Source organism: Epinephelus lanceolatus, chromosome 7 (genome assembly GCF_041903045.1).
Source record: "Epinephelus lanceolatus isolate andai-2023 chromosome 7, ASM4190304v1, whole genome shotgun sequence".
Classification (NCBI taxonomy): domain Eukaryota; kingdom Metazoa; phylum Chordata; class Actinopteri; order Perciformes; family Serranidae; genus Epinephelus; species Epinephelus lanceolatus.
Window position 1 is genome coordinate 8,714,183 of NC_135740.1, and position 130,887 is coordinate 8,845,069.

Consider the following 130,887-nt stretch of genomic DNA (forward strand, 5'->3'; position numbering starts at 1 on the left):
TGAGTAAGCTGAGTATGTATGGAAGGTGAAAAGTGCCCACCGTAACAACTGTTTTTGAAACAGGTTTGATTTCCTGCATTTAGTTGTTTGACCAAAAACAGTGAAGAAAATGTGACAGCAGGACGCATTCCTTTCATAACTCAGATAGCCTGTTTTCAACAGGTCAGATAGTAGTATTCAGGTGAGTGATGATGATGAGGAAGAGGATGTGGACTGCACGCAGACAGAGAGAGTGACAGTGTGGAGACTGAGAGGGAGGAAAGCTCAGTTCCTTCAGTGCCAAATGAAAGACGCCAGCAGAGAATGGTGACGGACAGGGTGGTAACTCTAGAGGAGAGAAGCAAGGGAGCAAATGTGTCTTTACATTTTGTCTTGTATTGTGAGTCTTTGCAACAAATAGAACAATAAAGTGCATAAGAGTCAGTGAGTAGTTCTACATCTAACGATTTTTATTCAGATGACGAATTTAAAAAAATGAAAAACACATGAAAAAATGGACTCAGTGTGCAAAGGCCTATAGAAAAGGTTAACCCATTACTGACTTGGCTTTAGGACCCAGACCAAAAGGTGGGTCACACAAGGGTTGGATTAGGGTTGATAGCAGTGTGACATGTGGCACAATGTGGCACATCACAAGGGTTGCTAACAAGCGGGGTAGGACTCTGGTTTCAAATGGGAGCGCACAGTCGTAATGCCACATATTGCTGCAGCCTGTAAACAAGACGCAAACAAATCTTGTCTTCAGCTAATGTTACAGCTACGATTGGAACAAAATGGAGATGTGGCAAGACATAGATGTGCGGGAGCTCCTGGCCGTCTGTGGTGAGGAGTAAATTAAGTGGCAGATGATGGTGATGGATAACATTGTGTACGCAAACATAACAAGGATGTTGAATAAAAGAGGCATCCACTGTTCACAGAAACAGGTCACAAACGAACTGAAGGTACTGAGAAAGCAGTAACATTACACCAAAGTTCATGACCACAACAACAGTGGTGTTGCATGACTGGCAGTACTGCAATTCAGCTTTATTAAAGCAGTAACCGAAGTGTGTGTGATTGATAGATAGTGTAAGATAGATAGTAATAATTTCTTTAAAATGCATTTAGAGTGTGGGAGGAAAACGGAGTACACAGAGGAAATCCATGAAGTCAGAGTGAAACCACGCTGTCTGTGACAGATAGACAGAAGTTGTGTTTTTGCATACATTACAGATAAAATGCTGTACCTACTATATTTACACCGTTTTATCCCAAAAGCATGAAACAGTCTGTGGCATTTTATGTTTTTGGCCGCTATCATCCCCTCTGTTTGTAGTTAGGGTCTGGGCAGCTAAGCTGCCAGGACACTATTGTAATCGTAGTTCTTCTTCTTCTTCTTCTTCTTCTTCTTCTTCTTCTTCTTTCTTCTTCTGAGGAAATCATACTTCCCATGGGTGAAAACTCACCAAACTTTGCACAAAGGTCCAGTCTCATGCCAGATATCCTCAGCTGTAAACTCAAGCCAATAGTCCTGATGGTGGCGCTACAGCAAGCGTCTAAAGTTCAAAACTTTGAAAATTCATAACAAATCAACCATACGTGCTACAACTTCACAACTTTCATCAAACTGTAGCCCCAATACTGAAGAAACTTTTGTACACTTAAACCTATTAAAAATTATGAAGTTCATCACTGTTTTTTTTTTTTTTCAAAAACTGTAAAACTTCTTAAACCTATCTCCTCCCACAAGTTTTGCTCAATTGACACTAAACTTGCTACAGAGCATCTTCAGACTGTCCTACAAAATTTATCAAAAATTGAACCTACAGTGCATCAAAATGTTTGACTGTAAACGGTACTGTAAACATATACATGCAAATTCCTGCTAAATAAATCTTCAATGTTCATGAAAAAATGACAAAATTCTAGAGTCATGGTAGATGATGTGTGGCAAATTTCAGAATTTTATCTCAAAAACTGAATTTTTGACAGCATTTTGAATTTTGCTCTAATGTGAACAATTGGAGTCAATGTAAAAATGGCAATTTTAAACATCAGTTTTTCACTTATGGAGCAAATCAATCATTGTTTCAAACAAATTGCCAACATCTCCATGCTGTCTAGATGCAATATGTGTATTTTCAGATTTTTGTCTCAATAACTGAATCTTTTACAGTGGTTTCAAATCTGCCTTTGCAGTGTTGCTAAATTCCTAAATGTCTTCCAATTCTTCAGCTTGTTGCTCAGAATTGCCGAAAAATGCCCGGACCCGACCCATCGCTGCGCAGCAGCTATAATTCTCCTTGTGTTTACAACATACAAAGCTACTGCAGAATTAAACCCGCTGAGCCATGATTATGATGCTGAAATGATGTTTGAAATGAAGTAATCATAATATTACAGGCCATACCAGAATGTGTTTTTTGTTGGTATGTACACACATACTGTACAATGAGGAATTCAAGTACAAAACATAAGTTCTGGTCGTGACCTGTCATAACAATATGAACAAAAGCATTGTTTAACTTTTTGTATCGGCAGCAAAAATGATCACATTAAGGTTAAAAAAATGAATGTTGTTGGGCAAATGATAAAAAAAAAATAATAATACAAGGCAATACAAAATACAAAAAAATACAGCACTTCTTGTTGCTGTCCACTGAATATGACATGTAAATCCCTGCCCATTTCCAGCATATGAGGCAGTTAGTATGCGTTGACCATGGATTGTGACTAGAGCTTTGATTCTCTGCTCGAGGTCAATTGGGCCTGAGCCAAGCTATAATTTCTCAATTTTCCAGCAGGGTTGAATCAGGTTGAGTTCTCACCAATTTGGTGGTGTTTGGTTTTTTGTCTTTCTTTTTAAATAGACTGGCAGTTGTTGTACCTAAATGACAGTGGAGCAGTACCTTGGAAAACCAGGGGAGAGAGATAGAGCCAACACCAAAGAGGGACGGAAAACAAGAGAAAGAGGGCGGGCTGCAAGGTGACTTGGTTGGCGGAGTTTGCCTCCACCTTCCCAGCAGTGGGAGTGATGTGGGTAACATGCAGCAGAGAGTAGTGATCATCACCTGCGTTCCTCATCGCCATTGACCGCCATGTGCACTGGAAGACGGAGACTCACCTAGTGGCTCAGTCCTGCTGGATCTGTTGTCCGCAAAACGCAGAGCCAATGAAAACTATTGTTATCCCTGATAACAACATCCCGATCAGCTACATGCAACTCAAACCTGTGATCTTCGGTTCGGTATGCTCTTCATCAGCACGAAGACGAAGAGCATACAGCTCGAAACGTAGGCAACGTCATGGTGCAATAAATAATTATTTTCTGCAAAGAGTCCTACAGTGTTGCGAGTCATTCATCCTTTTCTTCATCTATGACTATTGGCTCAGCACCTGCCCTCCCATGGTGAGATGTCACAGTCACATCACACTGATTGTCATGATACTCAAAGACGGGAACAGCCACACTGGTTTGACCATTAAGTGAGAATGTGTCCTTGTCATAGCTAGACACACAATGCGTTTGCATTAGTAAGAGTGATCTTTCTGCTGTAGTAACACTGTGGTAGAATCCAGACCCTCTAAACTTACCTGGAATCAGTTTGTACATTTCTTTGCAAAGAATTAACTGTACTTCACATGTTTAAAATGTTTAGTTCAGTAATCCCTTTTCAAATTTTCAAACCCACATGTCCTCATGGGGGACTGTATTTTCCTCACTCTTGATTTGAGCTGCCCCGAGGAAACTGTAAGACATGTAGTTGTAAGTAAAATTATATTTGGTGATACTCACAGGGCAAATATTTAATAAATAAAGATGTTATCATCTTTTTATTTATCTCATAGTGTTAACCATGTCTTTGGTATTTGGAGTCACAGGAACAGAGTAAGGTGTATTACAGAAAGTCTAAACAAGAAAAAGCCAGCAACACTTGGTGTCCTTCGTTACAAACTTTTAATACCTCACTGGTACAGGCGATCAAACACACAGACTGGTTTTGACAAGTGTCTTCCTCTGTGTGAAATCTTTTATTTTATTTTATTTTTTTATTTATTTATTTATTTTATGAAAAACAGTGATAAACAACACTACAAAAAATTACAAAAAACAGCTCAAGAGTATTCATTCATACCCTTTGGGTGTTCAGTTTGCAGCGCGTGGATCCAGAAGGCATGACGTTGTAGCAGCCTTCTCTCTCTATCCCCCCCTCTCTCCATAGGTCTCACTTCCTCAATGCCCTGAAATCTTACGGAGCACACATCATGGCCAGCAGTGTTAAAGTGTCTTGCCACAGATGATTTCTCATCTCTATTCCTGATGCTGCTCTTGTGTTCTGAGACACGAATCTTAAGTTCTCTCTTAGTCTTGCCAACGTAGCATAACCCACATGAGCATTTTAGAAGATAGACAACAAATTTGGTTTTACATGAGATGCTAATGGGGTATTTACGTCCTGAATGGGGATGAGAGGTAAACTACTGAGGTAGAGAGGATAAAAAGTGCTGAGGACGTACAAAATAATCTGCTCTGACTAGTCGGTCTCTTAAATTTGGAGCACATTTGTGTGCAAAAACTGGAGGCTCTTTAAATAAATGACCATCTTGTGGATCACCTGCTAGAAAAAACCAGTGCTGCCTCACACTATTCTTTATATCAGCCGAGATGTTAGAGAAGGTGGTAGCACAAACCAGACCTAGAGTTTCTGAAGGATGAGTCTTGGAGGTCAATAAAGATCTCCTGTCAATTTGTCTCACCCTGAGCATACACTCATTAAGAGCCCTTTCATCATAACCTTTAGTTAAAAAACGATCACACAGTTCCTTGGCTTGTTTATCAAAAGAGGCATCAGTGCCACAAATTCTTCTGACCCTTAAGAGCTGACTAAAAGGGAGACCTTTTTTAAGGGCAGGTGGATGGAAGCTGGTGTAATCAAGGTAGCTGTTAGTGTCAGTCTTTTTCCTATAAAGGCTAGTGCTCAGTAGCTCATTTTTAGCAACCATGACATCAAGAAAACGATTTCACACACTGAGGAAGACACTTGTTGAAACCGGTCTGTGTGTTTGATTGGCTGTACCAGTGAGGTATTAAAAGTTTGTAACGAAGGACACAGAGTGTTGCTGGCTTTTTCTTGTTTATACTGCTGTTCTGTGGCCGAGCACCTCCAGACTTTTTTCTTCTTTTTTGAGAGTGCATGTTGTCTTTCTTCATTGTATTACAGAAAGTCCCCAAGCAGACATGGCCTATATCAGCCTAATTATGGGCTGATCCAGACAAGACGAGCCTGAGCCAGCCCTAACTATAGGTTCTATCAAAGAGGAAAGTCTTATTTCTACTTTTAATTTGGAGATGGACCAAAACTGGAGTTTGGTTCCCAAAAAAAACGGAGCCTGATAGCTGAAGGCTCTGGCTCCCATTCTACTTGTTCTTGTGGGATGATAAGGTACTATGAGTTCTCTAAGATATGATGGAGGAAATGAATGGATGAGTGAGGGCTTTGCTGGGAGAGATCCTCTCACTCTCATCCAGAGCCAGCATGGCCTCCAGGAGATCAATACACTGTGCTCGCTCAGCGGCTTCTGCTTTACTCTTCTGATCCCGCTAGTTTAGGAAACAATGATCAAATCTTCCATCAGTCAAGTCCTCATGAATCATGAAGAGACACCCAGTGAAAGTTACATTTACATGTTTCAGATCATCCAGACAGGTACTGCATGCAGCTCCTGAGGCTCCTGTGTAGGCATGTTCTCCAGGCTATGCTAACAAGTAAGCTGGCCAACAGGCCAGAATATTGTTCACTAACATTAAAGAGTAAGGGTAATATCACCTTTCAATTACAAGGACCGATGATTAACACATTTTAGCACATTTATTTTAGGCTTTCAAAAACTTTTTATGTGTGTGTGCGTGATTAGTGTTGATCCAGGACCATCATGTTGATCCTGGCTAAATGTGTTTTTGTTACAGAAAAAAATGTCATGGAGCATTATTCTTGTGCGCCCCAGCAGCACTATACCCCTGCCCCTGCTGGACAAGGAATTAATGCACAAACCCACTATGTTTAAATATGTCATCAAGAGAGACTCTCACTCCTGCTTGTTGTTTTTGTTCCTAAAAACTTGGTGTGCAAGCCTCTTGGTGGATAATAAACAGGATCCAGACGTTCCTCTGCATCACCAAGGAAGAGGAAATACAGCAAGTGCAAGTGGACAGAGTAGTGTGTAACAACCCTGCCTAAATTTATGAGAACTGTCTGTGAGGGAAATGTTAAACAGCACCCTCATTGTAATATACCTACAAAAGGGTGCAGGTATATTACAGTAAGTGTTACTTACAGCTGTAAAAGTACTATACACAAAGTGATTGTTGAAAATGTGGCTGTAGTTGCCTGTACTATTGCCTGTCTCAGGAAGCAAAGGGCTCCCAGAGTAGTCTTGAAGATAGACTGGGACAATGCTTCAGTTTTCCTGATAACATCATTGGGATCAATAGTTAATTGCCTCCCCACTTCTCTTTATTCTGATTTTATTTGGCATTGGTGGCACACAACTTGTGGTTATAAAGATTCATAATTGTAAATATTCATAAATTAAATTGTAAATACAGATCATTTATGTGACATTTTGTCATAATTAGCACATAAATTCTTGAATTGTGGCAAAAACGTGTCTTGCAAGGTCACAAAGACCTTTACCTTTGACCAAATTCTAATCAGTTCATTGTTGTGTCCAAGTGGATGTTTGTGCCAAGTTTGAAAAAAAAAACTGATTGGGACAGATAAGGTCACAGTGACCTTGTCCTTTATATACTATTTAGATATGAACACCTAAATCTAAATAGTTCATTGTTGAGTCCAAGTGGACGTTTGTGCCAAGTTTGAAGAAATTCACTAAAGCTTTCTTGAGATATCATGTTCCTGAGAATGGGACAAACGTATGGCATATAAAGTCACTGGGGCACAAATTCAAAAATGGGGCCCACCTTTGGGAAAGACTCAGATTTAAAGCCCTGATTACACATTGCACATTCTGAAACATACATATATGAAACATACATACATACATATGAAATCATTTGAATTAATAGCTGCTATTTATAACTCCAAATGGCCTACAGCCATTGACAGATTGTGAGACTATGAGCCCATAGACACAGGGGGTGGCCAACTAGATTGCAGGAGGAGTCTGTGCCACCCTTCTGGCCCATACACTAGCCTTGATTTGTGCTTGTATGCAGTGTTCATCCCCGTTGTGGCTGTCAAATGGGAAATACAAAAATACAGGAAACATCTTACAATAAAACTAGATAGTTTTTAACTAAATAGGACCTCCTCTCAAAGCCAGAGCATCACATGTGCTCCTCTGACTCGTGTGTATGCTCTTCTAATGTTATATCAATTATATTGTAACAAAAATAATAATAATATTGCTGGTTCTGATTTTACTATTTTATTATGGATTGACATTTTATGGATATACACGTGTACCAAAGGATGAACAGTTTTATAAAACAACAATACACAATATAAATAATGCTATGTTATATACACTACCTCTACATTGCAAGAATTTTACAAAGACAGATGGTGCTATATTCACATGACTGCTGCAGAGCAACTTCTTCCCTATCTTTATGTAACATAAAAGACTCATTTCCACCAAGCAGTTCAGCTCAGTTCAGTTCAGATTACATGGAAATGGTTATTTTTCCATTTCCATGATGTGTTGTGGATGTTACCAACAGAACTGTTTAATACCTTGCCCATTTTTCGTCACCCCACTGTTGGGGTACCAAGGTGGAGCTGAAAACACTGCAGTTCGTTGATTGGTCAGTAGTGAACCATCACTCTTGCTCAGGGCTGAGTTGTGGCTGGTTTTGAAGGTTACGTAACCATTGTGCAGTCCGTGGCAAGTTTACATACGTTAGTAGACTTTAACTATAAAATGAAAGGATGGTTAGCTGCCTCTCGCAGCTGCTGTAGACTGAGAAAAAAATAACTTCACTCACTGGGCCAACTACCTGCAACTTTAAAGGTGGAATGTTTTCTTGCATGTTACTCTGTTCATGAGCTGACAACACAAATCAATCAACACACCTCAAATGTCAGTATAACAACTTTGACCATTCCATTTACGTTCTCTCTAGGATGACATTTGCTTAAGTGATGATCGGAACCTTATGCGTTTAGAAAATGTTTGTACATTTTAACCAGATCAGTCACATTGTGAGTTGTGAAAATCCAGAAGCTCTTGAATTAAGTCAATGGCTTCCAAACAACATCACACCAGAGATGGAGTTATTCTGTGTATTTTTTCATCCTGATTGAAATGAGAAAGCAGATGTTCCATCTAGCTAGGCTGGTTGATGAAAGCGGAATATTACATCAACATAAAAACATCTGCTTTAACATCTTTGTACACACAGAATCAGTCAGCGTTCTCAACTGACCATATGAAATACTGAAATTGAAATGCATAATACAAGATTTTGAGAAATACGCTTATCTGCTCTCTCCATGTTTGAGATGAGAAATTGGATATTAATATCATGTCTGTGTTTAATGGGAACTCCATGATTTTACAAATCCAAGTGTGTTTCCAGGTGTTAGGGAGTACAACTGCATATGTGAACTAAGTAGTATAAAGCCCTTAGTGTCCCCAAAGGGAGCTGTGTGATGTCTGATAAATGTCCTCAAGTGATGTCACTTACGTCAGCGTTAGTTGGGCCTGAAGACTGCAAGTTTGAAAAGTAAAAAAAAAATCTGGAGGTTTGGAGTGAGAAAGAAGTGATCTTACTAGACCTCTGTGGCCCGCTGCTCATCTCCGCTGCAGGCTACAGGCTATAGACTCAAGGATATGTTAACTGCTACTAGCAAAACACATGGAATCTCCAAACAAACTGCTGGAGTTGCATTGTGGGTAATGTAGCTGCCAGGTTTTGATGAGGAAGAAGAATGTTTGGAATGAAAAAGGCAAAGTCTGACTCTGCTGAATATACTGTATTTTGATCTTTAACTGTCCATCATGAGTCTGACTCTGTTACAGGAGAGCATCGCTGAACTTTACCACTCTCTCAACTAAGGCTTCAGAGAGGGTTCACCTGCAAACAGCTTGCCTAGCTCTGTTAAAAATTCACTCACTAACAACTTTAATGCTCATTCAATAACACATTGTCTCTCATTTGATTATTCCATACATAAATCAGGCGTTGGAGCTATTCCTTGGCAACAACTGTCATCACAGTGAGGTTGCAAAATTTTACCACTGTGGCTTTCGAGAGACTAAACTGAAACCTGTTCGTCAATTTTATCTGGCAACTGTGCCATATGGGGAGACCCTGCACAGATGCTGGGTGGATGGATGAACTGTTGTTTATGTAACTCCCTCTTAAAGTGTTAATTACCAGGCTAGCTGTTTCCCCCTACTTCCACTCTTTATGCTAAGCTAGGCTAACCAGCCTGACTCCAGCTCCATGCTGAGAGTGACCTCATCTCTCAGTCAGAAAGAGAGGAAATAAGGGTAAATGGGCAGCAGGGACGGTATAATGAATGCACATGGTAAATGTTTGTAGATGAGTTTCTGTTCTCTTTTACAGCCCTTCCTCCAGATTCGACCTGATAAGACAGCTGGCTTTTATTGTCTTGTGCAGCTTTAAATAACCAACAGTGTCCATATCATCATCAGCAGACCAGCAGTTAAAGACGCTGTCCTGTCTCGAAGCGCTCCATTTTGACAAGTGCATTGTGTCCAGATGTGTGAGCCTCTGTCCTGTCTGTCTTTATGTTTATTTCCATGTCTGTCCCTTCCATGGTCCCTTCCCCTTCCTCCTTCCTCCTCCTCCTTCTCTCTCTCCTCCCTCCATCTCTCCCTGAGTTCCTGTCTTCCTGCAGGCGGAGACAGAGACGAGGAGTGGTCATCCACCACAGGTGAGGATGAGGAGGGGTCAGGGCAGTTCAGCCAGTCTGCAGTAGAGGAGCGTGGATATCCGTCGTGCAGGGAGGAGCCTGGAAAAGTAAACTTCCAGTAGGAGTCTCCCTTGAAGAGATAGACAGAGCCTGGGGAATAGGGAGAGAAGTTTTTACAACCAATAACCTGCATACGTGAATCTCTAGAATAAATGTTATTCTATTCTGTTTAATAGTACTAACAGATAGAAAATACAAAAAAAACTTTTTTCATATTCATATATCAAAATCAAATCATGTTTCTTCTTGCAAAACAAAATATGGTGTGTGCTTATGTGAGCTAGTATCAACCAGTTTCAACCAATAATATCACGACATCCACCCATCAATCAATCTGCAAGTTAGCAAGTTAGCAACAGCATGCTAGATCGATGTGTCTTCGTTTTCCCAAAATACTGACTGGCTCTCTGGCTAGAATTTATTCAGGAAAGTGGTATCTATAACAGCTCCAGTTTATGTGCATTTTACAGTGGAAAGCATCAGCAACTAATGTTACATTGTGTGTACAATGGGCTTTGTCTTAAGAGTACGGTCAGGAGTGAGTCCTGAAACCTGGATATGAGTTAGCATTTTGCACTCCCAGTTCCCTTGTCTCAAAGTCAATGGATTCTTGTAAAGGTTAGATGCCTGTAATAAGCATTTAAGCTGTCACTGTCTTGGTTTTTGGGGGGGGGCAGAAGTGACCATATTTGACCGAGAGGATGAGCGAGGGGTGGGTCTAATTGACAGCTGTCGGGACACTATCCACAGACAGACATAAAACATAAAATGTAAATGGCTGACATATAAAAAAAATTGTGCCTTCCCTTGGCATTCTTGGCAGGGCATTTGGTCCTTATAAGAACAGACACAACTATCATCACACACAAGCACAAACATGGGTGCTGTCCTCACCATCACTGTCTGTGGTGATGCCACTGACACCCTCTCTGAGCAGCTGAGTCCAGGTGTCTTCTTGCTTCTCTTCTTCAGTGTCTCCCATGTTCCCCCACACAGGGCCCTCCTCTGGGTCCCAGATGAGGCCCCACCTCCCTGCTGCTGTGGCATCCTCCTCCTGGTTTACTCCAGCTAAGCTCACCCCCATCCTGAGAGCAGACAGGGGCTGAGGGTAACCTTCCTGCAGGGACAGATCCCTGAACAGCCAGAACTGGGAACCTGCAGCAAGACACGACCTAAAGAAGTCAGTTGTTCAGTTTGGTGACTCACTCCACATGTATCTAAGAAAAACTGTGCCGTAGGTGTACGGCCAAAGATATTGCTTTGGAAAATGTACTGAGTTGATCCAGATATTTCACAGATGTAATTACTTCAGTTTTGAGTCAGTGAACTGTAATTTATCCTCTTAATGGTCTATATTCAGTCTCTCATTTTTTCATTCATGCTTGTGTAGACTAAGTCTCTGTGGAAGAGGAAACCTGTGTGTGATATGATGTCAGAATAACGTAGCATTCATACTGTATTAGGATTATTGGAATATACCACTGATAAAGATGATGGCATGATCTGACTTCCTCTCCAGCACAGCGTGAATCTGAGGAAGGTCAGGAGGTAGACCCCTCCACAGCCTTCTGACTGAAGCCCCGCGACCTGACACCAAGCCCCCACCGTTGACTCGCCACATTGTTAGACCTGGAGGGACGACAGAATGGAGGGGAAGCAAAGCTATGGTGGAAATGATCCTGCTAACCAGAGCCAGACAGCTTTAATCCTAACAAATTACTTTTATATTTTCTAATTTGACATGTCTAATGAGTCAGTTTGCGGTGTATTCAGACCTTTGAAGAAGAAAGTCTCTCCTCGGATCTTTGCCACAGCATCGAAACTGGTGTTACAGCGATCTATGGAGGGGCTGAAGGGAGAAAACACAGTGTTCAGAATGAACTTTAACATATGTAAAAAAAAATCAATACTATTTAAAGAGTGTCCATTTCCCCATTTTGAATTTTTCACCAACCTTTTCTCTCCAAAATAACGGAACTAGATGGCACTCAGCTTGTAGAGCTCAAAGCGCCAAAAAATGCAACAGCAATGTCTCTTTACAGAAATCATGACTCAGTTACTCAAGACAATACACAGACTTTGTTATGAGCAGTTTTATGTCGGATCTATATTTTCTCTGCCAAACTACACCTGTCAACTGTATCATCTTGCAGAAGTAAGCGCCACAAGTCTCTCATCCATGAGTAGATGCATGCTTCCTTCTGCACGGTGATGCATGGGTGAAGTTTGGAAGACAGAAAATAGTTCCTACATTAAACTGTTCACAACAGGGTCTGCGGATTATATTGAGTAACCAGGTCATGATTTCTAAAAAGAGACATAGCTGTTGAGCTTTTCGAATCTATTTTTTGGTGCTTTGAGCACCACAAGCCAAGTGGCATCTAGGACCATTAAATTTGTGAAAGGCAGACATCTCTAAAGTTGTCTTTCACCCCTTAAAATGAAGGTCTTGTGACCCCTGTGAAGCTTAGCGACCCCTAGTTGGGGGTCATGACCCCCAAATTAGGAACCAGTGCCTTAATCTATTTTATCTTGTTGGTCATACCCATATGTGTGGTGATGCGGGTGGCCTCTGTGACGCGTATGAAGCTCTGGGGTGAGGCGAGGAGCATCAGTGGCCAGCAGCTGGTTCTTTTTTCCTAGATCAAAAATCAAATCATTTTAAACCTAATAGCAATAAAGCTCTCGATACTCTTGACAGTAATGATAAAAACAATAATTATGCAGGCAGAAAAGATACAATACAAGTGTTTCTGGTAGTAGTGGTAGTGCAATATGATAATTATTCCATTCTTTCTCCACATATCCTAAAGTGTCTTTCAGTGATCAGTTATTTAAAATGCATCAAATTCTGATGTCATAATCATCTACAATAAGACATAAAGCACTCTCATCAATTTGGTCACTGTACTGTTGACAGTTACAGACACATTATCAATCCCCGTATGAATGTTGCAGAGATTTGAAGGGAAGTGTTGACCTTATCAGCTACTGTTGTTTTGTATGTATTAAATGTTACAACGCAGCTGTTAATCCTCATACTGATGCGTATGAACAGAGGTTTATGTATCCAAGCACACAGCTGTCAGGCCCAAGAGCTGCTGATGGGCTGGAGGAAGTATGCATGACATTATGCAAAGGCAAAATGAATTAAGAGCTACTCTTTGAACAATGCAGTCACACATTTCATCACAGAGAATTCTTTTATAACCATTGAATCTTTACAATACATGCTTTCACATCTGAGCATAATGTGGAGGATAAAACCATCAAGCAATGCCACTGTCTGTCTGTACTTCCTTCATATCACACCAGAGGTCAGTCCATGCAACTGCTGCACAGCTGTCCTCATTTATTTTTAATTTTATGCATTGTGTGGCCCTTTTTTATATCTGAAGACACTTGGTCATAGTAGTGTCATTATGTCGTTGTTTTCCTCTGATCTTTTAACGCCATATTTTGGTTCTTGCAAGCAGTATATGCATCCTCACATGCCAACCAGGATCAGGTTTAATCATCAAGTGGCCATGTGTTCACAACCTAAATTTTCATGGTGGACAATCTGACTTTTTAATAACAGCCGTGAGAAGGGTCTTACCATAGAGCTGGGTGATGTGCTCCAGATCTTGAGGTCCCAGGCGATAGTGGAGGGGGTCTCCAGCAGGACCCTGGTAGTACGGCCTCATCACTGAGTGACGAGATGAGGAGTGAGCAAGGCCCAGTGCATGGCCAAACTCATGGACCAGCACTGTGAACAGGTCAGTACCCTCAGAGGCTGGTGAAGGAAGACGATGGGAAGATAGAAAGCCAGACAGATACAGATAATGATGAGCTAATTGATGTATCTTTCACTTTTGGTAGGAGAGTAATTGCAAGCGGCTACTAAAGGATGCAATGTGCATTACATACCACAAGGTGAAGCTGTTGGACAGAACAAACAACACACTGACAGAGTTGATTAACTTAGAATCTGGCTACAAAGGCACCAAATGTGAAGTCTGACCTCAAGTTGGAGTCACCTTATTCAAGACGGCTTTTCTACTGGAGAGCATGAATGCAACCATCAAATGTCATGGAAACTGACCTTTTACATTATGAAGCAAGTTGTGTAAATGAAAAAGCATGTGAAGGTGATAATTCTCTGGGGACTATGAACACTATCAGCATATTTTGTGGGAATCCATTAGAGATCCTTTTTACAAAGATGATAGTTTGAGTGCCAACATTATTTAAGTTCTCTATTTCTCCGACATGGCAACTATGGCATGGTTAGGGTAAGCAAAAGACTTTGGTTATGGCAAAGAGTGGTTTAGGCTTTGCAGCTATGTTAATGTTAATACACAACAGACTCTAGTCTATGTTTTGTCCTCAGAGGTATTCTAGCATGCCCAGATGTTCTCTCAGGCCAAGTACATCCAAAGCGCACCTGAGCGGACACCATACCTTTATTTCTAGTGCCATCTCCTCCAACATTGCAGCTCCAGTTACGTTGTGCGTGTGTCATACCATACCCATAATATGTCCCACCCGGTCAGAGACTGTATCCCAGCCTTCATTTAATAGCCTTGTCACATCCTTTATTTCATCTTGCTACATAAAAAGGTACTACATCATCTATAGGCACTAAACATTGCTGAACGCAAAGTGTTAGGTGCAGAGTCATTAAATATGCTGGTAACTCTTGTAGGAATTTGGCGTGAGGATTCTACAGGAATTGTCAAGGAGTCACCAAAATCACTAGGATCATCAGTGGATCCATCTTCTGGTTACTGTGATATGGCAGATTTGATGAAAATTAAGCCATTGCTTTCCAAGATACCTTGGGACTGAGACCAAAAAGACCAAAGAGCTGACAGATTTGAGAATATGAGAGGTATTGCTGCTGTGAGACATGATGTGGAATGAGGCAAATCACATACACAATAGTTTGTTCATCATGTCAGATGTGGCAACAATTAGGAGCAGACTCTGGTTAGAGTCTGAACGTCACTGTGCTATAAAGATGTAATAATATTAGAAGATGAACTGCGCAGGGGTTTTCTTAACAATGTTTCACCTGGCTGTCTGAAGGCCCACTCCTCCTCTGCATCCAAATGAACTCCTCCTGCCCGGGCAGGGTCTGATGGGAAGAAAGCATGGCCGACTGCCCCACCTGCCCCATCAAACGGATAGCCATCACCGTGATAACCATGGAGAAAGTCTACCTGCAGGTCAGCTGCCTCTGGGCTGCCCACCTGAAGACAGACAACAATAGAAAGGACAGCTGATGGTACTCAGGCCTCAGGTAGAGTTTTTCACAAGTCTGCCTGGACTCATATCTACCATCTTTCCCGTATGTCATTAATGCAGCATGAGGCAAATGTACCAACCTCATGGAACTCCAGCGGTGTTGGATCTGCCCACACTCTTAAAGCATAGAAGACCAGTGAGCGAATCGTTTCCTGGGACAGATGGGAGGAGGTGGGGTACGAACGCAACCTGAGAATGCAACAGAGTGTGATTACTGGTGTAAGAAAGAGTCACAGGGAAAGACCCAGTTACATGACTTAAAGAAAACAAATGTGCTTCTGTAAAAATCTAAGCTCATTATCCTAATTAAAAAATAGAAAATACTCATTTGTTCAGGCGAACTGTATCATAATCCGGTATAGACTACGAGAAGTTAATCGTTTCCAACCTCCAGTTAATGTTCCGATGTGTCCACATGGCGATAGCCCTTCTCTTCCTCCTCCTCGTGTTGCCCCCCTTTTGGTTGGCTGGTATTTTGGAGGGGTCACCCTGGTCAGGTAGGGAGCAGCGTGGACTGTTCATCAGCGCCGTTGTCTCCTCATCTAAACACATGAAAGCAAACAAGAACCAGAGGAGACGTAAGGAGTCAGATTTGGAACGCCAGATTCAAGAAGGAGTAGCTTACACATTAGCAGGTTGGATCTTAAAGCAAAGCATCCAACTTTTCACAGCCTCCATCTGTAATTCTTACCTACAACTCCAGTGTCTTTGAGGCCTGCAAACCTCTGCATAGCCCTGACAGCGTTAGTGACAGCTGTCCAGGCCTGTAGCTGACCAGTGGAGGGGTCTGAGGGTGGGAGGTATCCATACTTCATCAACCAATCCTATGAGCAGAAAAGAGCAGGTAGTCATCTGAAGGACGTATCATCTGGTAACCCTAAGGAAACCTATATTGAAAGTATCTACAAACTGTTCACAGTAAACACAAAATGTTCATACTGAACCCATGTGCTTTATATGATTATGTTTAGGCAACTCAAAGCCTTTGACGAAGGTTCTTGAATAATCACGGTCCTGGTTGAACAATCAGTGCTGACATACATGTTGGGGTGGTCTCTGACCCTGGATCAAAGGCCTGTTTACACCTGGTACTGACATGCATCTGGGTGATTTGCCAACAAGTGGACAGCTCTAAGCACAGGTGTGAATGCACCCAAGGCCTTCTTGATGCATCTTGAGATCTGATTGCTCAGACCGCATTTGGAGGTTCGGACAAACATTGGAATTCATTGCATTTGCGTTCAGAATATATCCATTCAGCCACTCTTCTTCCAGTCTTTTTCCAGTCTTCTCTTCTTCTTCTTCTTCTTCTTCTTCTTCTTCTTCTCATTTCTGGCAGAATAAGTATGGGAAGTGCATTGCTGCCTCTGGTTAAAAACAACAATGCATTTAGTCTTTGTAAACAGAAATGTCATACATGTTTATAAGCATGTGGAGTGGGGAAGTGAGATCTGATCAACCTGATCTCACAAAAATACGTGAAATGACCACGACCTCTTAACACTGCATTCCGTGGTGGCTGCACATAATGGGTTGAAATTACGTGCCGGTACCACGGAAACAGTGCCAATGTAAAGTCAATTAGGATCCTTTTTCGTGGTGGACACACTAATTCCCTGATTCAACAACGTCACGTCAACCTCGTTTTCCTCAGTGATATATTTAACATTTCTGTATACACACAAAAACAGCTTTTGATAGTGTAGGGCTTTAAGAGCATTGTGCTGTGGGCGGATGGGGTGCGTTCCACTACTGTGTTAAGTGGTTGTGGTCATTTCACGTATTTCTGTGAGATCAGGTTGGATCTGATTACAAGTGGTCACTCAAGACACATGTGGCGACACATTTTAAGGACAACTGTAAACAGACTAACATAAAGATGTCCACTTGTCATCACCCAAGATAGGTACATATTAATACCAGGTGTAATACAATCACGGCAGCCATTATGTCTCTGCCTAAACATATTTGACATAGCATTATAACATTTAAGTAAACAGGGTTGCATGGAAAATAAAGGAAACTCACAGGTTTGGTCTGATCCAAAGATTCCGTCCCATAAATTTCAAAATACATCAATCCAACAAGCTAACGGGATAAGTGATAGGTATTCAGTCTAGCATACCCAAATGTTCTCTCAAGCCAAGCACACCCACAGAGCACCTGAGTGGACGCCATACCTTAAATGATAAATATTAGGTAGGTCTTAGTATACAGTATATCAGGATTTGCATCGATGCACACTTTATTAGCATGCTATTTTAGCATGCATGCTGTTTGCATTGTTGTCTTTACAACAATTTTGATCTATAAGTATCTACATTTAAAGTTAAGCTCAAAACCTTCCTGTTTTCTCAGGCTTATGATCAATGTTAGAGTGTTGTGCATATGCGTGTGTGCGTGTGTGCAAGCAAACCTGTCTGTTTTCTCAGACCTATGAACAGAAGTGTGTGTGTGTTTGGGTTTTATGGGTTTATATGTTATTTTTATTGTGTGACATTGCATGGCATTTGCTTGATGTTCATTTTTATGTTCCCTGCTTTAAAAAAGTAAAGCACATTGTTTTATTTGTGTCATGAAACGTGTTCAGTAAATTAGATTGCCTTGCCTTGCCTTTGAATGGACCCATTGTGTTTGACAAATGATGCCTACCCTTATTGAAATAAACAGGATGGCACAAATAATAGAAACACTTTTCTGTATAATGCAGTACAGTTCAACAGCACCACAAACTGCAGACTCCAAAATGTCTCACAGTTGAATCAACATTTTTCTAAAACAGCTTCAACACAAACTGATCATTAGAACCTTCACGATGAGAGGATTTATTACAGGTTGCTGTTCTATGAGAATGCTTTAGTTTTAACTGGGTATAACTAAACTGACATCTGAGCATATATAAACTGAAGGCAATGGCATCAGATTGTGTCCTCAATTAAAAATCAAGGTTTCATACATGCATATGATTGACTGTATGATGATTGATTGTATGATTGAGCACTTTTAGATCTAGGATGCCCAAATTCAAGTGAATAAGTCAGATGCAGTAACATCATAAGTTGAGCTGGACTAACTGGGATCCAAACTCTAAATCCAGATGTGAAGTTCTAAAAATGGCTTCTGAGCTGGACCTTCACCACTGCATTTGGAGAATGGAAACAAGTCTTTTGCAAGCTGACGCCCAAATAGTCATCACTCGTGTTGCTTCTGTTAGTGTTAATTAGCAAAAATGGGAGGATAGCTATGTTGTCAGGGTTCCCAAGGTTAACATTCTGTTTACACACATTAACCCTCCTGTTGTATTTAGGTGAAATTTTACCCATTTCAAACAAAAATATTTCATAAATAAAGCAACCTGACCCTAAACCTCCTTCCTAATCTCAACCAGTTTTGAAACGGCTCAATTACTATTGATTTCCTACCCCCTAAAAATGTTAATAATGTTTTTTTTTTCAGCTTTATTTTTCCTTTTCTCAACTTTTCTTAATTAAGTGGTTGACTAATTCTAACAAACCTAACCCTAGCCCATGTCAAATTAAGCAAATACAGAGCTAGGGAACCAAGGACCCTGGGAACATATAGGAAAGACTCTGCATAGGGAATATTGAGGTATGTTTTCTTAAAATGAGTTGAAGCTGAGAGCCAGATATGCACACACTGATTCTCAGTGATTCACAGGTCACTGTAAACTATGCATTTCAGTATCTGAATTCCTTGCTCCCTGTACATGTTCATGCTATTTCTTTTACCACCAGTTGTGTTCCTTCATCTTCAGTGGGTGTCACTGGTGCAGAGGAGGGTGTGGGGGTTGGATCAGCAGCAGAGGCTGGTTGCGTCCATCCATTGCTCAGGCACAGAAGGAGAATCCACATCCTCATCTTGGTTGCATATTCTAGCATTAAATATTTACTTAAGAGAAATCTTCAATGTTGCTTGTGAATTCAAAGTCTCAGATGATTTTCCATACCTGGAGTGAAATTAGAAAAAAAAAATTAATTAATCAATTAATTAATTAGTCTAATTAAATTAAAAGTACAAATTTGGAGATAGCAATGAAAATGACATAATCTAAAGCTGGAGAATGTAGTAGAAACTGAGGCCAATACTTTTACTACAAGAACATACCAAAGTATATATAGTATACCACGGTATAATTAGATTAAGGATTAAACCTGTAATAATAGTAGTAATTTTTTGGCCATTTACAGAGTGACATTAACATTCATTTGGGGCTGTGTTTGTGTCCCCCTGATGAATGCAGGTCCAATATTTACTCTCCTCTATGTTTTTGGTCTCCACCAACACAAAATATCTGTTCATTTAGCTGCTAAATGCTCTCTGATGTTCATCAGCTGGTCTCTTACTGTGTCTGTTTGCTGGAGCTGAGTATTACCTTTTCATGAAACTTAATATTCATGCTCCAGTACATCTCAGAGACAAACACTATACTATTTACTGCACTGCATTTACCTGACAGTTACTAGATACTTTCATATTAAGAATGCAAACAGAAAACTGCAATTTATACAGGTTGTATGGACTAGTTAAAATCTAGTTAAAAGCTACAACATTAAAATTCTGCTGATATATTAGAAATAATCTGATAATATATATATAACGGTAATAGAATTTTCACAGGGGACGTTCCGCCGCCTACTGAATACTTTTACTTTGAAAACTTTGAATACATGTTATTGATAATACTTATGTATTTTTATTTACATAGAATTTTGAATGCAGGACTTTTGCTAGTAACAGAGTATCTTTATAGTACGATATTGGTAACACTTACCTTTCTGGAAATTTTATACTTTTCTTTGTTTAGGTTAAAATGCTATTAATAAGCTGATGGCACACTGAAATGTAAGTGAATTCCACCAGAGATGAAAACTCATAATTATACCATTCTCATATGGTTCTATGAAAACTCTGACCAATCATTGCATTCGGACCAAATGCAATGATTGGTCGGAGTTTTCTCCTGTCCTGTCTGTCTTCCCCATGTGGAGGCCGCAAAAAATCCCACCCCTCCACCCCTGAGTCTGTGAGACAACAAACAGGCTAGTAACAGGGATGCTTTTGGATATAAAAAAAGGACGAGATGGTCACAGACTTTCTGCTGGACAGGTATTTTTAGTTTGTCTCTAAGTTTAAATCATCATGGCAGCGCAACCAATGCTTGCGGCAGCCTCTGCGTACACCGGCGAAGTAAACACCGTGCAACAAGAAGTAAATTTATCAGTGCAATACAGTCGCGAGTTAGAAACCGCTGCAGTGATCTAATGCTACAACCGAGAGAGCTCAGGATGTGTAGCAAGCTTGGCCTGCTACGTCAAGCTAGCCCTGAGATGACCGTGGTTTCGCCTGGAGCTGTCCCGATGGGGAGACGCCAGTAGTGCTGTGACAGGACGCGTGAGTGGGGGAAGCGCGGAGGGGTTAGCTCTAGGCTAATAGCTAACCCCATCCAAACAACTGTTCCCAACGTCCTTCTGGCGAACGTCCGCTCACTGGACAAGAGGGCTTGGGGTATGCGAAATGTCAGTTTGTTTTTTGTGCTGCGCATAAAAATGACAAATAAAGAAGTTCAGTTCAGTTCATAATGTTGTATATGACAACACAGCATCCAGTTGCTAATGGCTAACGTTAGCCTACTGTAGCGTAGTCTCTGAAACATTAATGTTATCTTTCTTGTGAGTTTCCACTTACTAGTAATGTTAACTCTACTATCTAACATTAGCACTGTAACCTTATTCTATAACTCATCAGTCATCACTGACTCCGGTTGAGTTTTAAAACTCTGGGGTTGGGTTTGCCTGTCTTGGTTAAAACGTTACACTCGCTCTTCTCTTCCATGTATCTAATGTTATCTTGCCAACACCTACGTCTATCATAGATGTAATGAGGACATAGGACGTGGAGGAAGGGGGAGTAGGGCTTTGGAGGGAGGCGGGACTTGTGAATGTTCAATTTTTTTCGAAGTGCTGTGTGAAATGCAAGAAAGGTAAGAGTTCCTTTAAGTAAAAGATCTAAATACTTTCTTCACCACTGACCACTGTTCAGTGGCCTTAAGTGTCAAACATACCAATCAAGGTACCCCTTTAAAGTGTCAGTTTTGTACACTGAGGGGCAGAGTGTCAGTTTCCACTCATTACATACATACTATCTTTTCAAAATAAACTTCTAACGTAGGTTTACTTTGTTTTCAGATTTAGGTGACTGAAGTGCTTGTTGATATTGAGAAAAAACATCATGGTTTGTGTTAAAATATGTAATATAATGTAATGTAATATGTGATAATGTGTTAAAAGTAAGTGCATCACTAACACAATGTCAAAATTAAAATTAGTTAAGACAACTCAACCTTGACTTTTGGTTCCACATGGAACATGAACAGCAGTCTCCTGGCTGAAAGCACTGTGTTATTTTGACCCATCCACCACTTGTCCCTCTCGCCCTTTGCTTCCCTTTTGTTGCTCTTTATAGTACAGTGGCCCAGTGCATCCCATACAGATGCAAAAGGCTGCTTAAGTGTTTCGGTATTAAAGGACAAGGGCCACTGGCCAAGCATCATTTGCATCACTGGACAAGTTAAGAGTTAGAATGACCTATGCTTTGAGAACAGTGAGAATGAACCAGAACAGTAAAGCTAAACAGTGAGCTCAAACTCTCAACAAAGCTCTGTAAGTTCTCTGTAGGTTCATCACTAGCCTACATGTGACCACTTTAACATTGTTTTCATATTGTCATTTGATATACATTGTTATTACAAAAAGAAAATGATTATAGAGTAAACTCAACCAAATCTTAACCATAGAGGTGGCAGGTCTCCCAACACCATTGAATCTCTGTTTTATTACTTTATAAGTACAACATTTTGAGCTCAAAATCTGTCTAAATAAAGTAGTTTTAGTCAAACCCTGTCTGGACATCCCCCATCACACATGCAAATACAGAGAATACATGTTTCAGTAGGCTTTTATCTCCAGTGTCTTCACTAACATTAGAGAATGCAGTAATATATGCCTTTAACCTGCTTTGGCTTTCTGTGCTTAAATTACCCCTGGTCAGATGACTGAACAATGTTCCTTTATTCTTTCACTGCAAAGTCAGGAAAAACAGTGTGACATTCAATGTCACCATAGCATGAATGTGTTAAAGCAGTCAGTGAATGAAGTTGACGGGAAACATCCATGCTGTATTCCCACTGGGGATACAATATACCAGATGCAATCAGAAGATGGACTGGAATTACCATAAACTACAGAGGGGAGGGGCACCACTAACTGCGATACAGGACACTGGTGGATGTCAGCGTTTGTGTCCGTGTCAGTGAGATGCTTCATTTAATTAAGTTAGAGGGTATACCATTTCAGTTAAAGCATGAGGGCAGAGAAGAAAGGATGAAAGGGAGGGATGAATGGAGGAGGAGGACAGTGTTAAAGCAATGAGATTAAAGCAGCAAAGAAAAGAGGGCAAGAGTCAAAAGGGGAGGATGTTAAAAACCAGCAAACACTCTCCCTTTAATCGAATATAACATTATCTTTATCCTGTGAGAGAGATTTTAATAATACACACATATTTCTTTAGTGAAAAACAAGCAAACCTTTTTTTAATCACACTACACATCAAGTGAGCACAGGTTTATTCATTTACCATGACCCTATACAAACTGCATGATGAACAGTGTTCCAGAATTTCCCCTGAATTTTCTTCCAAAAGTTAAACTATGAATCTCACATGGAAGTATTTTGTTTTAACTATTATGGATTGAGATATATCGTATTGACCTTTTTTTTAAAGTTAATAGAAAAATAGAGAATACAGCATATACCACTCGGTAGAGAGCAGCTCTTCGCCAGGTGGCTGCACATGGGAGAAGTAAGCCCTCAGTGCTTTTTGGAAGTAATCTTTTCAGTTTAACCCAAATCATTACCTTTTTTTCTGAACCTGGCAGAAAGCCCTGAAGTCAAACTTCTCTCAACAGCAAAAGTCCCTCCTGGCTCCCTTTCAGTCAAGATAATGTAAAGATAACAAAAATGGGAATTTTTTAATTTCATGTCCTCATTAACATTTGTGGATCATAACATATCATCTATGGAATTACTCTACGGATGATCCAGTTCACAATCAAACATTTTGAGCCACAACAAAGGCCAAAATGTGGCCTTCAACAGAAGGCAAGGCTTGTGCCTAGCCCTTTTTTCCTTGCATGATTTTGTTGAGGACTTGCAGCTCCTTCTAGCTAGTTACAGGCCCAAGCACATCTGTGCTTTTTGCAACCCCAAATACATTGATTTCAATGTAGATGCATGAAAGGCACACTCAAAAGCAAAAGCAACATCATCCCAGCTTCCTGAGATAAACAAATTTCAACTTATGGAACACAGCAAAACCAGCACATGTTGTATAAGAAGAAACAGCCAATCACAACTGGTAGGTGTCTTCCCTTTCTTCACTATCAGTCTATGACAAATACAGAAGAGAAGTTGATCATTTTAGTGCAGGACTACACAGAGATCTACATCTGTCCAGTGGACAATATTTTACTCCTAAAACACGCTTAAAAACAACACCTGGAAAAAGATCAGCTTGGACTTCAGCTGCTAGGTAAGTGACTTGACAAAGCTCCATATTTAACGGATGCAGCGTAGACAGAGAGTGCCTGATATAACACGATGCGGCACAATAGTCTAAAGCTTGCATCCAGTTGGGACACGATGTATGATACAGTGCTGGTTGTGGTCTATGATCACCTAACAACTTCAGACGCAAACTGCCTGATCGCCTAGCTGGCGCCCAAATTGGCACAGATTAGATACAAAGGTAGTAGCTACCCAGTGCACAACCTCGTGTTTTCCAGGTGGTTTAAGACACAGCATGTTTCCTGGCTCAAAGAGGAGTGAGGAGTCAGCAGTCGGTGACAGCATGAAACAGTCAATAAAACAGTTTTTTTTAACATTTTCAAATCACTGCAGCCATGAGAGGTCCTTGAGCAGTCATAAATGTGCACACAAACTATTAGGCTGATTGGTCCAGTAGTATGTGAGATTAGCTGTGGACAGACAGATACACACACACACACACACACACACACACACACACACACACACACACAAACATACACACACATACTTCCTTCCTTCCTACCTTCCTTCCTCTCAGAATCGGTCTGTATTTCTGCTACCCCTCTCCTCGTTAAAAGTGAAGGAGGAAAAATAGAATAAAGAGTGAGGATATGAGAAAGGACGAAATAAAGACACTATGAGGGGTGGAGGAGAAACAGGAGGAGGTGTAGAGGAGAGGAGGAGGAGGAGAAGAGGAGGAGGAGGACTACAAAAAGGATGATCCTGTGAGACTGAAGAGTAGGAGAGAGATTTGGTTGCAAAGTCAGAGAGTGCCTTCTACATCAAAGCAACTGATGTCTAATGATGAACAGGAGGATTGGTACTTCACCTCATACACCTCTACACACACACACATACACACACACACACACACACACACACCCATGCACGTACACAAATGCATGAGCTACTCCAGGAGTCAGACTCACACTTGAGTCACTGTGAACCCACAATCTCTACAGACTGACTCCAGAATTGTATTTACTCAGTAAACTTGAATTTGACCAGTTTTGGGCCAAAACAATAAATACAAACAAGGCATCTGCATATCTCCTTCAGGATTTCATTCTAGTCACTCGAGAAGAAAATTAGAAAGTAAATCTGAAACCTTTGTAACTGGACAGTTAGCTAACTAATTACCTGACTTTCTTTAAAAGATTAAAAGAAAATCTTGTGGGATTAGTTGCCGATACTCAGACTCAGACAAATGTTTCCTAAATCCTAAGTACTGTCCTGCACAGGCTCTAAAACTTTTACTTTCCTTTTTTCCCTTGAGACTAAACAGCTGTACAGAAGCCCAGACACTCTAGTTCTATTGGCCCTGACATATGCAATATTGTTGCCATCTGGCACTAGCATCTAAATCTAACACCTTTCAGTACAACACAAGCATACATCAGATAAACTTACATGAAATGTCAAAACACTCCAACTCCAGATCAAGCCCAGTCGATAAACTGCACACAGCATTAAACAAGACAGTGTTTTTGTGCTTACCTTCCTCCTCCTCCTCCTCTGCATCCGTCCTCCCTCTGTCTCTCTTTATCTGCCACTATAGGAACAGATGGGTCCTTTCTCTTCCCTTGCTTCTTCTTCCCTCAAAGCTCAGCTCCTAACCCCCACTCCCCACCCTTTACCCCACCCACTGCCACACTGACATGACAAATGTAAGCTTGCATGTTTGCAGAAACAGCCTCTTTCTTTCACTTAAGAAGATTCTGCCTCAGTTCACTCGCTCAGCTCTGTCACTCTCCTTCCATCTGTGAGCTCCACATCCTGACAAATATTTAACATAGTATAAAAATAAATGCTCTGATTTTACACTATTCCCCTCTTTTAAAATTAAAATAATTAGTCATGGCACGACACTCTGTGAGCCTGGAATCCTGCGTTTGACCCGGGAGGGATTAGTGAGTGTTAAACAGCAAATATGGGTTTAGATTTTGCGTGTGTGTTTGTCTCCCTGTGTGCAACATCTGCATGTTCATGTGTATCTTCTCTCATGACGGCTTTACCATTTTACACACAATCCTCTTACTGCGGGGATTTAAAACTAAAATGAAGATGAACAGATTTGTCCCTCTATATCCGTGTTTCCTTTTTTTTTCTCGTGATCTTTCTTTGTGTTTAAGCCACTGGACCAACTGTTTGTGGCATTGTGACTTCTTTCTTCAAGTACAGCTGAAACTCTTTTACTCAACTCTCTCCATAAAGACTTGCATCCCTATGAATTTTAAGTTAAAAAGCAGAAAGCCAAAAGCATTGGAGAGATTGACAAGAGCATATTACAAGTGTACGAGTTCATATTTTCCATACTGCCATGGACTGATTCATGTCAATGCTAATATTCTTTCTGTTCCTATTAGCAGCTGAGGCGTCCCACTGGGATCATTAAGTTCCATCTAATCTGCTCTGTGTCTGCTGAGGGACAATGGCTGATAGTAAAAACACATGTAGGGCTGAGGTGATCTTTTTGCAGGAAACCTGATTCCTCCGATGTGTTTTCTGCAGCAGGACAGACAGACAGATCATGTGACTGACTGATGCTCTTCAGCAAGCCTTTCCTCATTGTAGATTTACTTGTCATGAAATTAATTTATCACAGCAATTCTGAAAACAGTCTAACTTGACACACATAATCAATAATATGCTCCACTGATGGCTACAAATCTCATTATTTCGGTAGAGTGGTAGCAGGGATGCAAACAGGGTTAATTTTACTACTCTTCAGTTCACAGCACTGAGCACCACCTGCATCCAGTGTGAGCTAACTGCACCGCTCAATCAGCAGTTACCGCTATTAAAGCCATCCCGACCCAACAATGTTGCTGTGGAAACATTGTGCTCCACCCTAGTCCTTGTCAATTTTGAGTTATCACCGTTAGCTCTGTTAACATCATTATCAATGTCAGCATGGCTAGTGGTGCTAACATAGTTAACAATGCTAAAGGGGTTTTGCAGCTTAAAATGGAGGTGCCTACACACTATGGCTACCTGGGCCACAATGTTTCTGCAGTCATCCTGGGGGTGGGATAGCCTTACCAGTAGAAACGACAGGAATGGGCGGCGCCGCTGCTTGCTAGCTCCAACCCAATCCAGGTAGCGTGCAGTGCAGAGCAGTTACCAAACCAGTGGAGACTGGAGGGTCGTAAGCAATGCGAAGACATCACAAAAAGGTGAGACATTACAAAACATTAAAGACATCCCAAAACATTTAAATTTCACCACCAATGTATAGCACGTTAAAATGTGATGCAGCTCAATGTTTTAATGAAGTGCCGGACTAAAAGGAGAAGCCTCCTGTGCTTCACGACATTTTGCTTCTTTTTTTTTCTTAAGAATTAACTGGTTAATTACCTATCAACAGGTGTTGTGCTATCAAAAGCAACTGAACTTGACATCCCCAACTGGTAAAGTTGCTTGTTTTACCTTCAGAGCCCAAACACACACACATGCATTTATGAATCATTTCAGTAGAATCACTGTGATCAGTGGGTTTGTTTGCAATGTGGCTTCCACTGGCTTGTGATTCGATACGGGAGCAGGTGGGTGGTGTATCTGTGTTTTTAATGGGGTGTTGTGGTGATGCCAAGGAAAAACACATGATCACACCCCAAGGGTTTTCCATACATTTTCATTAGCCTGAGAAAAAAAACAAAAAGAAAGCTGCTGCACATTACCTGTCCAGCAACAGACAGCAAGCAGGCAAAGTTAATGATTAGTTAAGGAAAATAGCAGGTAGCAAGCTATAAAGACTGAAGCTATTTAACTCCTGAGAGCAAACCAGAGGTAAAGACAGAGTGTTGGACAAAAACATCCAAATAAATGCTGATGTTGCTCCATGTCTGCTGGATGTGTACAGTACCAATGTATCCTTATGCAAGAGTTTAAATCATATCTTACGAATTAGCACGTCTTACTGTTAGGTTAGGTTTAGGAAAAGAATTGTGGTTGGACATTGTCATGATATGCACTTAACATAATGTGACAATGTGACATGACATACCTATGTGTGTTAAGATAACTCAATATTATCTTTTAATGTCACATGGAACATGAATCCCAGTGTCTTGGGTCAAAGTCCTGTATTTGTTTAACACTTCAACCACCCCAGCCACCTCTCTTTTGCTACGAACTCAAGGAAAACCCAAGCACAGGCCACAGGATGGGGATGATGAAAAGGTTTGTTATCCCAGGAAATTAGAATGGTCATGATCCGGGGTCCGGGGTTCGTGGGATGGAGTGGAAGAGGCTGAGAGGAAGCTGGTGTGGTGTGCAGGTGAAACTGGATGGTAGGAGAGGGATGATCTACTTGCATGAACAAGAGCTGTAGAAGAAATACTGCAAGTTGATGAGCTGATGAGGCAGGTGAGTATGGTGGGTAGAGCTGGGAACCAGGGAGGGGGACCACGACCACATCAGCACACAGATAAATCTAAACGGGGGGCGGAAGATAGACAGGAACAAAGTGAAAGGTAAACACAAGGAAACACTAGAAAAAACACAAGTTACAGCAGTGCCATAACATCTTTGTGGACTTTGTCGCTCTATACTATGTCATCTGACCTCCTCCTTTGCTCCTGTTTTGTGAGGAAGTCTGCAGTGCATAGGTCATGTGATCACAGCCTCCTGGCTCACGATTATGTGGGTTATATGAGTTATAGTGCATTACTTTTTGTAGGTAAAAGTACGAACAGCCTGACATTACATATGCAATGGGTTGTTTTTATGTTAGCCAAAACAACATTCTGAGGCAATAGCAAAGGTGTTGCTTTTAAAAATATTGACCATAATATTAATATGATGATGATGATGATAATAATAATAATATTATGGGAAGCACGGTCATTGGCACTTTTGCGTCACTGCAAGAGGGTTTGAATCCACTGGCCAGCTGGGGTCCTTCTGTGTGGAGTTTGCATGTGTTAGAGTGGGGGGGGGGTTCAGGTTTTCCAGCATCCTCCCACAGTCCATGCAGGTTAGGTTAATTGCTGAATCTGAATGTGTGCATGAATCTGCCTCTGTGTGTTACCCTGTGATAGTCTGGCAGCCTGTCCTGGGTGTAACCCGCCTTTTGCCCAGTGTCAGCTGGGAGCCGGCCTCCCTGCGACCCTGAACAGGATAAACACTTACTGATAATAGATGGATAATAATAATAATGTTGCCAGCTAAATGCTAAATGGAGCAAGCCGCTCAACCGTATTTAAGTGTGTAATTTTCATGGGGGATTGGGGGGGGGGGGTACTGTCCTGCCGCCATAGTCCAGATAAAAGAAGAGTTGACAAAAATGATTGATGTGCTCATCTTAGTTATTATCCTGCACTCACAGCAATGAGCTTAAAGGTATCCTGTGGCATTTTTGACCACCAGTAGCACTATGGAGCAGTTTTTCAAATAAGTGTTTGTCTTGTGCACGGATGGCATGATACGGATTCTTGCCAATGATTTCACACTATTCCACTGATCTACAGGTGGCGATTACATGCCATGAATCGTAGTAATACTCTAGCAAAGACAGGGGAGAAGAGTGCAAGCATGTGTACATAAATGTAATATTCTTTCTCCACAGGGTGCCTTATAGGGCCTGAAAGAAATACCTGAAGATGCTACTCCAGGCTGAAAAAGGTACTGCCAGTGTTATGTTATATTTCACACAGATAATATTGTCCAAAAAAATCATAATCAATCATAAAGATTAGTATCAATGAAGGACACAAAATAAAATATGTATAGTTTTTGTGTCATTGTCATAATGTGGTATAACCATATGCAGATAAACTGATGTATAATCTAAAAAATAGTCAAAGAAATCTAAGTTTCTGGGGGAAATGGAGATTAAGTGTTTCCTCTGTTACCGGGACAACAGGCTACTTCCTCATGAACGCAGCTGCTGGGACAGGTCAAAGGTTACTTGGTGGTAATGGGTGTTGGATGCTGGGTGGGTGGCTGGGGTGGGGACTTTGGTAAATATATGAATGGAGCTGTGTGTCCGGGACTGTGTGGGGTTCATCTTGCTGTTATCCATGGCAACAAAAATGCTCTTTTTGGACTTCGGTGGTGTCCCTGTTAACACCTCTGAAGCCCTGCACCCATGGGATCCCTCTACACATCTGCATGACAGTTTGACTTATCATGGGTTTTGAAGGCAAATACCAACTCAGGATATTTTGAGATTGGAGCAGCCATAACACTTTGTTTCAATATTTTTTAAGTTTGCCTAAAATTCACGTAACATAGAAAAGTAGTCAGTCATTCCACTAGTATCCTATTTTTGGGTGGAAGTGTCTCTAAGTTTGTAGACATCTGATGATGAAGTATCCGTGGAATCATTAGCCTGGGGCTAAAAGGCTAGTACCCTGTATAAAAATGTTAGTAACAATGACTTACCCTGACGTCGGTCTGACAGAGTTGACCTGTGGTGGCTGGTGATGAGTTTGGTGGTAAACTGCCAGAGGAGCTTTTGGGTGGAGGAGAGAAGGCATTGAGGCTGCAGCTCCACAAAGAGAGCAGTGTTTAACTGTGAGTGCGAATGTGCATGTCAGAGCAGAGAGGACAGTGATGATGTGCATCTGTGGTCTCACTTATACAATTACTCAGTTATCAGTTGAGAATGAGTTAAAATGAAATTTAATTATAGACCTCATGATCAAATTAATGACTTATTAAAGAGAAACCCACAATAAAGTGATTGTAAAAAATACTTCAATGTTTTTGTCATATATTTTCATGAAAAAGGGATTAAAAGGATATTTCACCCCACCACAACTACAAAGGAAACATATTTTCTTACTTACCTCCAGTTAGACTGTATAATAATAATGACTAGTCCATACCCATTGAGTGCACAGTTGCCCACGTACAGTTTCACATGGTGTGTGTTTGGGATACAGGTCATAGAAAATTGCAGATTAAATAGTCAACTGAACCCATTAAGAAGAGCAATGTATTCAGACAGAGTTTTTGTGAATTTGATAGTACGATTGCTTTATTGAAAGTACAGTAGTACCATTGCCAATAGTGGGATAGTTAGTGGGCTAAAACTGTACATGAGCAGTTGAGGTAGCATGTTGAAACGCAGATAGTTAAAGTGTTTATATGTTGTATTGAGTTAAAAGTGGGGCGCATTGGTAGTTCACATGGGAAAGGTGCGGCTAGCCCTTGTTGCAGCGGTGTGGGTTGGAATCCGGCCTTCATTCTTTGCTGCATGTCTTCCTTGCTCTCTCTCTCCTGCTTTACATATCTACCAAGTTTAGTAAAATTCGATATGCCCCACTAGGCCTAGATAAGAAATTAGCTCGCTAGCGCCCCCATTTTGTTTGATGGGGTCAGTAATGGAGGGGTCCCCTCAGATTATGTGTGGTCATATGCCTACAAAGTTGCGTGGTGATCGGTGAAACCCTTGAGATGTTATACACCTTTATGTGATGAGCCACGCCCTCCGCAATATTCATTGCCTTGGTGGAATGGCGGAAAATCTATATAACCAGAAGTTATGGGTTCCTGGGGCAAATTTGTTCCTCATGAGGAGAGGCATCTTTGTGCAAAGTTTCATGTCTCTACGACATACGGGGCATGAGATATGCCCATTCAAAGTTTGCAATTTCAATCGGTTGCTATAGCGCCCCCCTTTGGCCAATTGATGTAATATTGCTTCATTCACATCCTCCCATGACCCTCTACCACTGTGCCAAATTTCACATGGATTGACCAAGTCAGTGAGGAGAAAAACGTGGAAGAGACATACATCCACAGAAAGACGGCCTTTTTATCATTATATAGTAAGATGGAGGCAGAACAGACTAACCGTTGACAGTGATGGCCCACATATTCACTTATGTCCACCTGTCTGGGACAACACATTGGCTGAACACACAGATCCTGTCTGTAGTGGAGATACTGTCAAGCATTTACATACCACATAGTGCAGGAAAGTAACTCAAGTAGCTGATTCCTTCATAGAGGAATATCTAAAAACCTAGACAAATGCCAAAACTATCTGCATATCTACTACTACAGTATGTAAGAAAATATATTTTTTGTTTGTTTGTTTGTTTTGTTTTGTTTGTAATTTGGGTAAACTGGTCCTTTAAATGCAAAGTTGTGCCAAAATTGAATACAGTAACTCAACCATTGCACCTCCATTATTTTTCAAAACTCAAATGACATTATTGCTCATGATGAGGGGTGTCTTTGAGTCACTTTGGTCTCACAGTAAATGTTTTGTTACATTTATCCACATATATCCATCTGTTGTTGAGAAAAGCACACATCTGTCGAAGTATTCCTCTACCCTCCTGATGCATTTGCATATGTGGAAATATTCAGTATGAGAGCATCGACAAGCAAATAGGCTACACACCAGGGGTGTAAATATAGACAGTGCAGGCAGTGCAATTGCACAAGGGCCAGTGGGGTAGAGGGCCCGTAGAGAGGGCAGGCCCTTGCAAGTGATCCAGATTGAAGACATATCTGTGCTCAAAGAGGAATGATAAAATAAAGAATGTTCCTAATTTAAAAATGCTGCCATTTGGTATAGATGCCCTCAAAAAGGCTAGCCCATCTGCCTCATGGTTTTCTTTTTTCTTTCTTTTTTAAATAACCAGTAGCTATCTAAAACAAAAGGATATGCTTTTCTACATAAGCTATGAAATCTATAAATAAACTATCAAAAAAACAAAATGATAGATAGACAGATATGCAATGATTATTGCTGGGTATAATGTATGCTGATGTTGTCCAATGTCAAGTCTCTATTTGTGTCAAGACAATACATGCACGTGTGCATGTATGCTGCACTAGGGCCCTTCAGAATAGTATGTACTGGGGCCCATCATAATTTCCTTACACAACCGCTACATACCGTTTTCCTCGTCACTGAGCTGTGTGCCTACTTTTTTAGTGCAATGGAAATAAGCCTGTGGGTTTTATTGTGTGATTCAGTCATACTGTAGACAGTTGTGGGTTAATATGACAGCTGTCGTCAGGTGAAGTAGTTTTATGTGTATTTTATGACTGTCCAATAAATCTATCTTTCTACAATGCTATAAATCGTATTCCCTCAGGTAAGATCTGCAGAAATACAGACTGAAGGAGAGGGTGTATTAAGTATGCGAGAGAGCTCGCGTCGCGTGCACGCATTTTAAGACTAGAGAGCAGATATTGGTGTCGGACCCTCTTGTGAGCCTCGTGCACTCCTCTGAAGTTAACGAGATAGAAGTTGGCTTTGACACCAACTAGCTACATAATTTCAAACCGTGTACTCCTGACAAAGCAGCCGTCTCTGTCTCTCTTGGCTGACATGCTAATGCAGCTAGCGTACACATGGTGCAGTTGTTTACCGGAAAATTCGAATCGTCTCAGGTAAAGATAACCCACATGGAAAATATCTATTGCTATCAAAATGTGGAGATGCCGGGGATTGAACCCGGGGCCTCATACATGCAAAGCATGCGCTCTACCACTGAGCTACATCCCCTTATTGAGTTATATAGAGACTACTAGAGTATTTATACATGCTATATGGGACCGATATGTTTGTATTTTTATTGTGTTTATACAAACAAACCACAGATATTATACTATTGAGAGGTGTCCCCTATCGTGGGGCAGGAAACCAGTCTATTTTCTATAATGTAACTTTCATCTAAAATAACTTCCACAGGCTAACTTGAAAAACACACTTGACAAAATAACTTACGTTACAGCCCACATGGACTTTATATGATGTGCGAGAAATATAACGTTAGGCTATAAATCGACTACAAATGTATCACCCAACACCAGAACAAAACGTTTAACGTTAGTTCGTCATTAAAATTTTACGTGTAGACTACGTAATTTGGTGAACATAACGTCAGGGGTGTCTTATCACACTGAGATGATAAACTATGAAATATTCTCTCTTTAAATCAACAATAATAGTATAACGATGACGTTACATTAATTGTAAATTATGCTGTTACTGCAGCAACGCTGCGGTGTCTCGTTTTTAGCACAATCTTTTTTAAAAAGTTTAAAGTTTAAAATTATTATATTTATAACATTCGTTTAATATTTTACATGTTTTCAAAAGTAAAACTAAATCGTCTCTAAAATTCAATGAGCATTTGAAACTGATTTTTATTATTTTATTTTATGAGTTTAGTTTCTGTGTCCACAGTGATGCTTCTCTCTCTCCACCAGCAGATGTCGCTGTTGTCCTGTCATTAGTCGTGCACCTGGCAGTTTGTTCCACCGGCACTTCCACATAACATAGTGAAATGAGCTGTCCTCATGAGACAGTTCACACCTGCGGTCCACATAGGTGGAAGAGGTTAGAGACAGACATGCCTTTACGTTGTGTGTTTTTAACGTAGGGGATAGAGTCACAGCGTATTAGCATAAAGCGTAACAGTACCTGCGCTTTACCTGAGCCGCTCACATCCACCTGCTGGCCCCTGGGAAGTGGTGTCTGGCGGCACGTCGGCAGCCAAAGACGGACGGACTGTCACTGGCAAATGAAATGAGGTTTTACTCCTTAAGATTTGGATGTCTGCTGGCTTTCGCGTGTATTGCTTCGCTTACTTGGATTAAATCGATTCCCAGTGATGGAGGTAAGCTGGCAGTGTAACCTGTCGTTAGCCTACTAATCACCAACAGTAACTTCTTGGTCTGGAGCAACACTTCAGTTTACTGTTAAGTGACTACTGTTAAGTCACCAGTCCACAGTGTCTCTGTTTGAAAACTTACACACACAGAAACTATTATTTGCCACTTCACGCGACTGTGGGAGATATTCCAAAAATATATGATGTGTAGCCTAAAACATATGCACATGATGTGGCCAGGTCAACACCGGACGTTGTTCGGACAACAGTATCTGCCTGACACTGACTGAAACTGTCATTCAAGAGGTTGTGGGACTATTTGTTGGGTTGTGGGATTTTCTATACAGTCTGTGGACTAAATAGAATTACAATTAATGATGTAACCTTTTACTGCCAACCTGTGGACACTGGGGTCAGGTCAGTATACTGACCCCACACCCCACATTACTAACCCTGATGGATTTAAAAGTTTCCTTTGGTCCCCCTTCAGCTTTCAGTCTGTATGAACAGACTGATATCCTAAGGGGTACTATTTTTACTAGTGGCTCTAACCTGGGGGCATAGCACCAAATTTTTCCAATTCCACTATTTTTTTATACAATGCTCAGTACAACCAATGTTTTTCAGCCAGTTTTAAGTTAGTTATGGCACCAATTAGTTAGGAATAAAACTGTAAGTAAAACCAACCTTTTCACTCCAGGTTTTTCAAGGCCCCCCCTCCTGTCAGGGCCCTCCTGACTGGTGAATCAGTCACACGGCTAAGGCTGGGTGATTGTGCCCACATCAAAGCTGTCAATAAGCTTTTTAAAACTTTGATGTATTAGAAGATATTTGTACTGGTGAAGTTTTTAATAGATGACACCAGTGACGTAGGTATGATGGTCCACCACTTACTGTTTATTGTAATGAAGCTTAAGACCATAAGAAGGCAACATTTAAGGTGTATTGAATATTCCAATGACCAAAATTTTAAACATTATCTATTCTTTTATCACAATGCTCATCAGCTGTTAGTTACAACAAAAGAGTTTTAATCAGTAACAGAAACAATATGATATATGATTAGTGTTAAATTATTGCTTGAACTCAGTTTTCACAATCTTAGTCAGGTCACCGATCCTTATATGTGTCATAGAGTATAGCAGGAATGACATTTATTTGTAGGCTGACACGGATTTTAATGTTGCCGTTGTTCCTTCGACAAAAGCCAATGGGATTTATCAATTGGATTTTGGATTAATGCAGAAAATAAGCTTTGTGGCAAACAAAAGTTGCTGATACTTTTTTGGGTTTTTTTCAGCAAGATAATCTTAATAATTGAACACCACTTTTAGGATTTTTTAAAGTGTAAATGCAAATGCCAAAAGTAAAAAGCCAACTACAATGAGGCCGTAAAGCCATGTGTGGCGTAATGATGCTCTGTAGTCTCATTTAGGAACCTGTTAGCAACCGCCTTTTTAAAGACACGCAAAGGCTTCAAAATTTACGAGTGGGATATTTACTGACATATTTTACGTTGTACAAGAAAACTTGAAAAAAATCTTAAGCTTGTGTTGACCACAGACTTTATTTCAGGCACCTAACAAAAACACATTGATTTTGAGACAAGGGAACTAAAGGGAACTAAGTGTTAAAATGCTAACTCATTTCTCAGTTTGAGGAATCATTCCCAGGGTACTCTATTCCATCTAAAAATTACAGTGAGTTACAGTAATACTTGTGCACTTTACACTACTGGAACAAAACACCCTGTACACTGTAACAGTTTTATAGTGATCATATTGGAAAGAAGTTTAATTTATTTTTTTTTTATCCGTCCCATCAATACCAAACTTTTTATATAGTCTTGGTGGTCTAGTAATTAGCAATGCCGTGGGAATAGCTCATGAGGGTAATGTTGTTAAAATATAGGCTACTAAGTGGACAAAATGAGGAGAAATGCTTGCAGACCATGGACTGCATAAAATAATGGGCAAAGCCACCATGACATCACCCACTGCTTTGTGGATTTCTGTTACCAAACCTCAAGTTTGGCATTTCAGTCATCGCCATATTGGTTTTGTGGAGCCAGAAGTGAGCATATTTAGACAAGACAGTGGAGCTAACCCTAACGCTAGCTGCTAGTTTAGTGTACACATCGCATTTACAGCTGGGGCTAACTGTAATAATACTAATGCTAATTTTCACCAATGAAAAACAGGCTTAAAATCATTGAATAAAATGTACTTACCAGAAAAACTGAGCATCAGACCTCTTTGAGGGTCTTTTAGTACAATCAAATGCTGAAAAAGACTCTTGAGGTGATCAAAACATCCCTGTTCTGTCCACTAAGCCAGCAATGCCTCCCCAGTTAACTTTCTTGGACCAGAAACCCACTGAAATAGCAACAGCTATGGCTAAATCTATACTCTACTACCTAACCAACGCTGTTGCCATGCTAGCAACTTGTCAACAGAAAGTACCCATCTGTCACTCAAAGCGGCCGTGCCCTTAATTATGCATAACTTTAAGCATTAATAAAATGTAAATGGGTGAGTTATGTAAACCCCCCCCCCCCCCCCCCCCCCCCGTTTTCTGTACCAGGCTGTAAACATGTAAATTTCTGCTTTAAATTTTGGCACTTTAACATGGGGGTCTGTGGGGATTCTGGAGCCAGCCTCAAGTGACCATTAGAGGAACTGCAGTTTATAGCACTTCATGTTGGCTGCGGTTTTCAGCCCCAGCAGTTGCTGCTTCTTGCAGACATATGTTGCATTGATTCAGTGAACTCTACAGTAATAAGCATTGTTCTGAGGATTGATTTGTTTTGCACAGTGCACTGTATATGCACAGCTGTTTGTTCAGGCTGCACAGTTAATTGAATATTCATCACGGTCATGATTTAGGCTTTCTTACAATTGGATGAACATGATCAGCTGTGATATGTGTGCGTGCTTCGCCAAGAATTAGCTGCATATCGAAACAAGTGCTTCTTAAACTAACAGACAACCTCCACTTTTAAAGAGCTGTCATGCCTCTATGCACGCACGTCATATCGTGACTGCAAACGGGCAAAACAAACATCATGCAGTGCATGAGACTTGTGTCTGTGCTGCAAAGCAAAACAACCAACCTATTTAAACCACCTGAAAAAACACCACAAGCTCCAAATTGATGAATGCATGAAAGCCAATGTTGCTAACGTTACCCCACTGAATCCCCACCCTTATCAAGCATCAACTCAAAAATCACTAACAAGGACCCTGTACAGCATGTGACAGTACAGTAATCATTGGAAAACTAAAATAATTTTTTTTAAAAAGCAGTGGATAATTATCCATTCAGCTCTCAAAGACAAACAGGCATGACCAATGCAATTGCATTTCATATTTGTTAATTAGCCGAAATGTAGCACAACGTGAGGTAAAAACAGTGCTCTGCTGATTTAATTTGGCATAAAACGTTTTGGTACAATTTTATTTCTGTTTTACTTGTAGGAGATGCACTGTGAAAAAGGCCCAGTCTTATTTTGATGCAAACATTTGCACACTAGCAGAAATGTAGCACAACATGGAAGTGAAATGCAGCACTCAGTTTATTTAAATATGAAAGTGCAATAAAAATATTTTGTCCCAAAAATCACTGAATAATCATTATAAATAATTATATGTCAATACTGATAAAAAGAATTGTGGCTGTCTGTAAGTTTTCCCCAAACATATTCTCAGCAGTAAATTTGAGTTTTGAATGGGGTCAGGACCAAAGATTGTCAGTCTCTGGTAACATCAAAGCTTGATCTGTTGCTTCCTTTTTTCTTTTTATCTTACAAGTAACCTCACAAGTTGCATTTGCATGAAACTCTTGGACTACAAGAATGCCCCCCCCCCCCCCACTTATTGTTTTCCCTCTACCACTGTCGTCTCCACCTTTGTGACTTTATCATCAGCATCAACTGAAAGGAGGAGATAAAGAGAGACCATGTGACTACACAAAGACAAGAACAAATGACATTTTTAAATTACGTAAATGTGAACGAACGAACTGACACGTTGAATGGTTTATGGCACTCAGGGAGGGGTCATGATAAGCTATACTAAACATGTAATGCTAACAGCCTGCGTACACATGAGCAGTAGGTAGAACATGTCTCTCCACACAGGAAAGACTCAAAGCCTATCAACAAAAATGTTAAAATATAGAATAAAATAGAAGTATTCATTCATTACAGTGATACAAGAAGCTGAATGAGGCCATAAGAAAAACAACGCTCCTGTGTGATATATTGACAGTAATCTGAAAAACTCCAAAAATTCCTCATGTCACTCATCAAACTCAGTCATGTTTAGAATTACTTGTATATTGGGTGCGAGTTAGCATCCTTTCTAGCAATGCACTGATTGTAAAAGTTTGGAGCGAAACCAATACTGATGTTAAGAATAACAATTTGTCCAGTAGCTGACACTGATGGTTTTTTTCTTCTTCTTTTTTGTCATTGTTGTTGTTTATTTTGTTTTTGTTGTTATTTGTTCCCCCTTTGTGCCAGGGAAAATTATGTTTAAATTCATTCAGTCCTTCATTACACTATCTTTAAATCAGTGCCAATTCAATCATACACAATTATGAAACAAACTTTAATATAGCCCTCTTTTAATGTGAAAAACATTTAAAAAAAAAAATAACTGCTTCAAAGGCCTTTCCACTATATACAGTACAGGCCAAAAGTTTGGACACACCTTCTCATTCAATGCGTTTTCTTTATTTTCATGACTATTTACATTGTAGATTCTCACTGAAGGCATCAAAACTATGAATGAACACATGTGGAGTTATGTACTTAACAAAAAAAGGTGAAATAACTGAAAACATGTTTTATATTCTAGTTTCTTCAAAATAGCCACCCTTTGCTCTGATTACTGCTTTGCACACTCTTGGCATTCTCTCCATGAGCTTCAAGAGGTAGTCACCTGAAATGGTTTCCACTTCACAGGTGTGCCTTATCAGGGTTAATTAGTGGAATTTCTTGCTTTATCAATGGGGTTGGGACCATCAGTTGTGTTGTGCAGAAGTCAGGTTAATACACAGCCGACAGCCCTATTGGACAACTGTTAAAATTCATATTATGGCAAGAACCAATCAGCTAACTAAAGAAAAACGAGTGGCCATCATTACTTTAAGAAATGAAGGTCAGTCAGTCCGGAAAATTGCAAAAACTTTAAATGTGTCCCCAAGTGGAGTTGCAAAAACCATGAAGCGCTACAACGAAACTGGCACACATGAGGACCGACCCAGGAAAGGAAGACCAAGAGTCACCTCTGCTTCTGAGGATAAGTTCATCCAAGTCACCAGCCTCAGAAATCGCAAGTTAACAGCAGCTCAGATCAGAGACCAGATGAATGCCACACAGAGTTCTAGCAGCAGACCCATCTCTAGAACAACTGTTAAGAGGAGACTGCGCGAATCAGGCCTTCATGGTCAAATAGCTGCTAGGAAACCACTGCTAAGGAGAGGCAACAAGCAGAAGAGATTTGTTTGGGCCAAGAAACACAAGGAATGGACATTAGACCAGTGGAAATCTGTGCTTTGGTCTGATGAGTCCAAATTTGAGATCTTTGGTTCTAACCGCCGTGTCTTTGTGAGATGCAGAAAAGGTGAACGGATGGATTCCACATGCCTGGTTCCCACTGTGAAGCATGGAGGAGGAGGTGTGATGGTGTGGGGGTGTTTTGCTGGTGACACTGTTGGGGATTTATTCAAAATTGAAGGCACACTGAACCAGCATGGCTACCACAGCATCCTGCAGCGACATGCCATCCCATCCGGTTTGCGTTTAGTTGGACGATCATTTATTTTTCAACAGGACAATGACCCCAAACACACCTCCAGGCTGTGTAAGGGCTATTTGACCAAGAAGGAGAGTGATGGAGTGCTGCGGCAGATGACCTGGCCTCCACAGTCACCGGACCTGAACCCAATCCAGATGGTTTGGGGTGAGCTGGACCGCAGAGTGAAGGCAAAGGGGCCAACAAGTGCTAAACACCTCTGGGAACTCCTTCAAGACTGTTGGAAAACCATTTCAGGTGACTACCTCTTGAAGCTCATGGAGAGAATGCCAAGAGTGTGCAAAGCAGTAATCAGAGCAAAGGGTGGCTGTTTTGAAGAAACTAGAATATAAAACATGTTTTCAGTTATTTCACCTTTTTTTGTTAAGTACATAACTCCACATGTGTTCATTCGTAGTTTTGATGCCTTCAGTGAGAATCTACAATGTAAATAGTCATGAAAATAAAGAAAACGCATTGAATGAGAAGGTGTGTCCAAACTTTTGGCCTGTACTGTATATATATATATATATATGTACATATCATAGTTCCCTTTATTGAATCTATTTGATATTGCTGTGAAAATAGCAACCCATTTCTCCTTCAAACAGCTGTATTTATTCAAAAATAAATTTCAAAAATACATTGTAAAAGATTACATTTGAACATGTCATAAGAACATTTACTTTTGCCCAACAGTCATTTTTACCACAGAGAGCTTGAACGCATCATAATGTAACTCAATGCAACCTCCGTCAGCTGTTAGTTCCAGCCACCAACTGCTATCAGCTAACGTTAACTAGCTCTCTTCCTGCTGGTCTCAACACAGATTTGTTGTTTACGATGTAGCATTATCAGGGAAACAATGAGGTGTGTCCCCTGGCGTGTTGATAGTAAATTTACTACGTCCTTTCATCCCAAAGGCGCCATGGGGAAGATCTCTGTTCAACCCAGATACTATTTTCTGTTGTCCCCAGGTTGGCAGGATGCCGTTAGTCTCAAGCTCTGCTTTTTAGCCTGCGTAAAACAGTTGTGACATAAAGCAAAAACACTGACAACTTGCCATCGGTGGATGTCATCTTATTTGCACTTCTGGTGTGAACAGCCAGGCGACTGCATGACATATACAACGAGTTCTCATTCCAACTCACCAAATACTTTTTATTAAAATAACTCCATTCATTTTTGGTTTCACCCGAGTAAGGAACAACAGGCTCCTAAGTGACAGTCCAGCGTTTAACCTATCCAGCTCCCCTCCCATTCGGTTGATATAGAATTTCTTGCTCTTCTGCCAACAGTAGTTGCAGGCAGCATCAGAAATAGCCGCTGCACGGATCGTGTTATACCGCCCCAAAGAGAGTCTCAGCATTTTGGTGTCTGACACCGACATCCACTGACAAAGAGATGGTATTTAAAGGGTTCAGTTGTGGCTGGCAGCGTCAGACATAGCCAATGCCCAGTGTGTATCATACTGCAGGGAAAGATGCATTTGTACAGTGGCATCTGATGTCATAATCATTGTCAAAATGGCTGTATTTAACAAGGCGGCAGAGAAAACAGGCTGAGTGTGAACACCTAAAGGTGAAAATTAAGCACCTAAAGGAGTTAAAGATGTCAGCTGATGTGCAAGCACTGCATTTGAGGAGTAAGAGATGAACTAAGTGACATTTCAGCTGAAGCACTGGAGACAACTGAAGTGTCTGTGCCACAGTTTGTGTCAGTTTGTATGTTAACACCAGCTGAAATGTCACTTTAAGAAGTTAAAGTGCCAGTTGACATGCATACACTGAATTGTCTAGCAAAGATGCCAAAAGTTGCTGAATCCAGCTTGTGAGGATTTGCTGCTTTTGGGGTTTGGGATTGTTAGATAAAACAAGTCATTTGAAAATGTCCAAGTTTGTGAGAATATTTGAAAAGAAAACGCATAATGTTCTACCAGCACAAAACGGGTCTACAACTTAAAAAGAAATTGACTTACCTGAAGAATTTAATGTGCTTCGATTTGAGGCAGTTGTACCAAAACCTACAGTTAAAGACCTCTAAATATGTAGATCTCATTTCACTTACAAGCCCAGTGGCGGAGCTTCAGCTGCAGTAAGACTATATCAATACAGCTATACTTCTTCTAATACTAATAAAAGCTTAATTGTGTACGATAAACTACAACTAATGCTGAGCCGAGTCAGAGAGCCATCTGGTGAGACACATTGAAAACTGTGATTAATACTTACTTCTCTGTCTCCAGGTTCAGAAATATCACCAGACCTGCAGACCCTCTACGAGCGTCTGTTGGTGGCTGAGCAGTTGGGAGGGCAGGTCAGCAGGGATCTCAGCAGCATCCTGGAACAGCTGAAGAACAAATCCAAAGCTGCCAACATCACCTATCCCACCAGTAACAATTCCAGCTACATTTCCACAGGTGGGGTTCTTACCTAAAGTAACAAGCATGTTGTGGGCAGTGATGTGCAGGGGGCAGTTCAGTTCAACCCCCCCCTGGAAATTATCAACCTAAAAAAGACATTTCTAATATACACACTATGGTACTAATTGTTCACCTACTCAAACCCCCTGCAGTACCATTCACATCAACAGGTTTTACCAGGTAACACTATGACGTAAAAAGGTAAATTGGTGCAGGGAGGACCTTTTATTTGAAGACCAACCTGGAAGTTTGCATCTCCTGTTTCCTTCTACAAAAAGCCAATGGCATTTTTACATTGGATTTTGGATTGTTGCAGAAAATAAACTTTCAGGCAAACAAAATTTATGATACTAACCCTCAGCTACACTGCCTGTGTGAGCAGCACGTGACCACTGCCTCACTGAACTGCTGCAGCTCGCATGCACACAGAGATCGTGCAGACAGCTGTCTCCTGCTATTACTACTCTTCTTTCACAATTGAGAGCTGGTACTCCGCTAATATATTGCGCTGTACAAGCCACAATATTGTCAACACACAGTCTTGCAAATAATTTACAATAAAAAGACTTTTCTTAAAAAATGAGGGGATTCTGTTGAAAGAAACGTCACCAGAGTTTTATTTTGAAACTGAAACCAAAAGTGTTAATTTAAAAAGAGGTTTTTTTTGTGACTGTGACAGATACCTTGACATTTTAGTGAAAGGTAGGGGTGTAACCGTTCACAAAATGAATGGTTTGGTTGGACACAGTGGTGTCACAGCACAGTACATTTTCAACACAGCAAAAAAGTAGAGACACCAGCGAAATTTCCTTGATTTATAAAATGTTTTATTTTTTGAATTTATGTCATTTAAAATCATGAAGAAACATCATAAAGTATGATCTTTCCTGGTGACTTTGAACAATGATGGAACTATACCTGAGCAACCCATGTTCTGGGGTGTCCCCTGAGCAGCATATAAAACAAAAACAGCTCGTTATGAAATATAAAATGTAGTATTGTGGTTATAAACAAATACAAAGTAGGAATTACGATCTGGTTGAAATGGGCTCTCATACATTGAGTATGTTTGTAAAGTGTACATTTTCTACTACAGAGTATTGTCTCATATCTGCGGCTGTAAATGTACCAGTCACGGATTTCTTTTGCTCTGTCTGAATCAGTTACGATTGGCTGCCTAAATGCTGCGGGCATAGTGTTACAATGTAGCTTGCGTTGGTCCTTGTTTTTGTCTAGTTCCACCTATTGACAACCTGGGGTGAAGTCTTTGTGAATGAGATGACATGTTTGCAGCATTATTTTCTGATTTGCTTAAGAGTTCCCTAAGCCTCCTTAAAGCCTCCCTGCTCCTAACAGTTTTCCACCTTAGGAGCTCTCTTAAGAGTCTAAGATGCTTTGTGAAAAACTTATTTTAAAACTAATTTTGACCAGAATCTAGTCTTAGCTGTCATATTTAGAATTTTCTCAGAATTTCATCATCAGGAGCAACTCATTGTACTAGGAAACTTGTTAATACAGACCCAGATTTTTGCAACAAAAATGAGGATCTCTGTTTTTTCTGATTTCGTTTGAAGAAGTGTTGGGTAATTCATAGATTGATGTGATGTCAGAGATGCAATTTTAAAGTGAGTAAAGGATGTTGAGGTCATTGGGATCAACAGCCATAAGGAGGTAAGTGTCATCTGCTTAGCAACAAAAAAACATACTGTACTTGCAGATGATTATCTCAGGTGGCAATATACAAAGCGTGGAAGGCAGTGAACCCAGGACAGAGCCTTGATGCACTCTATATGTTTGTTCTTAGTGTGTTTGAGAAGTTTTGAACCAAAAAAAGTTGCAATTTGATTGGTTAGACTGAATCACATGTAAAGCTGTGCCTGACACCCCTACCTATTTTCCAGCCTATTAATGGGAGTGTTTGATCAACATTATTGAAGGAAAAAATTACAAAGTTCTTAAAACTATATTTTACCCTGCCTTAGGCATGGAAACAATTTGGTGCTTTTGTGTTACTGCAGATCATTTTGGGGTATTTGAAAGCCTTTATTACAGATAGTTGAGAGATTAGGGAGGGAAACATTAAAGGTTGGGCTTGAACTGGGGATGTTGCACTTGATGGTTGGTGTCTTAACCTCTAAGCTATGGGGAAACTGCAAATTTGCACATTTTAAAGTGTCCAGTGAGCTTCATAATAAATTTAATAGTTCCTAGTACCTCACAAAAAACAGTCCTGCTAGCTTACTGAGTTCAAACTTTTGCAGTGACAGAACACTTCCTCTCTTCTTCCTTCTTATGGACAGAAATAATAAGGCAGGAGACCACCAAATCAGGCCAGCAGACATTCCTCCTGCCCAACATCTACCTTTACATGCCCCACCTCAGACAACATCCAGACAGCCTGCTACCAAATGTGGTCCTGGGGCAGGGACGCCGTGGAGGTACGAAGCACTCTTACAGTACATAAACACACCCATAAAAACAAACACCTTCTCTGTCATATAAAACTCTCATGGTTCTTTGTGTTTTAACTTCAAATTCCCTTCAAAACCCTTCATCACTTGAAGACTAAATAGCCAGCGACATTGTAAGGACACAGCAGTTGTGACATTTTTGCCTCCTCCACACGATTCTTTCAGTGTGATTGTAAAGTGCGGGGGCAGAGTGAAAGTGACAGTCAAATGAAGAGGAGAAAGTCTCATATCATCGCACTGTTTCTTTAAGACTGTGTTGTCTATCTAATTTCCTATATATAGTGTGTACTTGTGTGTCCGTGTGTGTGTGTGTGTGTGTATGTGTGTGTGTGTGTGTGTGTGTGTGTTCCCAGTGTCCATGGTGCTGGGCATTCCTACAGTGAAGCGTGAGAAGCAGAGCTACCTGGTCAACACACTCAGCTCTCTGCTCTACAGCCTGACGTCTTTGCAGCAGCAAGATCTCCTTATAATTGTCTTTGTTGCTGAGGTTAGACCCCCTCAACACAGACACACAGACACACACAGACACACACACACACACACACACACACACACACACACACACACACACACACACCTTTAACTCATAAGTCTTTTGTCTTAGTTGAACATTTTGAGAAATCAGTTCTCATTTTTGCAAAGAGTTACATGAGAAGACTGACACCACTTTCATGTTTGTACTAGAAGCTAGAGCCAGCAGACAGTTAGCTTAGCTTTTAACCATTCAGTTTTTGTATGGATTAAACAAACGGGATATAACATGGTAATCAGTGAGCTTTAGGGCTTTAGGTGCAGGTAGGCCGATTTTTTGACTTGGGACAGAACCAGGCTAGCTGTTTACCCTACTTCCAGTCTTTATGTTAAGCTAAGCTAACCCCCTGCTGGCTTTAGTTTCATATTTAGTGTAAAGACATGAGAGTGATATCAATCTATTCATCTAATCCTAAGCAAAATGTCAAATAAGCATATTTTCCAAAATATCAAAGTATTTCCTTAAAGAGAAATAGGAAACAGGCTTATTCATTATCCAGTGCTTATCCATAGTCAGTGTATATCATATAGTACATGTTGGTCAGCACACCCTCAGTTTGGAGAAGTGGCAGCAGTGCCAGCATGAAAGTTAAGCAATGTACTGCTGTGGACAAGGGCAGCAAAATGGGATTTAGCCACCTAAAAACATCAAAATCAGTTAAGGTGTATGCTATTAAGAATTTTTTTTACTGCTTTACCTTTCCGTCAGACAGAATGTTCAGACAGGGAAATTGTTAACGGCTTCAGTTTCCCATCTACTCTCTTGTCAAAGCCACCAAACTCCATTAACAAAAACACTAATTTTGGCTTGCTGAACACGGAAGCTGCTTGTAGATCAATTTGTTAGTTTGTGTTATTGTTTGACCTTGGTGAATTTAAACTTAGCCTTTTAAACGGCAAAGTCACACAATGGCACAAACAAAATAACCGTTTGAGGCAGCAGTAAACTGCAGCTCCTGTGGTCAACAGTGTTAAATCACTGTTTTCCTCACTGGAGTCTGGCTCTGAAGAGAGCAATGTAAAGCAGTGGAATTATTCTGAATATAGCCTACATTTAAACTGGTATTGATTTTTGAAGGTGGGATTTTATATCAGGTGGTTAAAATGCATTTTGTTGTTGAGCCCTCCACAGCAGGACATTACTTGGCTTGAGTGTAGGAACCCAGCCTGCTTCTAAAAACTGGGAGGAGGGCTGACAGGCATCTACTGTATATGATACACTGACTACGGATAAGTGCCTTAAAAAACCCCACCTCAAAAAATCCAAACTACCCCTTTAAATGTAACCTAGTGCCATAAATATCTGCCAAAATATAATTTTAGTAGTTGCACTTTGGCATAGGATTTACTGCTGTTGTATTACAAAGAGCACACTACAATAACTGCTGTTATAAACTCTTCATAATTAAAGACAACGCCACACAACTTTCCCATAACATTATCTGTAAATTGCATCTCATAAATCATGATCAGTGAAAGAAGCCTTGAGTCAGCACTTTTTCCTCTTTAGCTCCACAAAATAACCTTTGCTCCCTCTCTCCCTCACATACTCAGTCACACACTCACAGCACACAAGCTCACGCATGTGCACGGCACAGACTGACACAAAGCTGTTGGACAGGTCAGGTGACTTGGTCTGTATCTCATTTCTGAGCTGACAATGAACACAGCTCATGTCAGTCTAATTTTTTAAGGGTAGTAAAGACATGTAGCTATTGTTTGATCATGTAATTTAGCATACATTTTCCAAAATCACCTCAAGCAATCAAAAGAAACTCAATCTGTTATGCTTACTAAGGGAAAAGTAAACACTTCTGCCTTTTCAGCACCTGTCCAACTAGTTTCAGCAGTACACCACAAATTAAATACTCTTGCTACACGAGTGTGTTTGTGTTTAAGATTATGTTTCGAGGCTACAGTTACCTGCTCTGCTGTAAGTGAATAACAGGCTACATCACCCCGTATCAATGAAAACAGGTTATATGAGGTCTGGCCCTAAAGGTTGAGCACAATGAAACTGTCTCACCTGATAAGACCGGTGTACCCTGTGCATTGTTGCAAAGGCATTTAAGACCTCCTGTTTGGTGTTAACTAACCACATCAGAAATCCCCTATATCACTGACTTTCTTCTTTTTCTCTCCATATTACATCAGACGGACTCAGACTATGTGGACAGCATAGCAAAGACCATCAACAAGACGTGAGTGATGCTAGATTGCCTCCCATGGGGGCTCTTTCACTATTATATCACTGTTGCTGTTTACCTTGGTTTCATGTTTTCAGTTGGCTCTGGCTACTGACAACAGCCAGCTTCTTGTGTCTGAAAACCTTTAGTCTATAACAATTTATCTTGGATTGTGAACAGAAAACCTCATCAACATGTTTCAGCTGTTTATAGTGAATAAATATTACACACAGTGCAGTACACAGAGCATGAGAGCTAGTTAGACAAAAATAACAAGGAAGGGGGATAATGGGAAAACAAGTACTGATTTTCACACAGCATTTCCTGATTGGACCTTGGACTCAGACATTCCCAAAAGTGTCCTTTTGTTTAATGTCACCGTCGGAATCACTGGTGCATTTTATTGACACAGTCTTTGATTGCCCTCAGGTATATTAGAAATTGTTTATACACATCTACATTTTTTCTTTTGTACATATTGACAAGTTTGACATTCTTATTCCTTTGTATGGCTCATGCTGTGCATCATGTGATTAGTGCATAATTAAACATTAGCAATAAAAGATTGGTTGAGCTCTTGTTCCTGTTTCTGATGCTGCATTCATGTCCTAAATGAATAACCTCAAAAAACAGAGCAGCCACGCACATCCAATTAAATAGGTGCAGGACCAAAAAACATACATAAAGTCAAGAAGGATAGTCCGCACACTTGATGCTCCCAGTTCACGTGCATTTATTTAGCACATCCCAAAAATACTGTGTGTGACGTAAAAATGTGGAAACGCGTCACAAATTCACGAATTTGCGTGTCATTGTGTCATTGTGTCATTGCTCAGGCAGCACATATAATAAATTGGAATTGATACAGGGAAGATTAGCATGGCCTCAGCGAAAGTATGACACGCAAATTCGTGGAACGTTTCCACATTTTTACGTCACACACTGTATTTTTGGGATGTGCTAAATAAATGCACGTGAACTGGGAGCATCAAGTGTGCGGACTATCCTTCTTGACTAAATGAATAACCTGACAGCTAAAAGTACAGTGTTCAGGCTCATCTGGAGTTCAGTACACTGTGTTGGAAGTTCTCTTTTCTATGCTCTGTCATGTTGATACATTTTATTTAGACAGTGAACTAGATAATGTATGTTTTTACGAATTACAAATGCAGTGAACAGTTGGGTCTTTTCATTGTAGAAAAGAGTTAAAATTAGAGTAGTGATCACAAAAAGTGAAATGAAAATGATTTTTAAAGATGCTGTTTTAAAGGAATATAGTATCAGCTTTACTGGCCAAGTATGTGTGTACACATACGAGGACTTGGAGTTTTTATGCCCTTGTGCTGGTGATAGCCGTGGCTGGAAGCGTTATCTTTTTTGCAGGTTGCCCATCTGTCCCAATCTCATAAACTCAATATCTCAAGAATAAATTTGGCAGACACGTCCGCTTGGATTCAGCGATAAACTAATCAGATTTTGGTGGTCAAAGGTCAAGGTCATTATGGCCTTGCATCCATCTCATTCTTGTGAATGCGATATCTCAAGAACACCTAGAGGGAATTACTTAAAATTTGGCACAAACATCCACTTTGAGTCAAGAATGGACTGATTAGAATTTCTTGGTCAAAGGTCAAGGTCACTATGATCCCGTCCTTCGCATTCTAGTAAACACATCACCTCAAGGCCTTGAGGGAGTTTCCCCAAATGTGGTACAAACTTCCACTTGGACTCAAGAATGAACTGATTAGAATTTGGTGGTTAAAGGTCAAAAGTCACTATGACCTCACAAAACATGTTTTTGGCCATAACTCTGGCCTTTGGCCATAACTATGACAAAATGTCCCAAAATGTCTGATAGGATAAATAAGTGATGACATTTTATATACAAAAGGTCAAAGGTCAACTTCACTGTGACATCATCATGTTCTGCAAAAACACTTTTCTGGCCATTGTTCAACATCATAACTCAGGAACATAAGGGGAGACATTTGGTCCGATACTGAATTGGTGACACTGATCTTGGGTGTCCATCTTGACACTGTACTGATTATACAGATCTTCTCCGCTGCTGTGGGGAAGGTGTGTGTGTGTGAAGCATCCATGTTTGGGGATATATGTATGAATAAATGTAAACTGTAACTTGACTGGTTCATGGAGGCATACAACCATTATGCAGTAATTTGTTTTTTTGTTGCTCTCAGTGTACATACACAGAAATAGACATACAGGTAAAAACATGGACAACAAAGCTGAACAAGTGAACATAAACATTTATACTATATGTAAATCTATTGTAAATATATCTTTGAAAACAACAACACAATGACATTTGTAATTGTCAGGAAAATAGTGCAGGATATATCTTTTTATGGTGTCATTAGAGAAATTGCATTTTTTGAGCAGGGGTCATTGTTCCCAAGTGATAGAAATGCTGAGTTGTTGTGTACCCTCTTTGTATTTTGCTGGTGAAGTCAGTTTGTTAACCAGCTGCTGTTTCATTGTAGTTTTCCTAAGGAGGTGCAGTCCGGCCTGTTGGAGGTTGTCTCTCCTTCTCAGTTTTACTACCCCGACTTCAACAGTCTCAGAGAGACCTTTGGAGACTCCAAGGAAAGAGTCAAGTACGTTCACCATCTCTGTCACTATTTGTTTGGAATGCTAGAATTATTGCTTGTGTTCATTTTGATATTTTTAACTTTATTCCCATTTATGTCATAATTTTTTTTTGTTTTATCTGTGTATTGGTTGCTGTTGCAATGGGATCATTTACATTTAGTCTCATCCGCTTCACTAAAGAAGAGAGAAGACATTGGTGTGTACTCTTTATAAATAGATGAATACTAGTAGGTGAATTAGAATTTGATTGACACTCATCTGTGTGAAGTGAACTCAAGTGTTTGTGTGAACACTTTTTCTGTTCTCAGATGGCGAACAAAGCAGAATCTGGACTTCAGCTTTCTCATGCTCTATGCTCAGGATAAAGGAACCTATTATGTTCAGGTAGGGCTTAAAGGTCAGGCATTCATAGATATGTTTCCCATGATGCAGGTATATAGAGTTCTGTTTTCGATGGCTCAGCCAGGTAGTCTTGAAAAAGAGCAGCTTAGATGAAGGTTTCTCGATGTTCAAAGGTGCTCCGTGGTCATCCACTACAAAGAAACACTCTGATAGGAAATGAACATACTGGATGTATTTTACCATAATCCATTATCTCCAAACGCAGTTCCTAGGTGCCTTTGTTGTGACTTAAATGGAACCTATCATGTTTTTCCATATTTCCTCTCTTATATATATATATATATATATATATATATATATATATATACACATAGCATTACAATGACTGATATTCTTATTGAACAGGGCTAAAGTTATAATTAATGTAAATTGTAAATGTTTGTATAAGCAATCCCTGTGAGCAAAAACCGCAGCTTTCCGACTGTTTTAAAGACTGTTACCAACTGTTTATCCTGCCTTTAAGACAAGTTGATGTCTACTTGTGATGGATTTCCTTATATGGTCTTTCCATAGCATTCGGTGCTACATGTAGCTACCTGCTAATATCAGGGGAACATGTATCCCTCCTCATATTCCTGCTGGAACATATTCAGTTGTGAAGATTTTGGTTTAGATTCTTTTATTGCTGATTTTTCACGAAAGTACCACTATTCTCCGTTACAGTCATTCCCCAGCTGCTATGACAGGGCAGAGACACTTAGATATGAAAGGCCTGGAAACTATGACCAATCAGAGCAGACTGGGCTTTTTCGAGAAACAGAGACAGACACTAAAAAGGAGCATTTCAGACAGAGGGTGAATACAGGAAGACAAAAAGGGGATGCATTTCACATTTCCAGCAACAGCAGTTGGTTCGAAGTAAACAGAGGCATAGCTGGACAGTTATCATGAACATCAGTACCCACCATGTTCAAACAGACTCAGAAAAGACTGACGCAAACGAAACCTCAAATTTCAGCAGAGGAAGACGTCACACCACCCACACTCTTTGACTGACACGCAAGTGCAGAGTGTAACCACACTGAAAGAGCACTTAGCACCAGTGATGGAGCTAACATCACACTTTGAAGTAAAGTTCAGTTCATGACATTGCTTCTTACCAACGCCAGACTGCAGACTTCTCCAAGCTTGAAATAGTTGTCAAAGGGTAGCTTCAGTATTTTTCAACCTGCACCCTATTTTCCCATGTTTTTGTATCAAAGTGACTATTGGGAACAACATTTTTGTAATTTGGTTCTGTACTGAGCGAGAGCAGTAGCCAGCAGTGGTGAGACAGGCTTTAACGTACGGTTATTGTGCATTTACACACTGTCAAAGTACGTCCACTAAAGGTGATAGTTTCACCACTGACAGGCTCAGATTGTTTTTGTGTCGTGTGTGAGAGCATTATGGAAAAGATCCTCAAGGAGATGGACCTTTTTGTTAAGGAGTAGGATCTTTTGTTTAGCCACAAACACCCTGAAATCATTATCGACAAACCGACTCAATTTAAATAAACAGAACTTTTTGTATTGTTGTATTGTAGAACACACTTCTTGGTTCATCTTTCCACTGTTCCAACAGTCATCAACTCCGGCTTGGTTGAAATAAACCCTTATTTCACCCAGTTAGATGTGAAAATATGCTGGCTTTATATACGCTAAAATTACTGTGGATTTATATGGAGTCTGGTGGCTTTGCCCATAGCGATTTCAGAGCTTTTTGGGGGTAAACAAAAAGATCTTACTCTTTAACAAAAAGGTATATCTTTTTTTGGATCCTCTCCATAATGTTGTCACACACTTAGAATAACAATCTGAGCCTGTCAGTGGCAAAAACAAACACTTACAGTGGACATACTGTACATTGAAAGTGCATATTGCCATGAGGGGTTACATTGCATCCTGTTTCACCGCTGCTGGCTGCAGCCCTCAGTATTGGATTAATTCAAAATCTGTTGTCTCCATTAGTTGCTTAGACACAAAAATGTGGGAAAATAGGGTCCAGGTTGAAAAATTCCAAAGTAACCCCTTAAGGATTTTGAAATGAGTTTTGAAAATTAGTTTTTGTGGCATGTGTTTTCCAGTTAGAAGATGATGTTGTTGCAAAGGCAAACTACTTCGATGACATGAAGACCTTCGCCGTGAAGGAGGACTCCAAGCAATGGCTCTTCCTGGAGTTCTCCCAGCTTGGATTTATAGGTGTGTATGTGTAAAGTATTGGAGTGGTAGGCAAATCTACATAATGAGCCTGGTTTATAGTGTATACTGACTGTGTGTGTGTGTGTGTGTGTGTGTGTGTGTGTGTGTGCAATCCCCCAGGCAAGATGTTTCGAACCCGTGACCTCCCGATGATCGCAGAGTTCTTCCTGATGTTCCACAGAGACAAACCCATCGACTGGCTGTTAGAACACATACTGTGGGTGAAAGTTTGCAACCCAGAGAAAGACGCAGTAAGTCAGCCGTGCCAAGAGGTGACAAACACAGCCAATAATAAAGCACAAGTGATTTATGTGTTTTGAATGTTGAATTGACAAGCAGAGTGTGTATTCTGGTGGTGTGTTTTCCAATTGATTAACTGCACCACTACAAATCATACAGGTGCTCTGAGCCAAAACATGTGACACTTAAGGTTCAAGATAACCTTAGCAGGATCAGAGAGGGGAATTAATTTGGCAACAAGACAAAACCAAAACTCAGGAACCTTTTGTGTTAATTAATTAGGTTAGATAATTAGGAATGCTAAAAATCAAAAACAATAAACTACAGTATACAACACATATTAAAGCACTCCTACTTAAAGTGGCTCCTGGACAATGTGCATCATAAAAGCCAGTTACAGCTGGAATAAAATACTTACCTTAATCTTCATGAAACAGTTTCAGCATGCAAATAAAGACTCCACATGTCAACGTTTTCTTTACGTTTCTCATGGTTCTTTCATGAACACATTTCATGAACAGTTAGTTCCTCACATTATGCTGCTTAATCGTCATTATTCCAGATTCTTCACAAAACCAGAGCAGGTCCTCCAGTGGTAATGCTGGAGTGAGGAGTGTACATAACTGATAGTGAATTTGACATGATTTCAAATATTTTTATTGAGCTAAAAAAGAATATACATACAGCATGTTTTTGTGTCAATGCTCATTGGCCACACAGGCCACATGGCGCAAGGCAAACAAAATAATTGATGATGTGTCTCATGTCCTGCACTCAGAGTATGAGTTGTTACCTTCAGGAAGAAGGTTCAGAGTTCCTCGGTGCAGATTTAATAGATTCAAAAACATCCTTTTTCCCTGCCTCTAATAAATTTGTTAACAACTAAAGCCAAGATACAAGCACTACTGCACTTTATGGTTGCTGTTTTAAATTGCTGTATGCTGTTTATTTTATAACGTTTCTTTACTGTTTTAATTCCCTATATATTGCCTGCTGCACTATTTATTTATCTACTGACTGTGTTGCACTGTGTTGCACCCAAGACAAATTTCCCACTTGTGGGACAATAAAGTTAATCTTGAATCTTGAATCCAGCTCAGTGTGTGGTCCGCCCTGGCCGGGTCATACCAAAGACTATAAAAAATGGGACCCATTGCCTCCCTGCTTGGCACTCAGCATCAGGGGTTGGAATTGGGGGGTTAGATCACCACATGATTCCCAAGCACGGCACCACTGCTGCTCACCGCTCCCTCAGGGGATGGGTCAAATGCAGAGAACAAATTTCACACACTCAGGTGTGTGACAATCAGTGGAACTTTACCCTTTACCCTTTACGCTTTCACAGATATAAAACAGATGATGTCAAAGATATAGGATTGTAATCTGAGATTGGAATAATGAAAAATAAGCAAAAACAAAGGGGGTTTTACATTACATTTTATTATTTTATTAATGTGCATTGTCCCCTTTACAAATAAATAAACTTAGAAACTTTTCTCCAAAATAAAAGATGTAAATAATTAAATTAAATTAAAACCTACGAATGTATAATAAATATGTATGTAGTAAATAAAAGAAGAATAGAATACTCACAAACAATAATGTTCTACCCTTATGACATTGATTTTATGACAATGTAGACTATATTTACAGAATGTAGTCCAGTCTTGTTTTTACCAGCTGAGGAATATCTCCAAATGAAGGTCACTTCCTGTCCTTCAGTAACACAGAGAAAATCATACATCCTCTTCTATCCTCCTGCCTTGATGACTGTAATGCCTTGTTAACCTGCCTAAACAATAGAGCTATGCATCAGCTCCAAATCATTCAAAATTCAGCAGCTAGACTTTTGACCAAAACAAAACGATCCTCACACATCACACCTATTTTAGTTTTCCTGCCTTGGCTTCCAGTCTCCTTTTAGAATACATTTTAAAGTGCTGTTAATCATATACAAGGCTCTGAATAATCTGGCACAGGAGTATATAACTGAGCTTTTCACACTGTACCATTCAAACAGGTCAAGTGTTCCAGAGTCCAGGTAGAAACAAAGGGTGATGGAGCCTTTTCAGTTCTGGCTCCTCGGCTTTGCAACAGCCTCCCACTATGCATCAGATCAGCTGACTCTGTCACATCTTTAAATATCATCTCAAAACCTACTTTTACAGAAAGGCCTTTCCTGTCAATTGATAGACTTTTTGTGTGTATGGGAGTGTATGTATTTGCGGACATGTGTATGTATGTATGCTTGCAGGTATATATGTGTTTAAGTGTATATGTTGGTGTAGGTGTGTCACTAATATTTTGTATTTTCTTCACCTTTGAAAGCTCGAAAAGTGCTCTACAAATACAGTTATTATTATAGAAGTAGTATTGACCTACATGCTGGTGTATTGTCATTTCCAGAAACACTGTAATGAACAGAAGGCGTTGCTCAAGCAGAGGTACAAGCCTTCCCTCTTCCAGCACGTCGGCCTCCATTCTTCTCTGCCTGGGAAGTTACAGCGCCTAAAGGTGAGTGCATCTCTGCTCTGTGTGTTAAATGACACTGAGTTACTGCGCCATAATGAAAGTTGAAATGTGATCCACACATGTGTACATGGCTGTGTTTTACATCTTTTAGTTCATTTTATGATACTGATGTTTAAACGTAATTATTTCAGAAATGAGACTGTGATGTGATTCATTTATGGAACTACTCTGCAGAATACCATGTGTTTGTTTAGTTTATCATTTAAAGGAGATCTGTATGATATTCAGAGTTTATCTATGATTCAGAGGTTGTCTGCACACAGCTCTCAACATGGAGGTGGTTGAGCTGGCTGCTAGCAGTGCCAGCAGCTAACAGTGCTAACAGTGTGCAGCACTAACAGTGTTACCTGGTGGGAAGCGGAGGTTAAGCGCCATAAGCTTATCAGTAGGATACACACACAGGACTCATATTCACTAACATTTTGATCCAACCAGGCCATCTAGCACAACAACAAACACAGAAACTCAGGTGACAAGACACACAGGGGTAGCAGGACTTCATGCTCTGCTCAGGAATCCATTACTCAAGTTAATCTTTACATAGCAGACAGTGCTTTGCTGGTATGTTAATGCTCTGATTATTGTATACAGCTCATTTAACAGTAAGTATTTCTTCAGTGTTACACCTCAGTTTCTGAGAAGTTCATAGTGTGGCTGTCTACTGTGGCTCTATAACCAGAGTGTTGCTGCAGTTGAATTTCCAATGAGCAATAGCTTGTAGCTTCATGAGCTACAGTTTTGAAGTGGGCCCATGTCATTGGTTCGACATCCCATTAGTCTGACTGTCTGCGGTGCTGAACGGCTCGTGGCGGGCATATGGTGCGCCGCGACCGGCTTGAGGCGGAGCAGGCTCACAGCTTATGTGTTTGTCACTTTCTTTTTCATTTTAACCCACACCATGATCTTTTCCTGACCCTAACCAAGTGGTTTTTGTGCCTAAACCTAACCAGACCTTAACCACAGGGCATCATGATGATTTCGGAACGGACTTCGAAACAATGAGTTTAATATGGTCGGAACAATGGGATTTCGAACCAATGGGCTGTCGAACCAATGGGCTGTCGAACCAATGGGCAGTTCCCTTTGAAGTAGCTTCCTCACCACTGTTTTTGACATGTAAGCTCCCTCAGAATGGACAGTAAACATCTTCTTTTGTCTCTGTTCCAATGTTGTCTTATTGTCAGATCGTGACAAACCTTTGCAAAACAGCAGGAGATTTCAGAAATCTGAGTTAGATTCAAAACAATTATAATCCAAATAATTAAAATAAATAAAAAGCTAAATAAACAAAGAGATCTTACCTCTGGTCAGCAGCATGTCAAAGCCTTTGCACAGATTTTGTGTTTAGCTGCTGATGTTAACAAAATACACAAAAGAGAAAATCTCAACTGTGATTGGTATTTTCTGTACATGTTTTAAACCCACAGTATGTAATTAAATGTATTAAAGTTTTATTCACAGGAGGTGTAGTCATGTTTATTCATGTTATGTTATTTCATTCAAAAGTAATGTTAGCTTATTTATTTTAACTTGCTTACTTAGCACTTTCAGAGAGTGTTGAATGTGGTTAGAACGTAACCATACACATTAGCTAGGTGGCTGGTCTCATCTTGTCTTCTTGTACTACAGCTTCTTCTGTTAAATGGCAGATAGCATTTAAGGTGAGCTAGCCCCAGCCCTACTACAACTAACGTTGGGCTGTATTCCGCACGTTTACAACACTAAATACAGTTTTCCTATTGTATTGCAGGTTAAAGTTACACTTGATTATTTTGTTTGCTGATGGCCACAGATGGCAGTGAGAAGTAAAGTTCAGCTCTGAGGACTTTATCACCCAGTGACGTCACATTGGGTCTTTGCTGCATGGCACACCCTTCTCTCTCGCCCCTCTTTCTGTCTGCCTCTACACTTTCACTTGCTCACTTGCTGCTTTTTTGAGACTTCTTTGAAAACCACTCCCAAAGTCTGAACTCATGAGTGGATACAGTTTCAATCAGGAGAAAGCTGATTCATAAGAGAGATTCATTAGTTGAAAAATAGATCAGAGAGATGGCAGAGACCATGTGACCCACCAGATTATAACCAATTGTAGCCTGGTTCCAGACCATAGACCCCGCCCACTCAACTGAGTAGGCTTGCATCTCTGGTCTGGCATACTTCAATGAATTTGCGATTTATCTCGTCCAAACGATGGACGGACCAATGAACGCCGGGGGTCTAGCGATTAGCCAATCAGCGCCACGCTGATGTCAAGCTGTACGCCGGTGGGTAACTGGTAAGGATAGCAACAATGGCGACCGCTACAGATCCTACAGACCACATTAACGATGCTATCGAGGTATTTCGCCACTACTCGTGTTAATGGAGGACCAAATTAAGGAAGCTGCTAAACTGGATTTAACGGCGATGCAGCTGGGCGTGCATGACGACGGAGACATTTTAAACGGGCAATGCTTGCTTGTTTTCGGTACCCCCGAGGCATGGATACTAATGACGTCAGATTCTGGGTGAGTCGTTGATCTCTACTGATTGGTTAGGGAAAAAATCAAATTCCCTCCCCCTTGTAAATCACCTTCAATGGAGGCAATGTCAGACTGAAGGTTCTGGGAGCTTCAGTCTGACACTCAAGCTAAACCAATTGTACATAAGAAAAGTGTCGGGAGCTGTGAGAAGGCAACATATATGGTCAGCTGATTGCCTCCTGTGTGGGCAAAAGAGGTGTGGAAATGTTTACTGGTGATGTGAATCTAAAGGGTGTCACCCTCTTAAATTGTAAGCCAAATAAATTGAAGATATCTCTGTGATTAGGCGAATGTAAATGCTGCCATTGAAGCCTAAAGTAAACAGATTAGCAAGTAATAGAAGTCAAGGTGGAGTTCTGTGGAACTCATGCAGGTGGATATATACAGTAACAACATAAAGATCTATCCAAACACCCAACACAGACCTAAATGCTGTTTGTGTGCGTGCCTGCATGTGTGTGCGTGAGAGGGCTGGTAGTACCAAACATGGCATGGATTTGTGTCAGCGTGAGTCTTTTCCACCTTCTGAATATGCGGAGTAATGGTGATAAGGATGTGAGGGAGCTGGTGGCTCCATCCTCTCTTTTTCTTTGCCTAAGGAGACGCAGGCTCCCACTGACCAGGGACCCCACCTCCCTGTATTCAGAAGAAAACCCAAAAGGAAACTCTTCACCCACTCTGAAAGGTTTGGGGTCTGGTCACACTGGCCAGAGCTGAATGATGTTTGTGTCTGAACTGGAGTTTCACTGGAGTGGGCATGGTCTGACTCTGGGACTGTGAGGGTCTCAGAGAACAATTTAACTGACCACTATCTCTGTCAAAGCAACAAGCCACATACGATGGACATAGTCAACCACTTATACCTACAGGCCCAGCTGAGTTCTTATGGATTTTACTCCAACAACAACAGCACTGGACTGGACTAAAACTTCAGGAAAAACTTGCATGTCTCCCCTGTGCTGAGCATTCTGTTAGTTGATTCATTTAGCTGTCTGTCCGTCTGTATGTGAGAAAGCACAAACACTCCTGTGTCAAACCTTCCATCTTCCATCTCTGCAGTTGTAAGGGCCCGATCAGAGTGCATTTGCAAGATGTGAGGCGCACTGCACTTCCTTTTTTGTTGAGGCCTGCGCCGATCATACAGAGCGCTTTTTGAATCTTGTCAGTCAAAGAGCTTTGCCTGGATGATGGTCAGTCCAAGTCTTATTTTAAGATAAATCAGAGACAGTTTGACAATCTGATGTCAATGGTTGGGCCTAACAATGGTTGGTATAACGTTAGAAATCAGTTGAACAGAAAGTTTGTGCAGATTTGTCTCGCAGCTTTCCAAGGACAACAATCAAACGTTAGCTTAATGTAAAAAACCATGCACAGTGCTCCACCCCAGAAGGCCTACCTCATTATTCATCTGATTGAAGAATGGTGAAAAAATGCAGATGACAGAAGGCGCTTTTTCCACTCTAAGTTGAAGTTTTTTCAACTCGAGGCTTTGAGGGCACTCCTAAAAAAACACAATGCGCACAGCAACGCAAAAGCAGTGAGCTAAATGCTTTACTCTCATTTAAAAGCTGTCCCAGGCTGCTAAAAAGCCAACCTGCCAATACACCAGATGTTGTAGTGGTCAATGAAGAGTCCAAAGAAGTGTTTGTTTTAGAGCTAGCCTGCACCTTTGACTCTGTCCTAAAGGAAACCTTTATGACCATGGTCATTAAATGCCAACCACTCCCAAACACCATGTCAGACCTAAGTTATTAATGCAGACTACTTGTTTTACATTTGCTAGCCTTGGATACTCTTTCAGGGTAATCATAAGAGGGCTTCAATAAAAAAAGCTCAAAAAGAGGGCTAAATGACTTACAAACTACTGTGCTGCCTTTGCTATCATTCATATATGGCAGAGGCGCTGCAGCTTATACTCCTGAGAACTGAGTCCTGTGTTTTCTATTGTGAAGACCTCTGTCACTGGTCCATGGTGTTGTGAATGTATTCTATTGCAACTTCAATATTTGTGTCCTTGTACCTGTTCTTTCCACGTGGACATAAATAAATTGTGAACATGAGTGTGTGGTTGTCCTTCATCTCCTCCAGGATAAGGACTTCGGGAAGCAGACTCTGTACCAGGCTCACAATAACCCAGCTGCAGAGCTGAGCACCAGCCTGAAGCATTACCAGCAGCACAGCCTGGAAAGGGCTTACAAAGGAGAGGACTTTTTCTGGGCATTAACACCCGTCAAGGATGACTACATCCTCTTCAGCTTTCCCCAGCCAATCCACATTCTCAGGTCAGTTTGAAATGTATTTTCAAAAGTTGACAGAAGTATTATTTAAAGTCAGTAAACTCATTTGGTGTAATTTAGATGTGAAAATGTAGAGAAGGGGTCTGAGATAATTCCGCTTTTTTCCCACTGCTGTTTTGAGTTTCTGCAATACATTTTTCTAGATAATAGATGATGACACAAAGTGCCTCAGTCTTTTGTTGTGTGGCTGACGCCTCATTCAGATGAAAATCAATAAGAACATGGAGGTAACAGATGGGCAGCACGCCCTTTTTCATTCACATCAATGTTTAAGTCGCAGCTTTGCTTTGTATCAGGTGCAGTTCTGCTGCATTTCTTGACGTTTTGTCTTGGATCTATTCAAGGCAGTTTGTTTACAGTGGAAAGTGTCTTTTTGTCCCCATCAGCTAAAGGGACATGCAGCTGTGACACCATCTTTGTTTGCACCACCCACTCATTCACTCACTCATACCATTAGTCAGACCAGGCAACTTCAAAGACCAAACTTGCATCTTCTGCTAAAAGTTGCACCACAAAGCTGGTGATACAGCTGATGTAACTGCTGCATGCATGTTCTGCTGTGGTCTGGGAGGTCTGTATTTGTAACTTAAAAACATATCAAACACAACAAACCAGCCTGCAGATTTTACACCAAAGATCAGTTCAAATTAAGATTATGTGTGATTAAAAAGTTGCAGCTGGTACTGTAAAGTTTTGCCTTGTCTTTAATAAGGATTGACAGCCTAACTGTAGTGAGTGAATGATTTAAGGAAAATATCTAATTGCTTTTTCAGACTAAGATTGCTATTGCAATTTAAATTGTAAAAATGTTATTAACAAAGATATGATTGTATTAAACATTATCACAGGCCTATCTTGTTTCATCATTAAGAAACATTTTTGCATAGATTAAGATATTAGTGGTACAGTTGACATTACTCAGTGGTGACAGTGGCATTATATGTATTTAAAACAGCTGTGTAGTTGGCCTATTATGTTAAATATTACACACTGCTGTAAGTCACATCTGACAGTGTTTTGATATCAGACTACACTTCTGTTGTGGAGCTAGCATTAATGTTAGCATCACAGACTGCTACTTTACCAAGCTGCTGTAATTGTAAAGGGCGGGTCCATCTGCATTCTCCTCCATGTTTTTCAAATAGAAACTCTCACTCAGCCGTTAGCAAAAATGTGATGTCATGTCATGAAAATGCAGCAAATAGTTGTTATGTCTGTCTGGACCAACACTGCTGCTAGCATAGCTAAAACTACATGTGCTCAACATCAGCCCAGCGGCAACTGATGGCCGGCTGTGGGTTAGATAGGCAGTATCTGTAACAGGGCAACCAAAGACCCACATTTTCTAATATGAGCTCAGATCTATATTTAAAGTGCATAGTGCTGCTTGTTCATGAAAATACAACTGCACACACCCAATGAACACACACATAATATAAGCTTTCTTACCACTCTGGTTTAACGTTAAGTGGAAACAGGATGTGGTGGTGTGTGTATGTAGCTTTTGTAGTGTTTGCCCCACTCCAGTTCATCCTATGCCATCACATTAAGTCCTATGTTGACTTCCACTAACACAGCTACTTAGCCACTTTCTCCAGAATCACTACTCTTTAGACCAACACACTCAAGTGTTTAAGTCAGATTAAAAATTTCAAAATACAAATCCAGGGTGGCACGGTGGTGCAGTGGTTAGCACTGTCACCTCACAGCAAGAGGGTTGAGGGTGTGAAGTGGCTAGTGCCTATCTGTCTGTCTATCTATCTATCTATCTATCTATCTATCTATCGCAATGTTGTAGCATAATGCACATATTTTTACATATTTCTCTATGCTATAATAGCAATTGTAACGTGTCCCACTTTCCCCCATTTGTGATTCTGATTACAGTTTGATACAGTACTTTAGCCCTGATGCACCCATGCATATTGATCCCAGTGACTGTATGGACAATGTGTCTCCACTTCCTCTGACTGTACAAACATGAAGCCAAAATATCTCAGATATGGCCACTGCCATCTTGCACTGGTGATGTCAGTTGGAGCCAGAGTCTGTGCATTAGTGATCTGTGTAGTATATAGTTCCCACCCACATACCCGTCTGACCAATCATGAGCAGCACCATTGATTGTGAGCACACTAATTGGCGTGAAAATACATCAGTGTGATAAGAACTACCCAACATGACAAAATATGATCTTCTTGGCCCATGTCCTATCCGCTAACATGGAGAGGGCGGGGTTCATCACCTATTCTGCAGCCAGCCACCAGGAGGTGATCAGTATGTTTTGGCTTCACTTTTGAGAAGCTGTCATGTCGTCCATCTTTATATACAGTCTGTTGATCCTGGCAGCACACTTACTTATTGCACCTGTCTTCTTCACTGTAGGTACCTGTTTCGCAGCGGAAATATTGAGACCAGTGGAGATAAATTCCACAACACCACAGTGGAAGTGTGGCCCAGCAATGTGAGTAACCTGTGTGTGTGTGTGTGTGTGTGTGTGTGTGTTCGTTCTTTGGTTTCATTACTGCCATCGAGCAGGTTTTGGTTTTCTTCTCAAGTGTTGATGCCTTGGGAAAGAGTGGCGAGGCAACAAGAAACACCCACCACAACAAGCTATCTGCTGTCACTCCACTGCCTCCCTCTGGCTGTGTGTGTGTGTGTGTGTGTGTGTGTGTGTGTGTATGTGTGTGTGTGAATCGACACTTCCGTCACACTTAAGGGGGAAAAGTGGTCATGCCATGGCTGACCTTTGAGTAAAGTTACACGGACATGGGATCGCTGTGTGGAAGATAAGAGGGAAACCTCGAGTTCAGCTCCAGAGGCTTCAGATTGCTGGTGAAACACCAACAGACCAAAGAGTAAACCACTTCTGACATGAAAAAGTGACAAGAGGAAAATGGATTAAGTATGGTACATATGAATAAAAATGTATTGAGACAAGTTAAAAAAAAAAAAAAAAAAAGAAAAAAAAAAGCTTATTCCTTGTGAGCTCAGTGATTTTTCAGGTGATGTCATACTGAACTTTATTTGAATTTTTTTTTGTTCTTTTTCATTTAATATAATAATAAATGGTGCTGAGGCCAGCTATTGGCATGGCATTGTGACAAGATGTCCAAACCACACAATGTGATTGATTAGTGCCTTTATTTGCAGTGCGAAAGCTCGGAAAAATTTACCTTGTCCTAAAAACAAAATGTTGTAATACTTAATACTCATGTTCTGTGTAAAAGTACTCATGACAAACAACAACGGTTTGAAAAAAATATATTGATATGTTGAATAATAAGCCTGAGTATTTCTTCCATTCAGCCCATTGCATATACGTTTGTGGCAGGGGTGCAGATCATGTCTGGATCACTTATTCACAAAGACACACCTTTATTTCAGATATCATCAACTGTAGGATTAGACACAAGTCAGTACATTCATGTCCCCCAGGGGATGAACCAGAACTACAAGCCAGTCAGATCATTACCTTTTTTAACTAGAAACCAGACAATTAGATGGCTGTGGAGTTGGCTGTGCGTATTAATGGTAACATATAGGGCTCTGTATTGTTAAAACATTTTCATTCTTGGTGATAATGCAATGTCTGAGGTTTGGAACAGATATACCATCATGATAAAAATCTTACACATGTCCACTGTCTCAGAATATCATTTTATGACGTGCCTTATTTATTCAATTCTAATATAGTGTGCATAGAAATGATTAAGCCACAAAGGAATACTTGATCATTTGTTTATCAGTTACTCTCCCTGTGCTGTTTAACACCAGTAAAATTAGATCAAAACATATGTTTACACACTCTGTCACAACTTATGATGTATGATGGAAGTCTCATTTGTTCAGTCGTACTCTCAGTACTTCCCAAATCAATATGTTCTCCTCCCAGGTCATCGAACACTGGTGCTTTCTCACACTCCTGGCATGTGATACCTGTATTCTTTCGTCTGTATGTGACACACAGCTGTCTCCTGGGTGAAACTTGTTGTAACACGTGGTTAAAGTTGTTGTAGCTGTTTGTTTAAGGCAACAGAACTACTTGGGTTAGAAAAAACATCATGTTTGTTTAAATGATTGTGTAATGTGGTGTAAATATGTTGCATGAGTAATGACAGTACGTCACAGATGGACATAAGTTAAGTAACGTTATGCTTAAACAGCGCTGGCTTTTGGTTTCACACGGGATACGAACAGTGGTCTCCTGGCTGAAAGTCTGTGTTTGTTTGACCCATCCACACCCTAAACAGACTTTCTCGCTCTTAATGCTATGTCAGTTGCTCTGAGCGTTTAATATTGCCACAGATAGGTTTACACTGGAATAAATTGAAAGCCCGGGGCGTCTCATAGAGGCGCCAAAGGAATCTTTGAATCCTTTGGCGTTGGTATCACATGGGAGGGACATGACAAAGCATTGTTATTTGACAACCTGGGAACTGGACTGTGGGTCCTGTCTACAGCCTCTTTAGATAGCACACCCACATAAGCATTGACACAGCTAGTCCTGGGGTGTGGACTACAGAAACCTGTGAAACAAGAGCAGCCTTAGTCCTATTAGGGAGAGCCCAGCAGTTTTTCAAGTTAGTAGATTAATCACCAAAGTTTCTGTTTTTATTTTACACACATACTTACATACAGTATATATACTGTATACACACAGGGGTGCATCATAAGTGAACTGATTAATAAAGATGTGTAGGCTTAATGATAATAGTTAATGATTGCATATAACCACAGCACTGTAGTGTGTATGACTGGTGTTGATTTTAACGGGACTTTGCAGTCTTATCTGAGCCCAGGTGCACAGGTCTGATAGCCTTGAGGTCAGGGAGAGGCTATAAAGTGTATGCTGACAGAGGTTGTTTCTCTTCAGAGCTGCTCAGAGCTGACGACTTTGTGTTGTACTCCGTCATACAGCTGTATGTTTGGGTGGACAAATTGTATGGCAACACTCCTGAACACTGACTAACTGGACTTTCTGAAGACAGTATCCACACCAGTTTTATTGCTTGAAATTAAAGTACAAGTAGTTAGATTTCCAAATCCCTCTGAAAAAGACAACAGGTCCCCTCCATTTTTCACATGAAGCATAATGAAATAACATCAAAGGTTTATGACAGACTTTAGGCTATCTATGAACATCATCTATGAACGTTTATGTTCTAAAACGTATAACTATTGCGATGTATACGCCTAGCATCCACACTACTCCAGCATTTCAGTCACTGACCTGGTTTTATCTTGAAAACTCTGGGGTTGTGTTTCAATCTGGATGGGTGGAAATGGAGACTTTTCAAAACAATGATGCAGACACTCACGTTTGCTTCCCTATTGTGTGTTATCAGTCATTATGAGTCAAGCCTAAACATCAGAGCGAGGTCCACCTACCTTGTGTGATTTATCCATCTTGTCTAGGAACTAGTCCGTGAGCCAGGACCCCAAATTTGGCCCACCGGTACCACCCGGTATAATAATAATAATAATAATAATAATAATGCTCTAAAATAATAATTCTCATAGTGATTTTTAACAAGGTATACATCTCTAAGGTTAGAAAAAATGTGATAATCTTGCATTGGTGGCAGCTTTCTGTGTGCTATCACTTGATTTATAACCCCATAGCAAAACTAAAAAAGAGCTCAATAAAAGCCTGGCCGAATGGAGGTAAAGTCATATAAATCCATGTAAATTGACAATGCAAGCTCTGAGAGCTAACAAGCTTGTCATGCCTGATGGCAGGATAACCCTCCACATAATAGAAGAAATCAGAATGCAAATATCTTAACGCAAATAGGAGATACAGACTTATAAACACATACCTAAAATAGGCGGAAATGTAAAAGATGGGCATCTATGTAGAATGCTCTCAATTACTTTGCAATATTTCTGCCATGGATTGTCATAGCAACACATATGAGGGCTTGTTGGAAAGGTGTGGTTGAATTGAATCCAACCAAAACTGTAAGGATAGCTTGCATATTTAGGGAGTCAGTCCACTAAACATATGAGGTGTCCCAAATGAAAGAAAACAAAACGGTAGCTTTTGACTTCAGTTGATTTGTAGAGATCCCTTATGGTATTATTTAACAATTATTGGCCTGTTGTTTATGTTGGAGAAGTCAATAAAAACCCTAAGGCACATGTAATCACATGGATTTTAATAATAAAATTGTGAATCCTAATGTAGAGGGTGCTGTACGTTGTACAATCAGAGTCCAATATGGAGCATCCGAGAGGGGTTTTGGGGTTGAAAGCACTGGGGGAGATCTGTCTGAGAGAACAGAGTGATCCAGGGTGACATAGTGAGGGATTGGTGGTTCTGAAAAGGGGTTTAGGTCTGGGATGGTGGGACAGTGGAAGGAAGGAGTCCAGAGACAGTGAGGGTGGAGCATTGGAGGGTGAGGAGACAATGGAGTTTCAGTGGAGGAGGCCTGGAAGAAGTAGAGGAGACAGCTGGTTAGAGCAGAACAAACTGGTAAGGAGGATTAACTCTAACTACAAGTGTACATGAATATATGAAACTATACTCAAAAGCTTGCAACTGACCAACAGTAGTAGGCTTTAGTCTGTGACCAGGGAGAGGGCGGTGAGTCAGGCTGAGCACTCCATGAGGGAATAAAAGTTGAGGTGACCGGAGGACAAGTTAATCCTGAGGCAGAGACAGAGACAAGGTAAGGCAGGGCACACCAAACAAGCGAAGCAGGCAATCACTATTATTGTTAATGCACTATTTACTTCTTTTACATTACCTAATAATCACAACAGTCATCCTCTTCTTCCACATCTTCATCTTTCCACACTATCATTGATAGATGCCTGGTTCTCACATGTCTGTATATCTAAGGCTATTTGCAACACACACATCTTGGAAGTGTGCATTTTGTGTCCAGTTACAGGCCAGTAGATCCAGGATAAGAAAACATGCACAGCAAGCCAACTATCAAGCTTGTGTATGGAGAAGGTGTTTGGAGAACCATCCTCAAGTTCCAAGCCCTGTTGGCAGAGGATGGAGAAAGAAGAGGACACTGAACACTTGGTGGTAGATTGGATGGAAGGCCAGCCAGCACCGGAGGCCATCCTGGATTCAGTTCAACCACACGTTTCCAACAAGCCCTCATATGTGTTGCTATGACAATCCATGGCAGAAATATTGCAAAGTAATTGAGAGCATTCTACATAGATGCCCATCTTTTACATTTCCGCCTATTTTAGGTATGTGTTTATAAGTCTGTATCTCCTATTTGCGTTGAGATATTTGCATTCTGATTTCTTCTATTATGTGGAGGGATATCCTGCCATCAGGCATGACAAGTTTGTTAGCTCTCAGAGCTTGCATTGTAAATTTGCATGGATTCATATGACTTAACCTCCATTCGGCCAGGCGTTTTTTGAGCTCTTCTTTAGTTTTGCTATGGGATTATAAATCAAGTGATAGCACACAGAAAGCTGCCACCGGTGCATGGCTATCACATTTTTTCTAACCCTAGAGATGTATACCTTGCTAAAAATCACTATGAGAATTATTCCGGGGGGAATAATTCTCATAAACCCCACTGGCTCACGGACTATACTCCTTTCCCATCTTCATCAGACAAGCATGAAGCCTGAAGCATCACCTCAGTTGTCATTTAATTAAATATTTATGGAAGCATAGTCTATAGGGCGGACTCTGTTTTTTCCTCTCTTGTATGATCGCTTGTCCAGCGCCTGCTTTTTATCATCTGAACGTGCATACTTTTGCAAACGTTTTTTGTACTCCTTTCCCATTGCCATGGCATCCTCCAGCAATGGATAACTCTCCTGGTAGAGCTCTGATATCATGTCATCGTATTTGCTTTGCAATGACTCCAAATCTGTGTCTCACCGCCTTTACTGCCTTAACAGTTTCACCACTTTGTCTTTCAAAGCAAAGAAATCTCTGATCTTTATTGCCATCTTCATATTTTATTTGTTGTTTGTTTGTTTTCAGCAATCAGCCATTGAATAGAAAATCTGCTGCTTATACCTTTACATGTACATACCCAGTGTACATGAATGGTCATGCGGTGAAATACATTTTTAGGCGTTTTAGTATTAGACAGAAATTATTTTTGAAACCAAGCTAAACCATTCTTGTATGAAAATCTTCTTCTTTTTTTAAATGCTGTTGTATAATGAAAACATACTAGTGTGGATTTGGCCTGAGTTTTCTTGACATCAGTCACATTCAACACTAATCATGATGCACAATTATGCCTCAACTGTTAATTTTGGAATTGACAGCTACAATCTGCGTTCTAAATCTCCATGATTATTTTTGTTATTGGTGTTACTCTTGGATTACTGCAGTAATCCTACAGTTACTTTAGGGTTACACTGTTTGATGACAGAGTTGGACTTTGCTCATTAAGTTACAACACCCCTCAGGTGTCTGTATTGAAAAGTGATGGATGTGTATGTGTAAATGGGCGACTGTTTGTTCAAGAGCTCTATTAAACCCTCTGTACACTACCTGCTCAGCAAACAGCTGGCAGGCACAGTTATAAACTAGCTGGGGAGAATAGTGGTGCATTTAGAGGCTAAAGAGGCAGATATTTTTCTCAGGAGTTGGTGGAGAACAAAAACAGCGCTAAAAAGAGTGAATATTGGACTTACATCCATCAAGTTGACACAAACATGACTCCAAAAGAATGATAATGTTCTCCTCCTGCTAGATGTGTATGTAGGGGACTGTGTGCTTACACATTGTCAAGTTAGTGCAGCTTAAATGAAAACATTGTGACTACTGTTCACAGCCAAATGTAGCCCATCATACAAACTGGCATATCTATCCCTCTGTACAGCCCCATATCTGGTGAACAGGAGTGTCTTGGCCCAGGGTACTGCAAAATTTCATCCAGTATATTTTTTGCATTTTTAATAACTGTTCCATCTACTGCTCTACCAGTAGCATTATCCTTAATAACAAATGTATATAGCCAATAATGGGCATGTCATAAGCTTTTTCTGGCTTTATCACACATTTCCTATTTTTAACCCAGCAAATTTTCAGTTTTAGTTCATATGGATCATACTCTGTGTCATTTCTTGACGACCTATTTGTGTGAATGATTGCATCTCATTTCCTTTGAGAGCTTGCTGAAGTTTGGTTTGTGAGAAATGAAGGCAATATGCATGCACTGGTTGAGATGGCAGTCTGTGAGGCTGTTGTGCTTCTTGTCCTTAGTTAGATTCATCATTGGAGACCCTGACTCTCATATGCAGGTTGATTCAAACATAGTCAAAATGTATATTGAGAGTCTTTTACAGTTCGGATACTGATGGACATAATGTGCCCAATACGCACAGTCTCTCTCCTCCTTGAACTTGGCTCTCAGGACATTTTTGCATTTGAAACATATCAAGATCGAATGTGCCCTTGTCAATTGCAGGCAGCCCAGCACCCAGTAACAGTGGCAGCAAACAGGTAGCACACAAACAGCAGTACTTGCACAGGGATTTTGAAGTTGTCTACCGGAGTTTTACTGTCAATGCTATCGACACTATCAATGCTGAAGGCACAGTCTTATTTTTATGTTGGGATTATAATGCAGTGTGGGAAAGTGTAGGTTTTCCTCTCTATATGAGCCAGGAAAAGGTCGAGGTTTACCTAAAAATCGTTCACCTTTTGAAACAGCTCTCCCACGTTGGCATCCCCACCTTGGAGCTGCAGGTTGAGTTTGTTTGCATGAACTCTGATAGCTCCTCTGCTTTGTCAGATTTCTGAGTAAGAAGAAATTCCATGATTTCTTTCAGTTGTGTATAGAATCACGGTAAAACTCTCCCAACTCAGCCACCGTCCATCATTATGCTGCAGTAGATCAGAGTACTGGGCCTCCTGCTCCTGTAGCAACATGTAGGCTTGATGTTGAGCAAATGTGATTTACAATTTTAATGACTGTGTCCATCATTGCTTCAACAAACAGTTTGGCACAACAGCAAGTTGATTGTTGGGTGTTCTGCTGTGAGACATGATGCCAAGCCCCTCTTGCCCTGTGGTAGATGGCCCATCATGAGTTACAAGGTGACTGATTTTACCAAGCTCCAGAAATTTTTTTTCAAACCTTTCACAGTAGCATACATGATCTCACCCGTTGGTCTTGAGTGGTAAAAGGCACAACTCCTCTTTGAAAATTTCCTTGTTAAAGCATCTCACAAATACTGACAGTTGCACAGTATCAGTTGCATCTGTTGACTCGTCGACAGTTATGTAATCCACAGATTTCAGTTCAGAACGTAGTGTTGAAAAGCTGTCCTTGAACAAATTTCCCAGCCTTCATGCTACTGTCAAATCCAATAGTTGAACTTGTCTCGCACAGTTATCATTGTCATTATCATTATCATATTTTTGTTGCTGTCTCCCACAAGCAACTCCTCTACTATTCCCAATGTGCACACTTTCACAAGCTCAGCATCCACGAATGGCTTGCCCCTTTTGACCAGTTCCCAAGTTACATGAAACAAAGCAGCAATGGCTTTTCAGCAGAAGTTATTGTAGCTGTGGGGAATGTTGATGTTGCAGAGTAAGACAACCTTAAAGTCGTGATCTTCTCTTTTCTTGCAGTGCTATCAGTTGGAAAAGCTGCACTGGACCTAACATGTTATGACTTGTAATGGCACCTGATGTTAGCAACCTTGCACACGGCAACTGTCATTTGGCAAATGACACACGGTGGTTTAAGGGTGGCATGAGGAGGCAAAGTAAAGGAAAATTAGTCAGTCCATATTTGCATACAATTGCCTTTTGTCAAACTCACACTGTTTGCTGTCCTCGCTCATCTTAGCAGCAGCAGCATTGTGCAGTCAGGTCAGGTGTGCAGGGAGGTTTATAGGATTTGAGGACATTCGGGGCTTAACCCAGATCAATCCCTGACACTTTTTCTGATAAACAAGCTCAATTTTGGTGCATTTTGTACACTCAGGCAGCTTATTTACAATCAAAGTTTGAATTTTAATTTATTTTTCATTGTGAATTAAAAAATGGTTGGGGTATCACTGTCTTACATCTTGTGTTATCACGTTAGAAATAAGGTGGTATAGCACACTCTCTTGAATGGAATATTGCACTCTTTGAAACTTTTAATATGTGAATATATGTGATGGACTGACAGCTCTTGGAGTGTCCTTTTGTCAGTGTCCTTAGAGCTGGGGTTTACAATACTCTTTTTTTCCCAGGTTTGCTTCTCATGTTGTGAAAGTTCAAAATTGGGAGCAGGAACCACATCAGAGCTGGTTCCATGTTGGTGGAAAAGGGGTTTCAGTTGAATACAGTTCATTCAAGTAGAGCTACAACGATTTGTCAACTAATCGATGACTAATCGACTATTAAAATAATCAGTGACTATTTTAGTAGTCGACTAATCGGTTTGAGTCATTTTTCATAGAAAAGTACTATAAAAGTAAACCAAAATACTCTTATTGCAGCTTCTTAGGTTCAAATATTGGCAGCTTTACACACTCTCCTGTAACGGTGAACTAAAACCCTTTGGCATGAGTATGAAACAAGACATTAGATGACATCATTTAGAGGTTTTGGAGAGACAGACCAACATTTTTCAACATTTTAAAACATTTTTCGATAAAATGATTAGTCGACTAATCGAAGAAATAATTGGCAGATTAGTCGACAATGAAAATAATCGTTAGTGGCAGCCCTACATTCAAGTAGGCAAACTCAGGCAAAGCTGCACCGAAGCAACGAACACTGGAGAATACTCTCTTAAAGGGACAGAGAAATCCCCTTGAGACAGCGACAAGGTCAAAAAGATTATAGAGAGGGTTTTTTATTTTATACTTTGTCACTTATAAAAAATAATAATAGCAATAGAAAACATTAAAAGAACAGCTTGGACTGCAGACTATTCAACTGTTAATCATAGGCTATAGACTGGATTGTGTGTGTGTGTGTGTGTGTGTGTGTGTGTGTGTGTGTGTGTGTGTGGTAGGGTGGGAGGTGCTTTGGATCAGGAGCACTAAGGAGTGGCTGGGCCTGTCTTACCCCCCTACCAGCTTTAGTTAGTCTTTAAGTTCGCAATTTGAGTTTGTTCATCACTGAGTTTGCCCATAACTTGTGTCATTTGCATTGCTCCATAGCTTCTGTCAGTTGATTAACAGTCAAAAACATTATAGAACAATACCCAGACTGTTTTTTACTTGTCATCAGACTGATTGATATCAGTTAGTATCAGGAAGACATTACTGGTTGCTTACAGTATACTGAGTGAGGCTCTCCAGAGAAAAATGAAGTCACAGTATTGGCATGTGATTAAGATCTCAGATCTCTTTCTGTTCTGTCATCGGATACATTTGCATGTTAAACCTGTGTGATACATGTTTTGTTTTCTTCCTGCAGGCGTCGGCCCGAGAGAGAATAGTGGCTGGCTCGTCTTCTTCCTACAAAGTATCTGATCAGGACTTCATCATTATCAGTAACTACATCGAAATCATTCATAACTGATGACAATACAAATAAATAAGACATCTATGTGTGTCACACAGGCACGCATGTCATCAACACAGTGAAGCACCAGTTCAGCTGATAGGATGAAATTTTAATGACTGAATGATCTAATTAGATGTGGGTGAGACTTGTTTGATCACATTACAAAGCAAGTGTCCATTATTACACAACCCAGCTGTTCAAGGAAACAGATAAAGCCTGCACAACCAACACACATCAGCAGGGTTCCTCTAAAAAGTTTCTGAACTTCCTGTCTTTGTGAAACTCAAACTGCCAACACCCTAAACGGCTGCCAATGTTGCCTGCAGGAAGATCCACAGCAGCCCATTCATTCTTTTAATAATTGAAAATACACTTGATACAAAGTGAAAATCTGATAATGAAAATAACATTTTGTAGAGTGATGCAGGAATGAGTCCTACAATGAGGACATGAGTTAGCATTTTAGCACTGTGGTTTCCCTTGTCACATTGAAAACTGAAATAACTGATGCCCACAAAGCAGGACAAGACTGTAAGACAGTAGCAAAATGTTTTCAGGTAGCTGTTTCCTCAGTTGGTGATGGCATTAAGAAATGTCAGTTAACAGGAACTGTAGAGGTCAAGTTGAGGTCTGGAAAACCAAGGATACCTTCAGAGAGAGGTGCTTGTAGGATTGATAGAAAGGCTAAGCAAAGCCCTGTTTGAACGCAAAAGACCTGCAGGAACATTTATCAGACTCTGGAGAGGTGGTGCACTGTTAAACTGTGCAGCGACACCTGTACAAATATGACCTTCATGGAAGAGTCATCAGAAGAAAACCTTTCCTGTGTCCTCACCACAAAATTCAGCATCAGAAGTTTGCAAAGGAACATCTAAACAAGCCTTAATGATTTTTGGAAACAAGTCCTGTGGACTGATGAAGGTAAAATATAACTCTCTGAATGCAATGAGTAAAGGTACACTGTATGTTTGGAGAAAAAGGAATGCAGAATTTGATGAACAGAACACCTGTCCAACTGTTAAACACAGGTGTGGATTGATCATGCTTTGGCCTTGTGTTACTGCCAGTGGCACGGGGAACATGTCAAAGGTAGAGGGAATAATGGATTCAGTTAAATTCCAACAAATTCTGGAAGCAAACTTCACATCATCTGTAAAAAGTTTAAGATGAAGAGAGAATGGCTTCTACAACAGGACAATGATCATAAACACACCTCGAAATCCACAATGGACTGCCTCAAGATGAGCAAGCTGAAGGTTTTGCCATAGCCTTCACAGTCCCCTGACCTAAACAGCACTAAAAATCTGTAGATAGACCTCGCAAGAGCAGTGCATGCAAGACGGCCCAAGAATCTGTTTGCACCTTTTGCAGGAAGAATGGGTAAAAAATCTCCCAAACAAGAACTGACAGACTCTTAGCTGGTTACAAAAAGTGTTTAGAAGCTGTGATATTTGCCAAAGGGGGCGCTACTAAGCACTGACCATGCGGGGTGCCCAAACCTTTGCTTCAGGCCCTTTCCATTTTTTATTTTAAAAACTGTAAAAGATTGAAATTAAAAAATATTGCTTTAAATATTGAAGAAATGTGTTCATGTGATCATTTCATCTTCTACATACTTAACTACTCACAGTAAACAAAATTTGACCTGGGGTGCCCACACTTTTGCATGCCACTGTGCATGAGGAGTTTGTGTTGTGTCTATATCTGTATATGTCTGTGTCTGTGTGTGTTTGTGAAAGACTTAACTGTTTTAAAAGGAGATACAGTGTTAGCTGGACTGTTTGTGCTTTCAGCCATATACCTGCACATAGAACATGACAAGTGTGTGTGTTTGTGTTTCAGGTGCGTTTGAGAACGGAATAGCCGAGGGGGAGATTGAAGAGGTGCTGCAGCCAATCACAGCACTACGCCTGGTGGTTCACTCTGACGCTGACGTCTGGGCTCTGCTGAGTGAGGTCTGACCTGACAGTTTGTGTTTGTTCATGTGTGTATTCGCCTCTGTTTGAGAGTGTGTGAGTGTGTACTTACATGCACTGCTTAATTAAACAGCAGCACTATGGAGGATGTTTACATATTCAAACCTAGACACACTTGCAGTCAATATGAAATTATAATGTGTTTAAACAGATATCTGCATATGAATGCAGAATCTGGACAAGATTTTGGTATCTGAAGCATTCTAGAGAGTCATGTAGAGAGGCCGAACGCCTTGGCCGAAATGCAATCTTGGAGCCCATCTGCTATTATCTGACAATGATTTACGTTTTTAATTTATTTATCTGCATTCATATGCAGATGTCTGTTTATAGATATAAGCTGAAATGACTGACAGAGGGAAGAAATATTGGCCTAGAAATCAGCTTACTACCCGTCTCCCCCAGAGGCTTATCCTCGTGAGAGTGATAGCCAGTGGGTTCCAAGACTGATGAAACTATAGATCAAATAAAGAAAGCACATACTGACAGCAAGACACATACACGTAAAGTTTTTGGGAAGCATAAGGCGAACAGTCACTGGACCTCATTCACCAATATTTTCCTGAGTGTTTTCTTAAATTTGTTCTAAAGAAAAGTCCTATGAAAAGTCTATGTTAAATTCACAACGTATCTAAAATGGCAGAATTTTTCACATCTATGTTCTTATCATGATGAATCCCAGTGTCCTCATTAGTTGGCACCACGTGATAGTTCATATGAGACTGCAGGGTCGTGTGTGCACAGAGACTGAAGAAGAAATGTTGAGAGAATAAAGTCAAGAATGCCCAATAGAAAATAAGAGGGAGCACCAGACATAAAAAAACCCTTCTGTTAAGAAGTGGAGTTGCTCCTGCAGAGAGTGAACGCCAAACGAGCTGTCATGTTTAGTAGTGACAGGAGTTAATGTAAAATCCCACAAATGCAAGGGATGCAAAAAATAGGTGTAATTCAATCACCCGACCTGCAAACCACAAGCTGTATGCATTACAGTAGCACAACTGTCAGGACAGAGGACAGAGACGAACACCATAGTGCTGTTCAAGCTGTGCATGAGTGCTCTTGAGTGTGTGTAGATTCTGTTTTTACCTAAGAACAAATCCCAAATAAGAAAACATTGATGTATGTCAGAATCTTCTTGAAAACTGCATAGGTGGGAAATGTCTTGTCAAGAACAGTGTGTGAATGAGGCCCATTGTATGTACTGTATGCAGTTAGCATTAAACTTTTAATGACACAGAGCTTTTAGTTCTAAAAGTTTATTTTGATCTCCATAACACCTTTAATGTTTATGGACTGCATCTTGCACAGTTGTGACGTTAACACCGACGCAAGTGGAAAAAAAATCCAACCATCTAATTAAAGAAATCTAACCACTGACTTGCATTAAAACTATGTCACATGAGTACTCACACATGCATGTGTGTTAGTATCTACTGACCTTACCACATTCCATTCAAATGCTGACAGGTGTAGTTCCTCTTGCCAAATCAAAACACAAATTTCCCGACCTACCTGATTAGACCTGTTCCCAAGGCATGAACACACCTGGCTTGATTGAAACCTCCCTCACTTTCCTGTCACTACTGTGACATGCAAGACTGGGACAACTTTACTTCATTGTTCTCATTGGCTGCACTCCCTTTGGCTGGGCCGAATGGTGCATAGAGGACCACAAATGACAATGCATTTTTGAAGCCCTGGGAAAAATATTTTTAGGCTGATGTTACTGTATTTAAGAGGCTGTGGCTTCTAGGCCAGTGTGAAGGTAGTGGTATCTTGTGAAACTTGACAACCTAAGGCATCCATTGGTGCCAACCACGTCATGCTAGCCTGTCAGAAAGGGGGAAAAAGTAACTCTCCAAATTTAGGCAAAATTTTGGCGAAGGACCTTGACCTCTCACCTTGAGATATCTCAATGAAAATGGGTTGTATGGGCACCAATGAGTCTCCCCTAAACTTAAGAAGGCTTGTTCCCATTAAATGTTTTCTTCTTTACAATCAATGTCCTTCAAATTAAAACTGTATTATTGTCTTTTAAAGCAAAAGGACAGTCAGCATATTTGAAGAACAATCAATGACCTAACATGTATAGATACATTACACATCAAAACAGGATTGTTGGGGAACTCAACTGTACCAGCATTAATCTGATAATTGGTCATATTAACTGTAAAATAGGAAGCCAAAGTATGTGATTCCTTAACTTCCAAATTTCAACTTGCCTATATATTTCAACAGCATAATAGAATTCCTGAAATTTTGTTACAGCTTTTGGTTTCGGTGTGCCACTCCTTTGAAAAATTCTGGGGATGCCACTGTTATTTCAATAGACAAGGTTTCAATTCCAGTCAGATATTTTTCAGTGAAAAGGGAAAAAAATTCATCAGCCTTCTCATTGCAATTTGAAAGTAGTGTCATTGTCTTTGGAAGTGGACAAAGAAAATTAACAGTAGCAAAATTTAAAATGAGTGTATGGTTGAAAGTTGAACTAAGCTATGCACTGGCTGGCGTAGGTTTTTATCTCTATTGTCACACAGTGTGTGTGTGTGTGTGTGTGTGTGTGTGTGTGTGGTTTTACAGCAGCTAAGCTTTGCTTAAGACTCACTCTTGTTCCTGTCTGTCAGATACTCATTAAAGTTTGAAGACCGCAGAAGCAGAGGAAACCACAGACACACACTGCCATCAAGTCCAGTGCGTCACCTGAGCAAACTGCTCCACCTGCTGGATAAAGACTTTCACTACAGGAGCTTTTATTTATAAGGATTACATGAAGTGCCTTAACCGACTGGGACTGTGGCCCATGAGGAACGAGGACCCACATTTGTGTAAGGTCACACAGTTTGGATTAAAACTGCAATATTAAACATGCTGTGTTATGGAATATGAAGGGAATCCAGCTCTCTTGTGAGCTGACTGAATTGGCCACATTGCTGGCTCAGAGTAGCTGTTTAAAGACACTCCACTTATCAAAGAGTTCACTGCTAAAACAGCAGAGCTCCTCCATGAGTAATTTATTATGCTATTACATTATATTTTGTTGTAACAAATAAAGAAAAAAATACACTACCAGCTTGTTTTTGGATTGTTTATCCTGCATTTCCATGGTAAAAAAAAAAAAAAAAAAAAAAAAAAAAAAGATTTCCGCACACTTGAATCTATGCAGCGTTTCACTTTTTTTTTTTTTTTTTTTTTTTACCATTTTGGACTCACTGATGTTTTTAAGCACCTTGTCACGACTGAGCCAGGTGGAGCAGTAGCTATTCTGCATTAAGCTGCATTTACATGAAATTCAAAACCACTAAACACATCCCACAAAGTGTAACAATGGTCTTGTATGTGTTATTGTGCCATGCAGAGATGTTTCACTGTTGTGACATTAAATAGAGGAAGTTGTATCAGTTCTGACAACAACCAAATAGACTGGTTTTCAGGTATGCTTTTATTAGTTTGAGAGTCAGACACTGGCACATATAAACATCTGTCTGATACAGCTGTTTCAATTTATATCGAAGGATAAGGTTTGCAACATTTTACTTACTGTCAAGAAGTCCTATGGTAAGACTAAAGGAAACAAAGTATTGCATGTTTATCCAAAGCCTGCTATATCTTCTTTCTCTGTCTCACACTCATATACACACCAGTGTATTTTGACTAAATTTACATCTTCAAAAGGAACCAATGAGCTGAGAGCCATGGGCACGGTAGGGAAGTCAAAATGTACTGACAGTGACTAACACTTTTTTTTTACCTTTATGTAGAATTAAAGAATTAGAATTATTCATTTAAAATTGTATCCTTGCGGGGCGTCGGTGGCTTAGTGGTGGAGCAGGCGCCCCATGTACAAGGCTGTTGCCGCAGCGGCCCGGGTTCGGCTCCAGCCTGTGGCCCTTTGCTGCATGTCTCTCCCTCTCTCTCTCCCCCTTTCACACTTCACTATCCTATCAATTAAAAGGCAAAAATGCCCATTAAAAAAAATATCTTTAAAAGTCTCAAACAACATCCAGTGCGATCAATAGGTCATATCATGACCAACATACACTGCTCAAAAAATTAAGGGAACTCTTGATGGTCATAGTCTAACACCAAGTCAGTTAAACTTCAGGGATATCAATCTGTCCATTTAGGAAGCACAAGTGATTGTGAATCAGTTTCACCTGCTTTGGTGCAAATGAAAGTGACAACAGGAGCAATGAAGAGGCAAAAGCAAGATGACCCTCAAAAAGGGAATGGTTTTACATGTGGTGGCCACAGACAGTTGCTCTGTCCTTATCCTTCCTGACTCACTCTTCTCTAGTTTTGTGTTCTGCTAGTGTCCTTGTCACTACTGGCAGCATGAGGTGGTACCTGCAGCCCAATCAGGTTGCACAGGTAGTCCAGCTCCTCCAGGATGGCACATCCATACATGCAGTCGCAAGAAGGTTTGCTGTGTCTCCCAGCACAGTCTCAGGAGCATGGAGGAGATACCAGGAGACTGGCTGTTACACCAGGAGATCTGGACAGGGCTGTAGAAGGGCATCAACCCAGCAGCAGGACCGGTATCTGTTCCTTTGTGCAAGGAGGAACAGGAGGAGCACTGCAAATGCCCTACAAAATGACCTCCTGCAGACTGGTGTGCATGCTTCTGACCAAACTGTCAGAAACAGACTCCAAGAGGGTGGCATAAGGAACCAACACCCTCTAGTGGTGTGTTGCATTATCCAGCATGACCGCTTTGGTGGTGGGTCAGTGATGGTCTGTGGAGGCATATCCTTGGGGGGGCAAACAGACCTCTGTGTCAAAGCCAACAGTACCCTGACTGCTGTTAGGTACTGGGATGAAATCCTCAGAGCGACTGTCAGACCTTACCCTGGTGCAGTGGGCCCTGGGTTCCTTCTGGTGCAGGACAATGTCCGGCCTCATGTGGCCGGAGTGTTTAGGCAGTTCCTGGATGATGAAGGCAGTGATGCCATTGACTGGTTCTGTCGTTCCCCTGACCTGAGTCCAATTGAGCCCCTTTGGAACATTATGTATTGGTGCATCTGACACTGCCAAGTACCGCCACAGACTGTCCAGGAGCTCACTCATCCCAGGTCTGGGAGGAGATCCCCCAGGACAGCATCCATCGACTCATCAGGAGCATGCTGGTGCCATACACACTGCTGAGTCACATCATGAGTTGCTGTGATAAAAGTCACACAAGTTGGATTGGCCTGTGATTTAAATTTTTTCCTTGGATTTTCAGTGTGATTTTGAATCCAGCCCTCAGTGGGTTGATGATTTTGGTTTCCATTGACTGTTGTTCCATCATTTTGTTCTCAACAAATTATACAATAATATACAACAAATACAACAAATTATATATCAGTAAAGATTTTCAACTTGAATAATTTGTTCATCAAGATCTGATGTGTCATTGAAGTGCTCCCTACATTTTTTGAGCAGTGTACTTTACATCAGTGTGGGAGTGTCAAAAACGTATTTTTATGTGATTCTATATTTCTTACTCTCAGTACTGTTTCTGACCAAATTTTGTCTGTTTCAGAAGTGCAGTCACAAAAGAAAAAAAATAGACTTATCGTAATGACAAGATCTTTGATTGATGTATCAGGATTTCATACCAGTGTTATCATTGTTTCATGATAAGAGGGAAATAAAAGCAGTTTAATGTGATAGGGCCATTCATGCCCAGTGTTGTATTCTGTAGCTTAGGTTGATGATGACTGATAACTTTTCTCATGATGACAAAATAGTAACTTAAAATTACCAGATACTAACTCAAGAATATGGGATAGTAACTCACAATTACAACAGTAATTCAAATACAAGCTAGTAACTCATAGTTACGAGGTAGTAACTCATAATTTCGAGATACTTACTCAAAAATATGGGATAATAACTCACTATTTCCAGATAGGAACTCATAATTCCGAAATAGTAACTTATTATCACGAGGTAGTAAGTCATAAATACGATGAAGTAACTCTTAATTACGAGGTAGACAGTTATAAATACGATATCATAACTCTTAAATTACGAGATAGTAACTCATGAATAAGAGGTAGCAACTGACAATTACAAGTTAGCAACTCAAATACAAGAAAGTAACTCATAATTATGAGGTAGTAACTCATAAATACAAGATAGTAACTTATATTTACGAGGTAGCAACTAAAATGTTAGATAATAAGGTATAAGATACTCCAACATTACGAGATAGTAACTCTTAATTACAAGGTGTCTAAATTTTAGTTTTCTTTTGTGAAAGCAAGATGTTTCTGCAGTCTGTAGCATTGTATCAAAAAGTGTCAGGTACACTGATGTCAGATTCACAATACATATTGTTAATTCTTTGATCAGACAGTTCTTAATTTAAACATAACTAATTATGGACGATTATTTAGGCAAAGTTCTTGTGTGCTTGTTTGTATTTAGACATTTAACATTTGAGAACTGTGGCTTCTTTTTTTAATGAAAAAAGGGGTGGTTGCAGAAAACATGTTCATGCTTCTCAGTGTAAGATACAGAGAAGATTTTGTTTTGATATTTTTGCCAAAAGCTGGGTATCAGTCAGAAAATTTCAAACAATATCCTAACCGACTAATAGGCTGCAAAATGAGAGGCTTTCAAATTCTTCACTTTGGGGCTTCAACTTGAAGGGCCTAGCTACCAAACACTGGGGTACAATGAGAAATAAAGACAAAGACACCACAGAAAAAACAGTGATCCAAACAATATTATTTACTTGGAGCGGGGTAGGGCTGGGCAATATACTGACATTATATTGATATTGTGATATGTGACTAAATATCTCAATATCTTAAATTTTGCATATAATAGGTGTTGTATTTTCCTGGTTTTAAAGGCTACGTTACAGTGTTTTCTGACTGTTCTGGTAAGACATTCTGCTGCTCTATTATTTGCCTTCACCCACTTAAGTCATTATATTCATATTACTGCTGATTATTTATCAAAAATCTCATTGTGTAAATATTTTGTAAAAGCACCAATAGTCAACCCTTCAGTATAGTCACAATATTAATATTGAGGTATTTGCTCAAAAATATCGAGGTAGGCCTATTTGAATTTTTCTGTATCACCCAACCCTAGAACATGCTCCATAATACACACCACTGCTGCACCTACAGCCTATGGACTGTTTCATTGCTATTCTGTTGCTAGGGGAAAAACTTTGGTCCCTGTTTACTTCCTGTCAGCTTCTGCATTAACATACATTCAAACAGGAAATACAAAGGGACCCATTTAGAATGTTTATGTTGTCCGGTTTGAAACGGTCTATAAGTGACACCCAGTTTCCAAACATCTTAACAGGGTCTCTCTCAGGTAACAAACATGTTGATATTAAGATGTTCCTGGGAAACCAGAGCATATGCATTAGTTGCATATAGAGAAACCAATGTCCTGTGTGGAATCATTCAATCAATGACTACACCAGTTTAGATTGTGTCTACCACAGAAACCGACAGGTAGGTGACAAATGAAAGGAAAAACATAAAAAATAAGACAAAGTGTGTTATTACGTTTTTGCTTCAGTGCTCCCCATCATGGATTCATACATAGTGTGTGGAGCTCTAATGGAGGGATGAACAGACACTTCCTAGCTGCATTTTTTATGTCTCTAATTTCTTCTTACGTTTCCTTTAATTTGACACCCGCCTGTATATGCGGTATATATACCAAGACTGAAAATGCAGAGGGCAAAGCAGTGGGTCACTTGTCCTTCCGAGCATCCTTAGTGACTCTGTGAGCACGAGAAATATGAAACAGATTATAAGTTTTAGGAAACTTCACTGAAACATTTCATCAAAAAGGATCATCACTTTATTAAACTAAAGTCATTTCAAATTAGCAACATAAAACAATCATATGTAAACAATGTACAAATGCATCAGGGTTAAAGAGATTTCAAGACTTTATAGATGTGTTTGATCTAAATGCATAAATACAGTATGCATATTTGTTACTGATTTATTGAGAGGCTAAACTAGACATGGTAAGTTTAACAATTAGCATATACACACGACTCTTTGAGTTCAAATAAAAACTGACACATGGTCTCAGCTACAAACTGCAACAGTCACCATTTAAGTAGTGTAATTTACTCCCTTGCAAACTTGCAAAAAGCAGCAACAAAATGGCAACAAAAAAGTGACACTGTAGTGAAATGACAAAGGACTGGGGCCTTTAGACCCGCCTCTCTTTAGAGAGGTTAGAAGCAGTAACAATAAAACCATTTTATATCAACAAAAACACTATCTACTCTATATATGGCAATAGCTGCAATACTGTCTGATAAATAACAAAAGGAACTTTTTATTTTTCTCCCCAAGTTTAAAAAGCCAGTTTCTCCTGTGCTGAGCTCCTTGTTGCTAACTCCACTGTTAGGGAAGGAGCAGACATGCGTGCCTCAATGCAGACACCCCAACCAGCCAGTAATAGACTTTTCACACTGTCCTTAGCCCCAGGCTGGGGGGGGGGGTCCCTTATCCACTGTAAGGGTCGAAGGACAGAGGGGTGTTGTATGCTGCCTCTGATGCAAATTGTGATTTGTGATATTGGGCTTTATAAATAAAATCGAATTGAACTGAATATATATATAAAAAAAAAAATCACACTGGCACATGCTAAGTGTGCCAACTTTAGCCTGCTCTGGAGCAGAGTTAGCCCCGAGTTTGCAGGGTTATCTCCTGAGAATGGACTTCACCTGGGGCTAAAAGTTGCCAGTGTGAGAAACAAGGCTAAGTAAACAATAGCGTGTTAGAATGTTAACATGCATTATGTGGTCAAACAAACATTTAGCCCTGGGATAGTGAAAGTGAGTTGTGTAGCCCTGGGCTTAGGTTGACCCTTGGTAAACAATGTGTAAGTAAAAATGGGCTACATTAGCTGAGGCTAAGAGAATGCTGTGTGAAAAGCCGATATGAGTCTCTAGTGCAGTGACAAAGACATGATCCCTCACCAGCTTCCCATCAACAAACACTGAAAAAATTGTGTTTGAATCAAGCCCTTAAGCCCCGAGGAGAAAAGGAAAGTGTAACATAAACATTGTAACTCAAAAATTGGAAGGGGTTGAGCATTGAAATTTCTTTTTTCAGTGTGTGTGTGTGTGTGTGTGTGTGTGTGCCTGGGGGCCAATAAGATCTGGGAGCATGGCTTTGAGAGAAACTCAACATTATCTGGACTGTGGACATATTCTCCTTGATGATGAATATTATCATCATCTGTGAGATGGAGGAAACAGAAAACTAAGGGAAATGACTGACAGCTTGTATAAAGAGTTGATTTTCTGATATTAACTACATAAACTTCACAAGCAATGCATGACAGATGTACGTAAATATCCCAAGAAGGAAAACTCCCTGTAGGTTCAGGGGGCAGAATTAGCTATTAGCATATAGCAATCTGTTTTTAATAAAGCGGTGAATAGCTTTGCACAGGACCTGTCGAGGAACAAACAGGTAAGACACACTGTTACTGTTTATGCTGTCTACTAAATATTGAAAATTTTATCAGTCTTTCAGATCAATAATAGCATTACTGCTATAATACCCATGTCCACATCACTAACAGATCTCTGTAATGCTAATGTTAATCATGTGAGTGGGGCTCTGTGCTTTAAACCCATGCTGTCCGTAATTAGTTTGCAAAATGGATACAGTTCATTTTTCACTACCTGTACAGCTAACTTTGTGTAGTCTGAGTTAGCTTTATTACTGCTGTTAGCTGCCTTGTCTCACTGGAATATGTGTTGCGTGTACAGATGGCTATTAGAGTGCGGCATGGGGTACAAAGGATTTGGGAAATGTTATAACAAATGCAGCATAAGAATTTACCTCCAAATCGCCATTTGCATGGTGTCTAGGAGGTGACTTTATTTCTAAACCTCTAAAATGTCCAAAAAAAAAAAAGCAATTATCATGTCATAATGTGTTTTTCAGCCCTGCGCACATTTCCTCAATTTGTTTGATTCATATTTTGTCCATTGTTGTGAATGTTTATATTTAATCAGCTCTGACTACTGAGTCAACTCTGCCACCATTTACCGCACAAAATAACCCCTAAACAAATTTAAAGCCGTTTCTCACCGCTGCAATGCGAAATTGACACATGACAACTTTGCACACTGGGTCTGGTGTAAATTATCCTCAGTGAAGTCTTTCATTTTCAAAAATGAGGCCCAAAGAGTTTCCTCCTAAATGGTGCCAGCGTCCACTCCACATAACCAAAACCCATCCAGACGGCTAACATTAGCTACACATTACATACCCTAATCAGACCCAAAAGGTTATGCTAATGCTAGCTGTTGTACCTAGCCCCATTCTGTGATGAACACGTAACGTCAGCGAGTGCATATCAGCTACATTACCATCCTTGTATTTCAGCTGCTGGGCAAGCCATTCACTGTCCTTTATTTGGTTGTAGAGGTAGTCATCGCAATATTTGTTGTACGGTAATGGGTGTTGAGAAACCAAATTAATTAGATGTTCCCCCATTTTGGCAGCAAGCTAGCTATGGCCTGGAGGTATGACAACAGTTGGAACAAAGGATTTCATTGGCTACATATATTTTTCGCAGGTGGAAATCTGCTGAAATCGAAGTCAGTCTAAATATTTTTTCCCGCGCCTAATATTCCTTGGGGGTGTGCAAGCACTTACAGGAATCCAGAATATCAGCTTTTATAAATTTCCAAATTTTTCCAGACAAAAATCCATGCTCGGTATGAAACGACTTTAAATGTGCACTTGATTTAGGTATCAATCCAATTTTAATCAACAGCCACAATTTAGCCCAAATGTCAACGCCCATAGCAAAGTAGGAGAGCTTTGTAAAAACTACTGGCTGCTGTTCCCTCACAACCCCACTGTACATTTGTAACTGGTACAAAATTTGGGGACTGGACAAAAGCAAATTTACGACCACCTGTTAAGAGACGGGTCAGGTGTTGCTCAGTGCTCAGGTTCCTGGAATCGGAGATGTTTGGGATGAAAGAGGAAGTCTGAGTTGCAGCTGACTAAAGTCAAAGCATGCTTCTACAAAGATACTTATTTGCATTCATATGCAACGAGGTGTAACCACAGCTCACACGACTTTTCAACTTTTGCATTTCAAAACCAGTTGTGTGCATGTGCCGGTAAGTTGAGCCCATCAAAAATGTGGCCCTTTGTTTTCTGACTGATCTACCAGGACTCATAAACAGCCGTCTTTTCTCTTCCGTGTACATCCTGATTTGATAAACACAACACTGCCTCCTAGTGCACATAGCAAACACCCATCTTTGCTCAGAAACATGTTTTAGGCTCAGGCAGTATAAAAGGGTCCATGGTGTCGACTATTAGAGTCCAGTCTTCCAGGATGCTTTGGGTTCAGGTTATGGAATGTGAGTGGGATTTTTTTAGGTCTAGGCTCTCAGAGGTTCTCCTTACTTTCGTTTGCTCTTGGTGTCAGTGGTCTGGAAGACACTGGAGGCAGACATGAGGTTCTCAATGTACTGACCCAGAACCTGGTTCTCAGACTTCAGTTTCAGGTTCTCCTCTTTGACAGCGTCCACTCTGGCAGACAGGTCTGCACACACACAAACACAGTCATCAGCAACATTATACAACAGAAAACCTGACAGAACAAAAATAATGTGAACGTCAGACTTCATGGTTGACCTTCACCAGTATCATATTTATTATCACTTCTTCTTCCTCACAACACATTATTATGCTCATTCACCTTACACTCTACCCAGTGTGATTTCTCTTTATTCCCGACATGTGGGGAGAATAATCCATTGTTAGTTGGTGTCAGTATTTCTAGAATATCCTAAAAGTGTAAAGTGTTGCAGTTCATTATGCAAGAAATCTCAGCAGGAGCTCAGTCTGGCTTCACTGCATGAGAGAGTGTGTGAGTACTTCATGTTTCAAAGAGCTGCCTAAGGCTACTGCAAAAATAGGAATAAAAAAGTGGAATAATGTTAGATCTGTTTTTGGTTTTTACAACCACACTTTCATGATGGATGACCTTCACATGTACCTGAAGTACATGATGGTCAGTGTAAGCTGGTTTTAAATGCAAAGGCCAGAACACACAGAAACAAAGCTGCCCTCCTAATATTTATTTCGCAGGACATTGTTTTAGATAGTGATAAACATGTGATACCCGAGAGGTATGTTTTGCTATGTTTTACGGTCTTTGCACACTGAGTCCGTTTTTTTCGTCTGAAATTGTTGTTCATCTCAAAATAAATGCCACCTCACTTTGTGTTTCTTATGTTTGCGCACTGAGTCCAAAACCTTCATCCGTTATTAAAATTTTCAGAACATGTTCGATATTCTGTGTTTTGCACATCCGTCAGAAGCTTATAGAAACATTTGACCAAGAATCGGTGACGAAAATTCAGCAGCAGGACACAGCCGCAACAAGATCGAGGAACAGGGCACACAGAATCATTTCATAACTCAGCTCACTTTCAGTGGGTCAGATAGTAATATTCATGGGGATGATGAAGAAGAGCAGGAGGATGTGGACTGGACCCAGAATGTGGAGACAGAGAGGGAGGGTAGCTCCGCCCCTTCATGCAGTTGCAGTGCCAAATTCAAGACACAGGGAGGGAGTCATGACAGTCAGACTGGTAACTCCAGGACGGATGACTCATTAATAAAAACTCATCCAAAAACCAAAATAGCTTTCATGTCAGCTCCAAGGAGAGAACTCACCAGTGTTTTTATGTATTGTTTTTTTTTTACTTTATATCCGAGCCCATCACAGCGGGTGAGGGGAATCTGCTGATTCCAAACTGTACATGCCAGAAATCAGATTTGGCTGCCAGTCTGAACACAGCCTTAATGATGTGAGCTAATGTCATCTCACAAGGATATTGAGAATATAATTTAAATCTGGTCACCTTACTTCTTGCATCTGCTATACTGACACTTAGACTGTCTAAAAATGAAAAAGTGTGTACATGTGTTTGTTGTAACTCACCCTCTAAAGTGTGTTGAAGCTCCAACACCTGGTTGATGAGCCTCGTCTTCTCTTCCAGCTCAGCCTGGTTCTCCATGTCACCTGCAGCCATGGAAAGAGGCAGTCAAACACCTGGCATATGAACTACGGACACATATTGAGTGAGTGAGCGTGTGAGTGTGAGTGTGTGTGTGTGTGTGTGTGTGTGTGTGTGTGTGTTGCCTCACCATCGTCTGAGCTCATGGTGAAGTACTCGTCTTCCTTTTTGGAATGCAGGGCTGCGACTCTGGGGAACACTGCAAGATTTAGGAAGAACACGTTATTTAACCAACGTAGTGTACATGTTTGCAATACAAGGAACACCTGGTTGAAAACTGTAACACTTCATGACTTGGACCAGTGGCCACTATATTAATGACGTCATTCAATAATAAATAAATAATTCAAGTGTCTTCACCAAAACACAGGAATATCTGCGCCTACATAAAACGTGATGGGCACTAAAGACTTATGTCAGATACGTTCATTTCAAAAGAAGACTATATTAAAAGTTCACAAAAGGCTGTTAAGTGTCATGCCGAATTTGTCTTAAGAACAGTATGCCTTATGGAAAATCATATCTCCGTGTATATGGTACGCATTTTAACAGAAAAGACAAAAAAAGCATTTTTTACCGTAAGTTCCACATTATAATCTAAAGATGCACCGTAGCTGAGTGATGTTACTTCACATACTACATTAATACAAGCTGAAGCAAAGCAGACCTGAGTCCAGCAGCCCACACACACCGGTATCATGTATCTGACTTGTTAGCTACCCGTACTGTGACGGGTGACAGAGGCGGCTAGCAGGCTTAGTCAGGCCTGATGCTAACTAGCGGTTAGCATGCTAACACACTAACCAAGTGCTGAATTTTCCAGCTGCCACACACAGTGCAGTGAATAAACGATAATGTGAACTTGGCGTACATACCTTACGACTTGAAAAACAGGGGCTGTTGAGCTGAAATGCAGAATTTGGACGAAAATCGTGAAGTATTTGTGTTTACTCCCACAGCCTGTGTGTGACACCAGCTGTGCTCAGTATGACCATTACACAGTGCAGCCGCCAGGGGGCGATGTGACACCAGGAGGAAAATTAAAGCGACAACGCTGCCTTAATCAAGCCATTAATATTGTGCTCTTAATGTTTCAATGTTTGTGTAAAAAGGACTTAGGATGTGTATACGTGGCTTTTCTAATCTTTCATTGTCATTGCTAGACGCCACAACCTCTATGTAGACACCGCAAAATGATGACATCAATACAGATCAATTATGTGTAGCATCCTCAGAAGTACATGTGGAGCACAGGAAGAAGTCTGATGTGCATCTTTACAGACAGATAATGGATGGATGGAGAGGGGATCCCATCATTACTGTGTACAGAATTCTGAAAGGTAAAGGTGAGGATACACGCTGGGTTGAAGGTAAATAGATGGTGTCTCTCCTTTGATTAAGTATTTTGGTCATACATGTTTACAGTATGCATGTGTGCTGCTGTTTATGTACATTATGTATCTTTTTATGTGTGTAAATGTATGTATACATGTACAGTTTATTTGTATATTGAGAACCTTTAAAGGTTCAGTGTGTATTGGCAGGAATGGAATATAATATAATAATAACTATGTTTTCTTTAGTGTATAATCACCTGTAAATAAGAATCACTGTATTTTTGTTACCTTAGAATAAGCCGTTCATTTCTGTATAGGGAGAGGGTCCTTCTCTGTGGAGATAGCCATGTTGAACCACCATGTTTCTACAGTAGCCCAGAACAGACAAACCATACACTGGCTCTAGATAGGGCCATTCGCATTTGTTGCGTTGGCCACCATAATTCGCAGCCCCTCTGTGACGTGCACACTAGTTATTTATCGTTAAACTGCTTTATTGAGTGTTTTACCAGTTTCAATCACCTGTTTGGTTTTGACAGGAGACCTCTGTGAATAATTCAGCTCCTAGTAGCAACCTCCTGAAAGTCTGGATCAGAAATAAGGTGAGCACACATTAGCAGGTGCTGGGATAGCAGCACACCTACAACATGCCAAACAGCATAGGAAAATACTGATTTGTAACATGTAACTGCTCTGTGTTTTTACTTTTGGTCCATTTATTTTGGAGAGGAAGGAACTCTGTGGATAATTTCACCCCTGGTGATAATCTCCTGAACAATGAACACTGAAGGAATTCCAACTGGAAAAAGTTTCAGCTGGTTGCAAACTACAATCCTCAAAACTAGATCCACTAAATCCCCCTAGATCGTACACACTGCTCCTTTAAGGAAAATGATAACACCACCCTTTCTTAAAAGACATCCGTGTATGTTTAAAATTAATGACAATTGCTCATGAACTAAATAAAAACACAAACTTTATTTCACTTTGATAAATCAACCTTGAATTTTTTGGTTTTATAAAATGTCACTGTGCTGGGGAGTAATATTCTATATGTACATGTATGGAAATATGAAATGCATGACACACTCAGGCTTATGTGTTTATTACTATAAAAAATAGATCACACAGGTCATTGCTGTCACACAAAGTATGTCTGACTTAAAGGTATCTGAGAGGTTACAGAAACATAGCATTTTAAAAGAACATGATCCTGGGCTTTGTTTAGAATCAAACAAGTGACACTGATTAGACCTCAGCAGACTTACAAACAGATGAGTATCCTGTGAACAATCCTGTTTCTGAAATACACCTACTATTTAATAGGCTGTTCTGCATAAGTAGGCAGTGGTGAAATCTTCAAAGGTGGATGTTAAAGTACTTGTGTAGTATCCCACGCAGTACTCCAATCAAAGCCAGTAGAGACAGAGTGACAATGACAGCCAGAGTCAGGTAAAACCCAGGTAACCTGCGAACCAGAGAGCACTCAGTCAACATTCTCACATCAAATACTTTAACTGAAGTCATTACTGTTTAAACAATGTATCAGATAAATGACCTTTTCTTGGTGGACTTGACATATCCGTTGACATATATTTGTCTGGCGATAATGTACACCAGTCCTCCTGCAGCTGCTGTCACCTCACAGAAGAACAGGCCACAGGTCCACAGCGTCACCAGGAACAAAGGGTAAAACTCTGCACAGTTCTGACTGCGAACACACACCACAGCACACATGGTCAACTTTCACAAAGTAACACCTTTGATCGACTTTGACTGGGTAGAAGAAAGCCTTGATATGGCAAATTATGATTTTGGATAGCTGATTGCTGATATTTACTGTGGACACTCAGTTTCTTCACTCTATAATCAGGGTTTCTTTTTTCCAAAATTATATTATTACCCAGGAGTAAAAGACTCTGAAACAGCTCTCAGGCTACCATGAGTATACACCGTATACATGCATTTAACAATAAATGAGACTGATGGCTTATTTAGGCTTAATGTTAGACATGTATACGGACACGAAAGCGTCCTTCTGTCCATACTTTGGGTCATTTCGCCCACATTTGTGCACATTTTCTGAAAGTTAATGGATATGGACAAAATGGAGTAGGGCCACTTGAAATCACTGAGGCAGTGTTGCATAAGTAAGATACTACTGTAGGACACGACAAAGACATTTTAAAAACGGCGGAATGGAACAAATCAGTGGGCTAATATAGTGAAAAGAATTCTCCATCCACATGTCACAGTGTATTTAATGGCCTATCAGATCACAGCTGTCTAAAATGCTGCCTCTGTTAAAAGGTAGATCATTACGACCTCCTTCACCGTCACCTTGTTTGGTGTTGTCAGAAATTTTTGACTGTCCTCTAGTGCCATCTGTTGGATTAAGCTACGCCAACATAAAGGACACAAGGAAGTATGAGGGCAGTATGATGGACATGTTTTAAATGGATGTATCTATTTTTGTACATAACGGGCCGCATTCAGATTGACTTCAGACCTGCAGTCCTCTATTTCATTTAAATGGAGTAGGGGCGTGGCCAGGGGTGACACAAGCCACACCTAAAAACTGACTGGCCACCCTATTACCCTAAACTATGATCGGCTTTCTGCCCAGTTAGAGGTGGGACCCTAGGCATAGTCATTAAAATTTTGTTGGTTTGGTTTGAGTTTCCAAAAGACCACCATCAACCCAACCACCCAATATTGTCAGTATATTTGCACGGGGCAGGGGTGTTTGGCGTCATTTCCACCACAAACATCACCCTGTTGGTGGATCTAGAGGAAAGGTCAGGAGATCACCAAAGTCCGTTGAATTCATCCTCTGAGGACCATGAATGTACCCTTGTGCTGTGTCTAATGATGCTTTTCTATATTTTTTCCATATTCTGACAGAGTTCCTTATGTCATCATGTAATCTTTGTTGCTGGTGTTGTTAATGTCTCCCTGATTTCAGATCATATTCCTGCTGGAACATGTCCGGTTGTAAAGATTTTGGTTTAGAAGCTTTTATTGGTGTGGGCTTTTTCAGTGCAGCATTTCAGACAGTGGGTGAATACAAATGTTCCAGCACAGACAGTATGAGGATATGTGTGTTAGTGTTTTTTAACACTAATGTATGGAAACATGTGTAGAAACCCAAAATACATTACACAACCCAAATTGACTATTCTTTTGCATAATCAGTTAATCAAATAGATTGTGGTGTATGTGAAACACCACTGACAGATACTGTTTGACAAGTATTTTAGAGGCTGTATATTAGCTTATGAAAACACGTAAGTCCTCTTACTGTGCACGGAAAGTCCTCTCAAACTCTGGAGGTCCAGTGACAGAGGGAGGCAGCACCTTATGGGCCATCCTGGACAAACCAACCCGACGGGCCAGGTAGCCTGGAAGGAGACAGTGATGGGGGGGGTTTGAGTTTCTATAAATGACTCAAACAAAACATAATACTGTGTAGTAACATATCAGTGCAACAATCCAGAGCACAAGTAGGTTTTCAGGGTGTCACAGGCCTACCTTTAATGGACATGTTTTCAGACCTTTAAAGCTAAAATCTTGGTGACCTAATTAATCACTGATCCATGAAATTAGGGTGTCGATTTTAAAGTCTACTGTCACTACAGTATGTCTAGTACAAATTCTACTTAAAGTTTAACCCAAAAACACACCCACAGTGACATGGGAGCGTGAGACGAGCACTTGGTAAATACCCACTACACCTTTTGCTGAACCAGAATGTTTAAGTCGGTATGCTGACGTGTTAAGCTCACCCATATGCAGGGCAGACAGCAGAGACACTGCAGCCAACAAAAAAGGGGAATCTGTTCCCATGGCTCTGCTGAAAATCCAGCGCTTCACACAGTTTGCCTTCTGTAATGATTAAACTTTACATAACAAGCAGGAGGTACTTCCTGGGAGAAAGGCGACTTTAGCTCATCCCACAACAAGTGCTGTCACGTTGTGTTATTAAAGCCCTGCCCTGTTACTGAATAAATGAAAAAAGGGAAGGCTGAACTAAAGCACTTAAAGATCCAGTGTGTAGGATATAAGGGGGCATATTGGCAGGAATGGAATATAATATATACTCTTTAGGGTTTAATCACCTGAAAACAAACAGGAAACGGGTTCTTGGATATCACCATGTTGCACTGACATGTTTCTACAGTAGCCCAGAATGAACAAACCAAATATTGGCTCTAGATGGGGAAGTTTGTGTTTCTGTGTTTTCATGTTTTTGCATCTGTCCCTGTAGATCGCAGCCCCTCCGCTACACGAGTGTTGGAAAAATGCTTTTTTTAACTTGAAATTGCTTTATTTAGTGTTTTTACAGATTTTAATCATCGGGTCCATTTGGTTTGGAGAGGAATTAGCCGCTGCGGTTAATTCAGCCCCCGCTGAAAACCTCCTGAACGTCTGGACCTTAGGTCATCATAGAAAAAGTGAGCACGCATTAGCATGTGCTGGGACAGCAGCCTGTTTGCGACATAATGTGAAACTGCTTTACTTTGTGTTTTTACCAGTTTTAATCACTGGGTCCATTTGTTTAGAGGAGTTAGAGACATCTGCAATTAATTCAGCTCACAGTAAAAACCTCCTGAACAATAAACACTGAAGTTTCAGCTGACTGCAATCTGCAATCCTCACCACTAGAGGCCACTTTACCCCCCTAAATCTTACACACTGGACTTTTAAATGTGTCCCACTGCTTTTGCTGACAGTTATACACTCACAACATTTTTGCCATTGCCTAGTAATGTTGCTCTGCTGGATTTTAAAGTAGGCAACTCTTTGCCAAAACTGCCATAACCACTTTGTAAGTCATAGATATGTGTTGATGTGTTGGCTGTGTTTCTGTCTGTCATAGACTGTAAAAATAAGGATGTAGCTACTGTGACATTGGTCTACATTGTGGCCTTTGCCATCTTGTTTGTTTGTTTGTTTTTATGTTTTTCGAGCCAGAAGTGACCATATTTGGACAAGAGGCTGGCAATGCGGAGGAGTGAGGGGTGGATCTGACTGTGAGGCTGGGGACACTATCGGCAGACAGCCTGTCACTCAAAGTGGCTCCACCCTTTATTATGCATAATTTAGCCTTAATAAAATGGGTGGGTGAGTTATATAAAAATTCAACCCCTTACAGATGTCATGAACAAGGAAATTAGCTATAGAGACCAAGATCATTTTGTACCAGGCTGGTCTATAGGGACTGACTGGCTTCTGGAGCCAGCCTCAAGTGGCCATGCGATGAACTGCAGTTTTTGACACTTGTGTTGGCTTTATTTTTCGGCCCCAGAGATTGATGATTGGTTTCATTTGTTTTATGCCCCCTTGTGGTCAACAATTGTTCACTACAGTTTTAAACTATAGTGGTGACCCTAAAGATTAAATACAACAGGCAGAACTTGAAAGGAACAAAGACACACGCTGTGAACAGGAGGAACAATATCAGATGCCATTAAAATAAGACACTAAGAAAGACAGGAAACCCTAACATTTACCAAACTGTCCACTATGTGAACGTAGTGTGTTTCCCATCTTAAAGGAACACATCATGACAGCTGGCTGTTGTCTTGTCAGATAATTTTACCCTTATGATTTATTAGAAAAGAGATGGTCTTACATACTCCAAACTAATATAGAATCTCTCCAAAGTGGGTGGGGTCAATTTTCTAGAGGGGCTTAACACTGCTGCCCAGGATAAGGAGGGGCTGCACATCATTTACCACCCAGACCAATGACTGCATAACTGCACGGTGAAACTGAATGCCTTATCTGATTTCAGATAAATAAATGAACTGATAATATAATGTGTACCAATTTGTGTCTCATTTGTCTTCTTCACTGTATAGTAAAAACTAGGCCTGCACAGTTAATCAAAATATTATCAAAATTTGCAATGAGGCCAAATGCAAAATCCAAATCATAGGAGCTTTGATTTTTTTTATCAAGGTAAAATGTGTCACAACATACCAATATAAATAAATAAATAAATAAATAAATATTTTTTTCAGTCAAAATGAAATGCAAACATTGTGCAGTCATTGTAAAAACTGCCAAATGTATCAGTTGTCACATCAATTTACCTGTGTACATTTATAGACTGTATATCCAGCTACATCACAACCTTTTACATTAATCATTACATTTATTGGCATCATATTTGCACTCTGCACTCTGTAATGCTATATTGTTGTTTACAATGTACAGAACAGTCTGAATTATAGACATTGTGTGCTGTTGTTCATTGTATTATTTATATAGCCTATATACTTTTAATACATATTTATCTATATGTCCATTTCCGTGTTTGAACAGGGCAACAAAAATAAAATAAAATAAAATTTAAAAAAAAGTCAAATGTCACATACCTGACCAATGAAGCTGGTTCTGATTCTGATTCTGATTCTGCTCATGTCATGTCTACATGACGCCCTATGGGTGACAGGAAAAGCAGTCAGAGCTGTGGCGTGGTCACCCAGCAGCCTCCTGCAGCATGGACAGCGATGATGACAATGTAGAAGAGGTTGTGGAAGGTAAGCAACACCTTCCTCTTGTTATTCACCTCTAAACGATGAGGTTTCGGTTATGTACGATATTTCTCTGCCGCTCTGAGATTGTGAATTTTCCATTGATCTCCATGAGTCAGTGTGTCGCTGGGCCTGCTGGATAATTTCACAGCGCCACGGACTTTATTTCCGAAGGCAACCCGCCTGACAAGCGGATGAGGGCGGCCTGGGTGATAGCAGTGCCCCGCTGCTGAACAGATTTGAGCAGGCAGGAAATAACAAATAACATGAAAGGTTATAGTTTTGTTTTTCACAGTCTGCCACACGTGTGCTCGGTTTCTGAAATGTGGCAACACTAAATTTGCGTGGTGTTTTCACACTTTGTATTTCTTCTAAGTTACCGACGTGAGAGATTTTTTCGCTTAAGTGTTGTTTGTGTCAGAAGAGCTGAATTAATAAAAGCCGTAATGTGACACACACTCCTGTTTGTTTTCTGCAGGTGTGAAAACTGAACGCAAATCTGGAAAAACGTCAATGTTTGTTTCTTTTTGTTGTTCGCACCTCGTGTGACATTATCTTTCATGATTTGTCAGGGTCTAACAGGAAATACGACATAAATGTGACCCATCAATACATATAGTTAGAATAAATTCTATACAAAGACAACTCGTGATGAGCAAAAGTCCTGTCATTCACCCAGGACAGACTCCATACCGATGATGGCCACAAGGGACACTGGAAATACAGTAGCTCAAAAAGAATGAAGGCTAATGGGCAGGTTTCACAAAATCCCAAACCACTGCTATTTTAGGGGGTTCTTCCTGTTATGTCCATATATAACTTAGGAACAAAGTTAGGCTACTAATATGATTTTTAATGTCTAATCGACATGGATACTGAGGAAGGTTCTGAAATCTATTTAGAGATGCTGAGATGAGATTATCCTGACAGACATAGCGCCTTCTGATGGCTGAAAACATGAAAAAATAAAGCTGCACTCACTCAGTGATAATGGACCCCTTTTAGAAGCAATACCAGTCTTCATAAGGTGATAATATGTGAGGTGTAATGTTACGGCTTGTTCTGCTGCCCCCTAGTGGCTACAAAATAAATCAGTGCAGCTTTAAATTTTGTATGTGCATTCTTAGCCACGTGCACCACCTAGTCCCATGTTGTGTGTTTGTTTAGATGTCGCAGTCACTACTGCTGGGGAGTGTCTGCATGAAACAATAAAGACAGAGAAGTGAGTCTTCCCAGAGATCCGTGATTACTCGTAAGCATCATGAAGCAAAAAGTTTAGGCTTAGCAGGGAATCTGAGAACCTCTAATAAAACATTTACATGCTTTAGCTTTTTTGATTGGTTATTTCTGCCCAAAGTAAATTTACAATGCTCATTTATCTATTCGGTTTGTTAAAGGCTCTGAGAAGTGGGTCCAAGTCATTGTTTTATAGGTCACAATTATGTCTGAGTTACATCACCAGTACTCAACTTAGGTCTGTCTATCTGTGTTTGTGTATTCAGGTCCCTTGGATGAAGACGATCAGCCCCATGGGTTCTGCACAGTAACTTATTCATCCAGTGATCGTTTTGAAGGACACTTCACCCACGGAGAGAAGAATGGCAAGGGGAAGTTCTTCTTCTTTGATGGAAGGTACTGTTAAGATAAGGCAGGAAAAATTGAGACTTTTATTTCAACTATGTGACTGCCGTGTCACATGTTTATCAGAGCAGTACATTTTCAACAAGCTAACACTAGTGTTTACATCCAAAGGCATTTTGAAACATTCTGGTTTCAGAGCATGTTCTGCCGAAATCTGGCAGTGTGTTTTCCAGAGACAGTCAATATTTCAATTATAAAATTTAAATAAGATGAAACATTGGGCATTATGGTTAAAAAGAAATAAAAATGAAATTAAAATTTTAATACTACATCATGTAAACAGTTGTAAAGTTGTACATGTTTGTTTGCTCTCCATAAAAAAGCTTCCTGTGCACCACAAATGTATCAGAAGTGGGGAAGTTAATGAGACGCACATTTGCCACAACAGTTACCACATGCTCATTCTTGAAGGCTTCTCTCTGGTAAAACCCACACAGACTTTTGAAAACACATCCTATACAGCATTAAACTGATCTGTGAGTGGTTTGCCTCCATCTCCATTAAAGTGCAGTGTCCAGTCACTTCCCAAAGTGTTTCAGTGGAACAGTGAATCAGACTGTCTCAAACTGGGCTGATCCCTATCAGTGATACTTATATTGCAAGATAATGGCAGAATCAGACCAGACACAGACCACAGCTGTGTCCTGGTCACAGGACAGTGACACTGCAGTCCAAATACAAGGAACAATAGTAACTGTACAGTACAGCACAGTGGACTGTCACGATATGTTAAATCATGCATGTGTTTCTCTCAAAGCAACCCTTTTCTTATAATGTCCCACAAATATATATATATATATATATATATATATATATATATATATATATATATATATATATACAGTACAGGCCAAAAGTTTGGACACACCTTCTCATTCAATGCGTTTTCTTTATTTTCACGACTATTTACATTGTAGATTCTCACTGAAGGCATCAAAACTATGAATGAACACATGTGGAGTTATGTACTTAACAAAAAAAGGTGAAATAACTGAAAACATGTTTTATATTCTAGTTTCTTCAAAATAGCCACCCTTTGCTCTGATTACTGCTTTGCACACTCTTGGCATTCTCTCCATGAGCTTCAAGAGGTAGTCACCTGAAATGGTTTCCACTTCACAGGTGTGCCTTATCAGGGTTAATTAGTGGAATTTCTTGCTTTATCAATGGGGTTGGGACCATCAGTTGTGTTGTGCAGAAGTCAGGTTAATACACAGCCGACAGCCCTATTGGACAACTGTTAAAATTCATATTATGGCAAGAACCAATCAGCTAACTAACGAAAAATGAGTGGCCATCATTACTTTAAGAAATGAAGGTCAGTCAGTCCGGAAAATTGCAAAAACATTAAATGTGTCCCAAAGTGGAGTCGCAAAAACCATCAAGCGCTACAACGAAACTGGCACACATGAGGACCGGCCCAGGAAAGGAAGACCAAGAGTCACCTCTGCTTCTGAGGATAAGTTCATCCGAGTCACCAGCCTCAGAAATCGCAAGTTAACAGCAGCTCAGATCAGAGACCAGATGAATGCCACACAGAGTTCTAACAGCAGACCCATCTCTAGAACAACTGTTAAGAGGAGACTGCACGAATCAGGCCTTCATGGTCAAATAGCTGCTAGGAAACCACTGCTAAGGAGAGGCAACAAGCAGAAGAGATTTGTTTGGGCCAAGAAACACAAGGGATGGACATTAGACCAGTGGAAATCTGTGCTTTGGTCTGATGAGTCCAAATTTGAGATCTTTGGTTCCAACCGCCGTGTCTTTGTGAGACGCAGAAAAGGTGAACGGATGGATTCCACATGCCTGGTTCCCACTGTGAAGCATGGAGGAGGAGGTGTGATGGTGTGGGGGTGTTTTGCTGGTGACACTGTTGGGGATTTATTCAAAATTGAAGGCACACTGAACCAGCATGGCTACCACAGCATCCTGCAGCGACATGCCATCCCATCCGGTTTGCGTTTAGTTGGACGATCATTTATTTTTCAACAGGACAATGACCCCAAACACACCTCCAGGCTGTGTAAGGGCTATTTGACCAAGAAGGAGAGTGATGGAGTGCTGCGGCAGATGACCTGGCCTCCACAGTCACCGGACCTGAACCCAATCGAGATGGTTTGGGGTGAGCTGGACCGCAGAGTGAAGGCAAAGGGGCCAACAAGTGCTAAACACCTCTGGGAACTCCTTCAAGACTGTTGGAAAACCATTTCAGGTGACTACCTCTTGAAGCTCATGGAGAGAATGCCAAGAGTGTGCAAAGCAGTAATCAGAGCAAAGGGTGGCTATTTTGAAGAAACTAGAATATAAAACATGTTTTCAGTTATTTCACCTTTTTTTACATAACTCCACATGTGTTCATTCATAGTTTTGATGCCTTCAGTGAGAATCTACAATGTAAATAGTCATGAAAATAAAGAAAACACATTGAATGAGAAGGTGTGTCCAAACTTTTGGCCTGTACTGTATATATGTATATGTATGTGTATATATATATATATATAGAAAGATAGATAGAATTTTTTTTTTTACTTTTCTTTTAAATATTTTTTTCCTAAAAATATTTACAGTTAAAGGGGCAAAAAGCGAAATCGTTTCACTGCTAGGTTTACTGTTCTGCTGTGTTTAGCTATTCCCCTGCCTACTTCAATGATGATGGTCCCTGTAACACATGTAATATATTTGCTGAGATGAAAGTGAGGCTCAGTGACTAGAGGAGCTGGTAGAAGCGCTCCATAACTGTAAGTTACTCCAGTAGCCGGTGGCAGCCGACTTGGCTAGAGCCATCGCTCGATTGCTACGATTGTAACATTAAATTAAATTGAATCGACATAGCGACATGTGCCTAACGTTACTGTAACACTAATTAAAACAGACATTTGACTTTATGTTGTTACTTAACGTTACCTGTCCAGGAGAAGAAGAACTAGCTCTGAGTCAGATTGTAGCCCCTTTAGCTCTCAGAGTGCTCTCCACCTTGGAAATGCAAGGCCAATGTTAATCCGAGTTCTGTCCCTTTCTTTATCCGACAACTTCTTTGCCAACAACCGTTGTTTCTTTAGAGGTAATGTCGGATCCTGGTCGTTTTCAGGTGAATGTTTCGTTCCGCTCTCCGCCATTTCACTTTGAAAATACGAGCTGCCATTGCTCACTGACTGTAGCCTTTTATAGGGAGGGAGGGCCAAGGGGGACGGAGGAGGCAGTGATTCACATGAACGTACATGAACGTGCAGCCGGACTGGCTTGTAAACAAGGGGCTGGAGATCAACACAGAGGGTGTGTGAGGTCATGCTATACTAGTTTGAGTGGGCGGAAGTTTGCTGCAGAGATCAGCCTCTCATTGGGCGGAATGAGCCACCCGCTGAAGTCCCACCCTACCACCTCCGGTTGTGTAGCAGTTTTCAACCGTTTTCAACACGTCCTTTACTAACTTTTGCAGTGTTGCAGTGTTTGATCTTGCAGGGATGTAGCCATTTTTCTGCCATGGTTCGCGTCCTGTAGGTGATATTTTTGTGGGCGTGTTACACCAAAACCTGTTTCCCCCCGGCAATATTTTTGCAAGCGCACCGTTGCTGTTGCACCGCCCAGAACGATTGTGATTGGTTGAAAGAAATACAAGCAGCCGGGGCGTTTTTTTCTCCAGTCTCAAAGTGAGAGTCGGCCCAGCCAGACCTTGCTTTTCTTGCGAAAGGTCTGGTGAGCGAGACTATGCTATACTCCAGATGAAATTACACCTCTAGTTCTTCACATAGCAATTTTTTAATTCCTTCAATCTAGAAATGATGAATTTTGCTTATTGCTCCTTTAAGTTTGGAAATATATATATAAAAAAACTTGAAAAATTAAAATATGTACTAGAAAAAAAGTTAGGTTTTTTCTGAGTATATTATCACCTTTTCTTCTATTTTAAAATATTACCATTTATTTCTCAAAACAATACTGCATTAATCTAAAATAAATAAATAAATAAAATGCAAATATTACCTTTTTAAAATCTTGTAATATTTAGGACTTTGCTTTCAAACTATCACCACTTTAATTTTGAAATATTACAATTTATTGCTTCAGAATTCTACCATTTTCGTATGAAGACTTTTGTTTCAAAATTTAACCTCTTCAACCTATATAGAATATAACTTTTTTTATTGGAACATTACATCATTAATCTCATAATATTATGTCTTTTTTCTGGAAATATTGCCACTTTAATCTTGAAATATTACAACTTTTTATCTCAAAATAATACCACTTAAATATTGCGATTTTTTTCCCCTCAAAATATAACCTCCTTAAAGTTGGAATATTACCTCTTTAATTTTGAAATATAATAACTTTTTTCCTCAAATATAAAAATATTACATGTTTTTTTAATATTAGCACTCTAATCCCAAATATCACATAACTTTTTCTCAATACATTACTTCACCCTCTAAATATTTCTCCTTTTTCTTTCTTCTTAATGTTGTTATGTTTTTCCAGAAATTCCATCATTTTGTTTTCTTAGTTTTTTTCCCCCACTGCATTCTTAAACTCTCAACACTGACCCTAATACTTTGTTGTTGTTCTATGGTAGTAGTAAACAATTAATAATATCTGTAAATACAGTTAAAGTTAGTAAGGCAGATATTTATAGGCAGTAAGGTATTATCTGCACTGTTTGTGTTTACACACGCAGTAATACTTTCATTCTGACCCTACTTATTTAAGGTGATTGAGTTTAATTATATCTCCACTGCAGCCCTCCTCTTTGTGTCTCTCCTCCACAGTACGCTGGAGGGTTTCTATGTAGATGATGCTCTGCAGGGTCAGGGGGTGTACACATATGAAGATGGAGGTGTCCTCCACGGGACGTATGTGGATGGCGAGCTCAATGGGCCTGCTCAGGAGTACGATGCAGATGGCCGCCTGGTGTTCAAGGGCCAGTACAAAGACAACAACCGCTGTGGGGAATGCTGGGTCTACTACCCTGTGAGTCAGCTCAGTGCTCACTACTGTCTTTACACTGACAGAGTTCACTTGGTTACTTGACTGAAGGCACTTCAAGGGGCATGTTTAGGAAGTGTTTATCTTACCATTACAAGTCCTATATGATACTGAATGTTCCGGAAAGCCCTTTTTAAGACAAAGACACAGTTATGATACGGTGCATATGGAAGAAGAACAGTAACTGAATGGTCTTTGTTAACTGTGTGTATTTTGTATGTTGGTGTGTACTGTGGTGCGTCTAGGATGGAGGCTGTGTGTTTGGGGAGGTGAATGAGGATGGGGAGATGACTGGTGAATCTGTAGGGTACATCTACCCTGACGGGCGCACAGCTCTCTATGGAAGCTTTGTGGATGGAGAGATAATCGAGGCTCGCCTTGCCACCCTGATCTCCAACCAGAGCGGAAGGCCACGCTTCGAAATCACACCCAGCAGTAAGAAGTTAATGGATCCATTTAGAATGGTCTCCTTTCTTGAAGTCTGTCACATTTGTTTTTCAAGATATGAATCATCTGTCCAGGAATGAGTGCTATGAATAAATCCTCTATCACAGAGTTTGTAATTATGAATTCTGATATTGCTGGAAAGTGAATGAGTCATACTGTAATATCGGACTGTGTTCTGCAGTTCTGGTTATGTTGTTGAATTTAATGGATGGGTTATTTACAACAACTCACCAACAACATGACATACTCTGTTTTTAAGGTCCTGTGTACTCGTATGACAAGTCCACGTCCACCTGTATCACTACCAACGCTCTGCTTCCTGACCCCTATGAAAGCCAAAGGTAAGTAAGCTTCATACTGCACATATGCTCACCTGTTAGACATTATGTCCTACTGAATTCACCATCACGTTTAGAATGTCAGCCGGGCAGAGCCACTTCATACTGTTACCATATTGTTCCTGTGTGTCAGGGTGTTTGTGGCAGACTCTATGATCAAAGGAGCAGGACAGGGCCTGTTTGCCAAAACAGACGCTGAAGCTGACACTGTGATGGCTTTTTATAATGGAGTACGCATCACACACTCTGAGGTATGACACAAGTAAAAAGATCATTATGAGCAGTGATTCCCAAAGAGGGCCACCTCTGTGGTCAAAGATTGCAGAGAAGATAAACTTACTTGGAAAAAAATTAAAATAACAATTTTTAAAATCTGAATAATGAAAAAATGTCCTTAGCTGGAACACCAGATTGACCACATGTTGAGAAAGTAAACTAGTTAGCAGGAGAGCAGAGAAGTTAAGTCTGTTAAAATGTATTGGAAAAGCTACAAGTAATAGATACATGCTTCAAATAGCTAAATAATAGTGGTTAAAATAGTCAGCCAAAAGTAATGGTTAAACCGTTAAAATAGTTAGCTTAACATTATGGAAAACAGTGGAAGTAGTTAAAGATAACAGTGGTTATAACAGCGAAAAGTAAGAGCACTACAAGAATGCATACTAAAACCTAGAAATGAGTTAGCAGGTCAGCACTCCTGGTCCCCTCGTCTTAAAGTCAGTAAGTTTTTGGTTAGATGCTTGAAGGTCTGTGGTTAACACAAGCTTAAGAGACATTTATGTTATGTTCTACGCCATAAAATATGTCAGTAAATGCCGCACTCGGGACTTTTGAAGTACTACAGAATGCCATCACACCATAGTGTAGTTTGTTTATAGCCCAATGTTAGCTTTTTACTTCCGGAGATTGCATTAACGCGTCAAAGAGGGCCACAGTGTGTATTAGCAGAGATATTGGATGAAGGGAGATACCCAACTGTAGGCTTATCCAATGTTAAGAAAACGGTTACTCCCCCCCCCCGTGTTGAACAGAGGCTCTGTGGATGTCTGGTGGATGTCTGTGTATGCGGATCGAGAAGCAGGTGGAATGAAAATACATTCTTCCTATTATTGCAGCATATTGTTGCACAAAGCTTGGGCAGGGCTCAACAATAAGGACTGACCGATTGCCCGGGGCAAGTGAAACTCACGGTCGGGCATGTAAACTAACAACTCACTTGCCCGATCGGACAAGTTGCTAAAAATAGTTAAAGTTAATAACTAATTGATAAAATAAATGTATTTTAAAACGTGCTCTGCTGCTCTGATGCAGCGGTCTCTCTGCCTGAAGTCACAGGCACAGCTGTGTAACAATGTCCTGCCCACAGCCCCCACTGATATTAATTTGCATGATGGACGCTTCATATAATAACATAACAATATACTATTTATGGTGTTATGTCATCGTGTCATTTCTGTCTCTACATAGTCACGCGTTAACAATTCTCCTCTGCTCTCTGTATCGCGCACGGCGGAGTTCCACCACACACACAGGTGAGCACGCTAGAGCGGCTCGGGCCACATTTTCCTGACCAAACCTGACCCCGAGCCCCCTGCAGTTTGTCAGCTGACAAAGTTATTGAAATGGACACTGTGTAAATAACCATCAACAGACTGCTGTTATGCACAGACAGACACGCTGCTCGCACAGCAGCTCAGCACGGCACTCATGCTGAACTTGTGTTGCGTTCAGGCGTTGTCACGTAAATAACAACTTCCAACACTTAAATAGGTCATTGCACAAAACAGCAGCATGTCAAGTGACTTTTTACTGTTATTATATTCAATAAAACTGTATGTTCCTAAATCTTGAGACAGCTCATATGTAAGCTAGACAGACATTTCACCTGCTCATTACTGTGCACACATGTACTGTATGTACTTAGTCCTAAAGAGCCCTTCTGGTGCCAGTAGATACATAGAAACATCCCAGCAGGCTGTGCTTTGCAAGCATACAAAAAAGTTTCACACATGTGAAAATTATTTTTCATGCGTGTGCTTCACCTCCGCTGCTACAACTCCATCCTAGGGGAAACACTGCTGTGTGCGTTTTGTGCAACAGGTGGATGTGGTAGTCTACTGGTAGAGTAGGGAGAGAGCTAAGTAGCGTTGAAGTAGAGTAGAGCAGGGCAGAGAGATGGAAGCAAAATATATTAAACCCGGTGTTAATACAGTAGAACTGGAGAGAGGGGTGTAACATAAGTAGAGGTGGGCATGGCTCAAGTAGGGCGCAAAATTATAGACGGATAACGATTGACAAATTTTTCACTTTAAGCCCTGACACTGTCATTTTTGTGTAGGAATTAAGCTACAATACATGACATATGTTGTTTTAATTAATAAATACAGTGTGAATAAAGATTACATAACATAAAAATAACTGCAGTCTTTGTTATTTGATAGCCGCTTAAATTAAACAATTTTTATAGGGCAAGTAAAAACTGACTTCGGGCAAGTAGATCTCTGACCAACTTGCCCGACTGGGCAAGTGAAAAAAAACCTTAGCGTTGAACCCTGTTGGGCATTTTTTATTTATTACTAGCAGTAAATAACTGTTTGTAAGCTAACTGTGATTTTACCGCCTGTTTATCAAGATCACGAGATCTCGCAAGAACTTGTTTTCTGAGACGGACAGGGCTCAAACAAAGTTAACTTTCTCTTGATCTGTGCGGATGAAAAATGCAGCTTTAGTGTCAGAATGTTGGGAAGATGTGTGGCTTGTGGAAAATGAACCCAATATTTATTTTAGTGACTACAGGGCGAAAGAATTGACCATAAATTGTGATCACGTTCATTTTCCTCATTGACGACAATACATTCAGAGCTGCCGCAAGTCTCCTACGGGGGCGTGGCACTGATGTCACTGAATCAGGAAGTGAGCTGAGTTGGGTATCTCGCTTCATCCAATATCTCTGGTATTAGTGTTTTTGTGTCATTGCCATGCTAAGCTAGATTGCTAGCTGAATGAGCCAGACACTTGTGTCTGTACTGTCGAGGCCTCATGTGGTAAAGGCCGTTCAGATCACAATTGATAGTTGATGTGGCTACTTATTCATGCAACATAAATGAGCGGAGCACACAGCACCCCTGAGTTTAACAGGAAAGGGGAAAGTTGAGCGAGGTTCTGCTGGGTACCAAGCTCACTTGTCATGTCGTAAAATGTAACTTTCCAGTGAGCACATCACATAATGAAAGTAAATTCGTCTGTTTATTTTAGTTACGGATCATTACAAATATGCTGTGTTTTAAATGTAGCATGTAGTCACACTGTAAGAAGAAATAATCATGTATGGAAATAAAACATTTAGATGCACCAATAAGTGGTACCTAGAGCTTCCCACCTGTACTTTACATGTGTCATCAGTTTTCTTGGGCCATTTTGCAGTATTGTTTACTTATTAAACCATTTGTCTGTCACGACTACGTGGACTCCTCAGGTGGACAGCAGAGACTGGGCTCTGAACGGGAACACAATCTCATTGGACGAGGATACGGTGATTGATGTCCCTCAGCCGTTTGACCAGACAGAGAGATACTGTGCTTCTCTGGGTCACAAGGCAAACCACTCCTTCACCCCCAACTGCAAATATGACCCGTGAGTACAAACTGACAGGAGCAGAGGGCAAGGAGGGGAAAAGAGTCATACATTTTTGAAATAAAGTTCATGCTTGAGCTTGAAAAACAATCTCAGCATGAGGTTAATGTAGTAGCTTTTACTTCGATCACAAACTTCCTTAGATGATGTTGTCATGCAATTTTAGTGCTGAGTAATTAACCTAACTTAGCTAAATCTAACTGAACTATATTTAAATGACATGGTAAGCAAACCAAACTAAGTGACCTACAGTAATTAAGCTAAGATGTAAATGGAACTCAGCTCCTGATTAAAATGAATAGGCTAAATGTGTACAAAAACCTTTGTGTGTGTTTAGAACGGTTAACGTTACCAAAAGGTGCACCAAGGTCAATGCAAATGGTCAGATTTAACTTACTGGTCCAGTAAATGTTTTTTTATGTATATGGGGCAAAAAGCACCTTCTCATACCAGGACCTTAATCACCTCTTACATTATGGGGACCCTTTTCTGCACCCCAGCCCTCCAGGGCGGTCTGTGGACAAGTCCAGGAGAGATTTATAGAAACTTAACAGCTGATCTGACCACAAAACATAGAAGGTTAAGCTGTTATGATCATAGACTTTGAGCTGTCATCACAACAATGTACATAGCTAACGATGGCTAGCATTAGCTACACAGCTGTACAATACAGTGTTACCTATACAGCACCAATACAGGGCCACAGCCCAAACGTGTCAAGTGTCAATTTGCATTTAAAACTTAGTAAACAAGATTGTATATAACCCAAGTAATGCCATTTGAGATGATACTTCTATAAACACCTCAGTTTTGGAAAACTGCTTTACCTAAGACTTAGGTTGTGATAATGAACTGCCAGGTCATGTCATATTATCAGTTGGATTGAAGTCACAACTCACTGAGGAAGTCCCAAAACCACCAGCTCATAATTATGTAAATCAGGTAAAGAGTAAAGAATATAGGATATGTGATGTCATGATGCAGTCGAACATTTCCCTACAGTATTTGTTTACCAAATATCTCTAACCTGAAAACACAAACCTGCAACCCATTCTGATGCTGCACATCCACAAAACACATAAATGTGTCCTTGTCAGGGTTATTGTTATGACATCACAAAGGGCTCAAACAGCCAAAATGTGAATATTAGAGGTTGTGGCAGATATTGATCTTTTTGATAGAGCTATAATTTCAGCAGTTTTACTGACAGCTTTCTGGAAATCATTCATTTGAATGATTAAAATGGTACCACAATACGGCTATTGTATGATTCCACAGAAAGCCAATGATATGTGGGGTATAGGGGTTTAACATGCCGGCCGTGAACCTCAACATTGCTGGTTTGAGTCAGGCTGAGGACCTTGTTGCATGTCAATCCATTTCTCTCTTTATTTTTTATTCTTTAGTCTTTATTCGGATCCCCATTAGCTTCCACAAAGTGGTCGCTAGTCTTCCAGGGGTCCACACACAAAACAACATTAAAAGTATGTCAATTTAAAATCACAGAAAAACAATGAGACAATAGAATTCAACCCAAAATTAGGACAAAAGAAGGAAACCAAAATTGTCACAAACTCACTGCACCAAGTAAATGAAATAAAATAAAATTCAAATAAAATATCTATTTTTAATCTGTCAAATGCTGGTGAGACCATATTGCAAACTCAGACGCCTCTATAAAGAACAGTTCTCATCATAAAATTTGTTTGTGGACTTGGTGCCACTAGAAGACCAGTGCTCACTTGACGTGTCACATACACATGACAAAAACCACTATATACTAGTTTATCACTAAAGAACTGAGGTGTATTTTTCAAGATGACAGTCACATATTTCTTGCCACCACTCTACTGTTAAATCTCTAATAAAAAAGATACTTTCAAAAGAGAAAATACTGAGTTATTGTCGGGCATCATAATATTTGTTATTAGGAAAACATGGTAACATTGTGGTTGTCTTTCTTATCAGAATATGATTTTTTTATTAATTTATTTATTTATTTTGGTTTGTGCAGGTTTGTCCACCCTCGTTTTGGGCCTATCAAGTGTGTCCGAACCTTGAGGCCTGTGCAGAAAGATGAGGAGCTAACGGTCGCTTACGGTTACAATCACGAGCTATCAGGGAATAATGGCCCCGAGGCACCTGATTGGTACATGCAGGAGCTGAAGGAGTTCCAGCAGAGCCAGGCAGCTTCCACTGGCCTCTGAACATGCAGATGAATTCCTCTGGACAATTAAACACCCCTCTACCACCTTACAAGACTCCGCAGCCTCATGGCACCAATATCCCCTGCAGCTGCACACCACACCGTAGATATTTGAGAAGTTACCATGCTTCATATGGTATTCAAATGGAATACTGCTTGAGCAATTCAGTATGAATGGAGGCCTAAGCAACAAAAGAACTATGCAAGAAACCAAATGTTAGTCAAGGAGACATGTCTCTGGCTGGAGGTGCTGTCCTGTCTGAGTTTACCACTGTCCTCTCCATTACATGTTACATGAAATCAACATTTACATGCTCATAGTTGGTGCTGTTCAATTTAGGATATAATGAAGAACTATTACCATTTTTCTCACTTTTCACTGTCTATATCTTCAGTGAACTGTATGTCAGTTGGTTTACAGTGGCTGCAGTTTACTTAACAGGGCTCCCCTCAAGGTGTTGAGTTTAACAGCACTCTTTTACAGCACAGTATTTTTCACATTTGTTTAGCTCACACCTCATTTTAAGTAATTCAGCTTGCCTGCTTCGTGTATTTTAAAAATGTAACTTTGTAGACCTTTTCTGTTGGCATACAGTATCTACAGTCTATATAACAGTGACTAATTTATTCAGAATATCTGACATTGGTAAAGTACTGTATTTCCTGAGCATTGGTGATTTGTTACTAAAGGACTCTACCACCACAGTAATGACCTACAGAGAGCTTGTTCCACTTTTCTAACCTAATTATCTGTGTTCATACGCTACTAAATAAAGCCCAACATAAAGAAAATCAATTCACATGCCTCATTTGTCAATATTGCAATTAGTTTATGTGTATTTTTTGTATTTATTTTATAAAGATAGTGTAGTATTTAGGGATGTAATGACACATCAACCTAAAGTGATATATCAATTCAATGACCAACAATCCAATACTATCAATGCAAAGTCAAAAATGTCATTTACACGTATCATTGTAAGATACACCTTTATTTTGAAATTCCAATGGCACATCTGTGTCGCCATATCTGTCCAACTACACCTACTTCCCAAACATTCAACAGTCTAGCACCAGGCAGATAATGACAAGGAACAAAGAAAAAGACAATGAGGATATTTACTGATAACAGCTCATTTTGATTGCAGGCCCTTGAATTGAATTGACACAAAATCGTATCTTTGTAGACTGTGTGATATCAGCAAATAATACAGCATTGTGATGAAACTATGATGCCATTAATATAAAAAAAAATAAAACATTGCACTTGCATAGATTGGGTGTTTGTAAAAGACAAAGTGTCCAACTACATTTTTTAGTGATTTTAAAGGGAAGTTCCTAGTTCCTGCAAGTATTTTGAGATTTGAGGATCAAAATGAGAGCTAATAGTGTATGAGAAAAGACATCTTAAAGTAAATTACTGCATTGCTAAATGCTAAGTAGCTTGAATCCAAAGTTAGTAGGCTATAATTTCATATTTCATGAATGCTTTTCATGGCCTACATCTGGTGATACAGAGGTGAACTTCAGTCAGCCAAACTTGAATTTGGCTGACTGAAGGTTTCAAGCTACCATTTATTAGGGCTTGTACTTCACTTATCAGAGCAGGGGTGTACCTTCATTTCTCTTAATATCATGACCCTCCCTGGAGCTACAAATATTTTTCCTTCAGTCTCTCTAAGTGACTGGGATGCATGACCCTCCCTTCACTATAAATAACCATATTTCATAGTTTCTTGCTATGATAAATGGTGTAATTTTAATTTTTTGTTAATGAAAACCCACCTGCAGGTTTTGAGTGTATGTTTAAGAAATACAAAATGCGACCATTTTCAAGTTGAATGTCCCTCCCCTAAGCCAAATGTGAAAATATAAGTCCCTCCACAATGATTAAAAAATAATTGAAGTGCCTCCCCCCTTTTGCACCACCTCCTTCCCTCTCAAAAGTAAGGTGCACTGCACTTCTTTATGTAGTCCCTTAACAGTTCTGGGTTCACGTGCTAATATTACAGGTAAGTATCCTGAAGTAACATGCTAACATCACACAGGCCAATGTAATGTAACCTATTCTACAGGTCATATAGAGCTAGAACAGGTTTAGAAGCAGAAATTGTTTAACTTTTTTGTTTGAGGGCACAAAACAATCCGTTGCCTAACGCAGGAGGAGGGGGCGGGGCCTGACAGCCTGAGAGTCAGCACCCTGGGCAGCAAAGTCCCTGTCAGTCACCACCTGCTGCTGGTCAGCCAGGTTAATGGATAAACTTGAGTGAGAGCAGCCCGCAGACCGGAAGATACACACCACTGGAGAGAGCTGCTGTGAGAAAGGCTTTCTGAAAAGAAAACAATGTTTTAGTTTTCAGAAACATTTGTCTCAGTTGTCACCACCCGGACTAATGTTTCTGACAAAGAAAACCCTCAAAACCACAGTGAGCATTGAGCTAACTTGAAGTTTCACCCACGAGCTGAACTTCACCGTTGGCCGTGGAGAGGGACGCACCGGTATCAGGGGACTTTCTAGCGGGTAAACACCTGGAAATGGACCGATACAGGTACTTCGTTTTCAACCAGAGGAGCGTGCTCGTTCTCGGTGTCCTCCAGGTGGCTTGTGCGGCTCTTTGTGTGGTGTGTGGCTTCATGGACGCTGTTTTCCGCAAGGATACCCCACTGAGTACCACCAGGACCCCGGTGTGGGGAGGACTGGTGAGACACACAAACTCTGCAGTCATAAGTGGTATCATGAGTTAGTGACAGCAGGTTTCACCTTCATGTGTAACAGTAAATCTGTAGAACATGTTTTACAGATGTTTAAGATCTATATTTATCTTTATCTGACAAAGGTTTGTTGATAAAGCAACATTTAATTTCCTGAATACTGAATGGAGTTTGGTGTGAACCTCATGTAGGAGATTATGGGATATACAGGAGCTTAGAACATTTTAGCTCTCATATCAATAACCTGCTGAAGCTGCTGACACTGGCCTTTGTCTGCCTGCTGCTTGTGTGTCAGTTCACTGAGGACATTAGTCTCACTTCCTTTTAGGTCATGGCCTCTCCAGGTGTGCTGGCGCTGTTTGCCTCCCAGAGGAAAAACTCAAGACTGGTAAGTGAGATGGTTTCTTCGACTCTTCTTGTCTCTATATGTGGGCTATTTTTCAAGGCAAGGTGAGTTTCTTTCCCAATGGCCTCTTTATGGTTTATGTTCCTTTGTGATTTGCAAGTTCTTTTTGATTTTTCATATATACATAATAGAACATAGAGCTGGGCGATATGGACAGAAATTCATATCTTGATATTTTCAGGCTGAATGGCGATACAAGATGTATATATTGGTGTTGTTTACGAAAAGGGCCACATGTTCATTTGCAAGTCAAAATCACATATGAGATGTCACAAGCACTTTACTGGAAACAGTTCCCCGTACAGCTGCACAACATGTAATGAAAAATGGTATAAAGTAAATAGCAGGACTGTACGTTAACTTTTTGCACATATCACTGGAACTATAGAGGTTTAAAGGTTTGTAGCACAGGACACAAAACAATAGCATGAGTATAAAAATATCAAGAAGGCTTAAAATGTAGTTTGACAAATTAAAAATCTTTGTGGGGGAAGTTTAAAAAGTCATTTTCCATGGCAAATTTTCAAATTAATCTAGTGCTGGAAAATGATTGAAATATTTTTGTTTATTTAGGTTAATAATCTTATTTATGCACACAGCATCGACAGAGAGGCAGAGGGAGGGAAAGAGCGAGAGACACTTTGTCCTCCTTATATACGTCTTGTATATGATACGTCTGTGTTGTCGCTGCATTTTATTAAACACATCTGTCGCCTGCATCCAGGCGCTGTCTCAGTGTCACACAATAGACTACAGCTACCAAGAAGAAAGGTGATGCGCTGTGATCCATCTCACACACAAACTAACACTCACCTGATAAAATCAGGCAGCTCTGTCTCCCACACATGTAGCACAGCGCTGTACTGCACGTGTGCTGCTGCTGCAGTCATTTCATTCACCTCACAGACTGATGTAGGGTAGGACCTGCAACATATAGACTGATGTCACATTGTAGACTAGTTAACAGACAGATTAAACAGTGTTTTAGTGCTGCTGGAGAACTTACGAGTGAGTGAGTGGGGCGGAGCTGTGCAGAGAGAATGAGAGAGGAGAGATGCACACAGGCATGGCTTTTCTGAAGAACAGCGTTATGTAACGCAACCTGACCTTATATCAGTATAAATGATACTGTCTTAATCTGTATCTTGCTTGAAATAGTCTTTATGCCACCCTTTCAGAACACTGCACCTGTAGTTGTTGTTAAAGACTTGATGACAAAGGATCGATCTTGCAGCCTTGCGGGATATTTTATTGTGGACACAACTTCCAACAATGAGACAGCCCTGTAGAGCAGTTCACCAAACATTTTTATACTCCTCCTCAGACAATCATCATACCTAACTTTCTGTGTGTGTGTGTGTGTGTGTGCGTGTGTGTGTGTGTGTGTGTGTGTGTGTGTGTGAGAGATTTCCTGCCATTTCCCAGAACTTGTTTCACCATCACAATATTCAACAATATTCAGGGGCGTCGTAGTAGGGGGGGAAAGTGGGATTGATAACCTAGGGTCGCAGTTGGGAGGGTAGAGGGCTTGAAAAGCATGCAATGATTGTTTTTGCAATTTTTTATTTCCCCTCTCAACACTTAAAGGTGCAAAATGGTTTAGTCCACCCCTGCAGTAGGATTTGTCCCTATAAACAGCTAGAGGCAAGTGAGTGACTACCATACCACTACCAGAGTAGGGTCTAGAGGTGACTGTCTGGTCCCTTTCAGGAAAAGTGTTTTTGGGCAGTTGGGCAGGTCAGTTTTTTCATATCGAGCGTCTCACTCATGGAACACGATACCAAGTGACATACGTGACTTATCAACCCTTACATCTTTCACTAAGCATCTAAAAATGTGGTTATTGGAGAATCAAAGCTGCAATCACAATGAATCGTAAAAGTCATTGGATATGCTGTATTGTCATGTGTACTGAGTGTAAATGATATTTGTATTGTTCTTTGTGTATCTGTTTAGTTGTCAGGGATGTTGCTGGTGACAAGCCAGTCTAGTGACCTTGTATGCTTACATACATTTATTATGTATGCAAATTCTGTGAAATAGTGCATACATAATTTTACCTATGTATGCTAACCTGTGCAATAACACCTGCACACACACATCTGTGTGTGCAGAATATGTGCAATAGGGCAACGTGCAATATACAACAGCACTTCAAAACTTAAGCACTTTAGCAATCTAGCACTTTAACACTTGATAATCCATATTCCTATGGTCACTTTATTCTGGTCTGTTATGAGTGACATGGTTTATTGTCTGTCTTAAAGGGCCAGTGTGTAATATATGGCATGGTTTATTGTCAATCTGAATCTGAATCTGAATATTCTACCCATTAATATGTTTATACAAGTGTATGATCGCTATAAAATAAAATTCGTTTGGTTTTCGTAGCCTTATAATTATGCTTTTATATATATACAGTACAGGCCAAAAGTTTGGACACACCTTCTCATTCAATGCGTTTTCTTTATTTTCATGACTATTTACATTGTAGATTCTCACTGAAGGCATCAAAACTATGAATGAACACATGTGGAGTTATGTACTTAACAAAAAAAGGTGAAATAACTGAAAACATGTTTTATATTCTAGTTTCTTCAAAATAGCCACCCTTTGCTCTGATTACTGCTTTGCACACTCTTGGCATTCTCTTGATGAGCTTCAAGAGGTAGTCACCTGAAATGGTTTCCACTTCACAGGTGTGCCTTATCAGGGTTAATTAGTGGAATTTCTTGCTTTATCATTGGGGTTGGGACCATCAGTTGTGTTGTGCAGAAGTCAGGTTAATACACAGCCGACAGCCCTATTGGACAACTGTTAAAATTCATATTATGGCAAGAACCAATCAGCTAACTAAAGAAAAACCAGTGGCCATCATTACTTTAAGAAATGAAGGTCAGTCAGTCCGGAAAATTGCAAAAACTTTAAATGTGTCCCCAAGTGGAGTCGCAAAAACCATCAAGCGCTACAAGGAAACTGGCACACATGAGGACCGACCCAGGAAAGGAAGACCAAGAGTCACGTCTGCTTCTGAGGATAAGTTCATCCGAGTCACCAGCCTCAGAAATCGCAAGTTAACAGCAGCTCAGATCAGAGACCAGATGAACAGAGTTCTAGCAGCAGACCCATCTCTAGAACAACTGTTAAGAGGAGACTGCGCGAATCAGGCCTTCATGGTCAAATAGCTGCTAGGAAACCACTGCTAAGGAGAGGCAACAAGCAGAAGAGATTTGTTTGGGCCAAGAAACACAAGGAATGGACATTAGACCAGTGGAAATCTGTGCTTTGGTCTGATGAGTCCAAATTTGAGATCTTTGGTTCCAACCGCCGTGTCTTTGTGAGACGCAGAAAAGGTGAACGGATGGATTCCACATGCCTGGTTCCCACTGTGAAGCATGGAGGAGGAGGTGTGATGGTGTGGGGGTGTTTTGCTGGTGACACTGTTGGGGATTTATTCAAAATTGAAGGCACACTGAACCAGCATGGCTACCACAGCATCCTGCAGCGACATGCCATCCCATCCGGTTTGCGTTTAGTTGGACGATCATTTATTTTTCAACAGGACAATGACCCCAAACACACCTCCAGGCTGTGTAAGGGCTATTTGACCAAGAAGGAGAGTGATGGAGTGCTGCGGCAGATGACCTGGCCTCCACAGTCACCGGACCTGAACCCAATCGAGATGGTTTGGGGTGAGCTGGACCGCAGAGTGAAGGCAAAGGGGCCAACAAGTGCTAAACACCTCTGGGAACTCCTTCAAGACTGTTGGAAAACCATTTCAGGTGACTACCTCTTGAAGCTCATGGAGAGAATGCCAAGAGTGTGCAAAGCAGTAATCAGAGCAAAGGGTGGCTGTTTTGAAGAAACTAGAATATAAAACATGTTTTCAGTTATTTCACCTTTTTTTGTTAAGTACATAACTCCACATGTGTTCATTCATAGTTTTGATGCCTTCAGTGAGAATCTACAATGTAAATAGTCATGAAAATAAAGAAAACGCATTGAATGAGAAGGTGTGTCCAAACTTTTGGCCTGTACTGTGTATGTATATATATATATATATATATATATATATATATATATATATATATATATATATATATATATATATATATATATATGTCAAGGGCCTTGCTTTAGAGAGGTCGCCATCTTGTGCCGCCATGTATGTACGGCAGACCGAGCGGACAATCCAGCCAGCCAGAGAACGCGTTTCGCGTGTATAAATGAACCAACGAAGACAGCGGAAGGAAGGAAGAAGGAGGAAGAAACAGCAGAGTGTTAGTAGTTCGTTGATAGAGAGTAGTGAAAAGTTTTTTTAGTTATAAAGTTTGCGAATGGACCACACTTACCACGCAACAGGAGAGAATGAACCCGAACCGTCATCTGCGAGGAAAAGAAGATGCAACTTCACTCCTTGTGATGCACTCTCTGCGGCGCTTTTCCTCATGATGATATATCTCCCCAACGATGGTAGCAGTAGCACCGAATCCCATTCTGTGCATTCAGCCTCTCTTCTCACCCGCTCAGCATCAAACACATGGAGTTCCTCATCTGTATGCTCCGGCTCAAACAGGTATGGCTCTGGGTCTGTGTCCGCTACAAGAAACTCTTCAAAATCGCGTTCAAAGTCGTCCATTGCAGCTACTATAGTCCGGAGATATTGCTAGGCTAAATAAACAGCTGAGCTCTGTTTACCGGCTACGCTGTCAGTCAGTGTGTTGGCTGGAGATTGGCGGAGCAGAGAGGGGAGGGGGGTCTGTCCCCACTTAGTATGGTAAACAAGTATGTGTGTAAAGTTATGAAGTGTGTCTGTTACGCCAGAAGAGTCAGAGTTTGGGATGGAGTGGAGTGTTACCAGAGTTTCTGGAGTGCTCAAATAAACTGGCCTTTTTCCCGAACGCTCCTCTGGTCTCCTGCTCGTGAGGGATTCATTACAATATCGTAACATGGTTTAGATTTCTAAATAAACATTCACCTCGTCGCTAGATAGACCTACTCCTGAAAAACTTGTGCGCAAGGCTTTTTGTCCCTACGAGGCCACCGTCATTTACCCGACGGGAGGGGTGAGCGAGTGAGTCCTGCAATCTAGAATTTGACCACTGATGTCACTGTTTCCAACGGTTTTCAACCCATTTTACATACTGGCCCTTTAATGTCATTGTATTTTTCACCTTTTATTGCTATTGTATCTCTGTTTTATTGAGTGTACATGAACATCAACCTGCCCAGGGACAAAGGATGGAAATTAGCCAATGGCTACAATCCCTACATATTTACATGCAAGTGTCTATTAATATGTACTGTCCCTGTTATTTAAAAAAAATAAATAAATTAAATTAAAAAAAATATGCTGCTGAAGCAACAACATACACTTTAATGTATTTCCCCAAGAAAAAAATAGAGGAACGGGGGAGACAGCAAATTGACTTTGTAAAAAAATCAAAATTCAAAAGGTGCGTGAGAGAGACGTGGATCAAGAGAGGAAGGGCGAGGGGCCCACAGACGCTGCTTTTGCATTGGGCATGGAACTTGCTGTTATGCTTCTGAGTATATTCCTACATGATATCATAGAAAATCTTATTTATTTACAAGAACTCTTTTTAGCGTGTCGATCTCTTACCTGTAATATTCCTCCTATGGGAACGTATGCATCAAGTCAAAAACACTAAATATGGCAGCGTTCTACCTCTGTGACACCAAAGTGGAGCCAAAAATATGCCCTTATCATGGAGTCCAAGGCTATAGGGAACATTTTTTAAAGGGAAACAGAATTTGACACTATAGCCCGACTGATACTGGATTTTAGAGGCCATTACCGATATCAGTGAGTTTAAAAAGTTTTCATCACTTGATCTGATATGACAGGCAGAATGGCGACCAGGCATAAGAGTCATGTTTGAAAGTATTTTGACAAAGTAAATAAAATAAAAGTGCTATGCAAGCTATGTTAGGTTAAACTTGCGTATCATAGCTAATATTTAATTTTGCTTTGGTGTTCATTTTAGACCTTATTATCATGTTAGATTTATTTATTTATTTATTTTGCGAGTACTTTATACTGATAATTTAATATTTGCTTTAAAGGCCCATCCTTAGAGATTACTCCTCTTGGCCCCTATCCCCCTTTTGAGGTTACAACCCAAACTCCCAAGTGTCCCTAAATAAACCCAATGTTCTGGGACAAATTAAATCAGAACAGTGACTCACAAGATATTATTTAGTCAGTATTATAAATAGTTAGATGGAGGCTAAACCACAGATTGAACCTTTGCCCTTTTTATATTTGACGTTTTTTTATATGCCAGTCAGACAAATAGGGTTCTCTGTCTCCCTCTCTGTCTCTTACTTACACATACAGAGTGTCATTTTCTTGTCTTGAGCTTGTCGTCCTGTCCCTGCAGGTGAGTGTGATGGTGGTAGCAGCAGGACTCTCCTGCGTGGCGGCAGTGTTTATATCAGGTTACTCCTGTCTGACACTTACCTACGGTGAAGAGGATGAAGATGTCTTCCACCACCACGACAGTCCTCAAGTGGTAACCACCACACACATGCAAACACATACACACACACACACACGAATACACACGCATGTGTTGATGCACTACCACAAAAGATTTCCTTTAAGTGATACCCACTGTTTATTTGGTGAATGATGATTACCTTCCTCACAGCAGACCTGGTTAACACGTGTGTAATAAGTGAAATTAATAGTGTTCAGGCACTGGTATTGAATGGAGCCTGTGTTAATGTTATTAGATTTTCTTGCTGTGACAAGTCAAAATGCTCTAAGAAAGTTTTTTTTTCTTTTATTGTCAAAGGTAGTGATTCAGCTTGATAGTCACTGTGAAGACCACAGTTCAGTTAATTGTTGAGGTGTAAGGAGTCCACAGCAGAACGACATTGCATTACCCATGTGTCTTTAATGAGGGAGTTTAAATGGAGTTGAGTTTAAATCAGGAAATAAATTAAATAACTATATTTTTTCTATTTTTGACATAGGTGCTTCTAATTTCTCATCAGTGTTATTACATTGTTAACGTGGCAAACAAATTTAATACACATAATGTCTTCATCGACTCTGGAGGAGCTTTGTCGAGTCTGAGAAAATAACCCTGATGATGTCATCAGGGTTATCTCAGTATAGATTAACTACAGAAAGCCTGCGCTACAAACTGGGGGTATGGAGGTTTAAATACAGGTGTTTCTCAGGATCAGAGATTCTGATGAAAGACACTTTCAAATTGCATTATGGGAAGGGATCTAGCATTAGTGGAACTCAACCCACATTAGAGATAAAGATATCAGTCTGTGCTCTTTCCATTTAAGCCATTATTTTTAAAAATCAGTCTCTTGCAAGTCCTTAAGCTTTATGAAAGAGCAATGCTAAAATGCTTAAAGGAAATGGCCACTTTAGAATGAAAATACAGACAGTACTTACTGACCCTCATGCCGACAAGAAGTCCACTGTAGTTTTTTAATCCACAAAACTTGTTCGGGGTATTGGAGGATAACAGCTACACTTGAAGTGCATGGAACCCACGTCCAAAATCATTTTGAAATGACAGGCGTGCTGTGTTTACATGGCAACTTGTGTGAGACTCGAGAATGTTCAGAGACATTTTGTTCTCGAGTCTCGCGAGTTGCAGGCTAACTGACCACAGTGAGAAATTATGCTCTAAAAGTGGAGTAAATTATGTCTTTCCAAGTCAATTTTGCATGCTGCCGCTTCAGGGCACTTGGATTATGACGGACGAGCCGTTCTGACGTTGTTGAAATGCATTAGCAGAGTTTTATTACATTTTCAAAATGATTTTGGACGTGGGTTCCATGCACTTCAAGTGTATGGAATAATCCAGCTACCTGTTATCCTCCAATACTCCGAACAAGTTTTGTGGATTAAAAAACTACACTGGACTTCTTGTCGGCATGAGGGTCAATAAGTACTGTCTGTATTTTCATTCTAAAGTGGCCAAGACTGAAATCTGTGTGCGACAACATCACTGCTATGCCTACGTAATACAGGATCCATCCATTCTTTGTCTCTCTGCTCAGACGTTTGTGCTTCATCGGATGGTGAAAGGGGCCAACGCCACCATACTGCTGACCTGCACCATCGGCCTGGTTCTCTCTTCTCTCATCGCCTATGTGGGCTGCCGTAGTCTTCCCAGCTGTGGCTGCTACGATGCCAGAACGGGATTGGTAAGGAAGAAGACAGTCACCACAAATAGCTTTAAAATGACAAAAAAAAAAATCAAATTTTTCACTTTTGATGTACTGTATCAACCCTTTGCTAAAGCCTGCTTCTCCCAGTTACTGTTGCTGCCCATCAAACTTTCTGCTCTCCGAGGCACACATGTCATTTCCACTGATAATGGTGGCAGATATACTGCAAAAAAATCTTAGTAATTTTGAAACAATGGAGTCTTGATTTCAGACAGAGGTAGAAAAAGCAGCTTTTCATTTCTAGCCAGCGACTGTTGGTTTTATCTGCTGAAATTTAAATTGTCACTGGCGGCTTGCATCAGCTGTAGCTAGCTGACTAATTAAGCTAATATTAGCTCTATGAGTTAGTTGTACACTGTTGCCAGCTTCGTCATGTTAAAACTACAATCCTCAACATACACACACGATGGCTACATATATGTTATTGTGGTAAAGCTGCATGACTCAAAAACAGAGTAGCAATCAGAATCAGAAAAAGATTTAATACTATGTAGGTTTTTCCCTTACAAGGAATTTGCATTGGCGTTTGGTGCATACAGTAAATGTAATAAGGGGAAATAAAACACGATAAAAAACAATAACATTTTTGTACTTGCAGTACAGAGCTAGTTAGCCAACCATCCTCTCTTGGATGAGGTTTCTTCTAACGCGATCTGTAACCCCACAAAATAATTTAGTTTGCTGATGATGTGCTGCTTGGCCTTTGAAGTAACACTACATTAGCATTAGGCCAGCCGTGCCTACTAATGTTAAGCTAGGATAGGACAGTTGCTGTTTAGAGAAAGGGTTTAGCAGAGAGTCAAAAGAGTGCTTCAGGTATGAGTCCGAAAACCTGGAAATGAGTTTTAGCAGTTCCGGTTCCTTTGTCTTGAGGTCTTTAGATTTTTGGTTAGATGCCTAAAATAAGGTCTGTGGTTAACACAAGCTCAAGAGACTTGCGCGTTTTTTCCTAAACATAAACTACGTCAGTAAATACCTGACTTGTGAATTTTGAAGATGTTAGGTCTTAAAGAAGGCGGTTGCTAGCAAGTGGCTAAATGAGACTACAGAACGCCATCATGCTGAACATAGCTTTCCAGTCTTGTTTTGGTGGTGATGTTAGGTCATGTGACCATAGTGTAGTTTGTTTAAAGCCTAATGTTAGCTTTTTATTTTCAGCAGTTTCATTTAGGCTTCAGGAATCATAAAAGTGGTGTCAATTTGTAAAGATTATCTTGCTGAACAAATCATAATAAGTATCATAAACATTTGTTTACCACAGAGCTTATTTTCTGCAATAATCCAAAATGGAAAAATCCTTAAGGCTTTCTGAAGAGAGACCAGGGGGGCGCTAACTTCTGCGTTTGCCTAAAGAAAAACATCCTCCCTTGAGCCCTCTATAGTAATCGTGTCAGACTGTGTACTTCAAACATCATAATCACAAAGATACCTCTATTCAGGCCATAATATTGTTTTGTGAATATTGCTTTCCAATAAGAAACTCCACTTCAGTGGTCTTATTAGTACTGCTTTGCCTCCACTTGAATAAATCCTGTTGATTCTCTTGTGAACAGGCCTTTTTCCTTTTTCCAAGGATGTGATGTTTTTTTATCTTGTGTGTGTTTGTGTGTGTGCAGGAAACACTGGTTCCTCAGTGTGACCCTGGGGACACTGAGATGGTTTGTACATGGCAAGGTAAGAACTAATGTTGTCTATAAACTAATACTTGCCCATAGCTCCTGCTGGTATTCATGTGTTTGGCAGTCCTGTGATGTAGTTCTCGTCTGTGTCCAGCAGGAGGTGATGACAGGCTTTTCAACTCTCCTGCTCAGTCCACTGAGCGGAGCACCACTGAAGAAGAGGAGGGTCCTTCCAAACTGCCTCCGTACAGCAGACTGACCTGACACACATTAGAGAGACTGGTCCTAAACAGAGATATGGATGATATTTCGTTGAAGTTGTGCCAATACATTTCTTATTTTTTGTGGATGGATGGAGGGACGAGACTCAACTGAAGACATCAGATTGGAATGTTGTAAAGAGATATTTTGGGGAGAGATGAGTCGTCTGTGCTCTTGATTAGACCATGAACTTTAGACTGTCTTTATTTCCTCTTTGACCAAAGATTTCTGTAGCCAAAGAAGTTGAATATCTGTATATGTAACATGTCAGAAATGAAATGCATTATTACCTGTATGCTGTGTAAAAGTGAGCTATGTTCCCAGTAAGACGTTATATGTGTATTTAATAAATAAAACCTGACTGTGCTGTTTTGAGCATTGTGTTTTTAAAGAGACATGACTCCATGTTGAAATGTTCAGGGTCATTTATTGCAAGGTTACACATGACAAAACCATTGCAACTACTTGTCCCCAGTAGTTTCATTCATTAGTCACTTTGTGATTTGATACCATTCTGCAATTTAGATTTTTCTTTCTGAGCATTTGCAATGAGAGATACAGTAGCATTATCTGTTGTTCATGGCTGTAGTGAAGAAAAGGCAGAGGACGTTATATTAGGGCCTGATGTGAAGGTGGGGGGGGGGGGGGTTATCAAAAACAAAGGACACTTGAAGAACAGAAGAAAGCAGCAACCGAATCTGAAACAATAAAACACCCACATGATGTCTTCCACTGTTGTCACATCAGTGATGAGCCACAAAGATGCAGCTAGCACAGCCTGTGTCTGTTTTCCTTCCCATCTGCGTGCATAGCCTCTGAACAGTGAGTCCTGAGAAAAGGCCGTTTGGTTTGACAGATAAACATCAATGTACAGCGTGATCAGCAGAGGAGCCACAGGACCAGCTGGGGCCGCAACAAACATCCAAAACCACTAAGACACAAAGCTTCAAACTATCATGGTATCATGGCTTATCAAACAGTGTGTTCTTTTATCATACAGTGGTGTTTGCAACATGCTGACTATTGTATCACAAGCTTACATACAGGATAAGTAGTGGGTATAGGCGTCCATGTACATGTAGAGGTGCACACTACAAAGTCTTACACACTGAGAGGTATGTGTTTTCACTGTTTGATTCACTGGCTAGCCTACACAGTACTAGTGCTCAACAATCTGGCTATTTTGGAGTCTTTCATATGCAGAAGAGGGAACAGGCAAACACAACTAACAAAGGCAATTCTTGCTAAATTTCTAACATCTTCCCTTTCCATCCTGTATCATTAAACTCCCGGTGACATCGTCCCATCACTGAGTTCAAGAACAGGTTCATAATGTGTAGCAGACCTGTTTAACAGATGGGATTCAAAGGATTCGCCTTAAAGGTTCATTTATACTCCCATTACGTATGAAAATAGACATTCATGCATCCTTTATGTTGACATGGATACATCCACTAGAGGACAGAACAAATCTATTTAGCTAATGTTAGCCAGCTTGCTAATAAATACTATGACATTTGTTTATTGGTACAGTTTCTTCTTTTCCTGTTTCCTGACTCACTGCCAGCCAGGTGCCATCTCTCATGTGGGGCAGCTTGTATATTTTTTGACCAGTATCATACTACTGATTAAATACGATAACAATCAGTATCTCCTCCACACGTATCCCTTTGCTAATGGTTGAGGCTTCAACTTCACCAAAGTTCGCCAAAGTTGAACTCCATGTGATGCTAGGACGCAAATTTGCTTTGCCATCGGAAGCGAATGTTTTACCCATCCCTTCACCTGTATTAATTGGAAGGGAACGATAGCCAAGTATTTGCCAGTGTTAAGACTACGGACAAAAGGCTCTGTCCGTGTCTGTATACCGTATAACATGAAGCATAAATTAACCTTTTCCATTAAATGACAACATCACATGCTGCCAGTCTGCAGAGTGTTAGCTTAGGTGCTGCATGCTAACAAACTGAGTTTGACAAAAGGTGCTATCCCTCAAAAACAGGTGCCTCTACCTGTGGTAACTTTTTTTGGCTACTTGCGGGCAGTAGAAACAAGCTGTGAACAAAACCTTATGGAGCTGGAGAGCTTACTGTTAATATGCCTGCCAAGCAGGGCTAGCACTACAGACACACAGCTCTCAGAGTAATCACATGGACCTGACCTGACTGGACCAACCACATTGAATAGTTTAGTAAACATTGATTCGCTTGAATCCTAACTTCAAATAAATATCAAAAAGACAGTGACTGAGTATTCCCTTTTGATTCCAAGTACGCAAGTGTGAAAATCTAGATGTGATTACTTAATGTTTTTCCCCAATGTTGTTCTTCAGCAGTATGAAAGATTAATATTTCTTACACCTAATACTTTTCCTTAATCGACTCTGAAATTAAGTGACCTTGCCAAGCATATGATACAAACAGAACATTATTACAAAATGAATTCCACATTTCTTTTAAAGGTTTTCGGTCTTTGGATTTAAAGAAACAGACTTAAAGGTACCCTGTGGAGTTTGTTAACAATAGTAGCAGCCAATATGTTTTTATGAGCACTTTGCTAGCATGTGCACGCTGCTGATGCAAAACACACCTTTGCAAGATTAATGATTTAAATAAATGATTGAAAGTTGTTGGTGATATTGCGATTAATTTAGCAGTTTATTTGCTAGATAGATAGTTTCAAAGTTTTTAAAACAGTGATACTCAACATACTGCCTGCGAGTTATAGGCGGCAGGTGGCCAGCCGACCATTTTCTATTTTACAATGAAAATAAACTGGTTCACAGTGGGAATTTGTTTGTACGTTGAATTTAAATAAAGTGTCAGAGTGCATAAAAAAGCACCGCAATAGAGCTTGCTTATTAAAATGGAATGCCAAGAGAGGATCCCCTGGACCCCGACATAGGCGCGGGCCAAGCCCTGAATGCCCTCAAATCTTAGAAACGCCCCTGCATACACCTGCACAGGGCTGCTGTGGCTTTATTTGCCTCTTGGCAAAGATCATTGAGGACAGCAAATGTCGAATATAGTTGTCGAAAGACTTTATATACTGATGAATATGATTAATATTTGTTTATTGACTGGCCCCTGGCCTCCTGTCATTTCGCAAAAGTATCCTCCAGACAAAGCAAGTTGAGTATCCCCGATTTAAAACATTGACTGTGAAAGTATTTTTTGAACACGGAAATGCATTCAACAAGTTTGTTAGGCTTCAAAAATACACATAATGTGTTTTGATGAGAAACACTGAATGTAAACATGAAAACTCAGCAGGGCACCTTTAATGACACAGCTGAATTAAAACAGAATATACTGTTTTATATTATAAAGTCTGTTATTATGTCCACCATCAGTCTGCATGAAGAAATGAGTCTGCTTTCCAATAACACCATACTAAAGCTGTAAAGAACGACATTTCTATGGCATTTCCCTCCTCAGAATCCCTTATTTATTAATGCCACTGTGTCTCTGTGTTTTCTGTGGACACAGAGCACATGAAGAGAAGTGAACTGAAACTTCAGAAGTGTAGAATCAGGACTTAAATTATTATCGAACAGGAAGAAGTGATTTAGAATCTGGAATTTGGCCCCTTGTTCAGGATCATTTCTGTGAACCAATGCCAGATATTGGCATTCAAAAACAACAGTCATACTGCAAATACTACCCCAAAACCATTGAAAGTCATATATAAAGTTAAGCACAGGCATTGGAAAAAAATGTTTCCTCTTCTAATGGAGAATTTGTTAATGTGTTTGTGCTGATTGTGAAGCCATTTTGCTGGATCCACTCTCCCTTTCCAGACCTTCACTCCTTTCTCGGCTCCTCCCGTCTTTAATCTCTTGGATCTTGTGCAGCCACGAGCTGAAGTCTTCTTCCTCTTCACTGCTGTTTTTCTCCCTCAGCAGCTGCTGCAGCCCCAGCTCCTGGTCCGATCTCCCCCATCATCCCTCCTCCCGCTCAGGTTGATGGTACCCCCTGATCCCCCAGGTGGCTGGCTCAGTACCAGAGGCTTCTGAGACTTCAGCTTGTGGGCAACCGTCATAAAAATAGCCTCAACGTGGTCACTGTTTCCTCCACCAGAGTTTCCCTCTCCCTGGCTGCTTGGGTTCTTTGCAGACGTCTCAAACAGAGGCATAGAGTGGGCATCCGCAAACTGTTGAGCCACATCTGTGCTCACTTGCACAGAGTCTTGAAGGTCACACTTGTTTCCAACCAGGATTCTGGGTACCTCTGTGCCCAGTGCGTGCTGCTTGCACTCCTCAATCCAGGCTGGGAGGCTGCGGAAGCTGGCAGCATTGGTGACATCATAGACGAAGACAACAGCGTGAACGTTGCGGTAGTAGTGCTGCACCATGGACTTCCTGAAGCGCTCCTGACCTGCAGTGTCCCACAGCTGGATCTGCAGAGGGACAGTGTGGAAATGGATCAGCAGAAATGGATCAAATCCTATTAGAAGACCCAACCAGCAATTAAAGGGACAGTCCACCCCAAAATCAAAAATACACATTTTCCTTCTTACCTGTAGTACTATTTATCAGTCTTGGTTGTTTTGGTGTGAGTTGCTGAGTGTTGGAGAGATCAGCTGTAGAGATGTCCACTTTCTCTCTAATATAATGGAACTAGATGGCACTCAGCGTGTGATAGTCAAAGTGCCAAAAAACACATGTAAAAAACTCAACAGCAATGTCTCTTTTCAAAAATCATGACCCGGTTACTGAAGATAATCCACAGACCTTGTTGTGAGCAGTTTCATGTAGGAACTATTTTCTTTCTGCTGAACTACGCCCACCAACTGTATCACTGCACACAAGGAAGCGTGCATCTGCTGCTAACTAACCTAGCACCACTAAGCTAGCTAATGTTACAGCTCGGCCCAGGAGAACACCATTAGTATGGCTGGCAGGTGTAATTTGGTGCAAGAAAATAGTTCCTGCATGAAACTGCTCACAACAAGGTCTGTGGATTATCTCTAATAACTGGGTCATGATTTCTGGAAAGAGACGTAGCTATTGAGAGTTTTTCAAATGTATTTTTGTTTATTTAGTGATTTGGTGCTTTGAGCACCACAAGCCGAGTGCCATCTAATTCCATTATATTGGAAAGGAGGCAGACATCTCAGACAGCACTACAAGTAAGAGGAAAAATGTGCATTTTTGACTTTGGGGGTGAACTGTCTCTTTAATTAATTCTAATAGCAAGTATTGTGTGTGTCCAAACTTGATTTATCTTTTTGCTTTGTGCCATGACACACACTGTTGCATTGAGTGACAACACATTGTTGGTTTTGATCTTTTTCATGACATAACTAAGCAAACTTCAAACCAAACTCCATTCAAAAGTGTGGAAATTTAAAGGTACACTGTGAAGGGTTTTTCTAGAAAGACCATGTATCAACTGACACAAAAGTAATCCCTCTCAATCACCACTTACAGCCTATTAGAGATGTGTAGGGGTATATTTATCTACAGAGACCCTGCCTTCTGCCTGTATTATCTACTTATTTATCTGTGTTCGGGATGTTCCTGGGCACAGCCTGGAAAGGTAGTGACCAGGCAGAAGCAGTTTGCCCTAAAGCCAGTGATCAGTGAACCAGAAGGAGAAATGTAGGTAGGAAAGTGAATGAGTAGCACTTGTCCATCCTTGATATATTACCATTGACATGCCCTTGAGCAAGGCACTTAACCCTCTACTGCCGCAATGGAACCAGTCAGTGGCCCACAAGTGTGACTGTTGATAGACAGATCCTTGTACTGACTGTGAGGCAACATCTAACATTGCATGTAAGTGTTTTGCTTTATTGTTTCATTATGTTTCTATGACGTTACCTGCCTTTGCTCTCCGCCCCTACAGTGTTTGCATGACTGTGTTCTCTCTATCAGAACAGGCAAGACATCCTCAGGCACAAGATCTGCATTATCATTACAGAGATTTTCTGATAGTAACCTCAGTGCCCACCTTGATTTTCTCGCCGTCAATCTCGACCAGCCTCTCCCTGAAGTCCACCCCGATCGTGGCCTCAGTCTTCTCGGGGAACTTCCCGGCACAGAAGCGGTAGGTGAGGCAGGTCTTCCCGACACCAGAGTCCCCGATCACGATGATCTTAAAGATGCGGGTCCTCGGCGGCGGAAGAGTCGAGCTCGTCAGAGAGCCGGAAAATTCAACCGAAGACCCGCTCTCCGCCATATCTGACCGACAGACAGGCTGATGATCAGCAGAGAAAGCCTTCAACAGCAGCCGCTCCTGCACGAGCTGTCCGTCAACCCACTGCTGCTGCTCTCACGAGAACAGCTACCGCTCTTTGTCAAAATTCAAAGGCGTGCGTGAAGACATTTATTCAACGTTCAGATATTGTCACTATACAAACAGTACATTTATCTAAGTCTTAATTTATCCCAGTAAACACACCCGGTCCTCAGCTGTGAGGGAGCCACGTACATGTTGTTCGAGGAAGTCTTTTCTCGCGAGATTCAGTTGTGCTGTGTTCAATGTCCCGTGGGAAAGAATGTAAAGTCGAAATTCATACAAGAAACCGTTTCTTTTAACATTTAATCGCTAGACTGGATATTCATTGCTGATATCTGCAACATAATTTTGCCTAGTCAAAACTCTTATTCAAGATATCTGTAATTAGATTTTGACTAGTCAAAACTCTAATTACAGATATCTGTAATTCAGTTTTGACTAGTAAGATTCAAACTATTTTTGCCATTCATGTGTATGGGGTTTGTCATTATAGATATCTCCAATGTAGTTGCGGATATCTACAATTGTTATTTCGGATATCTGCAACTGAATTGTAGATATCTGTAATTCCACTTTGAGATATCTACAATTTAATTTTGACTAGTCATAATTCAAGTTCAAGATATCTTTATCATCAATTGAAGATATCTACATGGTCCTTTCTAGATATCTTGAATTGAGTTTCAGATAGTCAGAATGACGTTGTAGATATCTTGAATTCGAATTATGACTAGTCAAAATGACATTGTAGATATCTGTAACTGAATTATGACTAGTCAAAATGACGTTGTAGATATCCGCAACTGAATTATGACTAGTCAAAATGACGTTGTAGATATCTACAACTGAATTATGACTAGTCAAAATGACGTTATAGATATCCGCAACTGAATTATGACTAGTCAAAATGACGTTGTAGATATCCGCAATTGAATTATTACTAGTCAAAATGACGTTGTAGATATCTCAAACTGGAATTATAGATAGTCATAATGTAATTGTAGATATCTATAATGACAAACCCCATACACATGAATGGCAAAAATAGTTTGAATCTTACTAGTCAAAACTGAATTACAGATATCTGTAACTGTGGTTTTGACTAGTCAGAATGACATTATAGATATCTGTAATTCAGTTTTGACTAGTCAGAATGACGTCATAGATATCTGTAATTCAGTTTTGACTAGTCAGAATGACGTTATAGATATCTGCAATTCAGTTTTGACTAGTCAGAGTGACGTTATAGATATCTGTAATTCAGTTTTGACTAGTCAGAATGACATTATAGATATCTGCAATTCAGTTTTGACTAGTCAGAGTGACGTTATAGATATCTGTAATTCAGTTTTGACTAGTCAGAATGACATTATAGATATCTGCAATTCAGTTTTGACTAGTCAGAGTGACGTTATAGATATCTGTAATTCAGTTTTGACTAGTCAGAATGACGTTAGAGATATCTTAAATTAAAATTCATACTAGTCACAATGACATTACTACTAGTCAAAATGACGTTATAGATATCCATAATGGTAATTATAGTCAAACTTAGCGATTAAATGTTAAAACGGCTTGCCATAGTATTCACAATAAATATCTATCTGTGATAGACGATTCGATACGTATCTAGATACATGGGTTGCGATACGATTCAAAAACGATATATTTTTAATACAGAACGATTCGATACAGTGTAGGAATGATACGATTCGATACGATTCTATGGTTAACATTTGTTGATGTAGACATTAATCATACATTACAAAATAAAGAAGCCAATTCTATAAAAGTGACATTCTTACAGTATTTTCAAATTTGTAAAAGACCACATCCCCAAGCATTGTTGCTGTATGGCACTGGCAAAAATAAAATAAAAAGACAAACAACAACAAAATCACATGTTAAATGTATTTATTTTTAAACATGGACCAAAAAAAGACTTGCTGAATGAACATCATTTTGTTGGATGGGATCAATATAAAAATGAGTTTTAAACTTTAAGTGAAGTGAACTTTAAGTAAAATTTAAGTGTTTTAAACCTACTTGTTGTGTTGTTTTTATGGTATTGTCTGTGTTTTTGTATGTATCTTATATGGACTTGAGTCTGGAATAAAGTTTATTATAACGCTGTAAAATAGAAACATAAATCAGAATAAAATAATAACATGCAGTG

General features: G+C 40.3%; 7 protein-coding genes and 2 non-coding genes across 11 annotated transcripts; 4 read left to right on the forward strand and 5 right to left on the reverse strand.

Annotated features, from left to right (window-relative positions):
• Window positions 1–7,415: 7,415 nt before the first annotated feature.
• mmp17b (matrix metallopeptidase 17b) lies at window positions 7,416–25,398 on the reverse strand. 2 transcript variants are annotated; one of them, XM_033632620.2, is made up of 12 exons: window positions 25,358–25,398; window positions 18,986–19,203; window positions 15,928–16,060; window positions 15,625–15,778; window positions 15,317–15,425; window positions 15,004–15,181; window positions 13,546–13,722; window positions 12,493–12,586; window positions 11,723–11,796; window positions 11,427–11,576; window positions 10,842–11,102; window positions 7,416–10,037 (listed from the first exon to the last, which is right to left on the reverse strand). In XM_033632620.2, the coding sequence occupies exons 2-12, from the start codon at window positions 19,133–19,135 to the stop codon at window positions 9,634–9,636; spliced, it is 1,884 nt and encodes a 627-aa protein (XP_033488511.2). In that variant the 5' UTR covers window positions 19,136–19,203; window positions 25,358–25,398; the 3' UTR covers window positions 7,416–9,633. The 2 variants fall into 2 exon arrangements, with proteins under 2 accessions (XP_033488511.2, XP_033488512.2); XM_033632621.2 differs by lacking the exon at window positions 25,358–25,398 and adding an exon at window positions 25,271–25,328.
• Window positions 25,399–33,263: 7,865 nt separating this feature from the next.
• trnaa-ugc (transfer RNA alanine (anticodon UGC)) lies at window positions 33,264–33,335 on the reverse strand. Its single transcript has one exon. It is a non-coding gene; the product is annotated as a tRNA-Ala (tRNA).
• Window positions 33,336–34,118: 783 nt separating this feature from the next.
• Window positions 34,119–78,148, forward strand: LOC117261473 (alpha-1,3-mannosyl-glycoprotein 4-beta-N-acetylglucosaminyltransferase B). The gene is made up of 15 exons (XM_033633882.2): window positions 34,119–34,452; window positions 42,490–42,663; window positions 44,967–45,104; window positions 45,491–45,624; window positions 47,823–47,869; window positions 50,359–50,472; window positions 50,776–50,851; window positions 52,935–53,049; window positions 53,170–53,300; window positions 55,696–55,803; window positions 60,432–60,625; window positions 63,026–63,104; window positions 73,014–73,089; window positions 74,946–75,058; window positions 77,704–78,148. Exons 1-15 carry the CDS (start codon window positions 34,362–34,364, stop codon window positions 77,719–77,721), a joined length of 1,608 nt encoding a protein of 535 aa, XP_033489773.1. The 5' UTR covers window positions 34,119–34,361; the 3' UTR covers window positions 77,722–78,148.
• On the forward strand, window positions 48,683–48,786 carry LOC117261522 (U6 spliceosomal RNA). The gene has a single exon (XR_004502055.1). It is a non-coding gene; the product is annotated as a U6 spliceosomal RNA (small nuclear RNA).
• Window positions 78,149–82,880: 4,732 nt separating the features above from the next.
• On the reverse strand, window positions 82,881–89,133 carry LOC117261477 (short coiled-coil protein B). Its single transcript, XM_033633885.2, has 4 exons — window positions 88,997–89,133; window positions 88,252–88,320; window positions 88,046–88,126; window positions 82,881–86,638 (listed from the first exon to the last, which is right to left on the reverse strand). Exons 2-4 carry the CDS (start codon window positions 88,265–88,267, stop codon window positions 86,496–86,498), a joined length of 240 nt encoding a protein of 79 aa, XP_033489776.1. The 5' UTR covers window positions 88,268–88,320; window positions 88,997–89,133; the 3' UTR covers window positions 82,881–86,495.
• A 1,284-nt stretch (window positions 89,134–90,417) lies between these two features.
• mgst2 (microsomal glutathione S-transferase 2) lies at window positions 90,418–93,421 on the reverse strand. The gene is made up of 4 exons (XM_033633884.2): window positions 93,244–93,421; window positions 92,760–92,859; window positions 91,017–91,169; window positions 90,418–90,926 (listed from the first exon to the last, which is right to left on the reverse strand). Exons 1-4 carry the CDS (start codon window positions 93,302–93,304, stop codon window positions 90,818–90,820), a joined length of 423 nt encoding a protein of 140 aa, XP_033489775.1. The 5' UTR covers window positions 93,305–93,421; the 3' UTR covers window positions 90,418–90,817.
• A 2,440-nt stretch (window positions 93,422–95,861) lies between these two features.
• On the forward strand, window positions 95,862–110,037 carry setd7 (SET domain containing 7, histone lysine methyltransferase). The gene is made up of 8 exons (XM_033633883.2): window positions 95,862–96,006; window positions 97,503–97,632; window positions 102,405–102,606; window positions 102,867–103,056; window positions 103,328–103,409; window positions 103,540–103,657; window positions 106,882–107,039; window positions 109,054–110,037. The coding sequence occupies exons 1-8, from the start codon at window positions 95,967–95,969 to the stop codon at window positions 109,244–109,246; spliced, it is 1,113 nt and encodes a 370-aa protein (XP_033489774.1). The 5' UTR covers window positions 95,862–95,966; the 3' UTR covers window positions 109,247–110,037.
• A 1,441-nt stretch (window positions 110,038–111,478) lies between these two features.
• LOC117261131 (uncharacterized) lies at window positions 111,479–122,841 on the forward strand. 2 transcript variants are annotated; one of them, XM_033633380.2, is made up of 6 exons: window positions 111,479–111,945; window positions 112,286–112,345; window positions 118,768–118,899; window positions 120,419–120,565; window positions 122,206–122,263; window positions 122,363–122,841. In XM_033633380.2, exons 1-6 carry the CDS (start codon window positions 111,781–111,783, stop codon window positions 122,470–122,472), a joined length of 672 nt encoding a protein of 223 aa, XP_033489271.1. In that variant the 5' UTR covers window positions 111,479–111,780; the 3' UTR covers window positions 122,473–122,841. The 2 variants fall into 2 exon arrangements, with proteins under 2 accessions (XP_033489271.1, XP_033489272.1); XM_033633381.2 differs by having other exon boundaries at window positions 122,366–122,841.
• Window positions 122,842–124,002: 1,161 nt separating this feature from the next.
• rab33ba (RAB33B, member RAS oncogene family a) lies at window positions 124,003–128,941 on the reverse strand. Its single transcript, XM_033633379.2, has 2 exons — window positions 128,424–128,941; window positions 124,003–126,867 (listed from the first exon to the last, which is right to left on the reverse strand). Exons 1-2 carry the CDS (start codon window positions 128,649–128,651, stop codon window positions 126,367–126,369), a joined length of 729 nt encoding a protein of 242 aa, XP_033489270.1. The 5' UTR covers window positions 128,652–128,941; the 3' UTR covers window positions 124,003–126,366.
• Window positions 128,942–130,887: the final 1,946 nt, after the last annotated feature.

What these genes read in the sequence shown, in the direction of transcription:
- mmp17b (XM_033632620.2), bottom strand. Translation starts at nt 19,135, where the DNA reads ATGCTAGAATATGCAACCAAGATGAGGATGTGGATTCTCCTTCTGTGC. An exon ending in GTGGGCCTTCAGACAGCCAG is followed by an intron (nt 13,723 to 15,003) that starts GTGAAACATTGT and finishes TTCCTTCACCAG; the next exon opens with CCTCTGAGGGTACTGACCTG. An exon ending in CATCACCACAGACAGTGATG is followed by an intron (nt 10,038 to 10,841) that starts GTGAGGACAGCA and finishes CCTATTCCCCAG; the next exon opens with GCTCTGTCTATCTCTTCAAG.
- LOC117261473 (XM_033633882.2), top strand. Translation starts at nt 34,362, where the DNA reads ATGAGGTTTTACTCCTTAAGATTTGGATGTCTGCTGGCTTTCGCGTGT. An exon ending in ATCGATTCCCAGTGATGGAG is followed by an intron (nt 34,453 to 42,489) that starts GTAAGCTGGCAG and finishes CTCTGTCTCCAG; the next exon opens with GTTCAGAAATATCACCAGAC. An exon ending in TAATTGTCTTTGTTGCTGAG is followed by an intron (nt 45,625 to 47,822) that starts GTTAGACCCCCT and finishes ATATTACATCAG; the next exon opens with ACGGACTCAGACTATGTGGA.
- LOC117261477 (XM_033633885.2), bottom strand. An exon ending in GCTTCAACACACTTTAGAGG is followed by an intron (nt 86,639 to 88,045) that starts GTGAGTTACAAC and finishes GTGTGTGTGCAG; the next exon opens with ACCTGTCTGCCAGAGTGGAC.
- mgst2 (XM_033633884.2), bottom strand. Translation starts at nt 93,304, where the DNA reads ATGGGAACAGATTCCCCTTTTTTGTTGGCTGCAGTGTCTCTGCTGTCT. An exon ending in GAGAGGACTTTCCGTGCACA is followed by an intron (nt 91,170 to 92,759) that starts GTAAGAGGACTT and finishes GTGTGTTCGCAG; the next exon opens with TCAGAACTGTGCAGAGTTTT. An exon ending in GTCAAGTCCACCAAGAAAAG is followed by an intron (nt 90,927 to 91,016) that starts GTCATTTATCTG and finishes TCTGGTTCGCAG; the next exon opens with GTTACCTGGGTTTTACCTGA.
- setd7 (XM_033633883.2), top strand. Translation starts at nt 95,967, where the DNA reads ATGGACAGCGATGATGACAATGTAGAAGAGGTTGTGGAAG. An exon ending in AATGCTGGGTCTACTACCCT is followed by an intron (nt 102,607 to 102,866) that starts GTGAGTCAGCTC and finishes TGGTGCGTCTAG; the next exon opens with GATGGAGGCTGTGTGTTTGG. An exon ending in CTTCGAAATCACACCCAGCA is followed by an intron (nt 103,057 to 103,327) that starts GTAAGAAGTTAA and finishes TCTGTTTTTAAG; the next exon opens with GTCCTGTGTACTCGTATGAC.
- LOC117261131 (XM_033633380.2), top strand. Translation starts at nt 111,781, where the DNA reads ATGGACCGATACAGGTACTTCGTTTTCAACCAGAGGAGCGTGCTCGTT. An exon ending in CCCCGGTGTGGGGAGGACTG is followed by an intron (nt 111,946 to 112,285) that starts GTGAGACACACA and finishes ACTTCCTTTTAG; the next exon opens with GTCATGGCCTCTCCAGGTGT. An exon ending in ACGATGCCAGAACGGGATTG is followed by an intron (nt 120,566 to 122,205) that starts GTAAGGAAGAAG and finishes GTGTGTGTGCAG; the next exon opens with GAAACACTGGTTCCTCAGTG.
- rab33ba (XM_033633379.2), bottom strand. Translation starts at nt 128,651, where the DNA reads ATGGCGGAGAGCGGGTCTTCGGTTGAATTTTCCGGCTCTCTGACGAGC. An exon ending in TTGACGGCGAGAAAATCAAG is followed by an intron (nt 126,868 to 128,423) that starts GTGGGCACTGAG and finishes GTCCCTCTGCAG; the next exon opens with ATCCAGCTGTGGGACACTGC.